This window comes from Epinephelus lanceolatus, chromosome 8, assembly GCF_041903045.1.
Source record: "Epinephelus lanceolatus isolate andai-2023 chromosome 8, ASM4190304v1, whole genome shotgun sequence".
NCBI lineage: Eukaryota > Metazoa > Chordata > Actinopteri > Perciformes > Serranidae > Epinephelus > Epinephelus lanceolatus.
Window position 1 is genome coordinate 18220228 of NC_135741.1, and position 144179 is coordinate 18364406.

General features: G+C 41.3%; 5 protein-coding genes across 13 annotated transcripts in view; 3 read left to right on the plus strand and 2 right to left on the minus strand.

The window, feature by feature from the left end:
• Positions 1–2094: 2094 nt before the first annotated feature.
• LOC117258328 (glutamate receptor-interacting protein 2-like) lies at positions 2095–50845 on the minus strand. Of its 6 annotated transcripts, none has more exons than XM_033629128.2 (24): positions 50439–50845; positions 42094–42174; positions 41239–41374; positions 38410–38555; positions 37275–37358; positions 37108–37183; positions 36371–36516; positions 33065–33212; positions 32806–32975; positions 29150–29278; positions 28751–28912; positions 26571–26757; positions 22386–22531; positions 22208–22288; positions 21830–21893; positions 21266–21411; positions 18871–19015; positions 18428–18567; positions 14095–14277; positions 13831–13990; positions 11016–11130; positions 10437–10661; positions 4890–5036; positions 2095–2579 (listed from the first exon to the last, which is right to left on the minus strand). In XM_033629128.2, exons 1-24 carry the CDS (start codon positions 50614–50616, stop codon positions 2382–2384), a joined length of 3393 nt encoding a protein of 1130 aa, XP_033485019.2. In that variant the 5' UTR covers positions 50617–50845; the 3' UTR covers positions 2095–2381. The 6 variants fall into 6 exon arrangements, with proteins under 6 accessions (XP_033485019.2, XP_033485020.2, XP_033485018.2 ...); XM_033629129.2 differs by having other exon boundaries at positions 28751–28876; positions 41239–41377; positions 50439–50841; XM_033629127.2 differs by having other exon boundaries at positions 41239–41377; positions 50439–50841.
• Positions 50846–54183: 3338 nt separating this feature from the next.
• On the minus strand, positions 54184–61148 carry rpl32 (ribosomal protein L32). The gene is made up of 4 exons (XM_033629137.2): positions 61015–61148; positions 60254–60354; positions 59957–60138; positions 54184–54347 (listed from the first exon to the last, which is right to left on the minus strand). Exons 2-4 carry the CDS (start codon positions 60347–60349, stop codon positions 54218–54220), a joined length of 408 nt encoding a protein of 135 aa, XP_033485028.1. The 5' UTR covers positions 60350–60354; positions 61015–61148; the 3' UTR covers positions 54184–54217.
• A 193-nt stretch (positions 61149–61341) lies between these two features.
• On the plus strand, positions 61342–66773 carry ssuh2rs1 (ssu-2 homolog, related sequence 1). 2 transcript variants are annotated; one of them, XM_033629134.2, is made up of 14 exons: positions 61342–61525; positions 61617–61645; positions 61747–61811; positions 62359–62463; positions 63590–63665; positions 63837–63966; positions 64111–64171; positions 64282–64403; positions 64492–64554; positions 64656–64738; positions 64839–64931; positions 65068–65173; positions 65806–65913; positions 66041–66773. In XM_033629134.2, exons 2-14 carry the CDS (start codon positions 61626–61628, stop codon positions 66179–66181), a joined length of 1173 nt encoding a protein of 390 aa, XP_033485025.1. In that variant the 5' UTR covers positions 61342–61525; positions 61617–61625; the 3' UTR covers positions 66182–66773. The 2 variants fall into 2 exon arrangements, with proteins under 2 accessions (XP_033485025.1, XP_033485026.1); XM_033629135.2 differs by lacking the exons at positions 61342–61525; positions 61617–61645; positions 61747–61811 and adding an exon at positions 61966–62121.
• Positions 66774–66827: 54 nt separating this feature from the next.
• Positions 66828–89583, plus strand: dcaf1 (ddb1 and cul4 associated factor 1). The gene is made up of 25 exons (XM_033629126.2): positions 66828–67021; positions 67740–67860; positions 67966–68042; positions 68132–68205; positions 68302–68415; positions 70507–70644; positions 70834–71430; positions 73295–73396; positions 73491–73649; positions 73993–74172; positions 74329–74538; positions 74756–74925; positions 77172–77296; positions 77697–77932; positions 79782–80857; positions 80956–81154; positions 81517–81599; positions 82056–82140; positions 82252–82485; positions 84253–84346; positions 84800–84904; positions 86217–86290; positions 86387–86482; positions 86587–86860; positions 88134–89583. The coding sequence occupies exons 2-25, from the start codon at positions 67748–67750 to the stop codon at positions 88187–88189; spliced, it is 4671 nt and encodes a 1556-aa protein (XP_033485017.1). The 5' UTR covers positions 66828–67021; positions 67740–67747; the 3' UTR covers positions 88190–89583.
• An 8052-nt stretch (positions 89584–97635) lies between these two features.
• Positions 97636–144179, plus strand: part of LOC117258362 (dedicator of cytokinesis protein 3-like) — a 67884-nt gene continuing 21340 nt past the window's right edge. For all 3 annotated transcript variants that reach the window (XM_033629184.2, XM_033629185.2, XM_033629186.2), the window contains exons 1-32: positions 97636–98346; positions 106446–106529; positions 108267–108307; positions 110567–110622; positions 115842–115938; positions 118889–119037; positions 122048–122132; positions 123472–123513; positions 125624–125778; positions 125903–125984; positions 126072–126132; positions 126216–126363; positions 127429–127517; positions 130273–130398; positions 134314–134438; positions 134592–134754; positions 134905–135011; positions 137036–137207; positions 137296–137393; positions 137872–137955; positions 138059–138159; positions 138254–138335; positions 139504–139674; positions 140350–140542; positions 140650–140777; positions 140944–141090; positions 141214–141312; positions 141421–141515; positions 141709–141784; positions 141947–142047; positions 143145–143203; positions 143316–143464. In XM_033629184.2, the coding sequence (XP_033485075.2) occupies positions 98310–98346; positions 106446–106529; positions 108267–108307; positions 110567–110622; positions 115842–115938; positions 118889–119037; positions 122048–122132; positions 123472–123513; positions 125624–125778; positions 125903–125984; positions 126072–126132; positions 126216–126363; positions 127429–127517; positions 130273–130398; positions 134314–134438; positions 134592–134754; positions 134905–135011; positions 137036–137207; positions 137296–137393; positions 137872–137955; positions 138059–138159; positions 138254–138335; positions 139504–139674; positions 140350–140542; positions 140650–140777; positions 140944–141090; positions 141214–141312; positions 141421–141515; positions 141709–141784; positions 141947–142047; positions 143145–143203; positions 143316–143464 (3402 nt within the window). In that variant the 5' untranslated portion in view covers positions 97636–98309. The remainder of the gene's footprint in view (positions 98347–106445; positions 106530–108266; positions 108308–110566; positions 110623–115841; positions 115939–118888; positions 119038–122047; positions 122133–123471; positions 123514–125623; positions 125779–125902; positions 125985–126071; positions 126133–126215; positions 126364–127428; positions 127518–130272; positions 130399–134313; positions 134439–134591; positions 134755–134904; positions 135012–137035; positions 137208–137295; positions 137394–137871; positions 137956–138058; positions 138160–138253; positions 138336–139503; positions 139675–140349; positions 140543–140649; positions 140778–140943; positions 141091–141213; positions 141313–141420; positions 141516–141708; positions 141785–141946; positions 142048–143144; positions 143204–143315; positions 143465–144179) is intronic.

The following is a 144179-nucleotide window of genomic DNA, read 5'->3' on the forward strand; positions in this document are numbered from 1 at the left end:
ATCTAACTGTTTTTACTCGTGTGTACTTTGTGATTTTCTTTTGTAATTTTATTTTAAATTATTTTAATTGATTTTATTGTGTACTGTGCATTGTCTTTTATCCATTGTAAGGTGTCCTTGAGTGACAGAAAGGCACCTAAGAAATAAAATGTATTATTATTATTATTATAACAAGCAGGTATAATGATGACCATGTTCACCAATGTAGTTTAGCCTGTTAGCATGCTAACACTGGCTAATTATCACTGAACAGAAAGAGCTGAGGCCGATGGTATGTCGTTATTTTTGCAGGTTATGTGGTCATAAACCAAAATGTTGTTCACAGCAATCCATCCAGTAGGCTGGTTGAGACATCGGGATCAAAGTGGTGGACCGACACACTACTTACACACTGCATTACACCTAAGTGTTGACACACATTGGGTCAGTGTGTGTAATCTAGTTGGGGAGAGCCAAATTAAACAACACACTGTTGAGAAACCCGAGCCATGTCAACTATGGATTCATGAACTTTATTCTCATAAAAAGAAATACATTTCTTAGTTTATAATAAATTAAATAACAAAAATAAAATCATATCCAATAAATCTTTCAAGTTCCTTTGAGACGATTCCCGACGTACTCAGGGAGGAGAAATAAACCAAACAATGTGCAGCCACATTCAGTATCACAGCTCATATGAAGACACTATACTGTATGTGCATGTACTGTAAATAAAAATAAAGCACTGCATACCATGATACATTATACAGCAAAATAAAGATACAATAAATTAATATAAAACCTTAAAAATAGGCCTCTGTATATAACATGACATTTAATATAAGACGTGTGTCTGAAATCAGATTGAAAAAGTTACCGCCCCAAGGATCAATCAGTCTGCTCTAAACGGGACAGCGTAACTATCTCACAACATCTTCACATCAGCCGACACATGAAACAAAACATGTTTCTTATTTTCAGAGAGGCAGCTGGATCAGCAGGTCTGATCTGTCACATAAAAGCTTTATAAAAACAAGTCATGATAAAAAAAGGGGGCACTCACAAAGATCCTGTCGGAGCGAACAGACGTCACTCCAGTTCTGTTTTATTATAAGGAAGAGCTACTTTCTGAGGACAAACCCTATGCATGCTTAACATGCTTATTAGATATCGGCAGGATAAACAGCTACTGCAGAGAGGAACATCAGTCCAGTCAGATGTGGAGTAAAGACAAAAAAATCATTCATCACTGAAAATTGAAAGGCATTTCATCCTCCTGTTTGGGGAAAGGATGTAATTCACTTGAGGAAGCATCAGTGACGGACCACAAACCAACCCATAAGTCATTCTGGTGCAATGCCACAGAGAGACACGCCGATTTACATAGTGAAACAAGTGACGGGGGAAATCTGAACTGATAACTCATAAAACGTGCATTACGTGCAAATGCAGTGTTAGAAAGAAAGGTGTGCAGAATGTGGAACAGAAAATATCTTTGTACACATGTGGCTGACTCATCAAGTTGGGAACAAAAAAAAAAAAAACAAAACGTTATATCTCTGAACACTCTCTGGCACTATTCAGAAACTATTTTATCCATTACAGGACACCCACTTTAAAACAGAAAGGGTAGAGTGTCTTCACAAGCATTCCTGGTATTTAGATGTAAGGGGCTTTAAAATGCAGCTAATGATACTTGGAAAGAGCATTCGGTCTATTTGGAGGCACTGTCCCTTCTCTAGGGCGGGCAGTGTGGAGGAGAGACTGGAAACGAGGGCAGTGAGCCAAGTCGTGGCTAAAATAACTCAATAAGCACAATGTGCCTTGGACCTTGAGTCCACTAACATCCCGCATGTCAATGTGTTTTATGTAAAAGAATTGTGTGTCTTTTGTGTGCATCAAAAAGAAAGATTGTGTAAAATGTTCTTTGAATGGAAACGTGAAGCTCATTAAAGCAAAGATAGTGGATTTATGCAGTGCATGTGTGCGTGTGTTTGCAGCATTTGACCCTGTCCAGAGCTGAGGCGTGTGTGTTGACATCCTGGCTCCGTCAGAAGCTATGACTCCCCCTGTTATATAACCCTGCATGTGGCTTTGCCTCTGGAGAGGGAAGGGGGGGGGGGGGGGGGGGGGGGCGCTGCTGCCCTGAAGCCAGAGCCTCCTCTGAAAACTGCATCATGTGAATGCTGTGACTAAAACCGTCAGCAATGAACACATGCGTTTCTAACTTTGTGAGTGAGTGATGCTTTCAGGCGGTGAGAGAGAGATTTGAGTGTGAAGGTCTGTCTGAGTAGTACCACGTGAAAAAACGTGTGCGACATTGTGTGTGTGTGTGTGTGTCTGTGTGTGTGTGTTTGTGTGGTCCCACTGTTTTAAAAAGCCAGCGTCTGTCTTTGTGGTCACAGGGCGATGCTGTTGGTCCTGTGCTCGGGAAAGCAGAACAGTGAGTTTGAGGGGTCGTCACAGTCGTCGGGCAGCCCGGTGTCTGCGGCTGCCAGTGGATTCCTGCTAATGACCAAGTCCAGGCTGTCTCCTGCCTCTATAATTAGGGGCACAGTTAGACAACAGTCCAAATCCCTGGTCCTGACACGGTTCACCTGGAAGTTTAGAATCAAAGAAACCATTCATTCATTCATTCGTGCTGTTACATTCACATTTCTTTGACAAGGCATAGTTTGTCAATTTGGGATTTTTGCCTATTATTTTATTTATTTAGTCTTTTAATTTTAGTTTTTAGCAGGAAACACAGAGTAATGATCACCAGCCCTTAGCCTGATTTAGTTTAGAAACAGTTTTACAGCTGTCCCACACAGTGAGGACAACAGCCAAACAAGTGCATTAAGATGAGACAACCAGGGAAACAATAAAATAACAACAAAACCCCTCTGACATATAAAAATGGCTGAGAGAAAAACCTATTTTTGAGTGAATATTTCATAAAAAAGAACTAAAACAGCAACAAAACAAACCCACATTTTAAATGTGTACACAGACACTGAATTTGAAAGTCTGAGATAAGGGACGGGCTTCTGAAATGTTAGTGATGACAGTTCTAATTCAGAAGAAGGAAATATTTGTATGATGCTTTAATTGTTAAAACAGAGGAAGTTCTTCTAATGAGATATACGATTTAATTCCAAATGTCGGCATATGTGCAGATAAAAGATCTTAAATCATGACTATTATTAAAAGCAGGGTATGAGACTCATTTAATTTGCCTTGGCAGAATAATACAAAGTGAAGTGTTAAGGAATTATGAAACTGATGGCACAGAATAATACTTAGAGTGCTGTATAGTTATGGAAAGATTGATACCACTCTCATGTCTCTATTGAATATGAAGCTACTGCCAGCAAAAGCTTAGCATAGTATGAAGACAGTGAAAACAGTGGAAATGGCCAACTTTGCTTTGTGCTACATTAAAAAAAAACATTTAAAAGAAAAAATAAACAAAACCTCTTAAAGTAGCTGTTAACATCATTCAGAGCATATCTATGATTTAGAGTCTGAGCTGGGATTGCCTACACACGGCTCTCAACATGGAGGTGGCTGAGCAGGCAGCTAGCAGCTAACAGTGCTAACTCCATAAACAGCACTGACAATGGCAACACTGCTGACAGAGCTAATGGTTTACATGTGGGCAAGAGATGGAGGGTGAGCGGTAACCGTCGTATGAGCGCAGTGCAGAGTGACAGTGATTAACCAGCCCGTGGGATACACATAAATACTCACATGCACTACATCAACCATGGATATATTAAAAGACCTGGATATAGCAGTGGAAGCAAGAATCCTGATAGTAAAATGAGTCATTTCATGGGGATTGAGACATTAAATAAATGTATCCACTGATTTACAGACATCTTTTCCCTATTTAAGTCTAATGGGAGAAAGTCTTTTTGGGCCTAATGTCATCACATGATGTACTCAGGAGTTTGGCCACTGTGGAAATGTGGCCTGATATGAACGTGCAGCCAAACCGTCTACAACAACAAACACAATCAGATTACAACACACACAGACGGAGTGTGACCTCATTCTCTGCTCAGGGCTCCATTACTCAGCCGTATCTTTACATACCAAATCGTTTGCTGCTACATTAATGCTCTGAATGTCGTATACAAAACCTTTCCGGTTAAGTTGTGGTTTACAGGATGTTTATGTGCAGGGCATCTTGACTTTCTGGAGTCATTGGTGGTTGCCTGGCAATCTCACATAACCACATTGGTTTCCCCTTGTGTTAGCTGTTGCCAGTTGTTATGCTAAGATAAGCTGACCTTCTCCTGGATATAGCTTCATATTTAATAGACAGTGGTATCAATATTCTCATCTAACTCTCTACAAGAAAGTGAATACAGGTACAGTACAGGCCAAAAGTTTGGACACAACTTCTCATTCAATGCGTTTTCTTTATTTTCATGACTGTTGGAAAACCATTTCAGGTGACTACCTCTTGAAGCTCATGGAGAGAATGCCAAGAGTGTGCAAAGCAGTAATCAGAGCAAAGGGTGGCTACTTTGAAGAAACTAGAATATCAAACATGTTTTCAGTTATTTCACCTTTTTTTGTTAAGTACATAACTCCACATGTGTTCATTCATAGTTTTGATGCCTTCAGTGAGAATCTACAATGTAAATAGTCATGAAAATAAAGAAAATGCATTGAATGAGAAGGTGTGTCCAAACTTTTGGCCTGTACTGTATGTTCCAGTAAAGTTAAACGATAGTTAGCTTAGCCCAGCATAAAGACCGTTTCCCCTTGTTGCTAGTCTTAATGCTAAGCTAAACAGCTGCAGGTTGTAGCGTCATACTTGGCGTAAAGACATGAGAGTGGTATTAATCTACTCATTTTACTTTGGCAGGAAGCAAACAATTTTCCCAAAATGTCTTATTTCTTTAAAGCAGTACCTGAAGAATGCGGTCGAAAGGTTTTAACCCTGCCCGGTCAGCGGGGCCATCGGGGCGGATCATGTTGACATACACCCCTTTCTCCAGGAGCCCGTCGGATACACTGAAACCAAAGTCACGGCTCTCGAGGTCTTTCCTCATAGACACCTGCAAACACAGTGGAGTTTAAAGTCACACACAGCACACGATCATAAACATGCACAAGCTTTTACACTACGTAAAAATACACTCCAGCAATTTAGTATTACACTTCCATAAAGTGCTCACAGTATAGCCGAGGGCGAGATATCCTGCTGGATGCTGCCTCCTCAATGCCTGCAGCTTTTAAACTGCACATTACCAATTCCTAAACAAGCTTTATGTTAAAAATTTTAAGTCTCCAGGACCAAACGAAGATAACTTGTTATTTAGTCAGACTGAAAAAAGCTCCCTCGACAGCCTCAGAAGACATTTTTAAACTACTTTCACAGGATGAGTACATTGCGAATTCAGGCATTTAAAATGAAATTTAATGAGAAGATGGACACCATTCTCATATCTGTCTACTCATTACGAAGTTGGAGCCAGGAGAGGGAACTGTCCATTGGTCCGACAGCCCATTGGTTCGACATCCCATTGTTCCGACCATATTAAACCCATTGTTCCGAAGGCCGTTCCGAAATCATCATGATGCCCTGTGGTTAAGCTCTGGTTAGGTTTAGGCACAAAAACCACTTGGTTAGGGTCAGGAAAAGCTCATGGTGTGAGTTAAAATAAAAAAAGAAAGTGGCAAACACATAAGCTGTGAGCCTGCTTCGCCTCAAGCCTTTCCCAGCTGACCCAGAGCTGGTTGCAGCGCACCATACGCCTGCTGCGAGCCGTTCAGCACTGCGGACAGTCAGACTAATGGGATGTCGAACCAATGGGCTGTCGGACCAATGACATGGACCCCCAGGAGACAGTTAGCTTAGCTTAGCATTAACACTGGAAATAGGGAGAAACAGCTAGCCAGGCTTTCTGGAGTGGATGCTAAGCTAAGCTAACCAGTTGCTTGTCGCAGTTTCATATTGAACACACTGATATTAGAGCAGTATTAATCTACACATCCAAGAAAGTGAATAAACATTCCCCAAAATGTCAAACGATTTCTTTAATCCAGTGGCCAGATGAAAAAACAGGATGGACATATCAAAACTTTGAGAATGTATAAAATATCAGACACCAGGTATTTCATACCATCTTGTAAAATACAAATTGTTGCACAGTTATAGTCACAGCTCTGTACACGTCCACTGTCCCCGCTCTGTATACACTAAACAGTTAACATTTCCACAGACACATGTCGTTTGTTTCTCTTTGGATTTAGAGCCAAATTACAACAAGGTCAACGGGTTTAATGAGAAACGGCTTTAAAGGCGGGACTTCGGATGTCTTTCCATGATATCACGCAAGATGTGTCAACCCAAAACACTTTAAATTTCCACACTGCAGGACTGTGATGCACTCTGTTGTTACTGCCCCAGTTTCAGCCCTGTCAGTCCAACGACGCACAGCGAGATGCGCGGCTGACACCAAACACAGCGTCTCAAGGAGCACATGGGCACAGACTGGGTCACAGCGTGTGCAGCTGCTGAGGTAATGCTGTATAATGAGTGTTGTGTGTTTTTGTCATACACACTGCATGTCCTGACTGGCCAGGTATCCACTGGGTCCAGTTACACTGTACCAACAGGCACAGCGAGTCAAGTGACAGAGGCACGCAGGTATAAACTTCTTAATGGGCAGATTCCCTCAGGACACTGTTGTTTATACCGTGATCATCAAGCTGTGAGTGCTGCTGACTGATCACTCAGTTATCACATTTTCACCTCTATGTTTCAGTAAAGCTTCACAGTAGAATTAAACAGTACATAATGAGGTACTTGTGCAAGGGATGAAGTAAATAATAAGGGATTAACTTTGCATTTAATGGTCAGTATCTTTTTATTTACTGAGCATCTTTCTTTACATTACACCATGAAGTCATATTGTTATCAGGTAAAAGGGAGGGAAAATGGGCTAAATTGTATACATGTGTTTCTGTTACGCTCTAGATAGGTCCATTTGTGTTTCCGCATCATAATTAGCAGCCCCACCACGACGAGCAGCCTTGGAAAAACACTGACTTTTTTTTTTTTTTTTTTACGTGAAGCTGCTTTATTCAGTGTTTTATTGTTTAAAGGAGCTATACAGTACAGGCCAAAAGTTTGGACACACCTTCTCATTCAATGCGTTTTCTTTATTTTCATGACTATTTACATTGTAGATTCTCACTGAAGGCATCAAAACTATGAATGAACACATGTGGAGTTATGTACTTAACAAAAAAAGGTGAAATAACTGAAAACATGTTTGATATTCTAGTTTCTTCAAAATAGCCACCCTTTGCTCTGATTACTGCTTTGCACACTCTTGGCATTCTCTCCATGAGCTTCAAGAGGTAGTCACCTGAAATGGTTTCCACTTCACAGGTGTGCCTTATCAGGGTTAATTAGTGGAATTTCTTGCTTTATCAATGGGGTTGGGACCATCAGTTGTGTTGTGCAGAAGTCAGGTTAATACACAGCTGACAGCCCTATTGGACAACTGTTAAAATTCATATTATGGCAAGAACCAATCAGCTAACTAAAGAAAAACGAGTGGCCATCATTACTTTAAGAAATGAAGGTCAGTCAGTCCGGAAAATTGCAAAAACTTTAAATGTGTCCCCAAGTGGAGTCGCAAAAACCATCAAGCGCTACAACGAAACTGGCACACATGAGGACCGACCCAGGAAAGGAAGACCAAGAGTCACCTCTGCTTCTGAGGATAAGTTCATCCGAGTCACCAGCCTCAGAAATCGCAAGTTAACAGCAGCTCAGATCAGAGACCAGATGAATGCCACACAGAGTTCTAGCAGCAGACCCATCTCTAGAACAACTGTTAAGAGGAGACTGCGCGAATCAGGCCTTCATGGTCAAATAGCTGCTAGGAAACCACTGCTAAGGAGAGGCAACAAGCAGAAGAGATTTGTTTGGGCCAAGAACCACAAGGAATGGACATTAGACCAGTGGAAATCTGTGCTTTGGTCTGATGAGTCCAAATTTGAGATCTTTGGTTCCAACCGCCGTGTCTTTGTGAGACGCAGAAAAGGTGAACGGATGGATTCCACATGCCTGGTTCCCACTGTGAAGCATGGAGGAGGAGGTGTGATGGTGTGGGGGTGTTTTGCTGGTGACACTGTTGGGGATTTATTCAAAATTGAAGGCACACTGAACCAGCATGGCTACCACAGCATCCTGCAGCGACATGCCATCCCATCCGGTTTGCGTTTAGTTGGACGATCATTTATTTTTCAACAGGACAATGACCCCAAACACACCTCCAGGCTGTGTAAGGGCTATTTGACCAAGAAGGAGAGTGATGGAGTGCTGCGGCAGATGACCTGGCCTCCACAGTCACCGGACCTGAACCCAATCCAGATGGTTTGGGGTGAGCTGGACCGCAGAGTGAAGGCAAAGGGGCCAACAAGTGCTAAACACCTCTGGGAACTCCTTCAAGACTGTTGGAAAACCATTTCAGGTGACTACCTCTTGAAGCTCATGGAGAGAATGCCAAGAGTGTGCAAAGCAGTAATCAGAGCAAAGGGTGGCTATTTTGAAGAAACTAGAATATCAAACATGTTTTCAGTTATTTCACCTTTTTTTGTTAAGTACATAACTCCACATGTGTTCATTCATAGTTTTGATGCCTTCAGTGAGAATCTACAATGTAAATAGTCATGAAAATAAAGAAAACGCATTGAATGAGAAGGTGTGTCCAAACTTTTGGCCTGTACTGTATGTAAGAAATCTAAAGCAAATAGTCATAAAATCCTCCTAATATGTCACAGAGACTAAGGAATAATGTTCATATAACATACTGATCTCACCAACAACAACAGTACAGCCAGTATATTTGCATTTAAAAAAATTTTTACGGTCCGCAAATCATGTTTATGTTTTGAATTTGTGTTTTGGCCTGTTGCGCCACCCACCGCCGTCTACCAGTCACGCAGTCAGTAGAGCCTCAGCATCAGTTAAACTTATGACTGAGCTACAGCAGCACGGCAAGCAGCATTAGTAGTGTCCCAGTACATAGCATTAGCAGCTGGCTCCTCCTCAGCTGTATCCCGGCAGCAGCGTTAGCAGCAGAGAAGCCGGACTTGCTCCAGCGGTCTGCTGGAAAACCGAAGATCAAGGACGCGGCGACACGGCCCTGCCACGGCAGCTGCCCGTGGGCAAACAAATCAGTCTCCAGCGTGCTGCTGTCCAGCAACCTCGAATCTGTAGGGGAGGGGGGGGCGGACACGACTCGCTGCAGTAATTTGAATTTGAGTGCAGTAACCATTTTGGCCACATTCTTACATACAGCGCCTTTAAATCAATAGGTTCTTTTGTTTTGGAGAGGAAGCGACCTCTGTGGATAAACTGGCTCCCCGTAAAAACCTGAACACTGATGGAATTCTAACACTGAGAAGTTTCAGCTGGTTGCAATGTGAAATCCTCACTGCTAGATTGTAAATCAACTTGTACAGCACCTTTCTAAGCACCTTTCTCAAGTGGACGACCTGCTCTACCTCCTTGAGCCACATCCACACCTACTAGATGGATCCTAGGTAGGATCAATCTGATGATCAATACTGATGTTAGAGAAGAAGCTTTTTTGGTCCCATCATGTCATCAGATATGACAGAACAAATGTATATAGTTTTTGCCACATGTTGTTCAGCTGCTTTCATGACACCCCACCTGTGTGTACCAAGTACGTACCGTAGCACTTCAGTTAGACACCCAGTCCCTTTTACTAGCCTGGTGTGGCTTCGCATTTTGACAAATAAATGCCTGTCTCAATTGGACGCCTGATCTGGTTGCCAAGCATTTCATTTTATGTAACAGAAGTTCTTTGGATGTATAAAACCAGGTTGTTGGCTAAATCAAATTATGTGTCCATTCCTAGATTACCCTGTAAATTATTCATATTCCTTTAGTCTGTCCCAAATATAGGCCTGTTTATTTCAGTGATTTAAGCAAATAATAGCCCGGGCTATTACATGAAGTTTTACGGTATGTCAATGGTACATGGTGCCCACCTCACCACTAAGTGATCAAGGCAGCAGTAGACCAGCAACTTTCTTGTTCTGCTAGGTGAAATAACTGTTCTTGTCAATGGAGTCTGGTGGGATTGAGAGAACGGCTTCAGGTAGAGGACGGCAAGGTAAAACAGTGAAAGTATTTTAAATATAGTGCAAACTTTAACTGATGTAGATTTATTTAAGTGGGCCTTTTTTAGGTGGCTGAAGACTGACCAATTAGGTGGCATTATCGGGGCACAGTTTTATTTTGTGTTCATGATGTGGGGGTTTTTGTACCTGGAAGTTACTGTAAACATACACTGTGATTCGGTGTATTTAGAATGAATATGAGTTGATAACATTCAGTGGCTGATTGATCAGAGCACCCTTCAATTTTTGTTGTTTGCTTTGAAACAATTTATGCTAACGTGAACTACCTTGTGCAGTGCCAGAGGGGTAGGGGACAAAATATCAGAGGGGTCCCCTCTGCCCCGTGATGGTACGTCTCTGGCTCCAGTCGACATGTTCAAGTTGCTCTTGTTGTTAGAGTCGCTGTGCAGTCCCTCCCTCTTAATGGGACTAATTTCAGACTGGAACATTGAGTCGTCGTTGGTCTTGGTCTCCTCTAGGTACAGACTGAGAGCGCTACCTGTCATGGATGCCTGAAAGAGCACAAAATCAGGGATTATTAAAGCATCACGTGTTAAAGAGAAAAAAAGACTTCCATTTGGACAAGTGAAAACATCCAAATACATAATCTCTCATGAGGTGTTCACAGAGACAGATTAGAGGCCAGGGCGTTGCAGAAAAGCCTTTCTGGGTCAGTATGGCAGCAGGTGCCCGACGCTGCTTGTCAGATTTAATAACAGATTACGCACTCTGGCGATTATCATAATGCTTCATCTGGTATTGTCATCTAGGCCGACACCGGTCTATGAATACGTGAGTAGGACAAAGCAGATGGAGGAGAGGAAACAGGAGCAGGAGGGCGGGGTGGAGATGACAGGCCAGCTTACCTCCAGCTCCCTGAGAATCTCTGACTGGCCGCAGGTCTCGAGGTCCTGCAAAGCCTGGGACCAGAAGCTGTCCTCCTGGTTCAGGGTGCCATGGCAACGAGGGGGGCTGACGAATCTATGACAACGCAGGAACCAGAACATGAGAGCAGCCCTGCAGGTCCTGAGGTTGGTGCCGCTTACAAAAGGCAGCATGGGAAATGCAGTTTTTGTGCTGCGTGCTGGAGGAATCCCTTTGAAAACCTCTCAGGACCACATTGAGGGTTTTACTGTAAATTCTCTCACTTGTGGCGAACGCTGAGGAGTCCGCTACATTAGATAAAGCCTTTAAAAGAGTTCACTTTTACAAAAGTAACGTCGCCCCCTCCGCCCCCCCCAAAAAAGCAGAAAATTGAAAGCATGTGACACAAAAGTTCAGAGAAAAAAAAAGAAGTGTGAAGAGACAGATAAGGCTGATGTATCCTTGGGCGCTTTAGGTGCTTTCTGTGGAAACGTTTTTGTTGTGGACAAGGGGTGACAGAAAAAGATGCATCTATGTGAAACACCAAAGAGCTCGTGGGCAGTTAGTAAAGCAGATGAGAGAGAGAATACCTGAGAAGAAGAAGAGAAAAGGACAGTTTTGGAGAAGCACAAAACACGAAAGCATACAACACAAAATGAAGAGAAAATAATTCAGACAGTGCAGTTTGACTTTGTCAACGAACCCAAAGAAGGGAAAAGAAAAATCACAGAAGCTTTAATATATTCACAGTGGTGGAATGAACTCAGATCCTTTACTTCAATAAAGTACCAATACAACGGTTTTTAAATTTCGTCTGATCTCTGTTGTTTTGTGGAATATTGAATCATTGGATAATACCTCTTTAAGCCTCAGACTTATTTATATGACGCAACATCAGAAGTTTAGAGGTGAAAAGTCTCTTTATGAACAACTTAAAGACATCTGTAACATGACAAGAGGATGACTGTTTTTTTTGTCAGAGGTCGCAAGCCCAAAAAGGTTGGAAATCCCTGGTTTAATCTTTAAAAGAATACTTCATCCCCCAAAATGATCATTTGAATATTAATTACTCACCATATGTTGAATTTAAGTCATTGAATTTGTAAAGAAAACTGTTTTTCTTGGATGCCTCCACAGGGAATGAAGAATCCAATAACGGGGAAAATTCTTGATGAATTGAATGAACAGGGGGCTGCGTTTAACAATAGCAAAACTATATGGAAACATCATGCAGGTGATCGCACAACTGCAGTATAATCCAAGTCTCATTTATGCAGTGGTATGCTCAGTACTTCCTAAACAGTTCATGCTTGCCCACGTGCACAGTAGGGGTTAGCCATATCATCTCATTCACGATAATGCTGGTATAATTTTTTATAGGATATAAAAAAAAAACTTATTTTGTTGCAGTTCTGTTACATTCTTAAATTAATAAAAAAATATCAATGTCAATATCATCAACAATGTTACTCAGGCTGCTACAAAATATTAATTGTCTTCGCCCATCACTTACACCTCTGCTATCTTTGGCCTCCCTCTCAAGTGTCTTCATAAACTCCAGTTGGTCCAGAATTCAGCCAGCCGTATCATTACCAGAACCCCCTCCACAGATCACATCACTCCAACTTCACTGGCTTCCTGTTGAATGTCACATCAATTTCAAGATTCTGCTTATCACCTTTAAGACCCCTCATAATCAAGCCCCTTCTTACCTGTCTGAACTCCTTCATATCTACAAACCCTCCCGTACTCTTAGACCATCTTCTGCACTCCAACACACATCACCATCTGCCGCTTGACTACCGTGGCTTCTAGAGCCTTCAGCCGTTCTGCCCTCCGCCTCTGGAACTCTCTCCTCCACGATTTTCACAATATTGACTCCCTCTCCACTTTCAAATCCCACCTGAAAACACATCTTTATAGGATTGCATATTCGGTCTGTGAAATGTTTATTTCTGCTGTTCTGCTGGGCATTTTAACATGAGGGGTCTATGGGGACTGATGTGCTCTTGGAGCCAGCCTCAAGTGGCCATTAGAGAAACTGCAGCTTTTTGCTTTGACTTTATTTGCTGCTCTGTTTAAACTCTGCTTGTGCATTCAATGGGAATACCTTCCAGCCTTCAAGCTTGTTCATTGACCAGGAGTTCTTCTGTCATCCACCCACCCATGTTCCTCAGCGGTGAAAAAGCTCAAGGTTAGATTTCAATGGAATGTCAATTCAAATGCACCTGCTACCCATCCATGTGTGAGACTGTTCACGTTTTAGCGGAAATGAATGTGTTTGGGAAGTACCTAGCACACGACTGGATGAATGAGGCTCGGATTTTGCTGCATGAGTCGTACCAGAGTTTATAAATGGAAATTTTGATAGAGTTTTGCCAATAAATGCGGCACCATTCATCAAAATTTTTCTCATGGCATGTGAGAAAAAGTTTTCTCCAAGAACTCAATGTAACACAGGGTAAGTAATTGACATACAAATGAATCTGTGTCTGAATGTGTGTTATATTACCTATAGGATTATCGTGTGTTTTATCTGTAGCGAGACTAGTATCTATATCTGTCAAAAACATGTGATGCAAAATTACAATGTGTCCCTCAGAAATCTAGCACAGAAGACTACAGCATGAAATTTCCCAAAACAACACAAGTCCAGTTCTTGAATAAATACACTCAGTTACTTCCCACCACTGTTAGGACACAGAACATGATTTAAATTAAATATGCTGTTTACTGAGAAATCACAAACACTTAAAGCTACACTGAAACAAGATGTAAGATGTAAACAGGAAGGGAAGTGCAGGCCTGTGCACTCACCCTGGTATCTTGTCCCACTCATCCTCAGTGAATCTCCCATCGTACAACGTTGCGTGGTGGATCAGGCCTGCAGAGCTGGAGCTGGTTTGGCTCCTGTGTTTTGTGCGTCTCCACTCATTTGGATTGAGCAGTATATCGGATGCTTTGTGAAGATATGTTGCTGAAAAAAAAAAAAACAAAAAAAAAACAAGAAAATTAACTGAACTTATCAGATAAGACTGGAAATTGGTAATTAATAGACAACAAGCATCCAGTGGACCTCACCTTGGCTACTGTAGCCCGCGTCAAACCCTGAGCTATCCCAGGAGCTCATAGCAGAGTCTATACTGGGCAGAGTGGCAGAGTAGACCTCTGAGTGTTTACTGGTCTTCTGGGAGTCTGTCAGGTCATCCTCTGTGTCACTTAAAAACCCAGCTACTCTGTCAGGAGGCCGCCGGCCATCAGACTCTGGGAACGAACAGTGAGTCAAATCATTGTTAAACTAACATTGTTAGTTGTTGAACTAACTTATTTTCGTCATTTTACAATTTTATTTTTTCTGGTTTGTACACTATGTCTCCCTGTTTTTAATATGTCTATGTTCTCTGTCTCTTTTTCCCCTTTTCTCTTTTCCTTCTCTTATAAAGCGCCGTCCATATAAAGCATAACCTGTATTTAACCAGGATGTCACATTGAGATTAAAACCTGTTTTACAAGCGAGATTGAGCCAAAACAGGGTCAAATTGCAGCATCCAACGCATAACAGGACAACAACATCAAATCAGGCACAATAGGTACGACTAAAAATACATTACGTAACACAGTGCAGTAACAAAGCAGCAATATTCACAAGCTGCAGCAGTGGGGTATTGTTTGTGACCTTGTGAGTTTCTGTGTGTGTTTGTGTGTGTCATCATAGAAAAATGTGCTCCTCGAGACACCTATTGTAGTGTGAACTACCACTGTAGACGTTCCGAGTATTTTGCCAGGTGTTTCTCTGCCTGTCTGTCTGTGGGCTGATGTTGACACTACAATAGTGTACCACCCGTGCGTGACACAGTAATGAAACTTTAAGGCTGTGTACTTGAGATTACAATGAAGTCTGAGTTTGAGTGTGGGTGTGGTCTGAGCAGGGGGGGGTCGAGAAGTAGGGGGATAGGAAGTAGGGAAGGCGCCATTGTCCCCCGCTCCCTACATATTCCACATTCGTTTTACGTGCAGATTCCTGTATTGTGGCTGGAGTGATGCCAAGATGGCCTCTAGTTACTCATGTGTTTGTTAGTTAATAGAGGCAACTGCAGCCAGCAGTGACCATGTCCATTATTCTAAGTTTAAAATCATTAAAGAGATAAGGATCTCTCTAACTTTTTGAAAAGTGTTATGTAAATAAAGTTCGCTGTCTTGCAGTAGGATCAAGAGAATGATGAACAATTGCTGAACGACAAAGGGAAAATATATATCTGACTGTTAGCTTAAAGGTCCAGTTTGTAAAATTTAGGGGGATTTAGTGGCTTCTAGCAGTGAAGTTTGTGGACTGCAACCAACTGAATTCCTTCATCATTTAATAGACCTACAGTACAGGCCAAAAGTTTGGACACACCTTCTCATTCAATGCGTTTTCTTTATTTTCATGACTATTTACATTGTAGATTCTCACTGAAGGCATCAAAACTATGAATGAACACATGTGGAGTTATGTACTTAACAAAAAAAGGTGAAATAACTGAAAACATGTTTGATATTCTAGTTTCTTCAAAATAGACACCCTTTGCTCTGATTACTGCTTTGCACACTCTTGGCATTCTCTCCATGAGCTTCAAGAGGTAGTCACCTGAAATGGTTTCCACTTCACAGGTGTGCCTTATAAGGGTTAATTAGTGGAATTTCTTGCTTTATCAATGGGGTTGGGACCATCAGTTGTGTTGTGCAGAAGTCAGGTTAATACACAGCTGACAGCCCTATTGGACAACTGTTAAAATTCATATTATGGCAAGAACCAATCAGCTAACTAAAGAAAAACGAGTGGCCATCATTACTTTAAGAAATGAAGGTCAGTCAGTCCGGAAAATTGCAAAAACTTTAAATGTGTCCCCAAGTGGAGTCGCAAAACCATCAAGCGCTACAACAAAACTGGCACACATGAGGAGAGTCACCTCTGCTTCTGAGGATAAGTTCATCCGAGTCACCAGCCTCAGAAATGGCAAGTTAACAGCAGCTCAGATCAGAGACCAGATGAATGCCACACAGAGTTCTAGCAGCAGACCCATCTCTAGAACAACTGTTAAGAGGAGACTGCGCCAATCAGGCCTTCATGGTCAAATAGCTGCTAGGAAACCACTGCTAAGGAGAGGCAACAAGCAGAAGAGATTTGTTTGGGCCAAGAAACACAAGGAATGGACATTAGACCAGTGGAAATCTGTGCTTTGGTCTGATGAGTCCAAATTTGAGATCTTTGGTTCCAACCGCCGTGTCTTTGTGAGACGCAGAAAAGGTGAACGGATGGATTCCACATGCCTGGTTCCCACTGTGAAGCATGGAGGAGGAGGTGTGATGGTGTGGGGGTGTTTTGCTGGTGACACTGTTGGGGATTTATTCAAAATTGAAGGCACACTGAACCAGCATGGCTACCACAGCATCCTGCAGCGACATGCCATCCCATCTGGTTTGCGTTTAGTTGGACGATCATTTATTTTTCAACAGGACAATGACCCCAAACACACCTCCAGGCTGTGTAAGGGCTATTTGACCAAGAAGGAGAGTGATGGAGTGCTGCAGCAGATGACCTGGCCTCCACAGTCACCGGACCTGAACCCAATCGAGATGGTTTGGGGTGAGCTGGACCGCAGAGTGAAGGCAAAGGGGCCAACAAGTGCTAAACACCTCTGGGAACTCCTTCAAGACTGTTGGAAAACCATTTCAGGTGACTACCTCTTGAAGCTCATGGAGAGAATGCCAAGAGTGTGCAAAGCAGTAATCAGAGCAAAGGGTGGCTATTTTGAAGAAACTAGAATATCAAACATGTTTTCAGTTATTTCACCTTTTTTTGTTAAGTACATAACTCCACGTGTTCATTCATAGTTTTGATGCCTTCAGTGAGAATCTACAATGTAAATAGTCATGAAAATAAAGAAAACGCATTGAATGAGAAGGTGTGTCCAAACTTTTGGCCTGTACTGTATATTAAGCCCTGTTTCCACCAAGCAGTACAGTTCAGTGCGTTTTTTTTCCATTTCCACTGTGAAAAGTTGTGGATGGGACCGATGCAACCGTTCTGTATCATCCCCATTTTTTGTACCCCCTCTGTTGGGGTACCTAGCACACAGATCTGGTACTAAAAGGTGGAGCTGTGAACACTTCAGTCTGTTGATTGGTCAATAGCGGACGGTCACTCTGCTCAGGGCTGAGTTGTGGCTGGTTTTGAGGCTCATATAACCACTGTTGATGGAGTGGAAAGTTTTATTAGTGGAGAGTTTTATTAGTAAACTGTAACTATAAAATGAAAGGATGTTTTGCTGCCTCTTGCAGCAGAACAGCAGAAAAAATAACTTTATTCACTGGGCTGACTGCTGGCAACTTTTAGGTGGAACATTGACTTGTAATGTTACTCGAAGATGAAGACGTGAATCCATCAGCACAACCTTAAAATTCACTGCCAACTTTGACCATTACTTTAGACATACACTTTTAGTAATGAGTGGATCTTCAAGCGTTTAGAATTATATATCAATTCTGACCGGGTTGTGTGTACTGCTTATATCCCAATCCTCACTCTGAGAAAAAAAAAGTGTTGCAGAGCGTTGTTCATGTGAGCTTGCCTGAGAAGGACTAAATGGACAAACCTGCTATTTTTAAATATCCCATGGAGAGAGACTCTCACTGCAGCCTGTTTTATTTTGTTCTGAAAATGTCAGCGTTTAGCCTCGTTCTGTGGACGATAAACGAGGCACACATAAAGGAGGAAATACAGTAAGTGCTGGATGGAGCAGTGAGTGACAACAACCCCGCCCACATGAAAGAGTATTGATTGCAGTGGAAACACTGGGGTCTAGGTACCATGTCTGAAGGGTTGGATCCACAGGTACCATACCGAAAGTGTTTGGAGGAGACGGGGCTTTAGAGCCACTGTAAAAACTGTAAAAACATGATGGTGTAATATAGTGATCTCCACAGGCGAGGACCTGCTCCCTATGTGGATATAAACGGCTCAGTTTAAGGTAGCGAAAACACCATGATTCTTATTTTTAGGTGACTATACACTAAAGAAAATATACTTATATTCCATTTCTGCCAATATATATCCCCCCTAACACTGGACCTTTGACTGGGATGCCCTTTGTACAAGTGAATGACCAAGCAGGAAACCTTTGATTCATAGGACACGTTTTAGACCTATCAAACAAACAAATGGAATGTGAAAAAGTGAATGTTTTGTACACAATGCATCTCTATTTGTTTCAGTATTTATTTTCCTCCATTTTTCTTGGCTTTTCTTCTTTTGCCTATACTTTTGTTCCATTTTATTTTTAAATTGTTTTGGTCTCAATCTGCAACTGTTTCTGTGAAATAAGTTTTTGCAAACCACTATAAGTAATCAAAAGGAAATAACTAAAACACGTACGGTCGGCTTGTTTTTTGATCTTGAGGGTGACGGACTCCCCGGCCATCTGCAGGAGGTGGATGGCCTCACTCAGTGGCTTTCCCTTCAGACTGACCCCGTTGATGGCCAGGACTCGGTCCCCTATATGGATGGCCCCGGTCCTGCAGGGTTAGGAGAGCAGAGGAGACAGAGATACCAGACTATACCAGACAGTACCAACAGGCGGGCCGGTGGAAACCTGTCAGGCTGCCAGTGCGCCGACTGGGACGGAAACAAAGAGGCTTCTTGTTGTAGAAAAGGACGAGACAGACATTGTTTACTGTCTTGTTTACTCAGAAAAAATCCAAAGGGGACCACTACTGATTTGTGCAGCCTTAGCCTAATGTTAGTATCACCATCTTCTCAAATAACTGTCTTTACCCCTGACCTTTCATTCCTCACCTCTCCCCCTGTTCTTCTCTCACCTCTCTGCCAGGCCCTTCTTGGTGAGGCCAGAAATGACGATGGGGTCAAAGGGCTCCTCTGTGCCAGAGATCGTGATACCCAGTGGTCCGTTATATCTCTTCAGCTCAACTGTGTAGATTATAGAGCCCGACATCTCCAACTCATCTACAACACATGGAGGAAACCATAGATACCGCACATAAGACTCAGGAATATATAGACGTAGGTTATCCATGAAGACCTATACTACATCTTACAGATGTTAAAAAAGTATCTAGTTACTTCCTGTACTTTTTGTTTTTGGAAATGTGTTCATGACTCTTTATCATTTTTAACTAGACTGAGCTATAACCCAGTTTCAGCTCTCTGTTTTCTATTTGAAAATTCAGCCTTTACTACTCAACATAGGCTGCTGCTTATAGGCTCTACAGCTGCAAAAAAGACAAGTTTAAAAATGTGGTACACATTAATACCCCCTTTTCACCAAAATCAGTACATGTACAAGGGTTTTTTAAACAGGGGAAAACCTAGTAAAAATAGGCAATAGACTCCTTTCCCACTGCCAGTAAACCAGAGCCGTGTGCACAGGCCTGCAGCAGACGAGTATCTCTGTGGGTGTCACATTCAATGTAATAGACATGCCGTAAAACGTATTAGTAAACAGTACAAAGCAGCATGGAGGCCAGTAAAATCTTTATAGTGGTTACTTCTCTTTATACACTGTATCTCTTAATTATTCAGTCTATCTTTCAAACTCGGTGTTCAAGCACTGCTTGGAGGGAGCCTGAGCCGATCAGAGCCGGGGCCAATAAATACCTGTGACTACTGCAGAGTCATTTGACCTGGGTGTGAATGCTGGTTGAAACCTTTGCCATCACATTGAAAAGCCAGATATAAGCAGGTGTTGCTTTGACCTCAGCTGCTGCCCTTGTTTGGTCATTGTATTTAATACATTTTGGATATGTTGTGCCTGAAAACACTACACATTTAATCACAAATAAAAACCATTATCTAGATAAAGGTTATTGCAAATGACCAAGTAATGAACAGGGTACAATTAAACCCAACAGAAAACCCCCCACATTATTTCTCATTTTACTGCTCCTAGATATTGTATATATAATTTAATTTTCTATGATATTATACTTAATATATTTAGAGACTGTTGGGTGACAAAACAAAACACTAAAGTATGTCAACTTGGGCTCTGGAAATTTATGATAGACATCTTTCTTAACATGTTTATGAAAAACGAATCGATTATTGGTGCGAAAAAAAATGGTTAAAGCAAATCATTGTTACTTGCAACCCTAGTCCAGTGGTTCCCAACCTCGGGGTCGGACCACCATCATGGGGTTGCAAAGAGAAAAAACAAGTTTAAAAAGTTCAGCAACACAAATTTGAGTTCTTTTTCTTTTTCAAAAAGGAACTGCTGGTTTAATCTTTGATACTGTTGTGTATTTTATTAGCTTATCATATGTTTTTATATAAAATATTGACAAGAAGACTAGCTAGTAAACTTTAAAATAATTGTAATGGAGTAAAGAGTATAATATTGCCTCTGAGATGTAGTGGAGTTAAGTATTAAGTATTGCGACAAATGGAAAAAAATTAAAGGAATACTCCACCCACAAAATAACCATTTGATCAAAACACGTATTTTTGCTATAAACTCACTATTTAAAACATGTATGCATGTGAGAAGAGCACCTGGGCAAGTGCATGCATTTGGACTCTGCTCGTGTAGTCATTAAGCAGAAGTGCTTAATGCTAAATGCTTGTGTCTGTTACACCGTCTATTTAAGGTGGGAATATTATGCCGTTGTGCTGCCCCGACGTTTTGCATATAAGGTACGATCACAGAATGGGGGGACATACTGGTCGTACCTTAAATCTGCCACAGCAGGTAGTAACAGTGCTGAAATGGTGTCTGTAGAAACAGGACATGGGCGGAACAGGTGTGACATTTTGACGACGTGTTATACGTGCAACCCACTATGGGAGATTTAAAAATGGGCTGTTAGCAATTAGCGGCTAACTCAAAGACTTACCATCCAAGTAGAGGACCAGATCAGCCGCCATTTGACAGGGACGATAAATGATTGTTGTTGCCTTGTTAATGCCATTGCTGTTATTTAGAAAGCGCTGCCGAAGTGTACGTTATATTTTACATTAGAGCCTGACGTTGCTGTCTTACATGTCACGCCCGTCACACCTCTTTTGATTCCGCAAAGCTGCTGTGCAATATGTAATCACACACTGGAGCCTAATGATGCCGCCGTCGTTTGGTTCTGGGTAAAACTTGTGGGTGAAGTATTCGTTTATGTACCTCAAAACTGTACCTAAATACTTGAGTAAATGTGCTTAGTTACTTTCCACAGGTTGTATGTTTGACATTTTAAGGGACTAATGTACCAATGTTGTCCTCATCTTTCTGGATGCGGAGTTTGACCATGTCCTCAGCCTGCTGCAGGACGTGCATGGCGTCCTCCATGGTGCAGTTCTCCAGACGCACACTGTCGATGGCCAGCAGCCGGTCTCCTGGCTCCAGAGTGCCTGTTCTAGCAGACACAAAAACGAGAGGATCACAAGTATCAACTGGGCCCCAGGAGCTGCTCCTCCTGACTCACTGAGAATCCTATTAGCGTTAGTGTCTCACTGGGATCCTCGGGGGTCACCGTAACCTCACCCTCAACCTAATCAACACTGAGCCCTTCTGAAATGTAGCTGCTCTGCCCTACTGATCCAGTTTTGATAGCTCAATCCAATTAGGCTTGTATAACACAGTGGATTCACAAAACAATTTTATTTTGCTCATGAAATAATCCCACATAAGCCTAGAAAACCTAGTTCACCCTGACTGTTAAGTGTTGAGTAACAGTGTCTCCTTAATGTGACCTGAAAAGCGTTGTTGTATTTACAAAAAAACTAAACATGTACCTAGTAATATGATTATTTCTGTGTGACGTTGGGACATACCTGTGTGCTATGCTTCCTTTTCTGATGTCAGAGATGATGAGGGGCTTGCCAGGTTTCTTACTTGCTGGTGAAAGACAAGAAAATAAAGTGTGTTTTTATTCTAGGACATTTGATACGAGGATAAACCATTTGAACTCCCTTTTCTTTTTGGTGCACTAATCATACTCAGCTTCCTGTTTGTGTTTGCCCAGAGCACAAAGAGTAATGATGAAAGCTGGTACAGGCCTGTATTATTCAGAGGTAATGAGGTATGTGCCCTCGTGGAGTTTTATGGATCACAGGACATTGATTCAAAAGAAGATTTACAGTTTGCGGGTCTGTTGAGTATTATTGAGCAACACTGCCCCCTGCTGTGTGTTGCCTTCATAACAAACTCACCACTGATGGTGATGCCCAGCTCCACTCCTCTCCTCTTTGGTAGTTTAACGTGGAAGGTGCCGCTGCTGGGAACCACTGACTCTAAATTGGGATTTTAAGTGAAGATAAATATCAGAGGAAAGACACAAATACGCTGAGAGATTTCACACAATAAGAATTTATCTTCACAATTTGATACCTGCGACATCAAACTCAATCTCCACTGTGACTTTATTGGCCAGAGCGGAGTCTCTGAGCAGCTGATGGGCTTCCTCCAAAGTGCCGTCTTCAGTTGGGATCCCATTAATGGACAACAGTCTGTCTCCGACCTGCAGCAGCCCACACCTCCACACAGAAAACACACACAAAGAGTCTTAGAGTGGAAATAAAGCTCATGTGAGAGACTGCCGCCCCCCACAACAGTTTGTATGAAATTAAATAAAACGAAATGAAATGAAGTAAAACAAAATAAGATCAAATAAAATAAAATAAAAATAAAAATGTAATTGTGTGTAAACATTACAAAATAATGTAAAAAAAATAATAATAATTAAAATTGACCACAATTCAACTCGGGCTTCAACTAACAATTATTCAAAGTATTGAAGTGAAAAATTACCATCACAGTTTCCCAGAGCCCAAGGTAACGTCTTTAGCTTAATTATTCATTCAGAGGGTGTCACTAGGATAAATATCTTTTTCACAAGAGACCTGAGAACAAACTACATACTGGTATATAAAATAATTACTTCTTTTTTTTTTTTTGCAGAAACAAGTATTCCCCAGCTTCATTGTTTAGTCCAACCAACAGTTATAAACACAAAGCTATTGAATTAGAAATGATATAAAACCAAATACATATCAACTTCTCACAAATAAAGGAATACTTCACCCCTGAAATGATCACTTGTGTATCAGTGCTGAGCAAACAACTGGAAAAATGGAAGTTGGATTATACTGTGTGAGCTGTGTGAGAGTCTGTAAACAGATGTTTTGATAGAGTTTTGCTGTTAAACGCAGACCGCTATGACTTCAATTTATCAAGATTTTTTGCATTCTTCATTCACTGAGGAGACGTGAGAGAAACAACATTGTCTTCATTAACTCAGTGTAACATGGGGTGAAAAAAATGATACACAAATGATCATTTTCGGGGGTGAAGTATTCCTTTGAGGCTGGATGCAGCAAATGTTTGTCGTTTTTTGCTTCAAAAATTACTTAAATTATACAAATGTCTGTTGATAAACTAATCGATTGATCTACTAATGGCTTCGACATGCCCACACTTGCATCAGCAAGGCTTGTGATTTCTGCTTTCAGTGAAAAGGGTCTGATGAGTGACACACTGAGCCGATGTGACACCACATGTCACATAGGCTGAACGTTTAAAATGCCATCTATAAAATGATATGGCCTCTGGACTTGACGTAAACACACTGAGCACTGACCTTACTCGAACTTGGAAAATCACCTCAGCAAAGCGAGTGCTCGTACGGATTAAAAAAAAAAAAAAAAATCCCACATATCACACATTTAATCAGACCCCTAATTGCAAGGGCAAACACCGAAGCACTGTCAACTGATATTAATTCACTAACCACCGCTGCTCATTAACCTTGTGTGGAGGCTGAGACACCAACATCACAGTCGGATGCTGTACTTGAGTCACTCCTGTCCAACTGCTGCTGGACTAATCGTGTTACAAGAGCCAGGGGACACGGCCCTGCACAGACACCATCATTAATCTTGCAAGACAAGGACAGATACAACACACTGGCCTGATCAGAGCTGTGTGTTAATGACACTGCAACATGCAGTACTGATCAATTCAGTACTTCATACCAGTAGGGAGGTTTTTTCACCATTAAAAAACACTGGCTGGATCAATGCCTCATGTCTAATGTGTGATAAATTAACTTCTGGAGACGACTGCTCCATGAAGTTCGTCAGATTTAAAGTAACTGTTGTTATAAATAACTGAGAACATCTGTTGACCTCATTATATTTTGGGCAGTGACCTCCCTCTCTAAAGAAATAAACTGTCATCATGCCAAGTGTTGTCGAGCACTTACGTCTCGTGACAGGAACTGAGAACTTTCCAGTTAAACACTGGTTCCAAATTGTCCAATCCATCGCCTCTGAGCTTATAAATTTCTTTCTCGATGCCAGCATGTTTTTCAGACATTTTCATATTGCATAACTATGACGTCAAACTCATTCATTTACGCTGCTGGAAACTTCTGACAAGAAGGAGTCATGGCGGGGATAAAGAAACGGTCCAATGTGTGGCTTCATTTCATAAAGAGGGATAACAACAGTGCAGCTTGTAATGTCTGCTAAATGATCATTTTGAGTAATGGTGGAACCACCAGCAGTATGCTGGAACATCTTTCTACACAACATAGGCTTAAATTCCAGGAATGCCATGTATGTGACACTCTATGCACGAGTTAGCCTACTGCTTTCCAACTGAGTGTAAATATCAAAATATAAGCAGGCAGGCTCAGCAGATTTGATAAATGAAAACGAACACTGTTCAAATATCTTTTCATTTAATCCATTTTAGATGATGACAGACTGTTGCTACAGCTAGCTTGACTCGCCCATCAGCTCCCTCTTTCATGCTTGCTGCACAGTGTTAATTCAGCGAGGAGCACTTTAGTCAAAGAAAACTTTTATTTCCATTTGCAGTGTTATATTTGGCGGTATGGCTCTGTTCTGGGGCCTCTACCTTTCCTAGGCCTACGCAGAAAGCCCCAAAAACCCCAAAGCACACCTCTCCACATTTCCATTTCTACATGGAAAGCCTAAGGCAGGGAGAGCAGCAGCAAAGATCCCCTGGGAACAGAACAGAGCAGCATCAATGACAAACAGAGATGACACTGATAAGTCAGACACAACATAAAAAAGGAGGAGCTGGGGTGGAGGTGGGTTGCAAAGCAGCTTGCAGAGGAAGCAGCAACAGTAGGAAGGCCAGAGCAGTTTAAATAGGGCCTTGAATGAGATTTGGTTGCATAGAAAGGAATCATGTGATCCACCAGATGACTCCCTTCCATCAGTCAGTTGCTCCATCAGTTGAATGGGCTGTTTGACATCAGCTGATGTAGCTGGGATGTGAGCTGAGCTTAACATCGTGTCCTGTCTGAACTAACACTATGCTTTTGTCAATTTTTGTCAGCAAAAATAAAAAATATTCGTTGATAACCTGCTTTTCATCACCCAAACAGGACTTAATCTAAAATTAAAAGTAGCTTTTGTAAAATGAGAATTATGACAAAACGTATATAATTTGTCATGAACATATAAAAACTAAGTGATAATGTAGTGACGGACGGTGCTAATAGGTGAGAAGAAATCACTGAATTTAAAAGTAAATTAGGTGCCGCAATTAACACTATTCATTCTGCACAGGGTGTAGTCCTACCTCAGGAATCAATATGGGAATCAATAAAGAATTAAACGGATGAGCAGAATCAATAATGGCTTTGATGTCAATAAAATCTTATCAATTCCTGTCTCCTTAAAACAAAGCAATATCTACTTAAGACACACTGTTATAAGTTATATAGCCTACTTACATTTACCAGTTGTGACCAGTTCAACCACAGACTGTTTTTCTTCATGCTTTATTTGAATATTTTGACTTCTGGGCCTCATTTAGATGCAAAATAGGATGTATGCTCTACAGGATGACTTTTTTCCTGCAACTCTACTCATGGATGAGAGGCTCGTTCTTGTGACAGCACAAGATGTAAACATTAATGGCTTCTCCTCTGCTGAGCTCTAACATTAGTGGTGCTAGCTAGTAGTAGGTGCACACTTCCTTCTGTGCAGTGATACAGTGATACGCGGGTGTAGTTTGGTAGAAAGAAAAATAGTTCCTACGTGAAGCTGCTCAGAACAAGGTCTGTGGATTATGTTGAGTAACCGGGTCATGATTTCTGGAAAGAGAGATTTTTTCAAATATATATTTTTTAGCACTTTAAGCACCACAAGTCGAGTGCCGTCTAGTTCCATTATACTGGAGAGAAGGCAGACATCTGTACGGCCGTTATCTCCAACACTCAACAACTCACACCAAAAAAATCTAGACTGATGAATAGACACAGGTAAGAGGAAAAATATTTATTTTTTATTTTGGGGTGAACTGTCCCTTTAATTATCTTATGGCCCCTTCTGTAGGTCCTGACCTCATATTTGGGAACCACAGCGTGAGACAAACGCAGCTCTAATGCGCATGCCTTCAGCTGAAATACTCATTGAGACATGAGGCTAAAATTATCCTTTTTTCACATGTGCCTGAATGATTAGCACTGCGGCCGTCTGCTTCAAGGTGACCCCCTATATGATACTTGTTTACTCGTTAGGTGTCTCAGTGTGTTACCTCTCAGCTGGGCTGTCGGGCTCAATAAAGCGGATGACTGGGGGAGCGGACAGGGTTTCTGTGGCAAAGACACCCCCCTGCAGCTGGATCCCAAAACCTGTGAGCGGATCCCCCCTCAGGACGACCTCGCTTGTTTCCACATGAAAAACCTGCCCCCCTGGGCCAACAGAGCTGGACGCCAGAGATACTGAGGGACGGGGGAGGGAGGGGACACATCAGAGTGAGATATTAGTGGAGAAGTGGCAGATGAATGGAGCAAGAGAGGGATTGTGGGAGACAAAAAAATGGAGAAGGATAAAGGGAAGAGATGTGCACCCACAGAGATGACATGGGGATGGAAAGGGAATGAGTCAGAGATTACGTCAGTCATGTTTACGTCAGTGATCAGTCAAGTCTGTTCACACACTGAGGGGGTGAAACAGGAGCTAAAGGTGTTTTAACAGCGCTGTGAAACATGTTTAAAGGGTCAGTTCACCTAAAAAAACAACAACAACTCAACCACAAAAAAAAACAGACATACACTGCCATTCAAAAGTTTGGAACTGCCTGCTACAAAAGCTTGACTGGGTGCAGTCAGATGTATGGGAGCACTTCTCTATATTTCTGAATGGTCTTTCATGTTGTAGAAAGTCCTTTGTACCAATAATGTTACTTTGTATGAAGGGATTGTTTTGTACATGAACAAAGCTTTACAATGGTTCAACCAGACTGACATTTGAAAGGGAAGAAAGAGACAAAGATCATTCTGAGCTACAGTTCAATAAGAAAAGAGGAAGTCACCGGTTATTGGTAAAAGAAACTGGAAGTTTAGCATCAAACCGTGCCGATTTAAAGGTCTAATGTGACGTGAATGTGATTCGCTTTGCAGGTTATTTAGAATTGAGTGGTTATGATTGTTATTTTTTAAAGAAACTTCTTTGTACTGAACAAATATTCTCTATAAAAACTGCTGACAGTGAAGACAGGGATGGTTAAGTCTGTGGATTATCTTCATTTAACAATCACTACATTTATTGCAGCTCTGTTATGCTGTAGGGGGCATTTTGCTGGCACAGTTTGGGACCACTTCATGGGAGGGCAAACTGCGGCTCCGGAGCCACATGTGGCTCTTTATGGCTACCTTTGAAATTATATGGGAGGTATTAATTTTTATTCATCATTGCTGTAGGCCGAAAGTGTTTCTTAAATTCTCCAACTGTAAAGGTGTGTAGCCTATACACGGAATAAAAAACATTTTAACATTTCAACAACTAAATGTGCTTCGTCAGTCAATGACCTGGTGCCTTTTCCTCTATATTTTGCCAAACCTCAATACCAGTGGTTGTTCTTGAGTCTCCCTAGTTAAGCTAGCTATGAATTCTAAATCCAAAAAAGGTTAAAAGAATTGAGAATTCAATAGTGGGTGGAGAGGTTCATCTGCTTTCACAACCAAAATTGCAAAATAAAAGAACCAAATAATTATAAAAAAGTCCAGTTCAACATATTAGTGAATGCTCATTTAGATCTGTTGGCTAATTTAGACTTAATAGGCTGTGTTACCTTCATTATGAAGCTTGAATATGTTGAATATGTTTTTGGGGGCTCCAGGCATTTTATTTTTATTTTTCTTTTGTTCTGACTGATCGCCTTTATGCTATGATGAAACATTCCTATCCTGACGGGAATGGTCACTTCTGTCCATATATATAGATATTAGATATATACACCCACAAGTCTGTATGTTTGCAAAATCAAATAAAGGCCATTCCTAAAATGAGTAAACCAACCCAAGTTTGAATGATATTCCCTGCAGTGATAAATGAAAACGTAGATATCTGCTTTTGCAAACAAACCCTTCATATCAAACTGCCAAAAAAGTAATAAAAAGGTGTTTGGATGGCGGAGATGTCTGCAGAGACATGTTCAGTTCTGTGAACATCACAAACAATCCCTTTCACCTCCACTGTATTAAGCTGGAGACAAAAATCTTATCAACATACACCCATTTGCCAGTTTATTATTAGGTGCATCGAGCTAAAAGCCTGACACTACAGTCCTGCAGAAAATACAGAGAGGTGGTTCTGATATTTAGCCGACCCTCATTGAAAAAAATGCTGTGGGTAAAACAATGTGTTTAATTTAGTTGAACCGACCCTTTAATGTGGTTTAAAGAAAAGGAAAGAGTAGACAGTTGGTCATACATGAGCTTTTGTGGTCCTTCTTCCTGTTCCTCCTCTTGCCCGTGGAGCTGCGGGGGCTGGTGGGTGCGATCGGAGGGATGGGGCAGGGCAGCGTGTTGCTCCCCTGGCTGCTGAAGCCTGAAGTGGCTGTGGAGGAAGGGGAGAAGCCACCACTCACCAGAGCTGAAAGGAGACATAGCACTAAACGTATCAAAGGGATGGTACAGTCAGATTAAAACCATATTTCATTCACGTCCACAGCAGCAGCAGCACACGCTCATGTGAACATGCAACAAAAGAAAGAACTGTGGTAACAGTGTTGGAGTAAACCTCTTGGAAAAGATTTAACAAATGCGGTGAAGAAAAGGCTCCTGCTATGGTGTCTCGCCAGCAGCAGTGCTGTCACAAGTGATAACTTACATTTGCAGTGGTCCTGCTGGTTGTGTGGGTGGCTTGGGCTGCTCCATGTCTTGCTGTGGCTGGCATGTGGGGGATGGCAGTAGTTGCTGCTTTGGTCCCAGTGATGATGGTTGCTCTTCTGCACTTTTACTGCAGCAACATGGAGGCAAACAGATCCATTAAGTAAACCAGATCCACTCCTCTGTTGTGCACGTTTCTAATTTTTACCCATGAAATCACGCTTTCATTCCCATGTCTAAATTTGCACCACATGACGCAGTGCCTGGAGGATAATTCAGAGCAGGGTAATTGATATTTGATGTTTTCGTCATGGTACACTAGATTAAACCCTGTGGTTTAATGTATTTTGATGAGCATCTGAGAATCAGTTAGACACACAGAGCTGAACTGGCTGAATGGGCTAAAAAAAAAATCTTACTTTTACTAGCAAGGTTCCAAAACGCTAAGTGCAAACTGGAGATCATTTTTATAATTTCATTTTCAAAAGAACGCGGTGCAGAAAGACTCTGAGTCAGTTGACCGCTGGGCATGGTGATGTTGTGATACTGGCTGTTAGCAGACATGTGGCTTGAACTTGATTGAGCCCAGCTGAAAGCTTGATTGCTGATGATGCAGGGAGTCTGCACCTCATTGGCAGACAGCTTGATCTTAACATGTTCAATTTAATCCTGTGTGATTTGTATTCATGTGGTTTTTATTTAGCAATTCTGTTGACTTCCCCACCCATGAAAAAGAGAGCACGGATCGTTGTTAATTCTGAAAGGCACTTTAAGCCTGTATAAACAGTACATTCAGTCAAAGCGTATCTGTGAAGCATTCAAAGAGAAACAACTGACCTCCTGTATGACACACACCTCAATAATTAACTGTCCTTTACATATTCATGCAGCTAAAATTGTCACAGAGCGTTACATGTGACAGTAATCCGTGCTGCTTCATTTGCAGGGGTCTAATCTCTAACAACTTGCTCACACGGATGGAGGATTTGCTGGAAACATGGATGACTGCAGTAGAGCCTGGGACGTTTGCCATGTTCAGGGAACCTGGTTAAATCCAACTCATATGTAATCAGAATACAAGCGGGAGAACCCCCAGCCCTTTCCGGAGAACCAGTGTCTATCGGACTCAATCAAACCTGTGAAGCTTCGGCTCTGACGGCTTATGTTAAGCTCACCTAGGGGAAGCTCTCCAAGAAATGGTGTTTTCGATCAACGCCGCTGGAAAGAAACATTAACTTCTAATCTCTCAGTGGCCATATCAGTCTTATTAAATCCCCAGAGGAGATTAGACAAATTGCATCTTATAATCATGGCTTATCCTGGGGGGAAAGAAGCTGTGAAAATTTCGTTTTATCATCACGCCATGATGCCTTATTCAGGAAGTGAATCATTATTGAATTGAAATTTCAGAAGATACATGCCTGTCATTTGATAGAGAAGTGATGACTGTGCTGCATGTTGCATTGAGACTATTCAGTGGTCAGCAGGAGCCATGAAGTTCAAGTATTCATTTGTAAGCGCTCATCAGAGGATTTAAAGGGAGAGTTCACCCCAAAAATCAAAAACAGACATTTTTTCTCTTACCTGTAGTGCTATTTATTCTCAGTCTAGATTGTTTTGGTGTGAATTGCTGAGTGTTGGAGATATCGGTTGTAGAGATGTCTGCCTTCTCTCCAATATATTGGGCACCAAATAATATATTTGAAAGACTCTACGGCAATGTCTCTTTCCAGAAATCATGACCAGGTTACTCAAGATAATCCACAGACCTTGTTGTGAGCAGTTTCATGTAGAAACTATTTTCTTTCTCCCAAACTACACCCGTATAACCGTGTAGAAGGAAGCATGCGTCTACTGCTAGCTCACCTAGCACTACTGAGCTAGCTAATGTTACATCTCACGAGCACAAGCCTCTCATCCATGAGTAGATGCATGCTTCCTTCTGTCAATAGTTACAGTTGGTGTAGGGCAGTAGACAGAAAATAGTTCCTTCTAGTGTTGTACTACTAATACTGGAATCTAACCTCAATACAATATCTTGAAAAATATCAACATTCAATACCATTCTCAACACCATACGTTTGACATTAAGGCACACGATCTATGATTTATATTTAATGATAAATGAAACATGGCAACGATAACCTTTCTTTTACTGGTTAGGACTGTACTCACTACTGGTAAACAATAACAATAATTAAAATGTTTTTACATTATTGAAAACGATATTCGTCTTGTGGTAGTGCACACATTCAAAAGACAATAAGTGCTAGAAAAAAGCAAAACAAAACTGTGCCACAAAATCCTATATGCAACTAAAGTGAATGAGACGAATGACAAGTGCGAGAGAGGAGGCAGGGCTGTGGGGGAACTGCAGCGGTGTGTGTGTCAACCCACTGTTAGGGAGAGGGTAGAGAGCGAGAAACTACTATTGATAGAATTGATACCAACAAAAATGAGTATTGAAACCAGTTAAAATAGAACTGACATGTATTGATAAATCAACATATTTGAAAACACTAGTTCTTCCATGAAACTGCTCACAACAAGATCCATGAATTATCAGCGTAACCAGATCTTGATTTCAGTAAAGAGACATTGCTGTTGAATTTTTCAAATGCACTATTTTGAGGTATGAGCACCACAAGCTGAGTGCCATCTAGTTCTATTATATTCAAAGGAAGGCAGACATCTCTGCGGCCGATATCTCTGACACATAGCAACTCACACCAAAACAATCTAGACTGATTAACAGCACTACAGTTAAGAGGAAAAATATGCATTTTGATTTTGGGGTGGACTGTCTCTTTAAGCCTGTGTAAATATAAGACACTGATCAAAACAAAATAAGTACACAAGGATAAAAGTCAGACAGAAGTTTGATAAATAAAAGTGAAGACTGGATCAGGGGAAAAAGAAGAAACTGTAGAAGAAAACACCCAGTGACCCGCAGAGAAGACTAAACTACATCTTATTTCCTTTGTCATGGTGTATGATTCTTTCCATGCTCACATGTTAAGGAGTCCCTGCAGCTGCTGACCCAGAAATAAGTCTGCAGAACATGGCACGAACATGATCTCTGACAGAGAAAGTGTTTACAGTGTTTGTGAGTATGTGTGTGTGTGTGTGTGTGAGAGAGAGAGAGTGTGAGTGGCTTGTTGGTATGCATGAGAGTGTGTGCCTAAAGGCAGAGGGGTTGTGGCTGGCAGCGTACACAAACACACACATACACACACACACACACACACACACACACATGCTGATTCACAGTGCATGGGAGAAGGCAGCTGAGAGGCAACCAGGCTCTTTACAGCTGTAGGTGGAGTCGAGAGAAGCCACAATACGTATGGTGACACCAGCCTGTATATTCTCCACAATGTACACAAAATATTTAAATGGTGTGGTGCTGAAATGATTAGTCAGCGTTGTCCTCAGTGAATATTTTGCATTGCCTTCTACATTTGTTTGTGGGCTCTGGAGACTTGTATTGGGCATTTTCCACCATTTCAGACATTTGACAGGCTAAATAATATATTTATTAATTCAAAATAATCACACATATCACTCCCTCTTTCACTGCTGATTGTCCTATCTCTCGGATTCCTTTTTCTGTTGCAGTAGATTTGCTGTGTTTTCTGTGTCACTTCCTGGACATACCTGCATCTTGCAGCCTGACGGGGAGTCTGCTCTGACTGGCAGGGAGAATCTCCAGTTTAACAACATCAGAAGTGCTGGCAAGTAGCTGCGTGGCCTCCATCAGAGAGCAGTGCTCTGTGCTGGTCCCGTCTATAGACAGAAGGATGTCACCTGCGTGCAGCGCTCCACACCTGAGACAGTGAGAACAACTGTGTCAGGAAACCTTTCGTTTTACAACAAATTGTGTGTAAAGCGGTATACTGCAAGATGTAAGTCCCACCTTTCCACCACGCTGGCTGGCTTTATCTTGTCAATAATAATAACTTGTTTGCTCCTGTATATTGTTGTGGTGAGGCTGATCCCGAGGCTGGTGGATGGACCTTTCACTATCTCCACCAGCAGAGGGCCCGAGGCTTGCTGCACTGCCTCTGAAACAGATCATACACACAGATATGAGAGAGGCCTGTAAGATTACTGGACGCAGCTACAGCCACAAACACAACATATTAATATGTGTCTCTTTTACAGTCTTAACCGATGATGAACAGACCCCCAAAATATGAGTTATGATATGATTTACATTAGATGGATTTCCTGACCTGCTGATGCAATGACTTTGCCTTGAAGACCAAAGTGGATTATACTGTTTTTCAAATGGTTGGGTTTTTCACTGTGTAAATTCTCACAGGCAAAATACTGCACATTTTCCAATTAATTTGGCATTAATCTTTTCATAACGCCACAAAAACTGATAACAGGATTGGATTTAGTTCACTTACACCACAGGTGGACAAAATGTTTTTCATGTAGGTATCACAGTTACTGAATATGGTCTTGATAAACATCAGAGAGGGACAATGGGATGTAAAATATACTGGAAGTGTTGTCAGAGGAGGAGGTGGACACAGAGGAGCAGACAGACGACATGCTGCCTTTGAGGACATCACAGCAGAGACATATTGGGGAGGGCTGCAACATGCCAGAAATAACATTTAACAAAATGGTCCCTAATTCATAGGATTTTTATTCTACTGGGACATTTGCTTATAATGTGTTTTTATTTTAATCATTTCTGTTTAATATTATTTTGAACAGGGGGAACACCAGAGGGGTGCAAAGCTGTGAACATCACACTGGTGTAACTGGTGTTTGTATAACATGAGTTTATTCAGTTGGCTGTAGAGGATACTGGGTTATTGTATGCAAATCTCAATGAGAAATGACAAAAAGAAATACAACTTATTGCCCTTTGGCACAGTTCCTTAAACATTTAATTGTTCTGACTTAATGACAAACGGACATACCATTTTGAGTGCAGCAGGGAAGGTCTTTAGCAGGACAAATAAAGCTTGTACTTTATTTAACCAGATAAAAGTCTCAATGAGATTAAAAGAGGTTCCTGGCCAACACAGCAGCATAAACATTGTTGCAACAATAAACACAAACAGACAAATACAACTGTCACACACCACAAATGAGCAAGCACATCGTCTAGTTAAAATGCAGTACATAATAATACATTAACAGGTACAATTTTCTAAAATGATTTCAGTGAATATTTTAGGAGCAGTAACGGTGTTCACAGCAATGGAGAAAAACTTTGACTTAAACTGAAGAATGAATGCAGGGTGCGAACTACAGGTGAGCTAGGGGCGGCTTGGCTCCTCTTAATAAGACATGAGCACCCATGAAAACATCCATTCTTTATCTGTAACTGCTTATCCTATTCAGGGTCCAGGGTCACAGTGTCCTTCTCAGGACATTGGAAGAGAAGCAGGGTACACCCTGGACAGGTCGCCAGACTATCACAGGTCTGACACATAGAGACAGACAACCATTCAAACTCACATACGGGCAATTTGGAGTCAACGACTAACCTAACTTGCATGTCTTTTGACTTTAGGAGGAAGCTGGAGCACCCGGAGAAAAAACATGCTGACACTGGGGTGTAGCACCAAAGTTTGGACCCAATGAATATGTGTTCTCTGTGGGCCCCTCCCGCCCATCCTCTCTTGATCTGTCTCTCATATTCACCTTTTGAATTTTTTTTGAAGGTCAGTTTTCCTTTCTTTCTTTCAGTCTTCTCTTTTTTGGGAATTCCCTTTCCCAGAGAAAGACAAAACAGTGTACGTTAGTGCTCCAGCAGCATAAGCAGTCACTCACTCTGCTCTGGCTGAGTTTACAGATGAATCCTGGTGCAGAGGTGGACTAAACCATTCTGCGTCTTTGAGGGGTGAGAGGAGCCTCAGAGAGCTTCCATAATTTTCATACAAAGTTTAGTCTTTTAACCACTTTATACAGCCAATTTTCACTCAGTTAAGGCACTAATAAGTACAAAATTTGCAGATTAAACCAAACTATTCATTCCAGGCTTTTCAAGGACTCCCCTCCCAATGGGGCCCTTTGTAATCAGTCCCACTTAAACCTCCAGTATGATGCACTTGCATGCAAACTCCACATAGAAGCCGGCAGGTTCAAACCCAGAACCCTCCTGCTGTGAAGCGACAGTGCTGACTGCCCCACCTTGCTGCCACCTGAAGACATGATTTGTAAAATTTTGGAGGGTCTCTAACATACTAAGAACATGCTACTTTTGCTGTGCATCTTTATTCTTCTGTATCCTCATTATCATGGGTCATATGTGAAATCAGGCTATTATTGATGTATGCTTCATGCATGAGAGTGATTCATCACTAATTCACTTTAATAAAGATACCGGCATGCACGCTATATGCCCGTGTGGAGGTTTGATGTGGTCATTAACTGAGTATTAGAGATCAGATGTGTTGACAGAGAGCAAGCAGGCCAACATGCTCTCAGCTATCAATGTTTCTGAAAATAAAGTGAGCTACCTCAAAGGCCGTGGTGTAGTTTGCGCTCTGAAATCGTGTTTTAATTTCTCCCATTTTCGAAAATGTTCCTTATAATTTGTGAACCCTCTGACTGGTTTAGTCTGGAGGCAGGAGGTTTGGATCCTAAACTCCCACATACAGAGAGATAATGTGTGTCAAATGTCCTTGGTGACCTGCCCTATTTTGCACAGAGCAGTTTGTGATCTTGTGAAAGAATTAGTCACCATGACCAAACGGGGGTTATAATCTGTAGTGAATTCCTGTCTTCAGTGGCATATTTTACTACTCTTTGACCCAACTGTGGGGATATATTTGTTTTTTTTACATAAAAAAGATCTGACTTGCTCTGTACACTTACAGTCAGACTGATCTGTGTTTATTCCTTTTCACAACACCGTTTGCACCATTCACTGTGTTATATTTCATCAATAATTCACCTGCAGTAAAAGCTCCTCTGATACAGATGAGTAATACTCATTTTTTAAATAGATTAAGATTGAACCTGCCATGATTCAGGAGTGAAGAGAGATCCACACACTATAATAGAACACTGACTATTACCCATCTACCCTTTCCCTGTTCAATGTGTGCTCTTGGGCCAGTGTGACTCCCCTGGTGGCATCTCCAGCACCGACACTCACTCACATCCACGCTGCCGAACGGCCACTTTATTTACCCTCAGAGCAATGCTGCCCTACCATGCCTCCACATATTCCCTGTGTGTGTGTGCTCACCCATGACAGAGACGTCATACTCAATCAGGAACAGAGCTTCCTGGCCGCTCTGCATCAGCATGGTCAAAGCGTCGGCGTGCTTCTCTCTGTTTAAAGGCATCCCGTCGACGCTCAATACTCGGTCTCCGGCCTTCAAAGTGCCCTCTCTGGAGAAACGCGGGAGGAGAAAGGAGGCAAAATAATAAAACACGGGCGACCGGCTCGAGATGCTCATACAAGCGTTTAAGCACCAGTCACAGTAAATCATTAAACAGTTCCACATGAGTGTTCCCTCCCAGGTGAGATGAAGGATAAAAGAGATAAGCTGCTGTAAAGTCTTTGATGGTGAATTATGTTTGCTCCAGTGTTCTGGTGCACTTGGTTTTCGTAGGGAAAAGTAAAATGTTGCATTAGCCTCAGGATGAGTGCTGCCCTTTCTGTTTTGAAGATGTTTTATATGTGTCACAGCCACAATTTCAAGCGCCGGCCTGAGCGTAAAGACATAATGTGCATAGAGATGTTGTGGATCTAAAGCACAATTCTCAATCATCTAATCCCATATGGCTGCACATAAATAGTTTCATTGCTGTTGTAGTAAAACACTTCCATTAGTCCATACATCTAAATATAAACATATAGAACCATGCATGCACGCACACATACAATCATTTGAATAGGCTCATTCATGCATGATCGAGACTCGTATATAGCTCCACATGTATACACACAAACACTAACTCATCTAGCCACGTCCTCACCTGTCAGCAGGACCTCCAGGCCTGACGTATGTAACCACCAGAGGACGAGACCTGCGCCAGTCCTCGTGGAAGCCTCCTAAAAACAAACAAAACACACAACATAAATCAGTGCAAACAGCTTATTATTTTTACTGATGGATTTACACAAAAACATCCGGTCCACCTACCTCTCATGACGAACCCGAAGCTGTTTCCCTCCTTGTGTAAACACACCTCTATGGTTTTGGTTAAGACTCCTGTGGGGTTCTGGACTAAGAGCAGACAGCAAAGGACAGACTCAGGAAATTAATGCTATGATTTACTAGAGCAGTGTTAGCAATGTGGAAGGCGTTCACCAAAGTTTGATTATAGTGTCATCTGAGTGTATAAGTGCTGAATCTTGAGAATGAACAAAGCATTGTGGAAATATGTTTAATTATTCTCAGTGGAGAAATTAATTCTCTGTATTTGACCCGTGCTAATGATTTCAGAGCAGTGAGCAGCCACAGCGCAGCGCCTGGGGACCAAGTGTGTTTCTGAGGCCAGTGCCTCGATCGAAGAAACCCAGTAAGTATTGATCTGGTGATTTGCAGGTCGAAAGATGTCTAGATGTTGAAGTTAAATTGGGGCTAATTTTGGCTGAGCATTTATAGATGTCTAGGTTATTCTGATCTGCAGCACAAATACATGGTAGCAGGAAAAAACTAATTGGCACAGAATGACCAAAACTTAGTAACATTTGCTGCTGAAAAATATTTATTTTTGATTTTGAGGTGAACTTTCCCTTTAAGGACACCTGCTGCTCCACTCATGCTCTTTTCTTGCTCCTTCCATCTAAAAAACATTACCGGAGCATCAGATCACACACCATCTGTCTCAGTAACAGCTTCTTCCCTCAGGCAGTCAGGTTGCTGAACAGTTGACGCATCCAAGCGCATTGCACGTTGTTGCTGTATATTGCATGCACTGTATATTGTGTGTAGTGTTCCTTTCTTGTTGTCTGGGGATGTGTGCCCTTTGTGTACGGCAGAGTGTCCCACTGAGCACAAGCATTTCACTGTATTTTTAATACACAAGACAATAAAGCTGAACTTTAACTTGATATGTTAATGCTACAAAAGTACAGTGTTTTGGAAGATTTTACCTTTTCACCAAACTTTAGCCCTAGAAATCATAAGCCAGGCGTTTCTTTTGGTCTGCAGCCTTCACTAATCAGCCTTTTTATTAATCCATTTCCTACCTTTGTGCATTTGAGCACTTTCTCTAAACGTCTTAGCATGTGTTGCACTAACAGGCTCAATATTCAAGCTGAACTTCACCTACCGAATGGAGGCAGCTCGTACTCCACCTCCAGCACAACTCGCTCCCCGATGTTCTTCAGCAGGCTGATGATCTCATCGTGGCGAAGCTTTGACAGGTTGATGCCATTCACTGACTTGATGTAGTCGCCTACATTCAGCTGGTCACTCCTGTGGAAAGTATGGACATATCATCAAGATTAAAGTTAGGCATAACTGGAAACTGTCCCGGGGCCCTAAAAAGCTGCAGATTCACTGCATGTCACTTGGTTTTTGGAACTGCAAGTTTGAGGGGTTTACTTCTAAAATCTGCTGCAGGTCGCTGTTCTTTTAATTCAAGACTGTTTCCCGTTCTGCACTGTAACTTTTATTCTTATGTTTTATACCTGTTTTATTCTATTTATAGCTTGTTTTAATTTTGTATTCTCTTAGCTCTTTAATGAGTGTTTTTAATTGTATTTAAATGTCCTTTTGTAATGTGTTTCTTCTGGCCCTCTGTATGTAAAGCGCTTTGAGTTGCCCTGTTGCTGAAATTTGCTTTCTAAATAAACTCGCCTTGCCTTAAATTCAAAACATCTATAATGTGAGAGATGTGGCTTATGGCATCAAACCCCACAGAGTGTTATCAACAACTCTAAAGAGCTTTTTAGCCATGTTTAGCTCATCTATTGGTTTGACAGCACACACCTTTCATTTTCATCTCTCTAAACTCACTGTAAGCCACCTGTTTGTTACAGTTAGGCCCAACCATGGATGGATTACACCTTTTTGACGACATTAGGTCTGGTTCTTGAACTGGGTCCTTTCAGGACTGCTGCAACCTTGGTGCCATCCAGCGAACCAGCCCGCGTTTCCACTAGTTTTGATCAGAATCATCGTAATCAAGGATGTGCCATAAACACAGAGCATTGTATAGTGCACTACATAAGTTAACAGTAATAGCAAGATGGTGGATCGCATTGATTAGCCTCCCTGCAAACTTTTGTTCTGTTACTACAGATATCTGTTTAAATCAAAAAGCAAGTATGGAAAAATGGTAAATAAGATCACTGCATGATATTTTTTTAACCAATGATTACTCTCTTAACATCTCTGTAGTCAACTTCTCCATACTCTTTTTCCCACCTATAGAGTGTGGCAAGCCCAGTGATGTCATCACAGCTCGCACTTCAGGTTAAGAAAAACCTGCTAATTTTTGATTACAGCTGGGAGCTAACTTTTCAGATTCTGAACCAATTTAGTTTTGGTCAAAACGCTTCAAATGGTTCAAAATTAGGTGCAGGAACCAGAAGAGAACCCATTCCATGTTGGTGGAAAAAGGGGTAAAGAGTTGTACCAACCAGGAAGAGACTGAAAACGACCTCAAAGAAACATGATGTGACTTCAAAGAGATTTAAAAAGATAAAAAGATGCAAAACAGCTGTAAAGAGACACAGACTCACAGTGACTATAAAAAGGGGCAGAACAACCACAGAGACACAAAGAGACCGCAAAACGACCCAAAGCAATCATAAAGAGACTCAAAATGACCACAAACAGACACAGAAATAACGTGATGTGCGATGACTACAGAGAGATGCAAACAACAACAAAGAGGCTAAACAACTGTAAAGTCTGTGTGTCTTGCTCCTATGCAGGAGAGGTGGCAGGTGTCTGAGAGTTGACATGTCTGTGCCTAGAGGCCCATTGTCTTATAATGCACCCATGGGCCCATGAGCACATTTTGGAACCGGGATCCTCCAACAAGTTGATCCGGTAATGATCAAAATGAGATACAACTGTCTGATGTAAAATTAATATTCTGGCTGTTGTAACTGTGTGTAAGTGGCAGAAATAGAACAAGTGGTTGCTTGTATTAATTTGTATCCAATGATAACTTTACTATTAATCTCTTAGCAATATGTAGATTAACACACAGAGCTGTGCAGATGAGTGAGTGAAGTCTCTCCTCTTCAAACTCAAATGATTGTACATGCCGTCTCACATATGACATTATGAGTCAACACTGCTCGTTGGAGGGCTAATTAATTAAATAGATGTTCTGCCCTGCTCACCCCATCTCACCTTTGGGCTACTGCCAATCAGCCGTGACAACAGACAGAGAAAGACGACTTGACCAGCAGAGCCGACCGCCGGCCTGGCATCCGGTCCGGTCCCATCACACAGCGTCACTGCCAGTCTCTCTCGTGTCTCTCTGTCTGTCTGTCTGCGTGTCTCTCCACCCAGTAAATTAGCTAGCACTTCCACACAAGCATGCTCAGCTGTGGGAAGACAAGCTGCTTGGAAGAATTAGCACAGTGTCTGTCTTTAAACCTCTTTGGACTTGACAAGCGATGGCATATTTGGCCAAGACATTTTCAGAGGGGCTGTGTCATTCCTACAAAACTGTGTGTGTGAGTGTGTGTGTTACACTTCAGTCACACGCTGCTTAATCATCATGAAACGTGAGTCCTCTGCTACATTTTCCCTTCATGTGGTTGATGTTGGGGAAAATTAGTTTAATGGTGTTGACATCTGGGAAAATTTGTTTAATCGAATCTTAATTAAGCAAAAAAAAGGTTCACAAAAGACTTATGTTGAATAATTACCCCCTTGCAGTGATTTAAATGTGAACTGATCATGAAAAAATGAAAATATTAACATCTAAATCAATTCATAAACACGTCTTATATGGTTTCTTGGCTCTTACGTGTGACAGCATCAACTTGATCTAACCCAACGCCTACAGTCCTGCAGTTAAAGCGAGCTGGTGTAACTTTGCAACACGTGCATGTTTTTTGGGAGCAGAATAACAAGTCCAGACAGCTCGGTGTAGTTGCCAGCTTTTAACCGCATCACAGAGCAGTGATCTCACCTGGCAGCTAGCCCACCTGGCCGTAGGTTTGACACTCTGGGCTTGCCGTCCTTATCGGAGCCTCCGGAGATGGTGAGGCCAAGGCTGCTGCCTTCCCTTTTCATCAGGTCCACCGTGGTCACTCCTCTGTACTCCTCTGCTGACAGATACAGACACAGGCACAGATCCACAGTCAGCATTAGTATCTGCTTGACAGAATCACCCTGTCTGAGAGGCAACTAAAGACTTTTTTTCTTCATCTTTCTCTCCTGAATCTCTCACAGAAATGCCCTCTGACACACGACCACACACTTTATTTTCTCACTTTCCTGTCCTTTCCTTGTTCTTTCAAATCTCTCAGTCTGAGTGAATCTTTGTGACGGGCTCAGGAGGAGGAGGAGGAGGACGAGGACAGAGTCTGTTTTATTAATAGCACACTAAATACTGATAATGAAAAGAAATGCAGTGTATTATCACAAAAGGGGCACTCATTGAAAATTACAGTGAACTCATTAGGTCATACAGTCAAATCTAAGTGTATCCTTAAGTGATTGAAAATGAGTTTCTTGATGGATAAGCGGCGTTATAGTGTCATCAGAGGACCCACTCTGTCTTGTGGTCCACATTGTGCTGCGCTGTTAAATCGTTCTACGTGAAGTCTACCAAGAGTGGTTTAGTGCAAATGACAGGTATGCCACACAAGCATTTTTTTCACCTTATCTAAGCATTCAAAACAGTGCAACATCAAGCAAAACACAGCAGACACATGGCTCTGCACGCACACGGACAAAAATGACTCTTCTTGTTTTTGAGGACGCGGGAGCATGAATCAGATAACAGATAGAAAATAAAATGTCACTTTTGACTGGATTGTACCTGAGAAGCTGCGCCTGCAGGACGAATGGGATTGGTCAGCTGCCCCGGACTCCTTGCTCCCCTTAGAGTATGGTCCTTCATCTGAGGAGACAGCAGGGAGGTATGGAAGTGCTGTTATGAAGCAGCTGAAGCTGTGGTGACATGTAGGGAAACTCTGCAGCAGAAAGCTAAGTGAACATCCATTGCAAATCATGACAGCTGCACATGTTAATGCTTTGAACTGCACTCTGGGTAATGTGGGGCCTGCGCGGGGGGAGGGAACAGAACTTAGCCAACATTCATCCATCAGGCTTGACTCTCAACTTTAAAACAGTGATCAGCCTGAAATCAGGACCCTGGAAGGTCACTCCAATTTGTTTCCACAATCCTACAAAAGGTTCAAGGGCTTTAAATAGCTCCTCTCTGTGTGCAGCAGAGACCCTCGAAAACCATTAATTTAACACAAGAATACATTTGCGGCGAGCTTGATGTATGCAGCTACTAAAGCATGGGAATTTTCCTGAAGGAACAGCACGCGGTTAATGGACTGTTCGGGCATGGAGAGAAAATCATCATTTTCATGTCATTTACAGCAGCTGCTACAGAACGCTGGGAAACGTTCAATCTGCTCTGCAGGGAAACTGATTTTTTATTTTCTACCCACAGTGGGACCCACTGCTGACAGAGCACAGGGCTGGCCTCAGATTAGCAGAGCCACGGCTCGGCCATCTGAACCTGAATGGAACCACACAAGCACGTCAGCAGTCACAGTGATGAGGAAACGGACTTGGCACTTCTCTAATCCTGTCCACTGCGGATTACCTTTTCAGCTGTCCGGCACAGTGATTGAACATCATATTACTAACTTAAAGATAAGCTGTGCCAAGGCCTCTTTTAAGAGTGGAGGGGCCATGTTGGTGCCTCGCGCTACAGGCATCAAACTTATGAAACAGTCTGGATTTCTTGAAGTGGGGTTGTATGAGGTTCTTATCCAGAGTCAGTGTGTTACATACAGACGGCAGCAGTCTGCATGCCCCACATTTGGAGAATCATGCAGGACAACCGTCACAGAAATTAAGCAATATACTGCTGTGGACCCTTTATTTAATCAATGGCTTCAGTTCCCAATCTATGCAACTGTCAGAGCCACCAGACTCCATTGACAAAAACATTAATTTTATCTCACTGAACACAGGAGTTGCTGCTCTGCTGCAGCCTCCATCAGATAGTTTGTTTGAGTTATTGTGGGACTTTGGTGAGGCTCCTGGGTTCATCTATGCTAAATTACTGTTTTTCTCAATGGAGCATGGCTTTGAAGAGAGTGACATAAGAGCTTCAGTTCCTGGTTGGAAAGCGCTGTCTGTGGCAAAATAAAGTGGTCCGTGGTTAACACAGAGACTTTCACGTTTTGTTCTATGACATAAGCCAGTATATACCCCACAATGAATTTTGAAGCCTTCATGTGTCTTATAAAAGGAGGTTGCTAACAAGTGGCTCAATGAGACACAACATCATCACACTGACCACAGCTTTACAACGTCGTTGTGGTATGGATTTTAAATCATGTGACTGTAGTGTACTGTAAAACTTCAATTAAAAGCCCAGTTCCTTTTACTAGCCCAGTGTGGCTACACATTTTGACAAATATACGCCTGTCTCAAATAGATGCCTGGTCTGGTTGCCAAGCAGTTCATTTTTCTTTACAGACGTTCTTTGCATGTATAAAAGCAGGTTGATGGCTACCTCAAATGATGTGTCCATTCCTTGATTACCCTGTAAGTTATTCATATTCCTTTAGTCCATAAGGGCTCAGATCAAAAGAATCAAAAGGGTTTTTCATAAAAAAATAATCCAAGTTGTGAGGATTGTTTAACAGGATAAAGTGGTGATGTGTCGGTATGCCGGGTGCCGTAATCCTCAAGTGCCATAACTCTGTCTTTCTCTGATGCGCTGTCTGCCTGGGCTACTAATTGAAGATTTATGGTAACACACTATGGAAAGATACCTCATACAACCCAACTTCCAAACATCCGAACTGTCCCTTTAAGTCACCACAAGCCAACAGTATCTTCTCTGATTGTGCAAAAAAACAGATTTTAAAAACTTTTTTTTTTCTAACAACCCAAATATTCAGAAACTGTTTTTAGAAACCAGATGTTTTAAATTTGTTCGGCGGGAGAGACACAGATATTAGGTGAGGTGAAAGGACAGGTGCACGCTGGTGTTTATGGCGGTAAGTTAACTTGGTACTTTGTTATCTTCAACACCAGACTAACATTGCTGCAATTTGCGTCAAAAATATTAATGTTAGCCTACTTCTTCTCAGAGTTACAATATCCAATATGAGTTTACATGACACGATACACTAATTTTTAGACAAAATGTGACTTACACTGTCCGAAGATGTCATTAACTCCGATGAACGGGGAAATAAACGCTCATGAATTAGCATCGTTAGCCCACTCCTTGTAGCTAGCTCCGAACTTCCTTGATAATCATCATATTTTAATGTTTTCTTCAGTGTCACAGTAATCCAGTGATAGTTGTCTGCACATCCATGTGTACACTGCAAACAGGGACTGCTAATAGATAATTCGGCATACTTGTAATGGTGTCAATTTGTCTAAAAGTAAATACAAATATAGGCTAAAATAATTAGCATAAGTTGTAGCCCGCAGCTAACTCACCAATCCACATTGTATTTCCTGTTTACTTCCTTGTTTACATCAAGGAGTCTTTACAGATTCCTTGGTTTACATCACCTAAAATTTAGACTGTGATTATCTATCAAACAGGAACAAGACAAAGAATAATAATTGGAATGAGAAAATCTATTTTAGTCAAATTTACATAGACATACATAGATAAATAGACAACGTGTTTGGGCTGCACGATAATTTTTATATTTGATATCGCGATTATTTATCACGATTTTTCATTAATTTTAGGCACAAGGTTGTTTTTTGTTGCAGTTTCACATTTTAATAAACAGAGCGCTGCTTTCACTTCCATGTTGTAAGCTGCTGTATGGATAGGATATTGGGCCTCATGCAAGAAGTGATATACGAACAAATTTTCTCTTACTGTTGTTCATATCCACAATTTGTTTGAATTTTGTTAGTACACATTGATTTCTGGGATTCACCGATGTTTTCTTATATTCGCTCTAATGTTAGGAAAGAGATAATTTTATGAGTGATCAAGAGCACTCTTATTAAGATAAGAGAAAAACATCTCGTTTTCACAGTCCGTACATTAATTGTGATAGCATGGAAACATGAGTTTTAAATGTGAGGACCATAAAAATGGATGAATATATTATAATCAAATTAAAATTATATGTTTCAGATGAATTATAATGATTGAATTATTACATATGTGGGCTAAAGATATGTTATTGGTCCATTGATCCCAATTTCTGTAATTTCAATTACCGTAAGTCCGTCTGCTAAACAGTGGTAGAATGTAGCTAAGTGCATTTACTCAAGTATCGAAGTGCAAAGTTGAAGTACTTTTACTTTACCAGATAATCATAATCTCCTGCAACTATTCCACTCCACTTCAGAGAAAATAGTAAACTTCTTACTCCATTACAATTATTTAATAACTTTAGTGACTTTACTAATAAAACTTTTTGGGCACAAACAACATAAAAATATACCAGTGCATCTGAAGCGATTAGTCGATTGATTAGAAAATTTATTTTCAGCTATTTTTATAATAATTTAAGTCAATTTAATGCAAAACATTTAATAGTTACAGCTGTTTTTCCATTTAATTAGTTTATTTTTTTATATTTCATTGATTAGAATTTTCTGCATTGAGTATAGTACTCTTGTATTTTCTCTTAACAGAAAGTGAGTATTGTGAAAGAATGTTGCTGCATAAGGCCCATTGTCTCAATTTCGTCTGAGGTGTGTCCACACCGTCCCCAATCAAAGTCAGCTAAAGCAGGATCTACTTCCATGTGCTCTAGAGGTCTGAAATTAGACCTGCCAGTTAAGACGTAATATCCCAGTCCTGACAGTATATCAATCTGACATGAACAATACCATTCCCCATTCTCCCAGTTAAGTCTTGTGTGGTGATTTGTAAAGACTGAGATGGGGGAAAAAAGTACTCTGAGGGCATCAAACAGACTGCATTCTCTCTGTCTGCATCAAGTTTCCACATCTGCCCAGCTGAAGATGAGGCCTTTAGACAGCTGAGAGGCATAGATCCTTTGTCAAACCTTCTCTGACCTGAAACCTCTGGGCAAGAAAATCCAGCTCTCTTCAGAGTCGGACTTTAACAACAGAAATATCTTAACTGGTCTTGGCATATTGTGGCAATGTATAGAACATACATATGCATACTATGGTATTTCACACTAATTTACACACATCCTTGCACAAATATCCTGTCCAGTAGCTGTGAGGCACAAACAGAGTGAGTGACACATCACAAACACATCAGGCCGGGCAAAAGCCTCGTAACCATGCGGGCTCCTGAGGGCTGTGACAGTCCAGCAGCTGTCATTGCAGTCAAAAGGCAACATTAGCTCTGGGTAATGCAGACCCCAACGCTCTGCACGTGACTGAACGCCACTGTACCATCAAGCCATCCCCCAGCCATTCTCCTCCAGCTTAAAATAACCATCATCTAACCCTAACGGCAGGAATTAAAATCAGGATGGAGCTGATTAATAAACAGCCTCAACTATTGTTAAAAAAACAAATCTGTTGTCTTTGAAGAGGAGGTTAGTGAATGGCTGATGGTTTGCAGAAGAGCTGCGTCTAAAGGACCTCGGAGCACCGCACAGACTAAAATAAAATTCTGTGCTACTGCGTAAATATGTGAGTTAATTAACTCCTGGTTTAATTCAGGGCACTGTATGCCATCCCTCTCGTTACCAATCAGAATGTAGGTTAAATATGAGGGCGGCACTCACATTGACAATGAAATCATAACGCTATTTTCAGATGTAAAACTTTATTTATAAACGGGGGCCCTGCCAGACCCAGTTTACGTTGCTATATCTGCCCCAATTACACATGGCAGGATGGTATGCAGAGCTGGTGGTCAAGTCCACTAACATTTATCTCCAATCAGAACCACTAATACATGCATTGCAATGACTCTACATGAAATTATTGTGCATGGATTACAAATTAGAGGGGATGTTTTCCAGCTGCAGTGGCTGTCCCTCAGGTGAACTACACATTTAAGACATAAGCCGCTCTTTACAGGTGATCCAGGTGACACAAATCCTCCACTACAACACTCTGCAAAGATCAAAGTGTGGCGCTCTCTTACCAATGCTGTTTTTGGTGTCCCTCCTCAGACCACACAGCATGGCTGTAGTTTAGTCAGCGCAGCCACCCCTCGGGAAGTAACCTTGCTGATCTGTAGTAGTGGGCAGAGAGCTGAGGTTTCACCTGAGGTAAAAGGGGCTCAGCCGCTCAGATAAAATACCATCTTCGTTTCTTCACTCCTCTGCCAACATTTCCTTTAACCTTTGTCCCCGTTTTTAAAACCAAGCGAGGAATTAAGCTCTGGAGGGCGAATCTGATCCTCAGATGGTCTCTAGTTCCCCTCTCTATTTAAACTTAGTGACAAAAAGATGTTCTTCTCAGTCCTCAAAAACCTACCAAGCTCTGTTTTCCTATAAAATCCAAAGCAATGGTTCATGTCCTTTTCTTGCCATCTTGCCGTGGTTCCATTTTTGAGCTATTCTCACTAATCAGCCGTCCTTTTCCAGAGGGTTTATCATCCCTTGTTCATACACTCACATGAGCTCACACATAACCCTCCTCTCTCGTACAGAGCAGCAGAGAGTGTGTTTGCTCTCTGTCTCCCTCCCTCTCTCCCCCTGCCAGAGGGGTTCAGTGAGGCAGGCACACATGATCGTCACTCCCTCCCCCAGCACTCACACACACACACACATGCACACACACACTTTATCCACATTTCCCACCAAGTCAAACACCCCTTATATGCACATCCTCAAACCCACCCACACACGTTCACACACACTGAGATAAGACACGACACTCTACACACTCAACTCTCTGCACAATTAACACCACCTGCACATTCATTGTCAGACTGAGCCCCGCACTGTCATGTTTTTTCTCACATAGAGACTGCACCCATTTTTTGCACAGCCCGTATCTACACAGTGCTAGTATCTCTCCCTCACACGCTCACACACACACACACACACACACGCACGCACATTCATATTAGCATGTGCATATGCATAATTCCTGTGCAGAACAGCTGCCTGTTTGAGATGTCTAGCTGTTGAAATGTTATTCATAAAAGTGCAGTTGTCGTGCACAAAGCTGTGATGACAGATTCTAACTGTCATACTGTGGTCAAGTGAAAGTAAATGAGTGTTGTTAAAACAGAAGCAAAGAAGGAACACTTCAAATCTGAGTGACTGTGTGAAATTGGGCTGCAACTAAAGATGATTATCATTGTCAATTAAACTGTAGGTCATTTTCTCCCTAGAAAACTCTCTGTTATCCTTTAAGAACTCTGATTGCACCTTGTACTTCACATTCCCCATTAATCAATTTGTTTTTTGGTCTATAAAATGTCAGAGAGTGGTGGAAAGGTAAATAAGTGTTTCCCAAAACCCAAAACAATGTCCGCAAATGTCTTGTTTTGTCCACAACCCAAAGACATTCAGTTTACTGTCATAGAGAAGTAAAGAAAACACAAATATTCATATTGAAGAAGTGGAAATGAAAGAATTCTGACTTTCCTTCTCTTAAAAAATCACTTAAAGCGATTAATTGTTTATCAAATTAGTTGGCAATTAATTTAATATCTGACAACCAATCGATTGTTTGCTGCTGCTTTAGTGTGAGAGTTAAATGCATCTCATGTTTTCCCCTCAGGATTTTGAGAGGACCCTCTGCTAATCCAGGCCCCACTGAAGTCCCTCCACCCAAACACAGAGGGACTAACTGGTGTTCTGACTGACCCGTCGCCACACCTGTCAGACCATTTGCCATGCACACAAGCCTCGACGCCTGCCACTTCCTGACCCCCACTGCAGCCACCACCACCAACCACAACAACAAACGCCCTCCTCCAGCCTCCCTGGCAGCTCCTCCGGGCCTCGTCTGCCTCATTTGTTCTGGTCACTGCGAACAAATAGTTGTCATCGCTGAGACTTTGTAGGCAGGTAAGTAAATCAAATAACAAGGTACAACACCAGAATACACGCACAATGTGAAATTACACCCTCTGTTTCTACAACTGCTTATTTTACAGATGCGTAAAGTGATTACAAACAAACATTTCCATGTTTCTACCCGCTGTTGCGCAGAGCCTAATTAGTCAGCTGTTCCAGTGGACACAATACTCTTCGGTGTAGATAATTTCCTCCGAGACTTTTGTCCTTAATACCCCATTTACAATGTGAGCGAGCACAGTCTTTCAGAGCGAGACTAATTAATTTCTAGCACAATAAAGAGAATCGCGAGACAGAGCAGTGTGTTGGACTGATAAAACCCCTGGGGAACAGGGCGGCAAACGTTGGGTTATAATAAAAAATTGACTCTTTTGCACTTCCTGTAGACATTACTGATGTAGAATGAGTGATGATATAATTATTTGATTAAGAGAGCAGATTTTTTTGCAGTGACATTGGCATATAAATAGAGGTTAGGAACACTAAAGCTAAAAAGAAACAAAGCAGAGCAGAATTTAAAAACACTAAACAGGTGCTGAATATTTAACACCTGCAACTTTGTTCACTATTTAGAGCAGCTGTGTAAATGTTTCCACTCTTTCATCTACAGTACTGTAATAATTACCCCTCTGCAAACAGCCTACATTCCATTAAACACAGACAAAGTGGGTATTCTAGGCAGGAGGCCCTGAATCTCTTAACTCGCTGCTCAATCAAACTGACCACACTGCCATCTTATGGTGATGAGATCCAGTTGCAAGTGAAAGTCTAAAAAGCAAAATGACTAATTCACTTGTCAGCCAGCACAGATCAGTGTGTGACAAAAAAAGAGCCGGAGGATAAGGATGTGTCACACACACTCATGCTTCCAGTTTGCAGCAGGGTTCACCTTTAAGGTCGGCCAAAAGCCCAGATCTCAGTCAAGCGAATGCTCAGTTAACAGGCCTGCTGCACACAAACAACTCACGTCTGTTTCTAAATTCATTCAGGTGATGTATGTCGGGGGAATGACAGATAAACTTGAAGAAGATATTTTGTGGAGGCACCAAAACTCCTCTTTTTCCTGCATGAATTGGCAGAACTTTCAAGTCTCACATGTCTTGTTCTAAAATATCAAAGGCATCAACTGCATACATTACCATTTCCCCAGAGATTACGCAGCCCTCCCGTTGGCTTTTACCTTTGGTTCTCCCTCTGATGATGCCCAGCCGACATCTGAGAGAAAACGAGAACATCCTCCTCTTTCCTCCAGCAGACCGGCTGCCTTTCCTCAGGGAATCTGTCTGAGGGAAAGCGAAGGAGAGCTGCTTGGGAGTGAGGCGCCCCTTTCCAAACGCTACCCTTGCTGACATGTTCATTTTCTGAGCAGTGCCAAGGAAAAAACAGATCCTGTCCTCTTCCTGACACTCTCACCATCTCTTAGACATCGCAGTCTCTGCCCGTCCTGCTGTTCTCGTGTTCTCCTCCTTCTTTGGAGAACTTCCAGTCCTCTCAGGTGCAAAACCCGCGCCACAAACAGGTGCAGGTTCTTTAAATAAAGGAAAGATTCAGATCCAACACTGTGTCTGTTTTTCCCCTCAACCAGCATTGGTAACTCACTTCCTTCAGTTCCAAACAGCCACAAGCTGACTGGCTAAATAAATGTTATGTTTTTGCATCTCTGGCAATGTCAGTTTTGCAGGAACAGATGGCAGAGGGCTCAGGGCTGTGGGGCACAGCTTGCCTGCCAGAATGCAATGGAAACTTTCTCTGCAGGGAGTCGGCTCTGCAACATCGCAAAACAATATACAATCTGAGCTGGCCATTTCAAGACTTGTAATAACAGTCTTTTCAATCTACTGATATTACACCAGAGTGTCAGCTGTGGATTTGTCTCAACATGTTGATACATAATCCCAAACTGCCTTTTTGTTATTAGTCTAAAACCAGCGAGGGGACTGTGTGCTGGCTTTGTGCTCAGTTTTTTGGTACAAGTCTGTGAATCTCTTGGCTTGCTCTAACCTAACCTTGTAAAGTGTGTTATTTAAAGGAGCAGTCAACAAGTTTTACACAGAGATCAGTTTACCAGTCGTGTTTAACAGAAAGCCTGGGGTCCATTTCACAAATCACAGATGAAGGAAGAAGTACTTCTATCTTTTATTTAAGTAAAAGTGCAATACCAATCCTACATTCAAGGTGTTACTTCTGTAAAAGTACGAAAGTATTATCTGTAACTTAAGTATTAAAAATACGAGTGTTCAGTGAGCAGATTTGTCCCTTTCAGAGTATTATGTCATGAAAAACCTATTGGATTGTTGTTATTACTGATCCCTTGACACATTGGCAGTGGTTTAATTCTAGTAAGCAAGCAAAGTTTATTTATATCGCGCCTTTCACAGACACCAATCACAAAGTGCTTCACAGTCAAAGAAATAAATTTGAAACACCAGATGAAATATAAGAGGAGAAGAGACACAAGACACAAGTTGAAAACCAAATGCCGTTCTGAACAGATACAGTCTATGGTTTTTAGCTGCTTTTTAAAAGTGTCCACAGAGTCAAAAAAACATCAGCTTTTTGGGAAACTATTCGCGTAGGGGCTGCTGACTGGAAAACACCATCTCCCAAGAGTCTTAAAACGTGTCCAAGGTGCACTTAGAAAGCCCTGGAGTGCAAAAGGTCGACGATATACTGTTGAGCCTCGTCACGTAGGGCTCTACATGTGAGCACCAAAATATAAAATGAATTCTAAAATGATCAGGAAGCCGGTGCAGACATGTTAACATAGGTGTAATATGTGACAGCCTGTTGGAACATGTTAGGAGCCGTGCAGCATTTTGTAAAGGGTGTAGGAAGATTTATTAAAGCAGGTAAATAGAGAAATACAGTAGTCCAAACATGAAATCAAAGCATGTATTAGGATCTCCATTTCATTTCTTGTTTGGCAATGTTTCTTAGGTGTCCTAATGTGAGCGCCAGAGCTCTGGATTGGGCAAAAATCCCACCAAGATTACAGACTGGATCGAGAGATGAGGATAATGCACTAACGTTATGCCTGGTCACCGCAAGGACAGTAGGGTCAAAAATTCTCATCAAGGTGGAGCTATTTTTTTAATACTTTGTGTGCTGTTGGAACATTTAACACAGGGGTGTAAATATGGAGAGTGCAGGCAGTTTGGTCTCACAGGGGCCCATAAGGTGGGGGGCGCATAGAGAGTGTGGGCCCTCCATCATGTATTGGGTGGAGAATTGGCCATCTTGAAAATATGCCTGTGTCCAAAGGGGAATTCTCATGAAATTAAAAACAGGGCCATTTACTTTTTATGCCCCTGACAAAGGCAAACCCATCTCCGTCACGTTTTTTCTTTTTTTGTAGAACAGTCAGTAGCATCGACAGCAAGATTATATGCTTGTTCTATTACTATAAATCAACTATTAACATTGTTAAATTAATGATTTCCTAATTTTGTATTTTATTTAGTATTATTTGTTATATAGATATGCAATGGTTATTCAGTGTCAAGTCTCTGATCATGTGATGACATATGTGCACAATAGCATGCACTGGGACCCATTGTAAGTACCCTGTCTGCATCATATTTCACAAGTTTATGTTTTGTAGTTAAAAAATCTTAATCTGCAGTTAACAAAGGTCCTTGTAGTTGCTTTAATATTATTCCATCTACATGCACATGTGCAGCTTCAGCACCACCAGACCATGATGCACCACCTGTACCACAGGAAATCCCCTCTTCCTGTTATGATCAAGCTTTACATCACACTTCGCAGAGATGTACAGCAGAGACGTGAAGTGCCTCCAGCAACCTTTTCAGCTCTGCCATTTTGGATTTGCACCTGAAATCATTAACCTGTTTATCCATGATCTGGACCTGTTTTCTTCTTAGCATGTGTATATTTTATCATTTGCACCACATTGTTAATCTGTTCACATTTCTGGCACTGAGTACATGTTTTTTTTCACCTTATCATCATTGCTTAGATTTTATTTGCACTCTCTTACTTTGTAGTCACTGCTGCACGAGAATTTCCCTCAGGATGAATACAGTTCCAAGTTCTCTTATCTACATCTATTATCACTCAAAGTAACCTGGAGTTACTTTGGTAAAAATTTCATTTAAAAAAACCATCCAGAATTTTCTTTGACAGCAAGAAGCCTTACAAACTGTAAAAGCATGTTACTCTTTCAAAAGCGAACCCAGATCACATCTTGGAACGATAACAGCATTTATACCAAGTACTATGGCCTCCTCTATTTATAATATGGGTCAACACTTTTCTTCAGGCGCCTTTGCCCCTTTTGTTCTGTTTTAGCGTCCAGTCATCTGGAAGGAAGTGAGGAATAACCCCCTTTACCCAAGGGAGAATACAACCAGCTCCGCAGCCATCGCTGTGGACACCAACTCATGCATGTGCGAGCATTTTCTTACTATTTTGACGCCTGTGCACTGCACTGAAATAGCTCCAATCTCTTAAGTATCATGCCACAAATGAGATACCCATTTATAACTCCCTGGTCACTGCAACACCAGTTAACACAAATTTTCCTTTAATATTAGAACGCTCTCCACCACTGACACTAGTTTAAATGAGGGTCAGAAGCAAATTAATTTTGATGCTGTACAACATTAAAAACAGTGCAGGAGTGCCCCGGTTCTCCTCAACATTAACTTCACGCATACAGGCCATTTTGATTGACTAAGGCAAATCCAATTACTGCATTAGAACAAACAAATTTTGCTGTTCAAACCAATTTCACAACTGTCAGAACATTTAAGTTCGTCCTTCCAACTATCTCAGACAATAAATGATGCAATAAATTTAAAACTGACAGGAGCTTCTCCTCCATAAAATGATTTCACTCATGTAGGATATGCAAAAACACAGCTTACAAGCACTGAGCTGCAAAAAATGATCCACAAGCCAGCTTCCATTTTTAAACATTTATTGTGAATAACCAGTTTATTCGTTCTCCTCGCTCCTGAGCCTGGCGTTGGGGTTGGTGATCTTGATGGCCAACTGAGCTGCCCTCTCCACGATCAACTTCCTGTTCTTGGAGGAGACGTTGTGGGCGATCTCAGCACAGTGAGTCCTACAGAAAGAGGGGGAAGGGTGTTAGGTTAATGACAGGATGTCTTCACTGAAATGTGTGGAAAGTGTGACAGTTTGGGCTGAAATTGTGCTGAGGGTTCAACCCAAAGTCAGTTCAGTGGAGGACATCTGAACCCCGAGTAAAGCCAGGTTTAATGATTGTGCTTCCTGGCAGAATGATTTGACAAGCATAAATTCACCTTGTAAAATTAGTTTAAGTGTTAAATGGAACTTAAGTCTCGTGTAGCCCAATTTATCTTATGATTTTCTGTTGCTTTATTGGGCAATTTCAGTCCTGTGACAGGATGACTCGAGGTTTACAGAAAGATCAAGCTGTACATTTTTATAATTTTAAGTAAATAAGCAATCATGCTGACATTGCAAATTTTGTGCATAGGGTAAGCACAGCCACGTTAAAATTTTGTTTTTCTAAAACGTGCAAACATAGGGTAGTTATGACAGACTCACAAGAAGGCAACACACTACACAAAGGCTCACATTTGAGCACCCGATTTTATCAGAACTCGCAACAGAAAACAATCACATTAAGTTGATCTTGGGTTGTTTTTTTGGTGTGTGTCGAGAGAATAGTAAACATTGTGTCCAGCAGCACCAATGTTTTGGTTGAACAAATCTGAAACTATAAAGGGGCGGTATCAACCAAAGCATGTTTTCCCTGAGGCCAGCGTATTTTTGTAATGCTTTGCAGTAGGAGTGGAGCGTATTTATACTGCACTACAAACGCTGGCAGTGCAACGAGGAACTTGGCGTTAATTCTGCGCTCAGCAATGCTTGTTGGGTGTTTCTTTTTCTGAGCAGCGACAGTTGAAAAATGTTCGCCCTTGCTCGTCACTGTCATTTCAGCTGTTCAGTCACAGTAGACAAAGCACAAATACCTGAAGACAAAACAGCACAGCGAGCCCTGGTCTTCACAACCTTACTGAAATGAAGCACCTTTCTCCTGACACATGATCATTTCATTAAGGAAGTTCTATATAATGTAAAACTAAAAATGTAAAACCAAACAGCCATTTCCATGTATGTATGTGCTCAATAAGAGAAACTGGCTGCTCAAATTGGTATTGGCTGGCTAGATGCTAGCTCCTACGGACAGTGGATAAGAAAAGCAATACACGCATTGAAACATAGACTGTTTCCTTAACAAACGTAACACCGTTTGACATGGGTGACGATCCATAGTCTACTTGATCATGTGAAGTAAATGCCGTGGGCAAGGTTTTAAGCATGTGTTGCCAGAGCTTGGTTAGCTAGCTAGCTCACATCACACACGTTTAAAGTTCAACACCTTTAATTCAAATGATCTATCCCTGCCCTCACACTTAATCTGGCATCCATTATCTGGCCTAATCTACTGCATTCAGAATACAGTGCCACAATCTCTAAACAGATCAATTCAACCCTCTCTGAAATAGGGGTGGGCGATATATATTGTTAACGATAATATCGTCATTGTTGTTTTAACGATGTGCAAATTTACGTTATCGAGTATGCAAATTACTTCACAAAAACAACTGAAAACACACGTTGAAAGGTTGAAACCCCACACATTCACTGAACAAGAGTTACCTAACTTGCGTGCAGCAGCATGCCGCATTACGCCTAGGTGGTCACATGATCTCTCACGGGCACCTTCCTGGCAGGTCAGCCTGCTGCTAAACAAACATTAGCGAGACAACATAGCAACACCGCCCACGGATGCTCCAGCAGCTTCAGAAGGCGTGGGTCAACTGTAGTGATAGGTCCCAGCCTGTCAGGCTAAAGTTCACAGTACCGGAAGGCTGTCTATGGAGCTACCTAGCCTAGCCACAGTTAGCTAAACGAAGCGGCAACATGGCACAGTTTCAAGTCTCCCCGCCGGAAAAGTTCACCCTCGAGGCTGAAGACTGGCCTAAATGGATTAACGCTTCGACAGATTCCGCACTGCTTCTGGATTGGAGACGCAAGCAGAAGAGAAACGCAGGAATGTGATCTTTGAGAGAGTAAAGTTTAATCAGCGGCTTCAAGAAATGAGCGAGACGGCAGACAGTTTCATTACAGCGCTGCACTGCAGTTACAGGGCTCTACATGATGAGATGGTGAGGGACAGGCTTGTGGTGAGTCTGCGGGACAAACGCCTATCTGAACAGTTGCAAATGGACCCAGAATTGACGCTACAAAAGGCCGTCAGAGTCAAACAGAGAGAGCAGGTAAAAAAGCAGCAAGAAATGTTAAGAACATTTTTCCATTAATATCATCCATGAGAAACAATTAATGAGCTATAACTCAGGCTGTTAAAAAACACATATTTAAAAGAATATCGTCTAATTATCGTTATCTTCAAAATCCCCCAAAATATCGAGATATTATTTTTTGTCCATATCGCACACCCCTACTCTGAAATTGATGCAACACTGGTAAATCACTATTCTGTGGGTCTAATTTCAGCCAGACTAAACTCTGACAGTTAGGAGGTACTATCAGTGATCAATTAATGCCAGGAAGCAGAAGAATCTCTCCCCTTCATCACTGAAATTAAAGAAGCGAAAAGAAGTGTATGCTTTCAGCTGTGACTACTCAACAGGCTTCAAGCTATAAAAAATTAAGTTGTGGTGACTGCCATCTGCTCGCCCCACCTCAGCTTCACTGCGTTATTCAAATTTTCAGGTTTAAAATAAACTGACAAGATGAAAACACATCCTCGCGCTAAGCTCCCACCACATTAGAAACGTACGAACGTCGTGATCAACACCAGAGCCATGGCTTTATGCAGTTTATGGCGCACAGGAAAGAAAACAAGAGCAGATGTCAGAGGGATCTTCCTGGACATAAATTTCCTACGTTTAACAGACTGCATCTGTGTCATCGCATCATCCCTTAGTCAAAAGGCAGATTATTATTTCATTGATCTTATATCTTTTCACAACTTCAAAGTAAAACTACATGAAAAAATAAACCCATTGTGCCAAAAACAAGGACCTAACCTTTGTATTAAAGTTCCTCTCCCTCCCGGCAGAGCTGTACCTTCTGGTTACACAAGGTGAGTTGATAAACTATTTGGGAATGGTTATTCAGGGTTTTCAGCATCACGTTGTTGTGATGCCATTTACACTATAATGAACTTCCTCATACATGTACCTGCTTCTCATAAGATTGTTTTCCTCATGAGGCTCAACAAGCTTCTGCAATTGTGAATATCATCCCCATGATATATGAAATATTTCACTTATATATATATATATATATATATATATATATATATATATATATATATATATATAAAAAACTGTAGTTTCTAACATTCTGAACTAAAATTACTAACTAAAATACACCAAGACTGAGAACATGACCACAAAAACTGATAAACACCCTAAAAATACCAGGTCATGTCAGTTTTGGGTTGCTTTCTGATGCAGAAGTAATGACCCAAATATAAGTTCATTATCTGACCTTGTTGACCTGTACACAGGTGGCTGGTTTGGTTTAAAACTGGATCAAAATAACACATTCTGGGGTGTTACTGGTGTTTTTTTCTTTTCATGCATACTGGGTAAACTTTACCCAGTACTAGATTGACCTAAATTGGGTTATAAGTGGCCCAGTATGTTTTAATGTGTGCTGATTTTCTTGATACAAATATAGAGCTCCTGCTTTTGAATCATTTATAAAATAATTTAAAAAAATCATTGTATTTTAGATAATTCCCTGACACACCTTTAAAAGACACTTTTCTAATTTAGATTTTATGCTTTTATCAGTCTATATGGCAGTCATGTTCTTATGTATTGTAATAAGCGAACATCACATTTTACAGATGTCTGAACTTTTGTACTGATAAATTGGGACAAAAACAGATATTTAAAAAAAAACACTATTTCCCTACATTTCACTGGTATAATATATATTGAAGTCTCAGTACAAATTGGCAGTCAGGCATTGCCACGTTAGTGTATGCCTGCAGAAGCCGAGAAGGCGGAGTCTGCACACCATTTCTCAGTTATCGTTCCCGGCAGATCCACCGAATCTGCTGCTAAATTTCAGTACAGACAGCGGTGTTTACATCACTAGAACCACATGGCCCATACAAACGAAAGTCAAGGGAAAGTGATAAGACAGAACTGATGAATATCTGGAGCACCAGTCTTGACCCGCTTTCCTGTGGTCCAAAAACAGACAGCACTACGGTGATTACGATGGCACCACTATATCAGCGTAGTGCCGCAACCGCAGTTACAAATGACAGAATACTTATGACATCACAGTTTTGTTTTGTTGTGACCTAGAGGTGGGACAAAATTTGACAGCGGCGGCTGCTGCTTCGCAATTCTCTATGCAGAGAAAACTCCTGACAGAATATACCAGTTCAAGTCTTGTTGCCATTTAAGGTCCAGTTCACCCACTTTTTCCTTGAGGTGTATAGACATTAGGGGTGTAACGGTACACAAAAATCACGGTTCAGTACATACCTCGGTACACAAGTCACGGTTCGTTTTTTTTCCAGTACAGTAATGAAAAAAATAGACAACTATTAAATATCTTTTACTTATTGGTAACCTTATTAAAACATACCACCACAGCAGTTAACTCTTTTTACACAATTTTTTAATGAAAAATATATATAAAATCCTGCTTTTTCACATTGTTTGAATGAAAATAGAAATATAAAAGTGAAAAATTAAATCCTGCTGTTTTTTTAAACACATTTTTGAATGAAAAATATAAATATAAATTTCTGCTTAAACAGTTTTACTCAATTAAAATAAAAAGTATAGTGCAGCCGGTCAGCTTTAAAGCCTGCTCAGATTCAGTTTTACTAGGAACTTACTTAGCTTTCCCACTTTGTTAAAGTGCAGTAAACAAAACATGCTTATATCTAAAGTGCAGCTTAAACAATTTTACTCAACTCCAATGGCGTTGGTTATTTCTTTAGCGCGATGGTCAGGGAAACACTCTCTTTTTAAACGACGACGGTATCGTAGTTTGCACCAGATTGCTTTTTCTAGTTGTGCCGGTTAACGTTCAAACTTGGGTGGTGTCACTTTAGATGCGTTAGCATGTTAGACGTGTTTCCAAGTACATACCCGACTGTTCTGCAGTGTCGGCACACTGCTTTTGTCTTGTCAACTTGTTTATTTCCATCTTCGTATTTTACCCTGAAACCAAAGTGTTCCCAAACGGAGGACTTAAGGTTTGCAGGTGGGTCTAAAGGTTCGTCAGGCTCACTTGCCATGTTGTCAAAATGCGAGAATGCGCTGCACAAATTGAAAGCGGAGATTTACGGTCGGACTCAGTCCATCACTCAATTATGTCCGTCGGGGAACACTTAGACTTCTGATGCTACATATGTATACTGGAGATTAATGGAATTTCTTTTTATTGTGTTCAAGGTAGGGCTGCACAATTATGGCCAAAATGATAATCACGATTACTTTGATCAATATTAAGATCAATTATTTCTTGCACCAACTACTCCCCTAACCTCTAGTATACTGGAGTTACAGCAGATGTTATCTCTATCTCTACAAATAGAATAAAGCTTGCAAACACTACCAAACACATATGTTACGTAGAAAAAAGTAATCTGCATTGTTTCACAGTACACACACAACTTACTTGTTACTCATCATCAGGACCTCGAGCTCCTTGACATTGTGCACCAGGAACTTCTTGAAGCCAGTGGGCAGCATGTACTTGGTCTTCTTGTTGCTACCATAACCGATGTTGGGCATCAGCATCTGGCCCTTGAACCGCCTGCGGACCCTGTTGTCAATACCTCTGGGCTTACGCCAGTTTTTCTGTTAAAGATATGACAGTGATATTGCAGGGTTAATCACATGCAGGTCCACCCCAGCATGTAAAAGCAGGTGGCTCAACCCAGCTGGACTTCTCCAGCATCTACCAGACTCTTACCGCAATCTTGACATATCGGTCAGACTGATGTCGAATGAACTTCTTGGTTCTCTTTTTGACAATCTTGGGCTTAGTGAGGGGCCTGAGGGCTGCCATGGTGACTGAGGGCAGAAACACAAACACAAGTTAGGTACAACAAATTTAGCATGACTGTATCAGTGATATAGCATTATGAAGCAACGTGATACATGCTAATGGGATATTGTTAACAAGCGTTGAGGTCACTATCACACATACAGACCACACTGGATCTCCCTGGCTAAACGATCGCAGAGCCTGCGACTAATAGCAAGTATACACCAACGTTTCTGTTGAGTGAGTCTCCAGGTAAACGTTTTGAGTAACGTTAGCTAAGTAAGCTAGCTTCTACGCTGAGTTCAATGTTTAGCTAACTAGCTTACCATGCTACTCTAGTTCGTGCATTCCGCTTTAACAGTGTGACCTTAACAGAAACACAGAAACATTTCACTCATTTCTATTGTAGGCAACACCAAATTGGTATTTCACATTGCTAATATGTAAACCACGCTGCACAGCAGGCCTTTGCTACAACCCCATTTCACAGGGAGAGCGTTAGCACCCGGTCAGCCGCTTCAGGAGCAGCACCTCACTTTACAGCGACATTATAGCCGATATAAGATGATAAAACGGTCAATTTTACTCAACATATAAAGCGTGGACGTCTATGATTGATAATCCATAGCAGGATTGTCAAATAAGTTACGAAATATGGCTGATGAACATAGATTGTATAGACTCACCCGCCGATGTAAATCCAAAAGGGACCTCAACGACGGCGGAAGGAAAGAAAAGGACTTCCGTGAGTGTTGCAAAGGATTATGGGTACTGTATTTTTTCAGCCACAGTGCTTTAATGCGCTTGTGATCAACTGAAAATAACATTTATTTCTCCAAAAACTATTCAGTTTAGTATCATAAATCGCGTAGTTCTTGTTGCTGTGTTTGTAAGGGTTATATTTTAACATTTTAAGCTTGTTGCACATCTGCACGCCCACTTTTTTATATCTGTATACTGCCTATAAAACGGATTTGCGCACTTCCTGATCAGATGAGAGTTTTGCATATTTGTGGGGGGAACTCTGTACTTCTCCAAACTGAGTGAGTGCGTTATCATCAAAACGTCATTTATATCAGCGCGAGCTCTCGGGTTAAACCAAAAAACACTAAAAAGAGAAGTTTTATTGCGTTTTAATAGCGCAAAGAAGAGGCGTCAGGCTACTGACAAGATTTTGGAACCGGGGTGAGATAAAAGGTAAATGATCAGCTTTTTGTCACATGATGATTGGTGACAGACTGCCTGACTGTGATTAGAGCACATATGACGCCTTGTATTTGTGTTTCAGCGCTTTGAAATGGAGTACCAGCCTATAAAGTAAGCGTCTCTTCATGTTGCGTATTTTCTCCAGAGTAAATGTAAGTGCGTGTCTTTTTAACACACTAGTGGCCTAACTTTCTGTTTCTGTTACTTTACAGCGAGCCCAACAGATCATACGGTATAGCCAATCCGGGTTATATACCAGCAGCAACGGGACCACGCGGTAAGCAGCATGACTTTATAATGACGCTTTTGCAGTGAACTTGAAGGCTTTAGTTACAGTGTGGATTAAAAGACAGTTATAATATTGTCGCGATTGTACGCTTCTGTGGCTCACACACATCAGTGACGTCACTTCACGTGCAGGTTACTTCGGGTAGCAGTCTCCGCAGGTACGAGCAGGAGGAGTGGTGTGTGCGTGCGCTACTACTTACACCTAACTTATAGTGTTTAATAGTGGTCCCAATCCTGTCCGTGAGTGTTTGTTGTTGCTGTAAAACATCTCAGAATGGATAATAACACGGAAGGGCACGGTAAGTCGCTCTCTTAGAGACTTCAGGTGTCATGTAGAAACATGTTTACAACTTGGAAACTTCAAGAGTTTGTTTTTCTGGAAAGATTAAATTGATCTTGATTCTTAGAGTCTATAACATAGTTTTTGTGGGCGAGTCGTTTGTGCGATGCTTGAAAACTTTTATAAGATTTATGATGTGAAAGTCTTCATCCACTCATGTGACTGAACTGGTTCTTCTGGCTCTGGTTTGTTTAAGCAATGATCGCCCCACCCGCAGCAGACTCCCAGCAGGGCCCCAGCGCTCCTCCGGCCAGCATGTTTGACAGCATGCCTGGCTATGAAGGAACAGTGGCAGGAGGAGGTAAAGTCTGTAGTCTTGGTTCTCCCCGCTGACAGACATTATGACTAAACCTCTTTCACAGTTCTGTCATGATCGCTTCCTGGCTACTTTATCAGGTACACGTCTACTTATCCTTTGCAATCCAGTGTGGCAGCTCTCCCAAATAATATTAGTTTTTCTTCTAATGGACAGCTTTTGTCAATTCATTTTCATCTAATTTATTTAACGTGATCACATGTTATGGAGCACAAACATAACATACAGTCATATCAAAACAGTGGCCCAAGGCTTAGCTAAAGTAAACCAACTGTTAAACAAAGAGAGGAATTTCTTTAAAAAGGCATCTAGTTTGCAAGTAACTTTTGGTTTATCTGATTGTAACAACATAGACTGGCAAATACGTTTCTCTGTACTTTATTTAGCTACATTCTTTTTTGTTAAGATATTTTTGGGGGCTGTATGCCTTTTAATCGAGAGGGGGACAGAGAGAGAGAGAGGGGACGACATGCAGCAAAGGGCTGTGGGTCTGACCCCGGCTGCTGCAGCAAGGATAAAGCCTTAATGCATGGGTTGCCTGCTCTACCAGGTGAGCTACTGTGTGCTCCAACATTCTTACATTTAAACAAAATATGATACTGATCTCCCAAACGATTGTTATCACAGAGGTTGCAGATCGAGCCCTTCATATCTTCCAGTGACTCTGGGAATTCTGTTGTTCCCTCTAAAATTACAAAACAGCCTGTCTGTACTTTTGGTATTCATTCAACAGATACGATTCCAGTTTAAGCTCTTGTTTAAATTCTGTATAAATATCACATGATGTAAATCATGTTTATCACTAAGGTCGGCGTTAGTCATGTTGAACTGGATACTATTATATTTAAATGTGTTTCTAATAATGTGCAAAACATTAGAAACACCTCTCAATGTATAACTACAACCTACATAATAAATATGGAACTGAACATTATTATCTGTTTAAAATTAGAATATATGGCTGAGCTGTTGTATTGGATTTTACAAAAGTACCTAATAAAGTGTCCACTAAGCGAATGCTTTGTGTAAAAAAGCACTAGAAATGTTTGCTCTTAACGTAAAGCAATAACACAGTAAAAAAAAAAAAAAACACTTTCATTTTGTGCTGTAGGTGGATATCTGCCCCCTCCGATGCCTGCTTTCCCAGCTCCTCAGCCTGCACCTAGTCCTGAACAACCAAATTGGAAGTAAGATAAAACTATTTCCTCTTTTTCTAGCATAGCTCGTAATATTGCCAAACGATTTCCAGGATGTGTTGTAAGATTAAAGCAAGCACTTCAGGCGCTATTAGAAACATCACTTCTTCTTAAAGGATTATCTGCATGACTTACTGTATCTCATTCCCTCACTGCTCACAGTATCCCATCTATAACTGAAGACACTGCCCGGGAGGCACTTCTCCTGTATGCCTCCAGCAAGTGCTGCTACAGCAAAGCACCAGCAAAGGATGGTGTGATCACCGGCATGGATGCGTTCAATACCTACAGGGTAAGACGGAGTCTGTGTTTGGAAGACCTGATAGAAAGGCTGGAAAATCAATAGAAGTAATAGTTTGTCTCGTAGCTTGGGATGTCCAGCACATTAATGCCAAAGTAAAAAATTCTCATATTCTCCACTGCTGCTTTTTCTTAGTACCGCCTGGAAACCTTTACTGAATCAAGATCTACAGAGTGGAGTCACGAGCCATACAAAGGTGCTGTACTATTACCATATATTAGTTGCGGGGGTTGAATTCTCAGTTTTCTGCTGCTATTTAGGGCGACTGCTCACAGGTAATCTGATATGTTGTATTATTTGAATCAGGTCAGCCAGTGGATGCCTATGTCCAACCACCTCCAGGTCCTTGGGACATTCCTGCTAAAACCCCCACTTTTTTTGCGGATGACAAACAGATCATAAAGGTTCCCTACACATCGTCCACGAAGGTAAATTATGTAACACGTGTTTGGAGAGGAAAAATGTCCTGTAATTGCTTTAAGAGATTTTTACTGACAAGAAACATTTCATACACAGCCCTGCCACGGGTGTGTGGGAATGGGGCGAAAACCTTGCAAAGACTGCGCCGGTGCTGGTAATGTAAGTAATTTCCTCATTTCCTTTTCCACTGAAAGGGTTACTTTAAGACTGTTATGAACATCATATAGTAATGTTATGATTTCTTTTCTTGCTCCTGTTAGAAAGTTTGTTGGGTGTGCAATGGATCTGGTTACCGCCACGGAGATGACCGATGCCACCACTGCAGTGGCAGAGGGAGAGAAAAGTAAGCAGTACCCATTGTTTTTCATCGATTTCTAATGAAGTAAAAATGCATTTAAATAATAATATTTACTGATGATTACTAAAGAGTATTCTGTTTACAGTTGCAGCCACTGTCACGGGCAAGGATCGAAGCAATGTGAGACATGTCATGGAAAACAGCAGCTTCTGGTCTACATCAAGCTCACCGTGAAATGGTACTGTTTCCCTCAAGATTGTCTTTCTTAACAATCTGAAGGTCATCAACATGTATGGTTACTTTATATGGCTAATTAGCATATAGCAGTTGTAAAATTAAACTAGATTGTTCCTTTTTTTTGCGCATGCTTTCAGGACCACCAACTCTGACAACTATGTTGTGGAACAGTCGAGTGGACTGCAGATAGACAACCTCAGCAAGGTGTCTGGCAAGGAGCTTTTCAAGGACTCCCAGTACCTGGTAAAATACCGTTTCTCACTTTCTCAGGGGACACAAGATGTGGGTATGAGAGGATTATATATTATTTTAATACACAGAACGTGCAAATTGCTTAGATATTTGGGGAGAAATGCTTTGCCTGACTTATTAGAATGATAACCAGGCATGCTTATCAGTGGTACAGCTGTTCTACTTTCACCCATATCTACACAAACAGGCCATCCACATTTCAAACCATTTCAGTGGGCTACATAGCTCATATAACCTTTGTGTTGCACTAAGGTTGTATGAGGTTAACTGAGACCTTTTAGTCTGTTTTCTTCACTTATATGTGTGTAGATTCAGTTACTGTGTTTCAGGCTCTCTAAACTGCCAAAACGTGGGTGACCACACTTAAGCGCTGTGGCTAAATACATCCCGTGTGACACTGATGGAGGACTGAGGGTGTTGCTGCTTGCACGTTCCTTTCACCATGCAGTGCGTGAACTGTGTTGAGGTGGTGTTTGGCCTCATTCTGACCCTAAATTCAGAGGTTATAATTGCCCCAGCACAAGTTTGGTTATCCTGCTCGATTTGTCAACCCAGAAATGAACATCATCAACAGTGATGATGATTCAGCACTGCTTAATTTTTTTTTTCTGATAACTGCGCAGGTATACCCTGTGATGGGCTTCCCAGACCCTTCAGTGGTGAATGCTGCACAGCGCCTTGTCAGTGAACATCAGGGCAAATTCTCCCAGACGTCACGCATTCTACAACAGGTAACAGTGCCCATACTTCATTTAAAGCCTACTATACTCATGAAATAATATTTTCTCAGTGTTAATGGACTGGACATTAGTGTATGCATTAGTGTGACATGCTCACATTTGCTCTCTTTGTCTGCAGCGTCAAACCATAGAGCTGATCCCTGTCACCAAGGTGACCTACTCGTGGAAAGGGAACTCACACATTTACTTTGTTTACGGAAATGAGTTCAAAGTTAATGCTGACAACTATCCTGCTACCTGTTGCTGTACAATACTGTAAATACAATGATTTTGAATGAAGGTTCTCTCTTTCCAGATCATTGGGTACCTCAATAAGTCAATTTTACACAGAATTACAAAGAGTTAACGACGCATTTAACCTTTGAACTCCACACACATCGGTAGAACAAATGAAGTCTTTTGAGTCAATGAAATACAAGGCTACACAGAAAGGGAAGTTACCTTTGACTCACCACTACAAGATGACTAATGTTTGGGAAGTGATTTTTACTGTACATAACATTTGTATGCATGCACCACAGAAAACTTACAGACACAATGTAAACCTTAATCACTCTAAATTCACTGAATCCTAACCTTTTTGCTCCCATGTGACAGCAGTGGTTTTTCTAATGATCAGTACGACGAACTATTGTATGTAATTGTTGTAATTCTATATAATATATTGCTGTTAAATGCTATTTTTTTTATATTAGTAACATGTATTTGAACATAATCTGTTTGCTACGTGGAAAAATAAGATTTGTTTTTATGTGACTATAACTTGGTAAATGTCTTGTCTTGTCAGACAAAAACTTGCAATACCTGCTTTGCTATAATTCATCAGTTTGAATAAATGGTGTTTCGCAATGTTTTGTTGTTGAATCTGGTCGTCATTAAAGGTGGACCGTCGCTCGCGTGATGACGTGAGGAACGTGTTCGCCATAATGATAATAAACCGTGAACACAAAGCTACAATAAAGCAAATAAAGCCGTAGCTGTGAAACGGTGATCGATACGTGGATATTCACCTGTGAGCAATCAAATTCGGGCTGATATCGGTGGATACGAGCCTTGGTAAATTTGGGAAAACCGAAGGAGAACTGAGCGGAACAACGAGGTAAAGTTAGCATGCTAGCTACGTAGCCAGGTTTACCTGTGATGCTGCTAGCTAACGCCACAGCGCTACACTACATGTACAGGCAGGTTTCGTAGGCTCGACTGTGATTTGAATGTGACACACTAAGCTATACATGTCTGGACAGCTCAGACTTAATGTCACCTGTAGGACTGGAATTCAAAACTGGCCACTTTATGAGTGTCGCTAGCGAGCTAAGTATATTAGCTTCCTTGTTTAGCCACAGTTTAGCTAGCCAAACACCGCAACAGGCAGAGTCTGAGTTTGTTGCTGCTTGGTACAGTAAGTGCATGTAGGAAAACACTCCAAGTGCGGGAGCTGAGATTGTGTTTCCCATTCAAAGCAGGAATAATGCTAAAATATATTAATGAACATGCTAACTTGAATAGCAGTGGTTATTTTGAAGTGCTGTTTGACAGTTGCAGTCCCTGGAGGGCAGCTGCACCTGCACAGACAGTAGTTAGACGTTAGTAAAGCGATGGAGCAAATCTGCTTCCTCTCTCTATATTTTCCTGATTATAGCGGGATATATCATCACACTAACATGCCACCATGCTTTCCTATGTGTGTTTTTGCTGACTTTATAACATTATACACCACAACACCCAGCAGCAGACTTTGTCACACCCCCCTGGGGTAGCAGAAACGATTGTATAAATAATAAAAATGAACACATATAAAGTGTATCCCACCCTGACAGGCTGCGCTATGGCGTCGGCATCTGCCAGTGTGGACTCCAAGGCAGAGCTGACTGCTCTACTGGAACAGTGGGAGAGGGAGCAACAAGGCAGCACACAGGAGCTGGTGAACATCCTCACTAAGTAAGTAGTCTAGTTGAAGTCTTTATGATAAAGTAGTCCCACAAGCTGTGTTTCGGTTGGTGTGACTCAAAGATGGTAAATGTGTTGATGTGCTGTAATTTCCAGAATTTCAGAGCGTGTTGAGAAAGAGACAGAAGAGTACCACAAAGCGGATCCAGACCCCTTTGATGATCGACACCCTGGTATGAATAAGTAAAAGATCACATACTGGGAGGATGACTGGAGATTTGAGTATGGTGTATGTTTTTGACATTTCTCTCTTGGCCACTAGGGAGAGCTGATCCAGAGTGTGTGTTAGGGCACCTGCTCAAGATCCTGTTCAAGAATGATGACTTTATGAACACAGTAAGAATCGCTTTATAGGCTGTTTTCATACAGAATAAGGGGCTATTTTCAGCATCTGAGCCAAAAGGTGATTTATTTTTTTCTTCCCTTCTGTAGCTGGTGAATAGCTATGTAATGACCAGCCGAGAATTTTCCCTCAATGCAGCAGCTTGTCGCCTGCTTCAGAACATCATGCCTGGATTGGAGACGGCTGTTGTCTTTCAGGAAAAGGTGGGTTTATTACCTGAGTTAATTTTAAGATAACAGCAGTTAGTTGTCTCTTTTTTTCTATTGTTTAGACAATGCGTGTGTCTATTAATTTCAGCTCTTAGGTTAATCTGTAATGCTCTTGTGATTTTCCAGATGCATATCCAACACGCTGTTTTTGTGGCTGAAGGCACTTAAAGTAATTTATGTTTACATGCCTTCTACTTACGAAATTATACATTAGTGTTGAGCATGCTGATATAAATAATGCAGCTGACCAGAGATTAAATGGTATTAACATTTTGTATCACGGTTATAGTGACCAAGATTATCATGGTTGTCAGCATTATTGCAGTGTTGTAAAAATGTGCTGAAAAAGTCCAGTATTGAAGTATTGAAGTATTGAAGCACACACTGAAATAATTTTCCCAAGTTTTATATTGAACCCACAGATAATATTAGAAGCACTGTGCACCTTTTGTTTGCCTAAACACGTGAAAGAAAAAAACTTCTTTAAGGTCAGATTCTTTGGCAGATTCAGAAGAGTGTAGATTTGTCTCTGAAGATCAACAGTCAGAACAAAGTTTCATACGATTACATCAAGACAGGCCTAAAACAGTGGGCTGGCCTAATCAAGACATCCTATTTATTTTATTTATTTGTGTATTTTTTAATTCTAATGACACTGCAAAGACCAGATGCAAATGCAACACAATGCTGTATAAAACACAACACAAAGACAGCTCGTCAGAGATTACAGTCTAAAATACATCAGTAACAATATACTTGCTTAGATCATTAGTATTACCACTCTGTCTTAAGAGGGTCTCTGCCCTCTACTTGAAGAGTTCAGAATCCTTGTACTAGCTTATCTGTAGCATTCATACCAGTTCTTAAACTAAATTTATAAGCCTCTTGTTTATATAATCATTGGCTAATCAAGAGATCTGAGTGACTCAGGGAATCCTTGACAGGCTAATTAACTAAACAGTCTGATTCATTCTGCCCTAATCCCTTCAACACCTCTGCTACTGTAATATCTCTGTCCGCAGTGGGGGCTGCTGGTTAATTTTTTTCCATATGCAAGTTTAAGAAAGCTTCTCAAAGACTGTCTTCCTGAATTAGTAGTTCAAACAGTGGCACATGTGGATGTGTTAATCAGTGTAAGATAGTGTGTCGCAGCAAAAAGCAAATGTCTACAGGAACGTAATCAGAGAATCGAAAGAACAATAATACATTGAGATAAAACTAAAGCTGTGAGGAAATACATTTTTTCTATAAATAAAAATAATAACATAGTCAATACCTAATATAAACACAAAAATCATATCAAATGTGCACTACATGCTTGCACTGTAAATAAAGAAGAGCGACCAGTAGTATCACTAGGTTTGCCTGCTGCAAGCCCACTCTGTAAACAAGAGAATGTTGATGCTGGACAGTGTTTACCATGAGTTTTCAAAGCCCTGTAATCAAACGCAGTTTTAATGATACTTCAGATTTGATACGGTAATAACTGACTGTCGGGAATGGAATTTTATTGTGTTTTTTTTGTAAAGCAGGTAACTGTTTCAGCCCTACAGTTAACCATCATCACAACAACAAAGAGAACACTGCATATACAAGGAGGAGCTTACATTTTGATTTGAGAGGAAGATCTTTGCATATTGCTCAGGCACTCTGGTTTATTTGGTACTAAAGCAGTTGGCAGAAACACACAGGTAGAAGGTAAAGGCAGGATGCTGGGGTAGAGTTACCACAGAGTCAGTTGTACTGAACAAAAACTTCATCAAATGTGGATAGCCAGAGACAACATCAGTTTTTGTTTGTGGAGTCAGAGTCCAGTCTACAAGTTAGTTACACTTTAACCACCTTTCTATGACAGTTGACTTACAGACATAGATAAACTGTCACCTGACTGTTTTTTAAAATGTACAAAGTCTTTTAAAGGTTAATTTGAAAAGAATAATGTAGACTAATACTAATAGATACTTTTAATTTAGAACAGCACCTGTGACAATATGGGAACAAGTTGGGCAAAACACAGTACTCTCATTAAAAGTCTGTTCATATTCTTGTTTCTTGACAAATTTCTCCTGTGTTTCTTCTTCTCAGGAGGGCATAGTTGAAAGGCTGTTTAAGTGGGCTCAGGAGGCCGAGCAGCCCCTCAGGATCTATGCCACTGGCTTGTTGGCCGGTGCTATGGAGAACCAGGACATTGCAGCCAACTACAGGGAGGAAAACTCAGTTTTGGTCAGTAGAGGGTTCTGCCGTCTCAAATGTCAGTTTTATTTTAATGAATAATGTAAAAGTACATAGTGATGGACAAGGCATTACAGCAACTAGATAGATAGATCTGTGTTATCCCACAGAGAAATCATCAGTAGGCAATGTGAAACAGCAACTTTCCATCAACTTGTTTTTCATGTCTCACTCTGACAGGTGCCTTTGATGCTGCATCGGTTGCGTGAGCTTCAGGATAAGGATGCGGAGAATAAAAGGGAAATCAAACGGCCCAGTCCCAGGAAGACTTTGAGTGAGCCCTTGCTACCTTTGGATGAGGAGACTGTTGACGGAGGCTTTGAAGAGAAGCCCTTTACACCGGGGAGGAACGGGGCTGAGAGGGAGGGGGCGGGGCCGGAGGAGGATGGCGAAATTCCCTTCTCAACCATCGAGCCTGAAAACGAGCTCTCGTTCCGACTGAACTCCCCTCATAAGACGAGCAGCCGCACCAACTCGGCTGTTAAAACCATGATGAAGCCCATGTCTGCCCCAGGTTCACTAGCACATCAAGGCATGTCTGATGGCAGCAGTTACCTGAAAAGAAGGGTGGACAGGGAGAGCGGCAGGATCACAAAACAGAAGCTAAATTTCTCTTTGCCAGAGCCAGAAAGGACCTTCAGCGAGCTTTCCAACAGCAGCTGGTCTGAGATGAGCCCCTGGGTGATTGGCAACAACTATCATCTGTACCCTCTGACCCCAGAGATCGAGCAGAGACTCATCCTGCAATATCTCACGCCTCTGGGAGAGTATCAGGAGGTTTGTCCATTTACATCAGCCTACACAGTCAATAGCAGTAGTTTATTTATCACTGTATTCAAGTTATGCGTTTCCCTTGTCTTGTCACAGACCTGCCAGCAGATGTCAGTCTTCGTTAATTATGATTAAAGAAATTAAACTGACTTTAAAGGGTCGTCTCATCTATTTTAAGTTTATAGGAAGTTGTTAAACACTAACAGGCTTTTTTTATCAGGGTTCCCATGGTCATGAAATAGTAATGAAATTAGAGAAGGTGTTTTTCAGGCCTGGACATAGTTTGGAAAAGTACATTGTTTTTGGACATTGTTTTTGCTGTTGTTTAAAATATGTTCATAAAAATTTCAAAACGTGTCCAACATTATGCACAATATGGTCTGTTTATTACTAATTCAAAATCTAGTGTTGCATTGCGTCACTATTGTCACTGTCAGTGTCACTAGATCACATGATACACATTGACCCAATGGCACATTGTCATTGCCAAGGCTGCGCCCCCTTTTGGAGTTATAGAATGCGCTGTCACAACAGGAGAGGAATGGGAAGATGCCAGAAAGCTGTTGTGTAGCTTGTTAACCAGGCTGTCAGACTGAGATTTGAGCCACGAAAGATACGTAAATTTTGACTGTCAGTGTGGTGAACCACTAAATGATGCTGGTGACAGTTACTGCTGATGGATAACTAACGTTAGCTTGAGTGGTTGGGTGCTACAGTAATGTTACAGTGATACAGTATGGCAGCGTCAGATTGACGTCTCCAACTAAATCTCAGCCTGTAGTTCAAACAGTTGGCCACTAACAGACATCACTTAGACTAACAATAGCTGGTGATTCAGTCTTATATATATATATATATATATATATTTATATATATTTAATTGAATCACCAGGGGTCTCTTTTAGAAAACCGTGCGTAGGATACTAAAAATGTACGTACAGACAAAAGCCAAAAATGTCATGCGCCAAAAAATATTCTTCTACACTTCTTCTACTTCTACAATCAGGCTTCCACCTCATCATGTGTGTCGCCAATTTCCTGTCTCCAAAATGTTTATAAACATGGGTCAAAGTTTCTCCCATCAAGTCTGTTTTTTTTAGATTGCATCTTTTGCATGGTAAATGGTGTACACGTCTATCAGGCCTCATTTTGTGTGTACGCAATGAGACCCCTGGTATCCTGATCCTGACACTTATACATGTAAAGATGTTCAGACAAGCAATATCAGGCCATTGGGCTGGGTCATTGATCCACTTGGACAGAGCAAAACTGAAGGGACATGGTGGCAATGGACTTTAATTTATTAAGGTATCACCTGTGTTCTGGTTTAGCAAGATTGCAAAACAGCTATTAAATATCCATGAAACAAACATTTGTTCAGCAAGAAAAAAAATGCTTTCAAACTTGCCAGAATTATGATCCAAACACGTCAAATTGCATTAATATCTATATGATCTTTTGTTTTCTGTCCTCCCATAAGGGGCGTGCCCTTGATGTTTTTCATAGTACCCCTATGTGCAGGTTCGGTCTGGCAGCAGTTGACATAATTATGCAGCTAGTTGGTGGCGGAAATGTCTTGACGAGCGAGTAAAGTTACAAAGTGTTACCAGTTTGCGTTCCTGCAAATGCCTGGGAAGTGCATTTGTTATAATATATGGCTGTGTTGCTACAGAGGCCTACCCATTTAAACTACTGAAAACATAAAAAAATATTGTGGAAATGCTTTGAAAATTCTTGGTAAAAATGTGTGGGGACATTTTTTAATATTTAACATTGTTTCCAGGAACTTGTCATCTATAAGTTCCACAGTAAAGCGAATTTACCTGATTTATGTGTTCTCAATGCCCGTTCTTTCTCCTCCTTCCTGCAGCTACTGGCAGTGTTCATGCAGATGGGAGCTCGTGAGCTCCTCATGCATTACATGGATCTAAAGCAGACCAATGACGTGCAGCTCACCTTTGAGGCTCTCAAGGTAAACACCATCTCCTCCAGTTGATCCTCCATGCTGCCAAAATGCAAGGTCAAGCTCCTCTGACTTATTTCTCTACTTTTCTCTCTCCTCGCAGTACCTCGCCTCATTGCTGCTGCACAAGAAGTTTGCTGCAGAGTTTGTGGCTCATGGAGGAGTTCAGAAGTTGCTGGAAATCCCCAGGCCATCCATGGCTGCTACTGGAGTGTCTCTGTGCCTCTACTACCTTGCCTATAACCAGGACGCCATGGAAAGGGTACAGAACAGACACACGTCATGCAAATACACAATGAAATCTGGAGTGTTGCCATAATTGTGCCAAATTTTGCTTGCAGCTTGATGTTTTGGTAATGTATGTGCCAAAGGAAAGATGTTGGAGCTTGGCAATGTGTCATATTGCATTGTGACACAAAATATTGTCTGGAATTTAGATAACGATATGTGATACATCTCGAAAGTACCTAACGGCTGTGTTACAATTTAGTGATACAATTATTAACTTGCCTGTCTGTTCTGTTTAAAGGGCAACTTTGGTATTTTTTTGGCAGCTCTAGTAGCAGTGCACATTTGTATTCATAAGTGTGTCCTTTCCTCTCAAGGTGTGCATGTTGCCCCACTCCATCCTGTCAGATGTGGTTGGTTACACGCTGTGGCTGCTGGAATGCTCACATGCGTCCGGCTGCTGCCACGCCACCATGTTCTTCTCCATCTCCTTCTCCTTCCGTGCCGTCCTGGAGCTCTTCGACAGGCAGGACGGGCTCCGACGCCTCGTCAATCTGGTAGGACAAACCGACAGTCGTGTTTGCCTCGCTGTAACCATGTAAAACGTAACCATCCGTATCATTCACAGAAAATACGATACGTTTCGAGAACTGAGTCAAATCTGTATCATAACATAACAGATGCTTACGGTGATATGAACTGACTGTTTCCAGATTAGCACATTGGAGATCCTGAACCCTGAGGACCAAGGAGCGCTGCTGAGTGATGATGAGATTTTCTCCAGCAGGCAGACGGCCAAGCACACCTGCATGGCCCTACGCAGGTACTTTGAGGCCCATCTGGCAATAAAGGTGGAGCAGGTGAAGCAATCCTTACAGCGCACAGAGGGAGGTGCCCCCATTCACTCCCAGCCGTACTACAAGGTATACAGAGGACAAAGGATAAGTGATATTGACATTGCTGGACAATTTATTTATTATGTAAACATTTTTAAATGTTTTACTCAGAAAGTACGGTTAGTCCTTAGAAATAAATACATGTATGGTTTAGTCACTCTATTTATTGTTTTAGTTGTTGTAAACAAATAGCAGAAGTCTGTGTTCTTGTCGTGATCATTTGCGTTCTCGTCTTCTTCCCCAGGCGGTCAGCTACAGTCGTGAGCAGGTGGTGGAAATGATGGAATTTCTGATAGAGTATGGTCCACTCAGACTGTACTGGGAACCAGCGGAGGTCTTTCACAAGCTGTCATGTGTCCAGCTCCTCCTGCAGCTCATTTCCATTGCCTGTGACTGGAGGACCTACTATGGCAGGTATGGATCAAACAGTAGTTCTCATTTCCTCTTCAGGGATGCAAACAACTCACTTTTAGGCGATGAGGCTTTTTTTTAACGTCAAGTTGGATGACTTGTGTGGATCATCCAGATTCAGAAAGTTTTTTGAAGTGGGATATGTGTGATGGACAAATCTCCTTAACCTTTCCTACAGCTTATTTCTGTCACGCCCCTATGAGTAAATAGAATATTCTCTTTATTTAAGAATATAGCAAGTTATACCGGCCACGCCTCTCTCTCATGCCAAAGCAGGTGTCAGTGTTCATAACTTTGATCAGAGGATGGAGCGTAATTATCCTTCAGGTCACAAAAAGGAGCAAAAAAACCAGAGAGTGAGAGTGAGTTGCGGGAACAGTAATCAGGTCAACTTGTGTTTTCTCTTCTCCAAGTCTGATGTTAGCAAATAATAGTAATGTTGCAGTGCATGTTTTGGCATGTCTTGCTTGCCTGTCGGATACTTCCAGGGCTGTTCTGTGAATTTGTGCCTGACAGAGTGAAATACATCTATTTATTACATCCGATTAAAGCCAGTGGACAACAATGTTTCTAATGTGCAACTTGGAAAAGAAAACTACATCGTGGATGAATAGGGTTGCAGTGGTATACATTAAAACCATATACTGTGGAATGAAAATTTGACGGCTGTCACACCTAGGGCTGGGTTAAAATAATCGATTCTTCCCACGCAAACTGTTTGTTAGCCATGTACCTTAACACTTACCAACGTTAATGTTACCTGCAAGTGAATCTCCTCAGCAGCAGAGGGAGGAGCAGGACAGGAGGACTGACAGATACTGACTGATGTCTGTGTTCTGTATTCTTTCTAAACTTTACTCAGTATTGTGATGTCAGGAATATAATTTATTTTATTGACATTTTAGATTTGTTTAGTGAGATATTGAGTTTATATTGGGACTTTGCTGTTTTAATGTTACTGTTGCTGCTTTAGAAACAACGTTAAGTTATAAAATATTCAGTTTTAATCATGTTCTGAGTATTAGTTCTCTGAGAATCTCTTTCACATTCTAGCAGAAATTGGTATTGTTACTGAAATATCCCCAATTGAATCGATATCGAATCGTAAATCTAGTCTAATCGAATGAATCGATTTAGGAATTCAGTGGTGATACCCAGCATTAAAAAGCAACAGGATGAAGAATCTCACCTGCGCATGCACATCTTATTTCTTCCTCAACTGCCTGTCAGACTTTTTACACGCACCTCATTGAAAAAATGGTTTCAGGTTTCAGTTATATAAAGCTTTTGTTAAGCCAATAAAATCCTTCTGTTTTCATTCCTTTAAGTGTCACTGTAACTGATAGTAGTAATGATAATAGTAATTGTGTGATACTGTGAGACCGTGATATTGTGTAAGATGGTTATTGTCCCATGAAAATCTTCTACTGTTGCAAGCTAGGCATGAACGTGCATTTATATGTATGTGCATGAAATGAAACTTGTGTTTTCCAGCAGCAGCAACCTCTGTGGGGACCAGTGTAGACAATATATGGGCGTGAAGGCACTTCTCATAGGAGCACATCATTTTAAATCAAGATGATTATCTAGTTTCTCAGTCAAAGTTAAGTTAGAACTCTGGACGAACACAGGATGGAAAACAATGGATTGACAATGACTACTAATAAAATATTAACTTTAAACTGTAGAAGAGCTGGGCATACTCTGCGAAATGGATGCGAAATCTCTCAGTAAATCATAACCATCAAGTATTCAGCCATTAATAGTGTTAATTTTTGAAAATGTATAAAAGGAAATCTTGGGGAAAATATTTTGTTCAGTAAATATTGTTTATTAATACCTCTTTTTGTTCTGTATAGGTCTACCTATTCTCTGACTAACAGATGGAGCAGATTGTTAAAGTAGGGAGCTTCGTAGTGAGAGCATTGGGCTGTCAGGTGTGACTGTGTGGCAGTAGCAAATGGTTCGCATGGCACATGGGTCAGGTAGGAGTCAGGTTCAGCAGAATTTTGCAGAGGGCCCCAGGCATGTCGTCACATGGTCATATTAATGCGGTGTCGCCTTTTTCTTGATTCTGGTAGCTCTTTGTTTTCTGACCATTACATGTGTTTGCCTCCCTGCTTCCTGCTTTATCATCTTTTTTACATTTTTTCCAGAGAGCTTTGTCACTTAGAGTTATTTGACGACGTGATGTGGTGATATAATGATTTGATAATGTAATATAATGATGAATCTTTCTCTCCCTGTAGGAGCGATACAGTGCGTTATGCCCTGGACATCCTGAGCATCCTCACAGTTGTTCCAAAGACCCAGCTGTTGTTGTCTGAGGCTGTTGCTGTGCTCGATGAGGGGGGATCCACTGTTTCCACTGTTGGTAGGTGTTATCAGAGTGCGGTGCCACTTAAGTGTTTTGTATTGAATATGAATCAGCAATGTTAAAATAAATGTATACAGCCAATAGTCACTATTACATTCAAGCAGGATGGCATAAAGTATGTTGTTGTAGCAGCTGTAACTGTAAATTTGTCCACACTGCCCTGGTCTAGTGTCCCATCATAATGGAGCATGGACATTTGCTTTTTAGAAATGTAGTGCAATAAAATTAAAAGGATTATCACTCCGCACAGAATGTAATAACATGCAGCAGCTTTGTATTTTCATTTTGGTTTATTTCATAATACCTGTGCCCAGCTCCTCTGAGAGATGGCGTGACTCCAAGTATTATTTTTGTGCAAGGTTTCTCATTTAATTATTTGTTTTTTCTTCCCCCTCAGGAATGAGTATAGTCCTGGCAGTGGCAGAGGGAGAGGTGTTTGTAAATGATGCCGAGATTCAGAAGTCAGCTCTGCAGGTCGTCATCAACTGCGTATGTGCTCCAGACAAGCGCATGTCCAGCATTGGCAAGTTCATCGCAGGCACCCCCCGTCGCCGCCTGCCTCAGCAGACCAAAGCCAGCGAGAGTGTGCTCACCAAGATGTGGAATGTGGTGCAGTCCAACAATGGCATCAAGGTAGAGTTAAGTTACACCAGTCATCAAAGACTGTGGTTTTTAAGGCTGTATTTTACATTTTTTAACACACTGACAATGGCCCAATTACATATTTTTACCCCTACACCTTGCCCTTTGCAACAACGTTTCAAGGGGTAGTTGATAAAGTACAACCCTTTGCGACCCTGATTCGTCATTGATAGTCATTGATACTGGTGTTTACGTGAACAGACGTAACAGAGTGTTGCCGAGTATTGCGATTATGCCGTATTCTGCTGTGGTGATTTGTTTTGCATAAACAGAAGCAGCCTTTTGCGCTTGTCCCAATCCTCATGGTTTGTTCACAACTTAAGTTTCAAGTTATCGACTAAAGTCATCAAATAAAAAAAACACCTCTTCATTACCAGGCGGCAACCTGTGCTCCTACCCTGCCGGCCTGCACTGATATTAGAGGAGTGGTAACGGGTGCAACGGCTTCGCTGCTGGAATTGAGTTGAATTTCAGGGGTCATGTACCATCAAGGGGGGATGCGACTTAAAAATATGTCAAAATGTGGGACTGACATAAACAAATCCACAAAAACAATGTAATGTTAGCTAGAGCTGGTTAGCTACTGAGACGCTACTTTGCTTTTTTTTATTATGCTTGTTATAAAGAGAAGGACCATAATTCATTGAAAGGATATTAAACTACGATAACACAATTTCAAATCTTTATTAACGAAGAAAGTTCATTTGTAGGTTTCTTTTGTTGCTTGTGCAGCCATCTTGTCGATGATTTTTCGTAACACTCACAGTTTGAATTGTGCCTCTGTTTTTCAGAGGGTGATGTAGCCCTAACACTCTGCCCTACCCTATTATTCCCAACAAGAATCGGGATACCCTACCCCTAAACATGAACGTGCAAAACCGAGAGGTCAGGGCTAAGTAGTAGGGGCAAGGAGTGTAATGCGATTATGCCAAAGGGTGACCTTAAAGTCTTTATAGTCATTATGTAAGACTGGGTTTAAAGTTGCATCATTCAGCGTTTTGAGACACAATTGTGCATCGAGACAGGTGCTACTAAGAGCTGCAGTGGTAAAGGGACCGGATTTATATGGTGCCCTTATCTTGTGAACACTGCACACTTTTTTAAGTCACACACACACATCCGCACACTCATTGCAGTGGAGCTGCCATGCAAGGCACAGACATGCACAGCAGGAGATTTGGGGTTCAGTGTATCACTTAAGGACATTTTGATCAGACTTTGCAGAAGGAAAACTGGCCAGTTTTTATAACATGCTAATTCACAGGAAGCAAGAAAAAAGATGTTGCTTTGGCATTAATAGGCTTAAATTTACCCTGCATAACACAAGGATGTCTTCATCTTGGATTAGGATTTACATGTCAGGCTATAAAATTGGGATTTGGAAAACAACCATTGTGCCAAGAGGCTCCAACTACACTTGGATTAGCTGATGTAAAGATAAAACATGAGACTAAGATCAGATCTGTTTAAATGTTTGCTCTGTGAATGATTTTTGCTCAGGCACATGTTCAATCATCAAAGCTAAATCTCTAAACAAGTTGATTTGACTGATTAAAACCACTTGGTCAGAAATATGATAATTGTTCAGTTGTATGCTGCCTGAGCAAACAATTGCAGAGCAGTTTCTCCTTCACTCTTTAAAAAAGAGTTCTGCGTTTCCGCAGATAAATAAGGTAGCAAAGTACTGAAGAGCCTTTCAGTAGAATTTAGAGGATTTTTCTGAGACACGACCGGGTCAGTTTACTCAGCTGGGAACTTTCCTAAAAAAAATACGCTTTTAAATAAGCCTTCTGTTCTGTCAGCCTTTGTTTTTAACTTACATCTTGCGTCTGTTCTGTAGGTGCTGCTGTCCCTGCTGACGGTGAAGATGCCCATTACAGATGCAGATCAGATCCGAGCTCTGGCCTGCAAGGCTCTGGTGGGTCTGTCTCGCTCCAGCTCCGTCAGACAGATCATCAGCAAGCTGCCTTTGTTCAGCAGCGGACACATCCAGCAGCTCATGAAGGAGCCTGTGCTCCAGGACAAACGCAGCGAACATGTCAAGTTCTGTAAGTTTGCTGCTGAGCTGATAGAAAGGATCTCTGGGAAACCACTGCTCATCGGTACGGACGTTTCTTTGGCATGGCTGCAGAGGGCCAGTGTGGTCGCTCAGTCCAGGATCTCCTTTCCTGAGAAAGAGCTGCTGTTGCTTATCAGGAACCACCTTGTGGCCAAAGGCCTTCATGACACCGCCACCACACTCACCAAGGAGGCAGATCTCCCAATGGCATGTCTGTCTCATTCTGCACATTCAACTTCTGCTTTCGCTCCTGTCGCCCCTCCCCCACCTGCCTCCCCTGTTGCTACTCTACCCCGCACCCCACGGCTCGCCAATGGTGTTGGGTCAAGACTCGGAAGCCACCCCTCTCATCCATCCACCCCCGGATCCACTAATCCACAAACACGTCCTTCTACATCACAACCCGCTGTCTGTCCTTCTACTGCTTTCCCCTCAACGTCTGTCCCACCCTGTAACAACGGCTCTCCACTGATTGGACGAATCATTTTCTCTCGTGAACGGCAAACCGGGTGTGGTACGGTGAGCTGCAAGAAACCTCGGGTGCTTAGGCAGAAATCTGACCACGGCGCCTTCAGCCAGAGTCCAGCCATGAAGAAACAGTTTGACAGGCACCTGCCCTCCCCCCCTGCGTTAGACAGCATCATCACAGAGTACCTGAGGGAGCAGCATGCACGCTGTAAAAACCCTGTGGCAACATGCCCGCCTTTCTCTCTCTTCACCCCCCACCAATGCCCCGAGCCCAAACAGAGACGCCAAGCACCCATCAACTTTACATCCCGACACACACGGCGGGTTATATATCCTAAATATGGAGGAGTGGATGGAGGCTGCTTTGACAGACATCTCATCTTCAGCAGGTTTGTTAGATTTATGTTTCCTTCAATGAACACAACATTGGATTACTTCACCGTCCTCCACAACCTTTTCTCTACATTCTCTACTTTGTGTTTTCCAGGTTCCGTCCCATCTCCGTGTTCAGGGAGGCAGATGAAGACGAGAGTGGATTCATGTGTTGTGCCTTCTCAGCTCGCGAGCGGTTCCTGATGCTCGGGACGTGCACAGGGCAGCTCAAACTCTACAATGTGTTTACAGGCCAGGAGGAAGCCAGCTACAGCTGTCACAGTTCAGCCATCACTCACCTGGAACCCTCACGGGTCCGTAGACAAAGCTACTAGAATACCAACAGTTTTATGTTATGTGTTGCTGCCGTTGCTGCTGTTGCTGAATGCAACTTCACTCTCCTCTTATGTGTGAGATATTTAAAGCTAAAAATGTGTTTTGCACATTGTTGCTTTACTTGAAGGTCCGAGTTGAAGTCGTGTAACATCTTACATAAAGCAGTTAAAGGTACACTATGCAGAATTTTCCAAAAAAAAAAATAGGGATAATAGGGATTTTTAACCATGTAATTGAATGTTTTGTGTGGAAAAACCAAATGAGACACACATTATTATTTCAAGCAGAGTTTATGTGTCTCACAGAGGAGATTTTCAACCATAACATTTTGTGTTTTTAGGATGGCTCTCTGCTCTTGACGTCAGCCTCTTGGAGTTACCCTCTGTCTGCACTGTGGGGCATGAAATCAGTCTTCATCATGAAGTAAGTGATGTTTGCCTAAGAGACCAATCTCATATTTTTTACCAGCTACAAAGAAAATCTTAGATAAACAAACATTTGCAGTGCAGAATTGTGACACAAATATGACATGACTATTGTGTGTGATCCTGCTGCCTCCATGTACAGTATGTGGTCTTCCCTGCCCAATATTACAGCAGCTTTATGTTGTCAAAAGAGCAAGCTGCCGAAAGGAGATGACATGCTGTTTAATTATATACGCTAACAGCCTGAGGGCTGCAGTCTTCAGTTCATGGAACACAAGCACTTTGCATCATTCATCCGTACAGTTTAACCAAGGCAACACTGGGACTCTGCCGATGGATTTGGATTTCTTCTGCGTCTTTAAGCAATTATAAGTTTTAAACTACTCAGCTTCTAAACCCAGGCTGGCTCTGTGTCTTTGATTAAATGTTGAAATGTTGCTCTGGTTGTCTTCAGGCATTCTTTTCTGGGCGATCATTATGTGGAGTTCAGTAAGCTTTCACAAGATCGTGTCATTGGGACCAAGGAACATGTAGCACGGGTATGTCTGTCAGCATTTTAACAGGATGATATGAGTTTATGTAATGATCAATACAGAAAAAACACCACACATCAGTGGTGAATGCTTACATTTAGCTTGTGTCTTCTCCAGATTTACGACATCCAGACAGGCCAGGTAACTCTGACTCTAAACAACCCAGACCTGGCTAACAACTACAAGAGGAACTGTGCCACCTTCAACCCAACAGATGACCTGGTGCTGAATGACGGCGTGCTATGGGATGTGCGCACAGCTCAGGCCATCCACAAGTTCGACAAGTTCAACATGAATATCAGCGGAGTGTTTCATCCCAACGGCCTGGAGGTCATCGTAAACACGGAGATTGTATCCTTGAGATGTCAATACTTGGGTTGATAAGAGTATAGTAGGAGATAGCCTAACTGATTTTGGAGTGAATGTTTATTGTTGATAGCAAGACGCCTATTGACTGGTAAAAGGAACGTGATAGTTAACTCATCCTCAATCTCATCATAAAAGAGGGCACGGTGCAATTTGAGCTAAATGCTAATGTCAGCATGCTAACATCCTTATAATAACTGTGTTTCCAGCCACCTGTTTTTAAGCACAATTTTAATTTGGGCATAAAATACCTGAGTGGGGGTGACTTCTAGCTCACCTGGGAGAGTGTGTGCCCCATGTGAGCTGAGTCCTTTGCAGCGGCCCAGGTTAGACTCTGACCTGTTGCCCTTTGCTGCATGTCGTCCGCCCTTTCTCACCCAACTTTCACGCTTAGGGGAGGTAGAAAAGTTGGTGTATCAATAACAGACAGATGTGTAAGCACACAGGGTTGTTGCTGGACCTCTTCCATGAGCACAGAGCTGTAATTTTGATTGTTAAAATCTCTCAATTCCCTTGTACAGTGTGCTCTCTGTTATCATACATTCATTATTTTTCTTCTTTGCACTCTCATCTGCAGTGATATAATGGCACTTGACTGGAGAATTAGCATCATTTAAGTTACTGCTTATCTCAGTGAACCAACTCCCAATATTTGTGTAACAGTAGTGGTTGGAAAACTGTATAAATTAGCATTTTCTTTTGCTAATTGTTCTGAAAATTTGGTGTATATTTGCACCACATTTGGGTGGAAACCCAACTAATAACAATGCTAACATGCTGATGTTAGCAGGTATAGTGTTTACTGGGTTAACATTTTACTGTAGTGTGTCAGCAAGCTAACACTTGCTAACTACCATTAAACACGAAGTAGAGCTGAGGCTTATGCAGATGTCTTTAGCTTTGCAGGTATTTGGTCATTAATAAAATTTAAATTTTGACTTTATGTTGCTAGAATATAAATTAAGGGACAACTGAAGTTATAAAAAAATATCCAAAAGCAAACATTAAGGTCTGTGACAAATTTTTATGGCCATTCATACAGTTTTCAAAATGAAAATACACAAACGTGAACCACATGGTGAAGCTGAGGGAACAGTTAAGGGATCACCAAAGTCAGTTGGGTTCATCCACTGAATATCTGAACAAAATTTAATGGCAATCCATCCAGTAGCTGTTGAGATATTTCACTCTGGACCAAAGTGGTGGACTGACAGCCATTACTGCTGTTTAGATATTGATAGCATGAGTAAAAATGTAATTTATGGATCTTTTCCAAAATGTGAGGCAGAACAATGAGTATAAAGACACAACAGGTGGTTAAAATATGTCTATTAAAAACAAAACTGTAAATGTACATCACCATATGGTGGAAAGAAATGTTGCAGTATTAAAGAGACCCACATATTGTCTTCTTAATTAATTGCTTTAATTAAAATTAAGTGATTTCATTACTGTGGTTCAAGAGTGCTTGTTTAACATTGGACTTAAGTAATGAGTATACAGTGGAACATTTCATAAATCTGACCGAGACAAAAAAAAAAAAAAGATTGCATCAGTGTTTAAATTTGTAGCAGTTCTAATGATAGGATGACTGTTGGGCTTTTATTTCACTGCTAAACATTAAATATTTATTGCACTGAAAATTGATTTCATTACCCTGGGGATAGTTTTAATCGCTGTGTAATTAAATTCGTAGCAGATTTAGTTGGAGCAAATGAAAAATGGTGTCATGGTCCTTAGTTGGAGTTTCAGTGGGATCTCCGGACGTTCCACCTCCTCCACACAGTTCCCGCTCTGGACCAGTGCAGAATAGTCTTCAACAACAACGGCACCGTCATCTATGGAGGTAAATACAGAAGCCCACTGCATGATGGGTAATGTAGAGACTCTGGCATTAAGCCTTCAACTCGCTCCACATGTAGTACAAGTGTGTGAAAGGTGTGTCTGAGTGAAAGGCTGGTAATTATGAAGCAAAGTGAGCATGTGTGTATTTGTAGAGAGGTGTGAACAGAGCCTGTAGAGGTCTGTGTGTGTGTGTGTGTGTGTGTGTGTGTGTGTGTATGTGTGTTTGATACCACCGTCACTCAGAGCCATATGGGCAGAAGGCTCAGTGTTGGACTGGTAACAGAGAACCAGCTGGTTCATGCCACCTCACAGGAAGAGCTATGGGCGTGCCGTAATGGCTCAGCCCGTACAACGAACACTAGGACGTCTCGGGAGGCTGAACCACAGCTAGCCAGTTCACTGCGCACAGATTTATTTACTCTCTCACTCATGCCGTGGCCTTTTGGTTTTGCAGCAATGTTGCAGGCTGACGATGAAGATGACATGATGGAAATGCAGATGAAGAGTCCCTTTGGGTCATCGTTCAGGACCTTTAATGCCACAGACTACAAACCAATCGGTAAGGTGTCCTGACCTCACCTCACTTAAATTGATTTTTTTTTTTCCCCAAGTCATTCATATTGATCAAGTGATTTTTACTTAAAGACTCTTATGGACTGTAGTAGGGCTGCACAATTATCAATTATTGATCACAATCTCGATTTTGGCCTCCCACAATTAAATTAACATGATCAACTGCATGCGTTGTTAACAGAAAACTTTGCTGCATATCAAATCAAGCATTTCCTTGACTAGCAGCCAGCCTCCACTTTTGAAGAGCTGCCATGCCACGACACACGCACCCTGCAGCTACAGCCTGCGAATAACTCCTGAATGTTACGACTTCAGAGGGGCAAAAAGAAAATCATTCATTCATCAGATATAATCATCCATTGTTTGGAAGTAGTTTGGATTTAGTAGAGAACAAATCATGCGAAGAGTGCATGAGACTTGCAAAGAGACTTGCAAAGCACCACAACTAACTTGTTAAACCACCTGAAAACACACACTCTGGAGTACGATGAATGCACAAAGGCCAAGAAGTGTTGGCTTACTGAATCCACGTCAATTCAGACATTCATAATAGTGACGCTGTACAGCGTGTCAGTATATCCATCCAGCTCGCTTTTTGGCCAAAGATATGTGTCAAACACTGTTTTCATTTGGTTGCATTCAGTGATGGCATATGTATTTTTAGTTAGCCTATATTTTGAGTACATATTATTTATATTTTGCTTTGAGGAGATGCACTGTGAAGAAGGACTGGTCTTATTCTGGTTCAAAGATTTGTACATTAGCAGGAATTCAGCTCAACATGAAAGTGGAAGTAGTGTTGTGTTTATTTAAATGTAAAAGTGCTATAAAAAATATGTATTCATTCATTTATTTTCCGTAACCGCTTAATCTGTTAGGGGTTGCGAGGGGGCCTGGAGCCGATCTCAGCTAACATTGTGTGAGAGGCAGGGTACATCCTGGACTGGCCTCCAGACTATCACTGGGCTGACACATAGAGACAGACAACCATTCACACTCACATTCACACCTATTCACACCTATGGACAATTTAGAGTCACCAATTAACCTGCATGTCTTTGGACTGTGGGAGGAAGCTGGAGTATCCTAGAGTGTCCCTAGAATCAATAAATAATTGTGATCTTAACATTGATTAAAATTATCATTGTCATTGTCATTTTGCCCATAATCGTGCAGCCCTATACTGTAGTGCTTGATAATAATGTTCAATTACTATAATACACTATAAAATCTTAGGTTATTTATTGTAATATTTTCAGTAATTGACCTCTGACACATGCTCTTTGCTTTCCTTTCAGCCACTATTGATGTCAAGAGGAATATATTTGACCTTTGCACTGATACCAAAGACTGCTACCTTGCTGTGATTGAGGTAAATGTAACGAGTGTTTGCTAAAGGTTGTGATAATTTATTATCTTTAAATGTATGAAAGAATTTAATCTCCTTTACCTCCCGCCTGTCCCGTAGAACCAAGACTCTGTGAACACTGACACAGTGTGCAGGCTGTACGAAGTTGGCCGGCAGAGACTTGCAGAGGAAGAGGAAGAGGACGAGGAGGACCAGGTTCTAACTTTATTCCTCTAATACTGCAGTGTTTGATTCCTTCAGGCAGAGGTACAAAGTGAGTTGTAATTTACCCTTTGTTTTTTTTGTCATCTGTGCACCAGGAGGATGACGATCAGGAGGAAGACGACGACGATGATGAAGATTCAGATGATGATGTCGATACGGATCCCCTCATTGCAGAGCTAGAGAATGAGAATGGCGGAGAGGATGAGGACGACGAAGAGGAGGATGATGGCAACGATGAATTCTCTCCCTCTGATGAGGAGGTGGCACGCCTCCTCGAAGATGATGTCGACGTTGGGGACGACGATGATGAGGATGACAATGATGAGGATGACTCTGACAATGACGACGTTGATCTGGATGGTGACAATGGTGAGTCAGGTCTTGCAGTGCTGTTCAGTTGAAGCCTTTTAAATGTCCTAAATATGTGTTTTTACCTACTTTTCTGAAGTGTGTATTTAATTTAATTTCCAATTGTCTGGCTCGTGTTCTTTGTACGCGGATAACCCAGTTAGCTTGATTTCACTGTAGACACAAGTCAGGATTTTTCAGCTCTTCTATAAGCTGGCTTAAGATTTATCTGCAGATGTTGTCAGAGCAACAAGTCCTTAAGCCCAAATCTGCAGAAGTGCAGACTTAAATCCTAGACAGTCTTTTTCAGACACAAAATGACTCCTTCCCTTAAAGCGATGATGATTTTAAATGAAAACCTGTAGGTTCTTGAGAAACCCTTACATATTGTTGGTGTTACTATCACTATTTAATTTTCACAATGAGGATATACGCACCAAAATAATGGAGTGAGACAGAAGATGTGACAAGTTTATCCTCCATCATTGTATAAAAATACAGCCCAGTGATGATACAGACATTTCATACAACACACAAAGGACTTGCCGTCGCACATTCAACCCTGATCGGACCTGTTGTTACTCTGTTTGTCACTGTAAACTTCAGTCTGTGGTGTACGTAGTTCATACATTTTACTGATAAACCTCAGAAGAATTATAGAGCAACACTGAGCTTCATGACGTACACAGGCATCACAGGCTGTACGTAGGGCACCATGTGCTAGCAGGGGCAGCAATGATAATTATTAGTATCTTTCATGAATTCCATGATGTGAAATTTAAACTCACATGCTCACAATAAGCAGTCTGACATCTTGCTACCTCTCTCAGCCAGTTATGTGAATATTGATCTTGGTTTCAACTCTCTGTTCATGTTGCATTTATTTCAAAATAAAAGTGCACGGTTACTGAAGATTAACAAATCAATTCTCTATCTGCATTCACTAAAGCCTGCTGAGAACCAAGAATTGAATTGATGAGAATTAACAGGATCCTTAAGACTGATAAGAGCATGTTAGCCCGGATAAGTTCTGATCTTCAGTCTCAGCTAAGTGATGCAACAAGCCTCATGTTCTGTCCAGTTCTGTGTTTTCATGCTTGTCTGGTCACTGTGAGGAAATGTTGTCTTTCCCAGTGGAGTTTAAAAAACTGCTGTCTTGGTTTATTCCAGAGAATGACAGAAGAAGCATGAATTTGTGAGAGAAAAAAAACAGATCTAGTGTTCTTTCACATTTTGTTTTCAGTCTCTGTATCCCCACGTTTCTAAAATCTGTATTTGTCTATCGCACAAACAGACAGCTCCGACAACTCTGACCTTGAGGATGACATCATCTTATCCCTGAATGAGTGAGGAGCCAGCCTTGTCTGGGACAACATGTCAAGACTTCTGCCTCATGGACATTTGAGCTGCAGAACAGGAGGCAAGAAAAGGAGGATAATATCAGCAGATGAGGTGGGAGATAACTTGGAGCACTGCCAGTTTGAAACAGTAGGTGTCTACACTCTGAGTGACGAGACCAAGCAAGAACAATCTCATAGAGAGGAGGGGTGGGGGCTGCACAAATTGACTTACTTGTGGGCAAAAAATGATTGTATATTATATAGTTTTATAAATAAAAAAAAAGTGAGGTTGATGAGCAAAATCGCCAGTGTGTAGATGCAGTGAAGACCAGTTTTATATTTTGTCACATTTACGGCTTTTTAAGTGAGCCTCTTCATTTGATATTGATTCACTCACTTTGTAAGCCTCTGTTTGGTCACAGATTAGTGTTTGTAGGGGGAAAGGCTTACATCGCAGCGCTGTGGGTCTGCATTTGTGTGGCAAAAAATACAACTCTCTCTCTGAAACTTGTATTTCGCCAGGCCACCTGGAACTATCACCAAAAAGTAATAAAGCATTGAATTAGGCAGCTAATGTAATGCACAAACATGTTGCCGATGGTTCATCAAGCGTCAAACCCGCCTTCCGCTTTTTACTTTCACCATCAACCGATGACCAAAACGCCACACACAGCAGTGCCATTTGTGAACATACAGTAGCCTTCTGATTTCATTATGTAAGTAGAGATATTAAATCAACTTGGTGCTCTTGTATTGCTGAGGAAATCATAACTAGTGGACACTGTAACAAAACAACTGACACACCTGCTCACTGTCAGGACATGACAAACATATAGAGGCTTCTACAGCTCTCTGCCATTCTGTTATTTATGAGGCTTTATTGAGCCACACAAGGATTTGGCTTTAGTGGATGTTTCTTAAAAAGATTACAGGGATTTGTGCTGTTGATAACAGCATGAGTCCAATAATACAGTGAAAATTAAATGTAATCTTATGTTGGAAAACTGAGGACTTATCACAGTCACTTTAGTTTGGGAGTGATAGTAAACCTCATCCCTTGGAATAAAATCGATCTGGCTAAATCTTAGAAACTTTGGAAATAACAGATGGTGGTTCAATTCAGCAAAGATATTTCATAATATTTCATTTCAGACTTGAGTTTCCTCTGGGTGGAGTGACAGGAGGCTATAAAGTCTCAACATTGTGAAAACAAATGCCTTTCACTTGCACACTTTTTGAAAGCAGTGCAAACATTGATTTTTCTCATGTTCTTTGCCTTGTATCTGTTCATTTTACCTGTTTTCTTTTCCATAAGAAGACGTTGATGTTAAGTTTCTTGAGACGGTTTATGTACAGCTTGTATGTATCTAAAGTATTTTTACTATAAATAAAGCTGCAAAATTAGCTTTGTGTGCTCCTTTAATGAAGTGTGAATGATGCTCGCGGGCAGTAGACATTTAAAAGCTGTTAGAGCGGAGGTGTGTTAAACATTTGTGGCTCTTTTAAAAGGGAGAAAGCAACAGTCCATGCCGAAACCGGTGCCAATATCAAGGTCTGATTAACACACAAACTTGATCGTTGTATCGAGTCACCTGCAAGCGAGGAACTCCAGAAGGAAGGGGAAACCACTTAAATTAAGGATTCCAGTATATTATTTCCACTGCCTAGAAGAGCTCAATAAATGAGCTGCTCTCTCTCAAAGCCAGAAACCAAATTGTTATGTCATGAAGTCTGGAGCTGCTCCAAAGACCAGTGGTTCCCAACTGGTGGGTCATAGGTTCATTCACTGCCAGTGACTTTCAAATGTGTCAAGTTTGTAAAAAACACTTTATTTTTAAGCACAGTGGATCTCCAGCACAGAGATTTTATTTTGAAGTGCCATCTCCTGCTGAAGAGTGAGTGACTAATGGACAGCTACGTGACAGAGACAGCAAGCTACCTCGACAATATGGCCAAACACAAATATGACACTGAATATATTAAACTGTGTGGACCTTGAACTAATGACTGAGGAGAGATCTGGACCTCAAGGCTGGACCAGTTGGGAACCCACAGAGAGGTTTTCTTTTTTATACCCAAATGAGCTTTATTCTGTCGTAGTGTTCTCAGTTCTGAAACAGGAAATGTACCCATGTACTTAGAACATTTCCCTGAGTGCTCTCAGTTTCATCTGTTACAATTTTCCCAATTCATTGTCTATGGAGCACACTTGGGTGTGCACCAAAACAACCGGATCGAGATCTTCTTGAAGAGGTGGTCTCTGTCAGGCTACAAACAAACTCTTGTGCGGTCCGTTTGTGGCGAGAATGTGTTCCGATCGAACCAACTGCAGTCACATGACACATTGTTTGGGTTAAACATGAGCATGTAACAGTCCTGGAAGATTATTAATGTGCACCTCCTCCTGTACTGCCTTAATATGCACATTCAGCACATCCAATGCATCAAAACTGGAAAACAACACTTGAATGTTTTCAAACTGTATGGTTTGACTAAAATGAACAATGACAGCAATATAGTCCACGATAACCAGCGCTAAAATCAACCTGCGTAGTTGTCCCTCCATTGTGACATTAGAAAGTGTCACAAAGAATTTATCTTGCAAGTGTACTCTTCATGTTTTGTTTACTTCCTGGATTTTTAAAACTGTAGGTGCACTTCAAAATGTATGCATCAGATGCCTTCAGTGCATTTGGGCCTTTAGGTTTAACAGAAAACAGAAAATCTATACTGATGGTCTCATATCAGCCTCCCCCTTTATAACCAAAGGGGTACCATTAGGTCTTGTGCTTGGTCCATTGTTATTTACAATGTACATTTATTATCATTCCGACACAGACTTGTAAAATCTATTTTTATGCAGATGATAAAGTCTTGTATGTAAACAGCTCCTCTTCAAATCAAGCCATGTCTAAATTCCTTCAGCATTCTCTGCAAAACCTCAATGTTGTATCGATATTGAGGTATTTGAGAATTCGGTTAGATAGCAGCCTTGTTTTTAAACCTCGTGGAACAGCAGGCACAGAACCCGAAGATTAAAAATGGCTTTGTGTTTTTCTCATTTGGTCGACCATTATGTCGTTGCTTGGCTATGGAGATATCCTGTACTCTTATGCTGCTCATTCCACCTCACTCACAATAAAAAGAGAATTACACACTATATCTATTGTTTGTAAATGTATCCTACGATAGCTGCCTCAGTGTATCACATCTCCTCTCAAATTGAAAGCTACTGTTCATCAGACCAGATCACAGGACTGGCTCCCTCTGCACGAGTAAATACTGAACTGGTTCTTCCAGTACTTGGCATTATGTAAATGGAATGAATTACAAAGCACTTTAACACTTGAGAGTCTGGTCCAGTTGGATGAATTTAAATTTTTAATTTTGGTCCTTTTTTTGGAGATGTGTGATTGTTTCTGATGCCGTTTGTATCTGCTTATCTCTGTTCAACTCCTGCTGTACTCATCTCTCTTTTGCAAAGCAGGTCTACTTCATTAGATAAAGGTTATGATATGTTCATTTTGTTAAAACTGTGCTTCAACATTAAAGGTACACTATGCAGGGATTGTCGTTTACTGTGGCCCTTTGTAAATAGGAATTGTGCAAATTTGCAGGAAAGCCCAATCAGTCTTCTTTCAGCATTGGCAGTATTAAAACAAAATCGGGGAGTGCAGCAAAATGCCGCCTGCCTACTTTTGTTCATACAGAAAGTGCCTTTTTCAGGGCAATGGGGGGCATGAGCAAGTAACAAATTGCGTAGGTCTACATGTACGTAAACAGCATTGCTCTGAGGGAGGCCGCGGATGGTCAGTCCTTCGGCGATTCTCTCATAAGTTGGCCCATCCTTCACTGTTCCCGTCATTTGATGATTAATGGCCTTTTCTGTTTCTTGCTGTTTCCTGTTTATCCACCGCCAGTGGGTTGCACGTGCGGCGTCATCAACAGCTCCTCCCACAAGTCATCAACAGCCCCTCCTGTGGCGGAAAGCCGCCTTGGTCTTTTTAAACTAAAAGGGTTCCGCCAATATGACTACCCTACGAGGCGGAAAATTGGGCACCTTGGATCAACTCGCCAATCCGGCTCTGTGTGTCTAAACGCTCGCAGCTTGCCGGCAAAATGGCCCAACATTCGCCAAAAATCTGGCAGTGTAAAAGGGGCTTGTAGCTGTGTCTCAATTCAGGGGCGGCAGCCTTCGAAGGCTGCATTTGAAGACCAGTTGCGTCACATCAGTGCGACCAAGGCTGTCCCATTTCAAAGGATCCTTCAAATGCGGCCGAGAAATGCAAAATTTCCAGAATTTGGAGGATGCAACAGATGAATCATTCATGGCCCAGCCTATCCCAAGATGCACTGTGCGCCGTCGACAAGTATACATTAAGTTGACTAACAGCTGTTAACTAGCCAATGGTTAACTGTTGTTAACATTACTGTTAGCTTAAAGCACACAGCTTAATCAATTTTAATTTAATAGGTTTACCTGAAAACGGTCCTTTATCAGCCTGAAATATATTAGAGGGCGGTGTCTCCGATGGTCAATCATCTATCATCATAACAATCTCTGGTTCCATGATTTAGGGCTAACTAATTTACTTTCGCCAAGCGCAGCTGGTTGCTAGGTAACAGGAATGCCAACAGGTCGGGGTGAGAACAACCGGTGATGCAACTACGAAATCGGTTCGGTTTGGCTGGTTCGGTCTTCAAAGGATGTGGCAGACATCAACCACGAAGGCCGCTTCCTTTAAAGGCTGCAGCCCCTGAATTGAGCCACAGCTTGTTTGTAAATAATATCGCCAGCAAAACTAAAGGTGAGCGCCAACCCCAGATTTCTTCTGCTTGGCAGTTCACGTTGTTATATTTACGGGTTTTTCTTTGGTGCTGTGTCCGTGATTTCTGTAGCTTCCTCTTGGATGCATACACCTGGTCACTACCTTTTTGTAAAGTCCCAACGGCATGTGTTCACTGTGCCCAGAAACGTCCCGAACATAGCAAAATAAGAAAGTACAGGCAAAGTCCCTGCAGATAAATACACCGTCACACACTTCTCGTGGGTCACAAGTGATGATCAAGAGGGATTACTTTTTGAATTACTTTTAGGAAATCCTGCATAGTATACTTTTAATGCAGGTACAAATGTCGGGAAAGTTTTATAAATTATGTCCAGTGTGATGAGATTACAGTTTCTAGGCTACTTTTAAGTGAGAGGAACTATACTGGAAATAGAGCTAAGAGTGTGCATTTGCATTAAGAATCAGCACAACTGAGTTTAGGTATATATTTGAACCATATATTAGTTATGCTATACATATGATGCATGGGAATAATCCAATGTTTATTGCCCTTTAAGTGTTGTACTCAGGTCTCTTGATTGTTGAAATGTGCATGCAGGGATTTGCCACTAAATTTTCCTCTGGCCTCCCCCACAGTTAATAATAGAGCACATTAAAAGAGTCACCAGAACCAAATTAAGAAGGATCAAATGTGTTTTCTAAATTGAGTGCTTGTGTGTGTGTGTGTGTCTGCACAGGCACATGTGTGTCCATGTGTACAGAGGGTGATTATTTGTACAGGAAGCACAGGGTGCATGAAATGTATGATCCCGAGGAGTGTAAAGAAATAAGAATGTTTGTGTGAAGGCAGGTGATGGATGAGTTGGTAGGGCATGCTTCTTATTACCTCCTCGGCTGGCTCTTATTGCCTGCTAGCTTTGGGAGTGTTGAAACAGATAGCAGCTCTCACTGTATTAGGCAATCCCTGTTTGCAGTGGACCAGTGTCTCATCCTCACAGTGCTGCTGCATCAGAGCAGGAGCTAAATGTAGCCACCGCTCTTTCCAAGCTGAACGAGTAAAACGTTGTCAGAAAAACTGATAAGTGCACGTTTTCAAATCCTTCATCATTTTGAAATCCTTTGTGCCAGGTTTAGCGAGCATGCGGCAGTGTCACTCCAGCACATTTTCAGCATGCATGGTGGAAGCTTATAATTTGTTGTGTCATGTTTTTTTTGTCAAATGTTTATTAGCTGGGATGCATATTTAGCTTACAAAACGCCCCACACTCCTCCAGCTTTATGTATGTGATTGGAACACCGCCCACAGTGTTCCACTTGAAGTAATAGACAGATGGGAGTCAGTCACAGCACCGCTATGATGGAGAGAAATTACCCTGCTGAATACTGCCCTCCCTCCCACACTACATCAAACTCACTGGACGCTCAATATTCACCAAATCACTCTATTTTTCTACTCACGATGGCCCTGTCTATAGGAAAAGACAGCTTAATGCACTAAAATGACCAGACGTGCATTGAGCAATAGATGACACACTGTATGACAAAGATTTTTGGGACTAAAACTGTAGATTCATCTGCTTTGAAACATCATCTCTTAAAAGCATGTCCTCTTCCCACAGCATGCTGATGTTTAAATGTTCTAAATCAAGGTCTTGGCGAGACGGAGGAACATTGTCAAGGCAAAACAACGGATGGCGTTCCTGGAATGTTCGCACGTATAAGGCTGCGTTTATTTGATGTTTTGTGGCATACAGAAATAATTAGAAGGTCATGCTGGTGGATTTGCGTGGACTGTTAACTCCACAGGTTTGATGCATCACAGCAAAGTAATGTGCATAGTGTTCATCATTACCTCACAGACTGTTCTAACAGCAGTGAGTCACTTCATGGGAACAGGTGTGCCATAAAGTCAATCCACGCACTGGTGCTTTGTGCACAAGTCTCAAACACAGTCATTGCGTCACATGTACGTCATTACAAATCAAATCAATCAGCTTACAGGCAAACTTGTTCCTCAAAACTAGGAGCACATGGTGGGCATTTTATGGGCTGACTTAAGCCATCAAAAGATGAATAAGTAAATACATAAATATTTCACTATACTATTTCCCCACCAGAACTGTGTGCGCAGCAGGATGGAGGCTTTGAAACAGCATTTAGACTTTCATGTGTGGAAATTAGGGGTGTCGCAATAAACTGGTATTGACGATGACTGTGGTATTTAGAAATGAAATATAGATATCATGTTAATAATACATATATGATAATATCATGTAAATAATCCAGTGCCTGTTAAATCATGTCTGTTTTCTCTTTTGTTCTTACTTTGTTTCCCTCCCTCAATGCCATCTGGGTACCTTTTCACTGTTCATCAAGTGTAATTGCTCTTATTGTATGATTTGTACAGTTGGTTACAGACTCACTCTCCAGGTCCCCTCGCTCATATTTTGAGTGTTATTCATTTGCCAAAAAAACACACAAAATGGGGAGTAAATAAAGTTTGATAGACAGCATTACTATTATTATTTTCAAATTTTCTAGAGACATTGTGATAATATTGTTATCATGAACTCTTTTGTCCATGATACTCGTGTGCTGAAAATATCGTGCCAGCCCTAATAAAAATAAAATGTACTGAATATATAAGTGAGTGGCTAACAGAATAAATAAAGTATTTAAAGCACACAATTACTCAGTTCCAGGTACTGAACTCACAACTTAATATGAATTCAGTTGAATCTACACATTATGCTCAAAATATGGAAGAAGATTACGCACCTAATACTGTTGGACAATGTCGCAGATTTGTCTTAACTCAAGTCCAAAATGAAGTCTGAAGTCATATTCACACCGAGGTGTAATTCCCACCCAAAATCCTGTCTATGTCGTCCTAGCGTGTAAGATTTAGGGGGATTTAGTGCCATCTAGTGGTGAGGATTGCAAATTGCAACCAGCTGAAAGTTCTCCTGGTAAGAACTCCTTCAGTGTTTATTGTTCAGGAGGTTTTAACCAGGAGCCAAATTAGGTATCTTCTTCTCCAAAACAAATGGAGCAGATAACTTAAACCGGAAAAAACAGCGAATAAAGCAGTTTTACAAGTCAGTGTGCGCTGCGAGGCCCAGCTAATGGTGTGCTTACTTTCTTTCCCCGATAACTTAAGATCCAGACATCCAGGAGGTTTTAACTGGGAGCTGAGTTATCCTCAGAGGTCTCTTCCTCTGTAAAAGAAACAGACCTGGTAAATTAAACTGGTAAAAACACTGAATAAGGCAGTTTCACATTTTAATAATCAGTGTTTTTCAGACTCTGCTCATCACAGAGGGGCTATTGAAAATGATAGCTGGCACGAAACCATTATTCTAGAGCCAGCGTTTGGTTTGTTTGCTCTGGGCTTCTGTAGAAACATGGTGGTGCAACATGGTGATCTCTGTTAATGAGGACCCACTCCCTGTGTAGCTATAAACAGCTCATTCTAAGGTAACAATGATTATACACCAACGAAAACATACTTATTAGCATCAGAATCCCTTTTATTATCGACAATAAGGAGTGCTACTCCTATAAGGCGCTGACAGTTACAAAACATAGCTTCCATACATTCAACCATCCAATCCTCACTATAATAAATAATAAACAATAAATAAGTGTAACAGGTAAAAAAAGAAAAACTCCTCATCCTGTCTATTTGAATTCATGCAAATACATGAATATAAATATAATAAACTGCATATCATCTCTGCCAATGTATCCCCCTAAATCCAACACACCGCACCTTTCAATGGTGCATGTATTACCAAGAAATTCATCTGGGAATAAACTGAACTGTCTAGACTCAAAATGTGTTTCAGAAAATTGCCTCTATAATTAATACCAGCATAAACCTAAATAAAACATACTTATATTCCATTTCTGCCAATATATCCTCCTAAATCCTACACACTGGAGCTTTAACTACAAAAATCGTGCTTGATATGCTACTGTTTGGCCAGCAGATAGACTCTGGCTGAGAAAGTGAACTGAGCCACTGATTTAGCTCCAATACACTCCAAAAATGGCAGAGGAGTAACCCATTTAGTGCTCTTCTAGCAGAATTTATGATGACCAACTTAATTATTTCCTGGATTTTGTTTCAGTCACCATAAATGTGTATAGGTGTGTTGGAACACCTGTGGTTTACAGCTCATGAATCTATGACATGAAGTTAAATACATGAAGACAGACTTTAAGATTCCATCACTGGCATCTATAAATCAGCCAACAGTTGTGTTATATAGATCTGATGGGAAATCCAGTTCGTCAAACCTCTCAGTGAAATCCAAGGAGGAAATTGGCCTTTAGGAGTTAGTTACATCTCATCTGTGTGGGAGCATGACTGCACTATGACAAAGCATCGCCGGTAGTGGGTCTGTTTCTTTGAAATGACTCAACCAGGAGGTGCTTCCCCACATGGTCTGGCCTGATCCGTAACACCGAGAGCTACTTTATGGCCCCCAAAGCATCGCATTCAATAAAAAAAAAGGGGGGGGGGGCAGCCTGCCATCCAGCATCGTAGCAGGAGAAAATGCAGGTTGTGTTTGTGATGGATGCAGAGAGGGAGAGAAGGAAGGAGAGAAGGAGGGAGGGCGCATATATTTGCAAATGCTTGACACATCAGTGTTGACAAAACGAGTCATGTGACGACCATGAAGATGGCGCAGCTTATGGTATATTGCAGGTTTCTCAGTGTTTTCTTGCAGCAGCTCGACAGCTCGGACCGCGGAATGATATCGCGACCTATTACCTCCTAATTACCGACCGATTCAGCCCGTTCACGCTGGCTGAGCAGCCTATTGTGGATCAGCTGGAGTTGCGCGCGATTGGCTGGGGGATAAAAAAAATTAATAAATAAATAAAAACGAGAAGAGAGGAAAAAAGAAAAACAAAGAAATTAAATAAATAACCCTCGAGGAAAAAGAAATATCTGCGCTCCACTTGAAATGCGGCTGCAATAACACCTTGTTGTGGAGAGCAGAAAACCGCTCACAGTGTGCGTGCGAGCGTGCGTGCATGCTTGCGTGTGTGTGTGTGTGCGTTACATTAGGTGGACACGGCGACTGCATCAGACTGGAGACACACGCCGGGACATAATAGAACGGAGATATCGAGGCTTTGATGGTCCTTCCTCCCCCCCTGCACACACACACACGCACAAACGCCAGGATACTGATTCCGGTCGAGACATGTAGTCCCGTGTATGAGCAGCCAGGAGAATCTGTAGCCTTCAGCGCTCATTTTTCAGCAGCATCATCTCACGATATCGACATAATGTGGCTTGCTCTACCGGAGGGAAAATAACCAAATATGTGGATACCTACAGAGGAGGAGAAAATCGGAGTTGGTGAGTCAATCACAGCCTTTTATTGTTCATTAATTAACCTTTGCTTTCTAGCTTTTTATATCGACTTTAATCAGGCAGCGTTGTGATGGTAATTTTAGCACGAGAAACACCCAATTTCTGCTCATCGACACCCCGCATATGCAGCCCTTTTTTCACCCCTTGTTATTACACCCATTACACACCCAATGAAAAACACATACACTTCTAATGGCTGATATACGCGGACAGTGACTGCATAGAAAGGGAAATTGCGTGGGATGATACAGCCTACAACCCACCACCTTAAAGATGCTATCGCAGTCTGTACACAACCCCAGGCGGTGCTTTAAATCAGGCTCCTGCTCTTAACTTGTGTGGTTTTGTAAGAAATAATAATAATAATAATAATAATAATAATAATAAAAATGCGTCAGTGTGGCATTTTTGCCTTTTCTTCATATGGGCATATCTGGAGGAGGGGAGATGGGAGAGGAGGAGAAAGAAAAAAGGCGATTCGTGCTGAAACCACGAGGGGGCATCGTGACTGCGTCCCTCCAACAGGTGTAGGCTGGAGTGAAGCTGGAGTATACCTGTGGATAGAAACTGCCCTAATGCTGCTGCTGCTGCTGCTGCATAGACAGCCACTGCACTGTACCACTGCTCATCCCTGCATGTGTGCACTTTGACCCCGGGGGAGAGGTGAAAGTGCACTGCGAGATCAGCATTTCCACTCAGATTGGCCTTTTATGACAAAAAAGCAAACGTCAAAGCAAGCTGCATGCTCAAGAGGGGCAAAAAGAGCCTCATAGTATCCCACTGCTGAACCCCACTGCTATGCAAATAGTGTTTACAGCGTCTGATTATCCTATAGAAGCTTTCCATTGGGGGAATGAGTCATGTCCAGATGCTCTACAGCTTCTGTCTTGCAGCCTTGCATATGATACCCCCCACACACATACATATACACACGCCCACACATACACACTTTGTTTGGAGGTATTACGTTAAAGACTGCAGGATGAGAGCCCCCAATGGAAATCCACCATATTACTGCTTCCTTAAATTGGCTGTATTGTAATCTTATTGCATTCAGGGGTTGGTATTTTTCATCCAGCGCCTCCATGAATCCATCACAGAGTCACTGCAGGTGTTTCTCAGGCGCAGATACACCAAGGGGGGGTTTGACAGTGTGGGGAAGCAACAGTTCGGCGCAGCCTCCGCATCAGTCAGTCAGTGTGGAGTGACCTGGCGCTGTCCACGGTGCTGAAATGTGAGGATGACGCTGTCCACGGTGCTGAAATGCGGGGAAGCAGCAGAGAGGCTGTGTACCTACACAGTACACACTGTACCTTGTAAAAAAAGCAGCCCACATTACTCTGGTACAATTCCCCCCTTCGCCTCAGATAACGTGTGGACATGCTAGGCTCAATATTCCTCCAGCATCATTGAAGATGAAGCCCACGTTAACCGGCCCTTACACAGCCTCTTATCATCTTCTCTCAGCTGTGGTATTATTAGTGGCACCATTTTGCACACTTCTCCATCTTATTTGCTTTATTTTGTCTCTTATTTTGCCTCTAAATTGTCTCTCACACCGATTTAAAACTGTGGTCTGTCAGCAGCCAGCCAGGCCTCTCTTTCTTTCCTCCCATGCTATCTTAATGGATTCCGTCTAAACAGGAAACAGTTGGAGACCACCTCATGAAACGTTAATGCCTTTCTTAGAATCGCTGCCTATTCATTATTCTGTTTGTTTATGCAGGAAGTAATATTGGTTTGTAAATCACTTGTGGAGTGGCAGCAAAAGCCTGGAGTGAATGTACCGGTGGTGTTGCCCAGCTCTTTCCACTCTGGAACTGCAACTGATAATTATTTTAATCACCAATTAATCTATAATTGCTTGTTCTGTTCCTTGTTTAATAATTAGTCTGTAAAATGTCAAATATAAATGCTCATTAGTGATATAAAACAAAAATATAAGCGACTTGTGACATCGTAGGTTGTAAATATTTGGGATTTCTTGTCATAAATTTAAGTAGATTTTCAAAATTATCACCATTAAATCAATCCCCAGGCCAGTCTTTGTGAAATTTCTCTTTCTTGCATGAGTCACTGATGTTTTTTTCTCACATAAGCAGCAATATTGGAAAAAAAATCTTTACACTTTTGTTGGAGAGGGCTCCGACTGAAAGTCAGTACCTGCCCACAGAGAGAGAGTGAAATGAATCAGCTGGCTTTATCTGAGGCCACATGGACACGGCTCAGACACAAACTACTGTAGCACTACATGAAATAATCAAGCAGGCTAGGCCACCATTATCTGAAATGGACAGCTCGAGGATCAAACGTGTTCACGACAGAACAAAAGACAGAGCTGATGTTCGACTGAGAGCGGATTAGAGAGATTAAAGTAGCCCAAAGTAGCATTTCTTCATGGGTTTTAGCTTTGATTTTAGTGGAAAGTTGCTCTGCTTCATTTTGGTGAGCACTTCTTGGCTTTATCATGAGCACTGGATCACAATATATATTAGTTCTGTGGTTTCCTGTACATTAACTGCACATCAGCACTACATATACTTACTGTTGTATGTGTGATGTACATGATAAAGTCATCACAGACCCATGCAGCTGATTAACATGCCTTGATTTCTGTGACACTGATTTGGGATCAGATATGGTGAAACGCTCCTCTGCCTCTGTGGCAGATATCCCTAGGTTACCAAGACTTCAGCGCAGTAAAGTGTCTGAGTAAGTGAGTGTGCATTCAAGTCGTGCTGAACAACATGACTCAGTGGGCGAAGCCCAAAGACCGTTGTGTAATTTTTAACTTAGCTGGATCTGGGACAGGACTACTCAAGCAGGACCTTCATGGTCTGCATATTCACATTGCATTACTGGAATGCTTTAAGGATCCACTCAGAAAGCAGTTCAGCTTCACTTGTCACTAGTTATGATTGAGACTGCAGCTAAAAGAATGAAAGAAACTCCCCAAAAATAAGTTTATTCCATTGCTGCAGTCTAGAACAGCACAGTGTCCTCTTTAATAAAATGCTTCTCAGCACACTGGTGCCATTAGCACTCAGTGGTTTTGAAAAAAAAAAAAAGGCAGACAATTTAAAATCCATAATAGTGTTTACTGTTGTACTGGCAGGTTTTTGATGACATCTCCCATCTCTCTGCAGAATATTTCTCCCCTGAGGGCCGTTGTACAGTGAGGTACTCTGTGTCTCACTGATTCTAATACAAGGTCATCATCAGGCCACGCACGCTGCGTTTAAGCTTCACTATATTACATATAGAGGGAAAACATTTTTCAAGACATGGCAGCATGTAATAATATTTACACTGGAAGATGTCTCACTTCACCAGTTGTTAAAGAACAATACATGTTTTTTAATGAACAATACCTTACATATTGGATTTGGCTTGACTATAAAAATGACAGAGAAAGACAGGAAACAGGTATGTAAAGGGTAGACAAGGGAAATTGGTCAAAGGTCACCCTCAAACACAGAGTATCTCATGTACCTGAGACTGACTTTGTACAGAGTATGTATACTGAACAAATTCTCTCTTGACAAGGGCTCGGTGACATGGAGAAAATCTTTTATCACGGTATTTTTGACCAAATACCTCGATATAAAAATTGAAACAATATTGTAGGGTGCGTTAACTAAATATTTACACAATGAGATTTTTGATAAATACTCATAAGAAACGTGGATTTAATGAGAAAGCGGATAAAGGTGAAATAAAAGAACAGCTAGAGCAGTAAGTTCAGAAAATTACACTTCACTGTAATGCAGCCTTTAAAACCAGGAAAAGACAACATTTATGATATTACAGTGCCCAAAATCTGAGATGAAATCCAGCTGGTTATCATAATATTGATATAATATCGAAATATTGCCTAGCCTTAGTCTGGACATATACATGTATATTTTCTCAGTGGTTGTGGTGTCAGAGCAGAGAACACTACAGACAGCAAACACACATTAACATGACCTAAATACAACCAAAACTCTAAATTACAGTTTATTTATGTGATGCGAGTGTGTGCCTGTCACCCAAGACAAACCTCTCAATGCAGACGCAATGTTTGTGGTGCTACAACTCTCTACTTTAACACAGTGGAGAGCTCTGAATTGCCACATTTTTACACCGCAACACAAGGTGAGGTGGAGCTTTTTACTCGTAGCCTTCCTATTTAAAAAATTGGGCTTTGGGTGGCAGCACCACCGGTGAAGAGCAGCGAGTCAGAAAATAAAGACACAACAGAGGAAGAGCGTCATTAATTCTCACTGAAGCTGCTTCAGTGGCTTCAAAACTTATTTTACAATTGTGAACAAGTTTGTCTCCTGTCTCCTAAATCTAATATTTATTTTAAACCATGTTGCTTGATACTCACTGGGTGATTTCCCTCCTATGATTCTCAGTATCAGGTGACCCAAGTGATACCATAGATGATGTAAACGTCATGGCTTCATTGTCGTAATGTGTGCGTAATTAAATCCAGGACTATTGCTACTTTTGTCCTACAGGAGCTGGTGGTGGTGGTTATGAGGTGCTGTGATGGAAAAGCGTCTCCAGCTTCTGTTCTCACTTCACGCCAACACACACACAAAAAAATGGATTCATAGGAGACATTTTCACGCTGTTAAAACCTTTCAGTCAAAGCAGGAAATAGGGAATATTTTGTGTTTTGAGTTTATACTTTGCGTGTTGACAAGACATAGTAAAGATTTAATCCTGTGTAGTTCTTTTATCTATTCTCAACCCAATTTATTTCTTTTGAAAATCACCATTTCTACAGTTTTTGGAAGCATTATTCACTGTTGCTCGATAATTATTTCTGGAAAAGCATCTCTTTGCTGCCATCAACATTTTCCCTTCCCTTTAACTGCAACTGAAAGTCACGACCAGATTACTCAACGAAATCCAGTCCCCATCGTGTTGTTGTAAGGTTGCCGCTTTCAGGGGGAACTTTTTCTATCACTACTGTAAGAGCCGTAGCTTCTCTTGATGAATTCAAATGTTGTACCCCGTGGTGTCATAGTGGGGGGAATACGACTTCTGACAACTCAAGGCCCCAAACTGAGTGCCCCCCTATGGAGCCTGTGGATTTTTATTTTGTGGAGTTTATATTTAGTTTTCACTTTTACTTCATACTGAAATGTTCCCTACAAACCCCCAGAAAAATAAAACATTCTTAAAATAGGAAAAACTTGAACTACTTTACTATCTTAGACCAGGTGGAAGATTAACATGTGGCTATTTTGTTCTTTACAAAGAAAACTTGCCCCAGTAGAAGAGAGCTCAATGCATATGACTGCCTTAAAGGGGCAGCAAAAATACATATTTTCCTCTTACATGTAGTGCTATTTATTAGTCTAGATTGTTTTGGTTTGAGTTGCCAAGTGTTGGAGATATCTGCCTTCTCTTGATTATAATGGAACTAGATGGCACTCAGCTTGTGGTGCTCAAAGTGCCAAAAAAATACATTTGAAAAACTCAACAGCAATGTCTCTTTCCAAAAAAGTACAACCCGCTTACTCAAGATAATCCACAGACCTTGTTGTGAGCACTTTTCTTTATACTGAACTAAACCACGGTTTCCTGGGTCCAGACCTTTGAATCCACCCACTGCACTGAGTTCAAGTTGAATGGTTCGTCTGGCATCATGACAGTAAACAGCTGTTTAAATAAAAAATTACCAACGAGCACCGCAGGGAGCTAACAATTAGCAACTCAGCACTATGAACAGAACTAACACCATTGTCAAGCTTTGTCAAGAGGTGCGCCAGAGCCATCATCTCAGTACAGCCTGACATTGTAGTTTGTCTCATTTTGCTCCACTCTACTCTTAAAAACCCAGGCAAAACAGGTATTTCGGCATCGCTACACATCGGTGGATTTAAAACGTTGGATTCAGGTGGATACCTGGATCTCTAGTGATTGGGTAGGGAAAATCAAAGCCCCCTCCCCTACAGTGATCAGCTAGAGTAGGTGATTTTACTCATGGACGAGAGGCTTGTGCTCGTGACAGCTTGAGATCTAAATATTAATGGAGTCCTCCTCTGCTAAGCTGTAACATTAGCTAGCTCAGTGGTGCTAGGTGAGCTAGCAGTAGATGCACCCTTCCTTCTGTGTGGTGATACAGTTGGCAGGTGTAGTTTGGTAGACAGAAAATAGTCCTTACATGAAACTGCTCACAGCAAGGTCTGTGGATTATCTTGAGAACATGGGTCAGAGACATTGCTGTTGAGTTTTTTGGGGCACTTTGAGCACCACAAGCCAGGTGCCATGTAGTTCCATTATATCCAAGAGAAGGCAGACATCTCTATGGTCAATATCTCCAACACCCTGTAACTCACATCAAAACGATCTAGATGATAAATAGCACTACAGGTAAGAGAAAGAAAATGTATTCAAATATTTGAGGCAATCTGTTTCTTTAAAAAAGTGAATAAAATAAGTGAATGAATGCAGGCAGTGTTTAAGTAATGAATGAGTAGGCCTATGTATTTGTCATACATAGAAAAGTGAAGGTGTGACAAGGTGAGAGGAAAGTGGGGCACAGCAGGAGTCTCCTCTTGTGCACAAGCCCCATAATTCCCACCACTGAGTTATTGGTTACACAATAGTGGCCATAAGATGCCATGTGGACTATGAATGCAACAAAATAGAGGGACAGTCTGGACTGATATACCGTTGCTCAGTAGAGATGTTTGCTTTTGCCAACATTTTCCACTGCCTGTCCCGTCAGTCCTTCCAACATCCTACGTTCAACATGTTGGAGTATAAAGATGAATTTTTGTTGGTTATGTTTTGTGGATATGCTAATGCTCCAAAGCTTTTAGGCACAATGAAAGAGTGTTTACACAGCTTGGAGGTTTTGTGAGGGTGGACTATGAAAATATGAGCCTGCTTGATGCGCCCGTCTCTCTCGAACATGACAAGCTCATCTTGTTCTGACGTGGCCTCTGCTAAAGAGTTTTCAAATGGTGTGAGTGCCGGTTTTGCAATTCAAATGAAATAGAGGCCATTAAAGAATAGCACTCTCAAATAGGAAATACTTAGCCCTGGCTGGAAAAGGGCCTGAGGCAGACTGAAAAAAGGTGACAAGGAGGCTCTTTAAGTCTATCCATCTCTCTGACTCTAATACGTGCCCAATACGCTTGACTTGAACTCCAGTGCCATGCAGCATCCATAAGCTTTGCCATTTTAAAATGCCCAGATCCCCGCAGCAGTTACAGTGAAGAAAGCCCTCCAGTTTGTGGATGATCTGTTGCCATAGTTACCCGAGCACAGGAACTGAGCACTCGTTACCCTCAAACAGGCAACGGAGCCGAGCCCAAGCCCCTCCTCCTCTTCCTCCCCCTCACTGGGTCCCCTGGCTAGTTCATTAGCATAATGATTCACACCAAACTCTCCTTGAAGGGCCACCATTTGTAGGTTTTTAAAATCATCAGTGGAGTCCTGACATTATTAAACAAATTTGTCTTGTATTCTGTATCTTACATAGATGCACAGATAAAAAACAGACTCCAGAGGCCATCCGATTGTGAAGGCCTTCGCTGTGGCATATGGAATAATCACAGTCTTATTAAATGTTTAAGTCAAAAGATGTTTCTGTGTGAGGTCAAGGATTGCACGATGCTGCAAAAGCAGGTGGCGTTGAAGATTTATGGTAATACCAACTTATGATAAAGCAGCGTTTACTACTTAGCACTTTGTGTGGGCTCTATTTTGGGAGACAGTTCAATTAACTTAACACTGCACAAAAATCAGGCCGCTTAAGAATTAATTGCCTATTAAAATGACTACCCACTTTAGGGTGGGAGCTTGTTTACAGTTTGCTAAGCAGTGGTTCCTGTGTGACAGTGTTTAGATGTTTGCATTAAACAGCTTATTAAAAGCCCAGCTACAACCCCAAAGCACATGCTGTGTGGAGACACAAAAGTGTAGTGGAGGCACCTTGCTTAATCAGAGGTCACAACACTGATGAAACCAAGCATGGATTTTATCCATAATGTAATATCTCTTGACACTCACCTACTATAAGGTTGAATATTTCTCAACACTGTTGTCTCATGATTGTTTTCTCTTTTTCTGCACAGTGATCTGCAACTTCCGGTCATCAATATGTCAGGCCCTGGTCCTGGAGATTGGGGAAACTGTACAGATCCTGGAGAAGAGCGAAGGTAAAAGATCTCCTTTGGCACTGCAATGTGATTAACAGAGGCACAATTATTTTGATTGTTAATAGTAGCAGGTCTTTACAGCAGTGTAGTGGTCATTTTCCTTCAGGGCCTACATGTCCCTCTAGGAATTTGGTCTGGGAATTTAGTTAGTGTTTAAATGCGACTACATTTAGGCCAGATAAATGAATAAACAATTCAGTATTTCTCCACCAGAACTTTATTCCCAGCAGCTTGAAGACGGCTTTGAAACACCATGTAGACCTTTATGTTGAAAAATAAAACATTAACGCGACATTTCACTGGTCCATAATTTACATTTAGGAAAATTCCTGTTAAGAACTGTTGGTATTAATTACAGGGATAATAGAGGCAGTTTTCTTAAACACATTTTAGTTTGACGTTGCACTGCCATGTTACTACAGTAGCCTTAGATAGAGCCATTTGCATTTTCACATTGGCCACCATAGTTTGAGGCCCGTCTGTGACAAGCAGTGTTGAAACAACACTGCTTTTTTTAAGGTGAAACTGCTTTCTTCAGTGTTTTTACCGGTTTAATCACCCGGTCCATTTATTCCGGAGAGGAAGAGAACTCTGCGGATAATTCGGCTCCTAGTAGAAACCTCCCAAATGCTGAACACCTGCAGGAATCCTAACCAGGAGTTCACCCCTGGGGCATGGGAGAAGTTTCAGCTGATTGCAGTCTGCAATCCTCACTGCTAGATGCCATTAAAACATACACACTGCTCCTTTAAACAAAAATCAGAGAAAAGATCACTGAAGCTAACTTGATAAATAAATAATAAAAAATCCAAATAATGGGAATTTCTTTTTCAGATTTTGGGTGAGGTGGTTGTAGGGACCTTGACTCAAGCCCACAGTAGGCCTATTTCTCAAATCCTGGTTACAGTGCTCTTTGCAGTTTACGTTGTTGCTTCAGGATGAATCAATGGAAGTCTTAAACTCTAAACGTTGATAACCAACACAAATCATATCATACTCATTATATGCCACATTTACTATAATATAATCATATTATTTTTTCCCCCGTACAGCCAGTGGTGTCTAAAAAGCCACTAACTTTATTATTATCCATCATACTGGTTCAGTGACGTAACCGAGCTAGCTACTAGCAAACGGAACCGCGGCTAACGGAACTGCTTCTACAGATGTGTTTACTATTTAATGGCTAATAAATTGACTGACCACGAAGTATTCACGGCATCAGTTAAAACAGTAAGTTTTGCTTAAGAAGACAGGCAGGCATATTTTTATTATTTTGTTGAAACTATCATAAAGAAAAAGTGGACCTGCCGTAGCACTGCTAAGCTAGGCTAGGCTAGGCTAAGCTTGGCTAGGTTAGGCTAGGCTAGGCTAGTCGAAGCTAGCGCAAGTTTAATGCGCAGTTAGCTAAGTTTATGCGCGGTGTGTAAAAACAACATTGTTAGCTATTGGGCTTAGCAGGTAAACATGAATAAACTTCAAAAGAGGTATGATAGCCATTGTGATAAAAGCAAAGTTATAACAGCTGGGGATATATTCATATTGACATTTCAACTACAAACTAATTTGAGTTGTTTTTAAAAACAAGGCTAGTACACTTGACCTTCAATTTCTTCAGAAGGCTACCATGTTATCAAGTTCCACTGCAAAATGGTGTCATGACACATACTGTATACAAAACTGTGTTTCACTGTGAGATAGAGTGGTTTTCTGATGTGCACTTTGCTCTTTCTTTAGGTTGGTACAGAGGCTTTTCCACCAAGAAGCCTTCTATCAAGGTAATTATAATAGCTTGCACACATTACTGGTTTAACATTGTGTGGATTCCTGCAGGCTACATACAGTATTCTACATTTAAATTTACAGAGAGTGGAATAAAAGGCATAAGTAGACTCCTACATAACAAAAAACTCTTTGCATTGTAAATAAGCAGAAATGTGTAGGCACACATTAATAATGTAGAAGACTGTAAACTAAATTAATGGTTGGACAATCTGTATTTAATTTAACCTAGATTTTATTAAACACACAAAGCCACCAAAACATTGGTGAAACTGCCTTGTAATACAGAGTGGTCTCTACATAAAGGTTTTTTTTTTTATCAGAAACCAATGCATTTTTGTGAATGATATGTGAAGTGAGAGATGCGCATCCCAGAAATAACTTCGTCTAGACAACAAAGGCCTTAATGACTGATTAACTTATTGAATAGAGCTTTGATTTGACAAAAATAGAAACCTCCTGACCTGTATTTCCTTTCACAAAGACACCGTTTTAACCAAGTTGTTCTGACTTCATAGCACAAAAGCACCAAATGTAGTGCCATCTTCAAGATGTTATTTTCAAATGGTGGGAAAGAAAAAAACTATGTGGTGAATATGATAAAAAAAGACAAGAATAGATAGAATACATATACTGTATGTGCACTGCATTGCATACACACCTTGATACATTATTTCTTTTAAATTGTAGTACGGCACTTAACAGATTATCAGAGCATCATGGATACTCCACACTGCAAAGTGGTGTAGTGGAGGGTAAATGCAGCTATACTCACCTTTTTTCTGTCTGTTTACAGTAAATTCACCTATCAGCCTAAAAGCCATTGAAATATATGAGTGTATACCCACTTTCTCAATGATAACCTAGCTATATACCCAGTAGTACCCACATCACCTCATCAACTACCACTACACCACCAACATGCGTCTTTACCTGTGCAGAATTCTTTGGAAAATCCAAATTTTGTTTTCCTTTCAGCCAGCAGATGGTGCAGTTAGTAATCTGATAACCATTCCTTTTACAAAACAAAAGTTATATAAAAAATAAAACAAAGATCCACTTTAGTTGTATCCCATAGCACTAAAGAAACAGTATCCTTCAGTGACTTCTGCAGGAGAGATGCAGCACATACTTGTTGTGGTGTTATATCTTTGATCAAAGCAGAGGGAAAGTTAAGATTGAGGGCAGGACGGAGCAATATAATCCAAACCTCTCACTTCACAGTCAGTGCATGCAGCATCATTATGATAAATCCTCTCGCTGCACAATGCTCAGTAGAGACCATAGGTGCAGAACTCGGAATAATACAACACCATCACTGCTGACAGAGATCAATACTCTGCACTGCACTAAGTGGTTATTATATACGACTGACACATCTGCTTCCCATTGGATTGATTGTTCAGTAAAGACTGTTTGTAACAGACTTGATAAGCTGTAGCAGAGCTGGAGAGCTGTTGTACAAAGTCGGAGAGTTAAATATCCACAATACAAACAGTAGTACAGAGACACAGATACCGGATGTATCAGAAACATGAAAGCAGCAGGTGATTTTTTTGTTTTTTCATATGTCCACTGCTTCAATCTGAAATGTCAGAAACTGGAGTGTTATGTGATGCTGCTGTAATGTTTTAAAGAAAGCACAAAAGCTGTCCAGTCCTGGTAAATGTAGGTGTTAGTGGCTACATGCTGTCCTTCTCTACTCTTCATCAGCTATTTACAGTTCTTACTAACACCCCTCCATTTTGTTATGTACTCTGCTGCCCACATTCAATCGCCCCCATACTCTCTCTCTGCTGAGAGAATTAGTTGTGCTCACTGTGGCCAATTCTTCACATCTGGCAGATTAGAATAAGAAAGATGAACTGCAAGGGTGGCAGTTGGCACCACTCAGTCTCCCATGCCCTTCCCCTGCTAAGCCAAGCCACAATGGGGCTCCTGCACGTTGCTCTGCCTCTCGTCTCTGTAGTGTGTGCAAACTGTATCTTTTTTTTCCTTTGCATGGCAGAAAATGTCAGCACACAGCAAAGCAGAAATTGTCAAAAATATAAATATATAAGGGAAGTGTGATCTCGCATTTCCTTCAACATATAATGTGTTGCCAGTAGAATTGTGTAATCTCAACTCAACACAGTTCTACCTAATAACACAGACACAACACAATACTGTACATTTTGGTTACATGTTGCAGGAGAATGGAGAACGTGATCCTGTCACACTCAGTAACATCTCTGCTCCTTCCTCTCTGTCCACAGGGTATTTTCCCAGTCAGCTATGTCCACTTGAAGAAATCCACAGTGACCAACAGAGGGTGAGTTGTATGATGAAGTGTTTTTATTTGAGCTTGCACAGCATCATAATTAGGGATGCACTTATCCAACTTTTTTAAAATTTATTTTGAACTCAGTATGTACCTCACCCTGATCTATCCACAAATAAAAAAATGCCAGAGTAGATAGTAAAGTTTAGATGAACTCACAGTGAGACACACTCAAGAGGGGCAAGTAAATCAACATAAACTAATTAGTTACAATTGATTTGCTCTCTGATATAGTCAATACATTTTCACAAATGTACAGTGTGAGTTAGATGAGGGCTGCACAATATGAAGATATTATATCGTTATCTAGATATTAGATGATGTATCATTTTAGATTTTGGATATCGTAGTATCATGATATGGCATAAATGGTGTTTTTCCCCTTGTTGTAAAGACTGAAATATGGCAAAGTGATGTAAATTTATCAACTTACCAGACGTTTTATATGTTTTAACGCTTGCCTTAACGTACTTAGTCGTTATATCCATAATATTGATGATTATTAATCTGACTTTGTTGCATCAGAGAGGGTGTTTGGTCAGAAATATTGTTATGTTTGATTTTGTCTCCCAGTCCTAGCATTAAGGAAGTGCTTTTGAGGAGATTTAAAAATATTTCGAGATATATATCATGTATCGTGATATAATTTTTAGGATATATCGCCCAGCCCTAATGAGGAGGATCTCATCTCCAAATAAAGTTAAATAAAATCTTCATTTATTGTAGCATGTAGAATTTTATCATGGTTCCCACGGTCATGAAATTCCTAGGAATTTTATAAAATTAGAAAAACTTCCAGGCCTGGAAATGGTTCGTAATTAACAGAATGTTTTGGAAAAGTTTTGAATATACTTTGGTTTGGCTGTTGTTTAAAATATATATTAAAAAAACCCAAAACATGTCTAATGTTAGACGTGATAACTAATTACTAATTTAAAATCTAGCGCTGTGCTGCATGACTGAGACACACTGGCGTAGTTGGTGATGGGAATGTCAATGAGCAAGTAAAGTTGGCAGGCGCAAGCAGTTTACTTATCTGCAAATGCCTGGAAAGAGTTTGTTTAAAAGTACACGATACAGGATTGTCGGTTAGTGATGGTGAATTTGTTCACCAGCACCCTAGATATCTCTCGTTTGGCATTTTGCTTTGCTACATTTGCTGCTTACGGGATACCTTTTTATAAAGGTACACGCTCATAAACATCCCAAAAACAGAAAATAAAAAAATACAGGCAAAGGACCTCGTCTCTGCAGAAAAATACACCGCCACATGCAGACAGAAGGTCATACATGATAATGGCTTTCAAATGAAAAATGTAGTACATGGCTTCAAGAGAGGCAGACCCTATCCACGCTGAATGTAGGCTCTGCACCAAAACGTTTGATGTTGGGAACATTGGGGAAACGGCTCTAGTCAGCCATGTTAAAGGGGGAAAAGCACATATTTTATGCCTGCCATAGCCAGGCCAGATAACGTTACAGCTCTCTGTCTACTGTATGTGTAGACACAAAGGCATTTCATTTCATATTCCATGCTACATTTTTTGCTACAGTGCCTGTCTTAAGGCATAACACACTGGAGTAAGAGCCTCACGATTGCGCCTTTGCTATGTAAGGCTACCTATTTTTAACTACTTAAGTGAAGTCATTGATATGGGGTAAAATATTATGGAAGAGTTTTTAAAATTCATTGGTAAAAATGTGTGGGAACTCTGTCCTATGTAGGCGGAGAGATGCACATGAAAATACTGATGATCTGTTGTAGTCGGTTAAACTTATTATACAAGTTTTTACTATTTTATGCGATTGCATTCACCTAGTGAAAATGCTGTTGTAATAATCAGGCATGTTCCTAAAGATTCATTTTCCTAAAGAATATTGTTTCCTGAGTGTTTTCTTATGTTTAGACTAGTTGAGTAGTCTTAACTGATGTGTTAACGTCAGGGAAATTAGTCGTTAGGAACATCCTTATACAACATCAGCAGTGGTTATTGAGACATATTGCAGGATGATCATATTAGCAATGATGTTTTAAAAAACAACAATTCTCTTTATTCTATATTAGTCAGGAGCTCCTCTTCACTCATTACACAGGCAGTGTGATATAGATTCATCAACTCATCAGTGTCAGAGTGTGATGATCTGTGACGATCCAATCTTCAAGACAGTTACCACCGGACAGCTGCTGACATGCACACACACACACACACACACACTCCCTCGCACACACACAGTGGCAGTCATCTAGAGTTCCCGTCACAATAGCCGGTCCCGGTTGTAGAGGCCACAATAAAGGCGGAGACAAAAACAGGCAGCAGAGCTCTTTATCAGCCTGAACTCATGGATGTTAAATCTGCAGACTGGGAGCTGTGGCTCAGTGTGGACTGGGATATGGGATATTTGCTGTTATATCACCACCCTCCAGTTGAGCTCCCACATAGCAGGAGGACTCTCGTTTGCACTCAAACAGTTAAAAGTGCAGACTTGGAAATTGACATTATTATACCTCCTCGCTCTAGGAGTTGCACTCTGGGAAAAGTGCTTTGCTGTCTCATGGAGTTAATGAGGTGACACACCTACTGCATATCTGTGGTTCTCCCAAAGCATCCGTGCCACAGACAATCACCCTGACTCATTATGTAGTGGATGGAGATGCTTCCCTTGTTGCAAAAACAAGGATAGAGTATTAAAGATAATTCTTTGCAGCACAGGCCAGAGCATAGTGACTTCAAGAGATCTAACCTTTGGTGTAATGTTTCCCTAAGAGTGTGGTCACACAGGAAGGATTTGTGTTGTGGTTTTTAGAGTGCTCCACTTCCATTCCTAACTGCAGGCAGAGAAAATCTCATTACTCTTCATGATATTACCTCCTTGTCATATCATAGCTGTTTCTTCTTTAAAAAGCTGGCTTCAAGCAGTGACATACATCCATGTGGTTTCGTATGTGTCTATGTATGTCAGTCTTGAGCCAGCTCCTTGAAATTTTAATAACTTACACATTACGTTACGTTAGTAGAACATCAGATGCTGTGGTTTAACAGGCAGGCACCCTATGGTTTGAGGGTATAGAGAGGTACAGGAAGAGTCCTTAAACCTGGAAATGAGTTAGCATTTTAGCACTTGTGGTTCCCTTACCTCAAAGTCAGTGGGTTTTTGGTTAGATGCCTGGAAAAAGGTCTGTGGTCAACAAAAGCTTAAGAGACATTAACATTTTGTTCTTCGACCTGAAATACGCCAGTCAAGACCCCACTCATGAATTTTAAAGCTTTAATGTGTTTTGAAAAAGGCAGTTTCTAACAAGTGGCTGAATGTGACTACAGAGCGTCACCACACCGGACACGGTTTAACAGCCTCGTTGTGGTGGCAATGTTAAGGTCATGCAACAGTAGTGTAGTACGTCTATAGCCTAACATTAGCTTTTTACTTGTGGAGGTTGCATTTATGTTCAAATAAAATAATAAATGTGTTGTTCATTTGTGAAGATTATCTTGCTGAACAAAATGTCTAAGTATCATAAATGTTTGTTTGCCACAGAGATTATTTTCAGCAGTAATCCAAAATCCAATGGTAAAATGTCATTGGCTTTTTGACAAGAGAACCAGGGCGACGCTAACTACCGTGTTGGCCTACAAATAAACATCATCCCTGCAGCACTTTATTCACTCTCCTTCAACAGCTAGCTTAAAGGGACAGTTCACCCCAAAACCAAAAGTACATATTTTCCTCTTGCCTGTAGTGCTATTTATCAATTTAGATTGTTTTGGTGTGAGTTGCCAACTGTTGGAGATAACGGCTGTAGAGATGTCTGCTTTCTCTTGAATATAATGAACGTAGATGGCACTTGGCCTGTGGTGCTCAAAGTGCCAAAAAATATATTTGAAAAATTCAACATTATTGTGTCTTTCCAGAAATCATGACCTGCTTACTTAAGATAATCCACAAACCCTGTTGTGAGCAGTTTCATGTAGGAAATATTTTCTTTAGCCCACAAACTGTATCGCCGCACAAAAGGAAGCGCCTAGCACACCATAGCTAGCTAACGTTGTAGCTCAGACAAGGAGACACCATTGATATTTACATCTCGCACATTCACAAGCACGAGCCTCTCGTCCATGAGTAGATTCTTACTTCCTTCTGCACAGCAGGCAGGTGTAGTGAATCATGCGAGTCCCTGTGTGTGTCCCACTGGCTAGCTAATTGCTGCCTCTCTGCACTGCACTCATATGGCAGCTACGAGCAGTTACCGCTGATAATAGCAACAGCATCATCGCAGAAGCATAGTTCTCACCCTCTAGTTCCCCCCCTAGGTTATACTGTGAGCTCTGTCAGCACTGTTGCTGTTGTTAGCACTGTTAGCACTGTTAGCTACTAGGGATGGGCAACACAAACAAAAACACTATTCAAAAATCGTGGCAACTGTTCGACAATTTTTCGAATAATCCCCCCCCCCCCCGCACACAGAGATGCATTCATCTTTAAAGGCCCAAACATGCTCGGGCGAAACGGACTCCGCGGAGGTCCGTGCGGACTCAAAGCGGACGTCCACAAGCCCTGTGCACGCACACCAGTGACTGCTCGGCATGTATTTTTCACATCGCGGGGATTTTTCACGGACATTTTTACAGGAAACTACAACACGGAAGTGCGCTCGACTATGAAAGCCCGAATGACTGCGGACATTCCTCATGGAGTGGTAGTCTCTGCATGTTTCTCCTGTTTGTAGAAGAGCATCAAACTAGCTGGTAGCCCATCTCACACCGCTGTAGCAATCCTAGACTGCCCTCATGCGGTTAGGAGCTGAATTGCATGTCAAATAAAGGGGGGGAAATAAGACGGTGAATAGTAATAGTCGTATTAAAAAATCGATTTTTCAAAAATAAAACGACTATTCGAAATTCGAAAATCGTGACCCATCCCTATTAGCTACTACTTCAGCCACCTCCATATTGAGAACCGTGTGCAGATAATCCCGGCTCAGACTCTGAATAATACATGTGCTCTGAATGTTGTAAACAGCTTCTTTAAAGACTGAATAACACCAAGATAAAAAGAAAAATCCATTAGGGGTCAACAGAATTTCAAATTTTAATCCTTTACACTACTACATTACTGAAACAAGTAATCTGCCAACACTGCATTACTGACCAATACTGATATTTGTGTGTTTGTCCTTGTGTTTACTCACTTTGATATACGTGTTTTTTCTGCAGGCTCTGTGAGACAGTGGTGCCCCTCGAGGACCCTATTATCACAGAGACCACCTCCACACTGCAGGAATGGGGGGTCTTGTGGAAGCAGCTCTATGTGGTCAGTAGCACTGTATTACAATACATCTCCCTCATCCTCAAACAAAACACTAAGCAATAAATGTGAGACTGAATCTAACACAAACAAGATTTCCAAGGGAGTTGGGAGAAAAAACAGCTCTCGCAAAAAGAAATTACACCCATCGTTGTTTCATTTGCATCCTCCTTAGGGGGTTTGGTGGAATAAGCTTTTCCAGTATGTTTTCTTCCCTGCACCTAATTCAACACCTCGTATAACCAGCAGTATAGTGAATAGCCCAAAGAGATACAGCCCAAACATACAGTGACAGCTCCTTTAGATATTTCCCCATAGCATGTCGTTCTGACTGTCACCCTACATTTTCATATACTATCTATGTAGGAACAGAAATGGTGGTTGGACACAGATAATGGCCTACAGACCTGTCATATGCAATTTCATGCCGTGTCATTCAGCCATTGATTGATTTAAGCCTGCCTCTCGTAGTTTCTGCATCATTCTAAGATCCAGCTCTTCTCGCCACCTTCAGTCAGCCTTTACTTGCCGGGCAAAAGTGATTACTGGAAACCTAAAGCATCCTTAATCCTGCTACGTGTCGAGGGAGCAGGCAGAAGTGGTTGGTAGGGTTTTGAGTTTGGAGCTGAGTGGATACGTTGCGGAGCTGGCAGCGAGTTTTTACATAACCTCTCACTGAGGACTGCTCATGCTCTGAGCAACTAAGGAGCCCGAGGCATTGGTGTGGTGATGTAACTTCCTCTGAAGCTTGACTAATGTGAAGAGCTGATTTAACAGTGCTCGTTTTGGTGCTCACCCCCTGTGTGATATGGGCCATGTTGCCACAGTTGCATCCATAATAATAGGATGTAGCACTGGCTAGATGTTGATGCATTTCACCTTATTGTTGCCAATTACAATTCATGGCATTACTTCAGGGAGCAATGGCCTAAGCATAACTGTGTATCTGTTATAATGTATGTAATTAGCCCCGCAGAATAGACACCCGAAAGGGCTCATCAACCCTGACAAAAATCTTTGTTTTTCAGCAGCCTTTGAGAACATGCAGTGTTTATCCTCATTAAATTTACATCGGCATTGTGGCACCGCTTAATCTTTGCATTTATGTAAACAAACCTGAGTGGTAATGTGGACTTGTCATGCCATTAGGGAGAACAGAAAATGCCTGAATTAAAAGTGGTGTCCTTGGTCTGCGAGAAGTGGTGATGAAATTCATTACTATGAGGAGGTCAAAGCAGACTTGCAAGGGGAATTTATTTGTTTGTTTCATTAACAAAACCAGTGGGCTTTAAATCTCAGTAGCAGCACATATTTGTTCTGCTACCTGCGCAGGCTGGCAGAAGTGGTTGGAATGTGATTTTGTCTTGATCATACTTCAACTGAATGTTAAATAAATCAGCAGAGTCTGATTTTAGAAAAAAACCCTGCATTTAGACTCAGTGTCCAGCCTTGCAGTTATAAAATTATGCTATAAAATTAACACAACAGATGATATCAAGTAAATGCTGAGAAGAATTTAACGAAAGGGGACATATTATACTTTTCCATATTCTGTGTACAATGAAGGATGTTCATAATAAATGTGGCTAAAGTTTCAAATAATAAGCTATAAGCAAGAATCTCAGGTTTCCTACGGTTTTGAACACACCGTTTCCAACAGATTTCTCTACTCTGGTGACAGTATGATGTCATAGTCTGCCAGAGTTCTTTGTATGGTCATGTGCTTCAAACTCCCAGGACTAGCACGAGACTTTGAAGCCAATTTTATATAGTGGCCAAATGTGGAATTACAACTTTCTGGTCTGTCACATGATGCCATAGGGCCCAAAAGGCTTCTTCCCATTTACTTAGACTGTGAAAGAGACATCTGTAAATCAGTGAGCGTCACAACTAGAGTTGTACCGATACCAGTATCGGAAATGCCTCTGATACTGCCTAAAATGCGGTATCGGCGAGTACAGCCTATGACCAATCCGATACCACGTAATGCCTCACGTCATTACGCATACGCACGCTACAGGCAAACGAAATGGAAACGGAGCGGAGTTTAAAAAGCATTCTACTGTTGCCTTTAAAATGTCTTTTTTACCAAATTGTGTGGCTGCACTTTAACCTGTGTCTTGATCTGTGTCAACACTGGATAATAATAATAAAAAAAGTTTTATGGCATTCATTCTACTATTATGTATTCATTTCTTAATATTTTACAGAGAGTTTTAGGAGTTGAGACATACAACAATTCATATCCCATCCATTTTTATTTTACGCGCTGGTATCGGATCAGTACTCGGTATCAGCAGATACCTAAGGTTCAGGGATCGGAATTGGTATCAGGAAGGAAAAAGTGCTATCGGTACATCTGTAGTCACAACCCCTGTGAAATGACGTGTTTCACTCTTGGAAATTGACCCATTTGGTCCGATAACATTTTAAAAGTCTAGAAAAGCTGCACAATTAAATCATTTTTATCACCATTCAAGTAAGTGGAGGGCTAAACCAGAAGTTGCACTGCATAAGATCTAGAGCTAAATGCTAACGTCAGGGAGACATGTTTACTTGGTCGCTGATGTCCCGGATTTCAGATCATTTTCCTGCTGGAACATGTCCAGTTGTGTTTAGTAGCTTTAATTGGTGATTTTGTCATAGTAAAAAGTGCTGGTATTGTCTGTTGCAGTCATACCCTGGCTGCAGTGACAGTGCAGAGATGCTAATATAGAAAAGACCCAGAAATGCTGACCAGTCAGAGCAGAATGGGCTTTTTCAGGAGGGGGGCTTAATGAGACAGGCACTAAAGGGAGCCTTCTCAGACAGACAATATGAGGAAGATAAAGTGTTTTTTGAACATTGAAGCATGTAAACATGTTATAATAGGTCCCCTTTAATAATTTTTATATAAATGCTGTAGTAGAAGGAGATCACATATCCTAACTGAGTCTTTTTTTGGCTGCTTCAACAGAAACACAAGGTGGATCTATTCCATAAGCTGCGTCACGTGATGAATGAGCTCATCGACTTGCGTCGGCAGCTGATCCAGGGTCACCTCGCCCAGGATCAGACTCGTGAGATCAAGAGGCACATCACTGTACGGCTCGACTGGGGCAACGAGTGAGTTACTCTTGTGCTTAGCGCATTGTGCCGAGATTGGCGATCATGGAATGCAATATTTCTTTGGCACTGGAGAGATCTACAGCCCTGGATGAGTGGGTGGGAAATAGCATCCACTATGATGTAATTTTATGGTCATTTAGCAGATGAGTGAATCTCAAGCGGCTTAAAGTCAATGCACATCCCCCTGGAGGAACTGTAAAGCCATATTCTTACTGTTGCCAGTCTTAAACTCCTTCCAACTGAGCTGTGACAGGCATCCATAACAGAGATAAAGATGTGAGGGCTGCAGCTCGGCCAAGGAAGAACTTTATGTGGAGGGGCCATCTGTCAGTTTATTGTAAGATTCATTGCACAATTACACACAAAAGTACACAGATATCCACTTGAAATATATGTGTTAGAATGAAAAAACCTCAGGAGTGGAGCCTGCAATACACTGTATTTTGTGCACCATGCGTGTTGAGGTCAGTGCTCTGTAGTGCACACTGACCTGAGAGCTGTAGTGATCTAATTTCATGGTCAAAAGATCACAGCAGCACTGATAGTCCTCAGTGATTTGAGGCTGCACAACTATGTTTAAGTGAAGGGTTACAGTATGATATACAGCAGCATGAACCAGAGGTGTGAGGAAACATTTACTTCAGCATTGTACCAGCACCTCTTTAATCCCGTACACTCTTTGGTGGGTCTCTTAAATGCAAACTCATGTTGAGTGGATAAGTACTGTTCAAACCCACAAATCCCAATTCCGCTATGAGATCCAAATGCTTTCAAAGATGCCAAAAATGTCGCATGCACAAGACTAATCTAAAATTGGGCTTTGAATGTGGTGGTGCTGCTGTGAAAATTTGAGTTTTCTGTTTGAAGATAATACTGATACATCAAACTGTAGCTGGAGTGAGCTGATATAGAACACAGTTTATAAGAACAAAAGTTCAAGTGCTATACGTATAAATACTTTTCTCTTATATTTTCATTTTTGTTACGTTATAGTTTTACTCCACTACATTCTCTTGTATTGTCAATATTGTACCCTATTGCATTCATCTGACGGCTAATTGTTTTCAGGGAGCAAAGCATAATAATGATAATTTCATGATGCATTGCTGCAGTTTAAATTAACAAACACTATCTAATGATAATGATGATAATAAGAAATGTTCTCATTATGCAGAATGGCCCCTCTCAGAGTGATATATACGTTACATCATTGACTATTGTAATGGATGCGTTAATAGCAGGAGTTTAGTGTTGTAGCTGGTCGAGGTGGAGCTACTCTTAACAACTTTAAATAATGTTGAGGAGTTACTGTAACACTGATAATTAGTGAAATAATCCTGTGTTTAAACTCTTAAAGCAAAAGTTTGGCATTTTGGGAAATACGCCACTATTAGCTATAACTATTTCTTGTCCCTGAGCAGTTGCCAGGCAACCAGCAGAGACGAGTGTGCTTAGCCAAGAGATAGTCTGGCACATAACCCCCCTCACTAAAACTGCAAACTGTCGTTTTTACACTTCAGTTTTTGTACAGATTAAACAAAAAAGACATAACATGTTAATTAGTGAGCTTAAGAGGTGCTTTCAGGCAGACTTTGCTGGAGCCAGACTCACTGTTTAGATAAGCAGCTGCTGGTTGTAGCTTCACATATACTGTATATACATGAGAGTGGTATCGATCTTCTCATCTAACTTTCCACCAGAAATCGAATAAACATAATTTCCTAAATGTCAAACTATCCCTCTAAGGCCCAGACACACCAACCACAATCAAAGAACGAGTGGTGACGAAGGCCAACTGTTGCGTCGCTGCACATCGCCTGTGTCTAAGCCAAATAGCTGCACCTGGACACACCGCAAAGACTGCAGCCAACGGCCAATTAGCACTTACGTTCTGAGTCTTCATGAGAGGAACTAACTCCCCATACCAGCAGGCAGCGGATCCTCATTCGAAAAAGGAAACTGTAAGACTGATAGGATGGAATCAAGATGCTAGTTAGCCAGTTAGCACATCAACAACGCAACCCAGTGTTAAAAGAGCAAAGGATATTTACTGTGCGTTGGCAAACAATAACACAAACAATTAAAGACCGTTTCTGCTAAAAAGCTCAGTAACTAAAAAAATAATCTTTCCTAATATAATAAATTTGTTTCAATCTCACACCCTCTTGACTTTAGAGCTGAACTGCCAATCAGAGTGATTACACTCACCAGCAGGCTCCCACGGTCCTGCTGGCCCTGCCAATGATTCAAAATGCTAAGTCTGCTGAAAAACAGCTATCCAAACAATGTCCGACTAGTGCCAGTGGTGCAGGACACATCACAAAAACCAGAGCAATCACTGACGGTCAGCTTGGTGTGTCAGGGCCCTCAAAGTTACAGTCTGGAAGATCTCTATTTCATTCTCTTTGGCGGCACCTATGGCAATAAATGGTAATTGCAGGTGTGTTTTTGGATCTCACTTCCAAGAGATCCAAACAGTATGGCTACCTTCTCTGACGGACAAACGACTGCTGAGTTATGGTCAAGGCGTCACCAACTGCGTGCTGCTTGTGATTTTTCCTGGAAATGTCGCCGCAGACACCCAGTTTGTAATACTGCAAATGCAAAGGCTTTTGTCAATAGGCCATAGGCTCACTCGCTGTTGTGCTACCTCATTCAGCAATAGATAGTGACTAAACAGACATTTATTAGAATGAAAATCTTCAAGATTATTACTTTATTATGTACACTACAGTAACTATAGATATCAGACAAATGGAGTGAGGTAAAAAAAAAAAAAAAAATTTTCCTCTTAAATTTAGTGGTGCAAAGTAGCATGTAACAGAAATACTATTATTAGATGCAGGTACAGTATTTATCAAAGTGTACAAAAGCATGTTTATGAAGGGATGCTTTTAGTTTTGATGTTAGATATATTACAGTGTTGAATGAGATACATTTGGACAGTTCTTATCATCTTGAAAAGCTCACTTTCTTTGTAATACACCCCTAATCCCTCTTTCACCAGGCACCTCGGCTTAGACCTTGTTCCCAGAAAAGAGTTTGAAATGGTGGATCCAGATCAGATCAGCGTATCAGAGCTACACAAACTGGTATGTTGGATGGAAAATATTCTTGAACCATTGCATGCTGTGCAAATTTACCCCATGAATTATTGAATACTATGAATTAATAAAGTAAATGTGCATTCTATGAACAATAATTAAGTACAGTTCTGCAGCATGCACATGCTACAGTATGTCTGTTGAAGTGACTCAAACGATGCTGTCTTTACATACTATGATACTTACTTTTTTTTGTGCCTTTTATTTTCACCGCCTGCTTTTGCATATAAGAATGTGTTGTTGGATGTGTAGGGATGTGTGAATGTACCAATTATCAAATCATCCATAAGAAGGTGACTCACAAGAGAGAGCGCGATTCAGCTGTTAGAGCTGCCTCATGTGACCTGTTCTTTATGCGTATCTTACCGCCATATTGAGTGTGTCCCTTTCCTTGCCTGCACATGACTCTCACAAGCATGATTGCCAGCAAGCAATGCAGACATAATGCAAAGTGACAGTCCCAGGTGAGGCGATGGGAAAATACATACGAATCAATTTTTTATCGTTGTTTTGAAAAATAAATTGCATATCTTAGTCTTGGTTGCTTTAATCCACCAACCAGACTAGAGACATATTTCCAGAGATAAATAATGCCTCAGATGTATTTTGGCTTCAGTGACATGGGACTTTCAAACGTATACAGAGACTGAGAAAGAGAGTGAGATGAGATTTAGGAGACGTACTGAAGCAGATCCAATTTTAGAAATATGCGATTACAGCACAGATGTTATGAAATCTAATGTAATACTACTGGAGATTGTTATCTAGGAGGGAGATCCTTTCTGGTCAGAAGTTGAAGCTCCATATGCTGATCAAAACACTCTCCAACTGCCCTGCAGCCTCCCATTATCCCATTGCCATGTTTCTCAGCTTTGCACGCAGAATGTTTGTGCACTAAATGGTCTGTACAGAAACAACAGTGTAGCTCTTCCTTGCCAAAAAGCCTCCTGACTCTGTCGATGAAAGTGAGCTTGCTTTTGGCAGGGCACAAGGCCTTGGCACCTCTTCAGGTAGAGGAGTAGAGGAGTTCTTTCAGGCTGCTGAGCTGAGAGGTGTGTGTGGGCGATACTGGCTTTGTCCTCTCCTCTCCCACACGCTCACGTTTTGCCTCATGTGGGCTTCTTTTAGCGCTGCAGGAGCAGTAGTATAGCTGCTCGGCTACGTACGTAGGTGAAATTTTGTCAGATTTGAGGCATCAACCGAGGCATCGCTCAGGTAGTGTGTGTCTGAAGCTGCTATAAGGTAAATAAGTTCAATGCTGTGTGGGAAGAGTAAAGAATGGGCCGACTGATCTGACATCTTTCCTTTGAACTTCGCTCTTTTTTAGCATGTATCCAGCAGACACTGTGGTCAGCAAAGCACAAACCAGGTATAGTCTTTTCAAAGCTGTTTGTTTACAAAATCATCCGAACCTTTCATCCTGTGCCAGCCTCTTCATCTCTCATTTTAGATTTCTCTCTGTACACAACCACCTTTAGACCTGGTGATCCAGGAATTTCTCTAATTGCACTAAGGATAAGAGCTTGTAGGGTTAAAAGCCTTTCATATGAAATTAAAATTACAAGGTGTCACTGCCATGCTCCATAAGAACCTCACACCATTGCTGCCAGAGTGGGATGGTTGATTCCCACTGGGGCCACATATGCCCTGAGATGTATGCACCAATGGTACTGCAGGGTAGATAGCTGTGTCCTCTGAATTTCATTTATGGAGAAACACCAGCTTAAAGATATACTATGCAGGTTTTTTTCTATAAAACAATACAGTCAAGACTCTGCCCTCTGCCTGTATTTTCATATTTTCTTCTTATTTTCTGTGTTTGGGACATTTCCAGGTGGGTACCCTCACAGCGGTTAGGGGAGGTCAGGGCTTTAAAAAAATGTTGTGACCAGGTGCCAGACCATAAGCAGCAGGCATCCAAGAGAGAAGGCACCAAAAAACAAAACACGAATATAGCAAGGTGAAACGCCAAGCGAAAGATAATCTGGGGTTGACTTTTACTTTCACTTCTGCTGGTGAGCATGTGTACAACAGTAACAAACAGTCCTGCATAGTGTACCTTTAAAAGATTGGTGCATTTTGACTCCATCAAGAGATTAAGATGCTGTTTTTTAATATGAAATGTATGGCTTATTTTGCCACCTAAACCCTAGTACATCTCAAGACTGGAAGCTAGCTTGTAATGTTGAAGGTAACAAAACATGCCTACAAGTACCTCTAAAAGCTAACTAATTAGCCTCCTGGGAAACCACAACATGTCATTTATTTACATACAGAGCCAGGCTAGCTGCTTCCTTCTGTGTCCAGTCTTTGTACTAAGCTAAGCTAAACGGCTGCTGACAGTAGCTCCATATTTCACAGGCAGTTATCAATGTTTTTCTCATCTAAAGGCCCAGACACACCAAACCAACATCAAAGAACTAGAGGCAACCAAGGCTGACTGTTGCGTCGCCTCATGACGCCTGTGTCCCAGCCAAAAAGTTGCATTTTAACACACTGCAAAAACTACAGCCAACAAGCCAACGAGCAAATACGTTCTGCGCCTGCATGAGAGGAAATAACTCTACATATAAGCAGGTGGAAGTAGTCATTGAAAAAGGGAAAGTGGGAGACCAACAGGATGAATTCAAGATGCGAGTTAGCCATCAAGACAACCTGACGTTGAAAGAAAAAAGGATATTTACCGTGCACTAGTAAACAATAACACAGTGACAAACCATTTCTGATAAGAGCTCAGTGGCTAAAAAAATAATCTTACCTCATATAACAAGTTTATTTTGATCTCATGCCTTCATGACGATTCCCTTATTGTGCACTGAGTTGAACTGCCAATCCGAGTTATTTCATTCACCAGTAGCTCAGCCGGCTCTGACGCTGATTCAACATGCTGAATCAGCCAAAAAACAGGCAACAAGGGCCGACAAAAGGCCGACTAATGCCAATGATGCGGAACACACTACGCAAAGAAGGGCAACAGACGGCCCAACATTGACCAAACGGCCGACCATAGGCTTGGTGTGTCAGGGCCTTAACTCTCGGCAAGAAAGAAAATAAGCGTATTTTCCCAAAATATCTAACTATATTTTTGATAAGGACCCTTGAAGAGTGAGATGGACATGACTGAAAGCTCCTATAACCAGCTAAATTATATATATGTTGATATATTTATAATAATTTAGTAATGGCTACATCATATAAATAGAGAACATCACGGGAATACAGTCTCACCAGAGCTGCCGTTTCCATCATTCATTCATCATTTCTTGTAACCCTGCATGTCCTCTGAGCCTACTGTAAATAACATGCACATGTGACAGGATGAAATACACTGTGGAGCATATGTCAATGAATTATTCACCCCTTCCAGTACACCCATTGATCTGTTAAATAGGCTTATCTATATACAGAGTGGCAGGTACTTGGCCTCGCTCGCAGTGAGGACCCATCTTGTTAGCGGTCACTTTCTTCTTCGTTCCCAGGGTGACAGCACGAGACAGCGCCATGGTGACGGTTGCCGTGTCCCCGTGTCGCACCACCTCTTCATCAATCTGAAGAGCTTTACTTACAACAGCATCAGCGAGGACGCAGACGTCTTCTTCTTTCTGTACGACACTCGCGAGGCCAAACAGATCAGGTAACGGCCCCGAACGATCTCACGATGCATGCAAGGGCAAACACACTATTTCTGTCCGGCAGATTGACTGAGGCGTTCTGCGGTTGACAGACACTCTGACGCTGTGAACTGGCTTCTTTTGTAGTGAGAAGTTCATGGTGAAACTGAACAAAAATGGAGGACCAAAGAATCCAGAGAAGGTTGATCGTCTGTGTGCTCTCTTCACGGTAACACATTTTCCCTTCTAAACATTATATGAAAATATTCTACATCTCAACTGTCCTGCTAATATTTTTTATCCCTTTCCTCTTCAGGACCTGAGCAGTAAAGACTTGAAGAGAGACCTGTACATTGTTGCACATGTCATAAGAACTGGTAAATAAAGAACAGTGTTTAATGAGGGGGTTTTCATTCATCGGTGCTTCTTCTTAGCGCATCCCTCTCCTTTTAATTTCCAGGTCGTATGCTGCTAAATGATTCAAAGAAAGGGCCGCCTCATGTGCAGTACAGACGACCTTATGGCTGCGCTGTTCTCGCCATGAGTGATGTTTTCCACACCATCACAGACCTCAAAGAGGAGAAAGACTTTGTGTTAAAAGTTTACACGTGAGTATTCATGTGAAGCTCTTTTCCTCTTGATTATAAATGCAGCAGCACAAAAATTATTCCTCTGGCATTTTAAAGTGTGAAACAGAATATTATCATAAAAATGGTCAGTGTAATTGCTCAGTGGTTGCATGGCTTCTGTACTTTTGGAAATAGAGCTAAAAGAGTCTATGCAGTAAGGTGGGAATGTGTGAATGTTCTGCAAATGCCGTGCATGACAACCTAGTGCCTCAGTATTGATGCCTGGTGTGTTTTGACCAGAATGATAATGAAGTGTCCTCTGGAAAATCAATAGCTGCTCACCCCGGGCCTGAGATAGGGCCCTTGGCGTGTTGTGAATCTGGCTGCTTCTGTTAGGCTTCACCACAGAGAGCCGCTCCTGTACGCTGGCCAACCCAGTAAAGGAGGGAGACACAGAGAAGGATAGGGGAAGAGACTGAGAGGGATGACACTTAGATAATTGAGCAAAGTTAGAGGACAAAGAAAAAAAAAAACAAGCTCAGCATTTTCTCTTGTCAGTCAACAGCTAGAATCTCTCCTTGTGTCAGCGTCCTCTCCGGGTCAAAGGTCATTCATACACTTTGCCATTCTGTTGTGTGTGATATTTTTCTTGTGTAGTATTTTCAGGATAGCTTTACAGCTGGGTGTGAAATAAAGCTTTCCAGAATAGAAAGCTGTCGTTTTTATTGGATTCCTCTGCTGCGGCAAAGAGCTCTTCCCTTTAAAAAGCAAGCAGTGATTCAGTGCTGAGCTGCCTCCAAACTGTCGGCTCCTATAACGCTCCAGTCTGTGCATTTCCCCATGCCATCCCAGGGGCCTACGGGCCCACAGTAATGAAAAAGGCTGGTAGAGAGCTGGCTGTCAGGTTTGCTTAGTGAGCTGTGCATTTGGGCTAATGTGCTGCTTGATAGCACCTCCCCCTGCTGCTACCTTTTCTCCAGGAGGAAATCGGCTCTGGGACACATGCTGTTCATGTAGTCCCCATGCGCACAGTCCCGATCCCTCCATCTGGGCTCACTAATGGGTGCGTTGTTAACAGCCCCACCCAACTGTCTTTCTCTGCAGATGTAACAATGAGAACGAGTGGTACCAGATACAGGAGAACATTATCCGCAAGTCCAACACCAAGTACTCAGCTCCCAGCACCAACTATGGTAAATATGTTGTCTCTACAGATCTGTTACCTGTTTGCTCTTTACGGGATTAAAGTTGCACCTTTTTTCTTTTGGTTTGAATTTAAAGAGATAAAAGTCAAAAGCAAAGTAAATGTTTGTTGCTGAAGTTTTTATCCAAAGCAGGCCACAGTGAGTAGGAGAGTAGCAGGTCAGGGTCCAGGGCTGCGAACAAATAGTCAAATTACGTCTTAGGTCTTTTCCTAAACAGTCACTCATTGCCTCGATGGAAAGATGTGAAGGATAATTCATTCAAGGGCATTTGCCAACTGGTCATGGGACTGCTGACAGACATATATTGTCTTAAGAATAGGATAGGCAGTTATGATGTTTTGGTATCTGGACATACACACAGTTTTGATCATATTTCGCCCAGATTTTAAGACTTCTGTCTCGATTCCAGTACCATGGAGATGGAATTTCATGTGCTTAAAGCACCGAAAAACTCAAAAAATTCAACCGCAACATGTCCCTCTAGACACAGTGTCATGGTGAACATGCAGTCTACACTTTTTATAGTGACTCTTTCCGTCATAGAAATTAGTTCCAAAGAAAACTGTGACCAGCAAAGTCTGTTTATTAAGAACTGGACTTGTTTTTTTCTGTTGCTGACATGAACTAAACAAAACAAAGAAAAAAATGATTAAAATCTCCCTCAGACTGAATAATTTTTCTTCTGGATAATGTAGGAATCGTATGATAATTTATACCATGAGATGACAAACATTTATTGATTGTTAAAGACTTATAAATACTGAGGTAGTTATCTTTAGTTGTATTAAGTTACACTTTGGATTATTTTTGCATCAGTGTGATGAAGTACCTTTAAGTACCTGTGGTTCCTTATTTAAAGGATGTAGTTAAACATTTGGCATTTTCACTTCCTTGCCCAATAGTTAGATGATACAGCTCTCATGTCTGATTAGTAAATTAGAATTTAGACAGACAGTTAGCTTAGCACAAAGACCAGAAACAGTGAGAATCTGTCCAAAGGTAGAATACGCCCACCAGCACCTCTAAAGCTCATTAATTAATCCATGCTCTTTTGTTTTTATACAGAAGAAAAACAGAGGTGTGAAGACTACACTTTACGGGGGATTACGTGGGGGGATTGTTTCTTCTGCTCCTGGCCAAGAAACAGAAATTGCCCTTAGCTAAGCTAATCGACTCATGTCTATAGCTTCACATTTAAATGACAAATAAGAGACTGGCATCAATATTCTAATCTGACTTGTGGCAAGAAAGCGAATAGGGTTGCTGAGTATTTTCTCAATTAATCTTTAGTCTAGAAAATAAAAATAGAAACTAGTTCCCACAACCCTATATAATGTCTTTAAATGTATTGTATTGTTTGCTCTGTCAAAAGCAAAATGTTGTATATCATTGACGATTATGAAAACCAACCAAATATTCACCTTTGGCAAGCTGAAACCAGGAAATTTTAGAATTCTATGTTTGTTTTAAAAAGACGATTGATTGATAATAAAAATTGTATGTCTATTATTTTTATGTTGATTGAATAACCGATTAATCAACTAAAAGTTTCTGCTCTAAAAAATATATATTTCTTAAAATGTCAAATTATTTATTTTTTCAGTTGAATCAGACAGTATATAAACTAAACCTTGATATTTATGAATGTTAATTAAACTTACCTCAGTATATTACCCACCGCTAACTCTCACTGTAGTAACAGGAGTAATAAAACCTGATGGAGAAATCAAATTGGGTCATCACTTATTGAAAAGATAACGCAGGTCACACTGTGTCTTTGGTATTAAAGGGACACTTCACCCCATAAAAAAATATACATATTTTTCCTCATTCCAGTCTAGATTGTTTTAGTGTGAGTTGCCGAGTGTTGGCGATATCGGCCGTAGAGATGTCTGCATTCTTTCCAATACAATGGAACTAGATGGCACACAATTCGCCCTGCAGGTTGATACAGTTAGCGGGTGTAGTTCAGTAGAAATAGAATAGTTCCTACTTGAAACTGCTCACAACAAGGCGTGTGGATTATCTTGAGTAACTGGTTCATGATTTCTGGAAAGAGACATAGCTGCTGAGTTTTTCAAATGTATTTTTTGGCGCTTTGATCACCACAAGCCGAGTGCTAATTCCAGTATACTGGAGAGATGGCAAACATCTTTACGGCCGATGTCTCAAGCAACTCACACCAAAACAATCTAGATTTACAAATAGCACAACAGGTACAAGGAAAAATATGTATTTTTGATTTTGGGGTGAACTGTCCCTTTAAACAATCGTGCTGCGTGGAGTTTTTAAAATGGTCTCAATGTAAGTGTGAACTCTCCTTCTTCACTATTACTTACTGTATCTTTTTTATGAGCAACTCACAGTTTGATATATGACTCATGCCTCACAAAAATCTGTCACTAGATTTGTGTGGTAGCCATATTTTTCCTTGCTTCTTTGCATAATTCCACTACACCATTTTCTCCTCCCTCCTTCTGTGGTCCCCGGCTCTGATCACGTCTTTCCATCCACTCTTGTGTCTGTCTTCTCCTCCCCCACATTCTGACTAATGTCCTTTAAATACCCCTCTGTCCCTCCCTTCTCCCATCTCCCTTCTTCTTCATCCCTTTGCTTTCTTTCCCTTCAATTCCACTTTCCTCCTACAACCTCGCACCTCTTCATTTGCCCTTTCCCCCCATTTACACACACACACACATACACACGAACATGCCCACCCTCACCTCCCTCCTTCTGCCCCCAGGCCTCATCATTTCCCTGCAGCTGCTGCGGGGTGAGCTGGAGCAGATCAGACGGGAGAACCAAGCTGTGTTCAACAGGGCCCTGGCACTCACACGCAAACTGGGTTTCCCAGATGTCATCCTGCCAGGTAAGGAGGCAAAGAGCAGTGGGCGGTAATGGGGACAGAGAGGTCAGGAGGAGGTGGAGACCAGAGGCCAGATGGCTTGGAGGAATGAAAAGAGGGGACGGTCACAGATCAGGGTGCAGAGGATGCAGATAAGGGAGGTCAGGGACGAGGCAAGATGAATATGAGAAAAGCAAGAGTGGTAGTCAAAGATTTAATAGAAGAAAACAGCAAAGCAGCATTAAAGAAGATGAAGGAGAGAGCAGAGTTGGCTGTGGTGATGAGGAAACAGTAACAGCACATGTAAATACATATTTTAATGTACTTTATTTTTACGTTTACAATGATGACCTGGCCAAGATGCAGCGACAGGAAGTAAATCAATACAAGACACTAAGAAATACAGTAGATGCAGCTAGTGCAATAAAACAACTTCAGATAAATGTTTATACTTACACAACTTAATGCTTATATGTCACTCCAGTTCAGAGGAAAACATTGTACGAATAACATTAAATAAGCTTACAAAATATGTACTTAAATTTATTGTATGAAACTTGTACATTACTAGTGGCCTCTTGGCACATTTCAGATGTTTGTGAGTTTTGTTCCCCCTCTGAACTCCTCAGATTGTCTCATTTAAATCATTTAGGCCCAAAGGTAAAATTATCCAAACATAAAATGTTTGTTCTTCTTTCCTACCTCATCATCATCATCTCATGACCCCGCAGATATATCTCTTATGTTGGGAACTACTGTATCAATAGGATTAATAGATTACTATACCGGCAAAGTTATGATTTGTGTATCAGTTGTGTTATCTTGAATTTGTGATGCCTCCACTGTGAATGGAGAATCCAAAAACGTAAAACATTCTTCATGAATTGAAATCACTGAGGACCACCTCTCACAACAGCAAAACTATATAAAATCATCAATAGAGAAACTCACACATAACTCATGCAGTATGATCCAAGTCTCATTTATCGAGTCGTACTGTCAGGGCTTCCCAAACATATGCATTTTCACTTACGCATTGGCACTTCTGACAATGTGTAAGTAGCGCCTGAGCATGCGCATATATATGGGGTCTGCTTGAGCAGAGATCAAACGCAATAGAGGGCTGCAGGATTGAGTCCTAAAACCCATAAAGAGTTAGCATCTTAGCACTCCCTGTTCCCTCGTCTAGAAGTTAGTGAGCTTTAGGTCAGATGCCTGAAAAGTCTGTGTTTCACACAAGCTTAAGATACTTTCACATTTTATTCTATGACATAAATATGTCAGTAAATATGCCCCTCATCAATGTTAGAGCTTCAATGTGTCTTAACAAGTGGCTAAATGAGACTACAGAGCGTCATCACGCTGAACACAGCTTTAAAACCTCATTGTGGTGACAATGTAAAGGTCATGCAACTGTAGTGTAGTACGTCTATAGCCTCACACTAGCTTTTTACTTGCTTAACAAAACTTTTAAGTATCATAGACAGCTTATTTTCTGCAATAATCCAAAATCTCACAGCGGGGTGTTTCTCTGCAGAGCCAGTACTTTTACCTTTATTACTATAAGTACATTTAACTGACAGTATTGTTCTTTCACTGAAGATTTTGAATGCAGGACTTTTACTTCTAATGGCATATTTTAGATTGTTGTATTGTTACTTTTACTTAATTGAAGGATTTGAGTACTTCTTCCATCGCTGGTATTTTGGAGACTCTCAGTTTGTTGCTCCCTATTTGCGTGCGATCGGCATTTAGGTCAGGTGCTGAGTAACTTATGAAGAGCAGAGGTCTTCAAAGATATCTCAAAGACAGAGAGAAAGGAAGAGGTGTGTGTTCATTTCTGTATATTTCATCAGATAACATTGCTCTGCTTTGTGCCTGCTGAGAGTGTATGATCCTCTCCTCTCCTCTCCCACTCCTTTCCAACTCTTTTCCAGTTAGCCTGAAATACCTCCCAATATCACCCTGTGTGACTCATCTGTCCCCAAGGAAATGACTTGGATATAAATAACTATAATCTGATTTTATAAATAACTGCAATATCTTCCTCCGCTGTTGCCACTGATATTTATTGCATTAAACACTGACCTCACAAAAGGTGCTGAGGCAGTCATGAGCTACAGTGTATTACAGCTCAGTGGGGTCATTTCTCATCGTCAAGAACAATGACGTGTGGTGCACATCTTGGTCTTAATTTATGTTGACCACTCGCAGTGCAGCTGTGGAGCAGAGGCTGACATGTATATTGCAACTTATTAACATCGCCAAGGCAGGAGACATGTTTGTTATCATAGTCTGGGATTTTCTGAGACGTCTTTGTCCTGTTGTTGAACTTCATGAGGTCAGTGATTGTGCACGTCATTCTACCTAACGGGTCAAGCTTAAAGTAATACTTCACTTACGTTAAAGTTGTGAAGAAAACGCTCTCCTCACATGACTCCACAATGAACGAGGAATCCAAAAACAGAAAGTTCTTGATGAATTGAAGTCAAAGGGGTCTGTGTTTAACAACGGCAAACCATATCAAAACATCTACTTGTGCAGTACAATCCAACTCTTATTTATACAGTTGTATGCTCAGTACTTCCCAAACAGACAGCCCTTTCTGATGGGAAACTGAACTAAAAGTGAAACGTACCTACGCTCTCTTCAGAGCCAGACTCTGTTGATGAAAACAATCATTTTACTTCGCAGAACACGACAGCTGCTGGTCAACCACTGCCTCATTCAGTGTGTTTGTGTTATTGGGCTTTATAGGGTTAGTAAGGATTCAGCAAACTCACCCAATAACCCAAACAAACTATTGATTGGGGCAGCAGTAGACCAGCAACTTGCATGTTCAGCGAGGTAAAATTACTGTTTTTGTCAATGGAGTCTGGAGGCTGTAATGAAAGCATAGATAAGTTTTGCTTTTAGTTCAGTTCCTCGTCGGAAAGAGCCGTAAGTTTGAAAAGTACTGAGCGTATGACTGAATAAAGGAGACTTGGATTATACTACACGAGTTGTGTGAGAGTTTGCAAATGGATGTTTTGATATAATTTTGCTGTTGTTAATCATGGACCTCCTTTACTTGAATTCATCAAGAATTCATCGTTCACTGTGGAGGCATGTGAGGGGAAAAAAAACAAGCTTTCTTAACAAATTCAGTGTAATACAGGGTGAGTCACTGATATACAAATGGTCACTTGGAGGATTTCCTTCAAAAGATTGTGCTGCGATTTGGCATTGTACTTCAGTGCAGCCAGAGATTATTTTATTTCATAACACGCGCTTCTCCCTTGTCAAATCCTGACACCTGCATTACCCATAATGCTCCTTGACTCTCGACAGTTTGGATCAGAGATTTGGGGGTGTTATGCTATTAACGGCTAATGTAGCCTCGAGCCCCTAGCCACAAGCAGAGATGAGGAGTGGGCTCATAATCTCACTTCTTCCTCCACAGCATGGATGTATTAAGAGAGCTGGATATGTCCCACACACAGCCTTGCTGCCAATTTGACCCAGTGGGCATTTGCAGTACTGCAACTGTTGACGAAATACCTCAAACTGCAAACAAAGGCAATCATTACTCTTTGTATTATGATTTTTTTTATCCATCCATGTTTTATAATTGTTAAACTGCCCCAAAGCCTAGAAAATCCCCATAATATAAAGTGTATGGGCCAAGTGGGAATGCAGGTACTGTGCTGCAACACAAAAGCACGTTTTTGGTGCTCTGTAAGCAGTTTTCATTCAAGCAAATGGGCGCCATCTTTGAGTCCAGTAGCCAGTTCTTACAATACATCCATGCTCAACACCCTCAGTTTTTTAAATTTTTTCTAACTTGTACCCCACCAGACAATGGGTAGTGGAACTTTCCAAGACCTGTAAACAAACTTTGATATGTACAATTGTTGGAGTTCTATTTTTAACTCAAGTCTCTCCTTTGTGATGTTTAAGGTGACACACGCAATGACCTGTATCTGACCCTGGAGCGGGGGGAGTTTGAGAGGGGCGGCAAGAGCGTCCAAAAGAACATCGAAGTCACGCTCTATGTACTCTACGCCGACGGGGACACTCTCAAAGTATGACACATATGAGTTATTATGTGCCATATCATCCATATATGAGTCACGATGAGTGTAGCGTTCCTCCCATACATCCACACATTAGTTTGATACATCATTAACAGTATGTGTCACTCAACATGATCTACTGTGCTTCTTTTTCCTTCTTAGGACTGCATCAGTTTGGGCAGCGGGGAGCCCAGCTCCAGTGAATATCGCTCCTTTGTCCTTTACCACAACAACAGCCCTCGCTGGAGTGAGATGGTCAAGTTGCCTATTCCCATAGATCGTTTCAGAGGATCCCACCTACGCTTTGAGTTCAGACACTGCTCCAGTGAGTCACTAATGCAGCCTGGTGGCAGTCATCCCTCAGCACACGAGTTTGCTAGGACAGATTGGATCACGCTCTGAGTTATACAAGTATGGTTTGTGCTGTGTAGATACAGTATGGTGGTGCATAATATCATGATGTGCTTCCTTTCAGCTAAAGACAAAGGAGAGAAAAAACTGTTTGGTTTTGCCTTCACTCCCCTGATGAGAGAAGATGGGACCACACTGTCAGACGAGAGCCATGAGCTATATGTGTACAAGGTATGTGCAGGTGTAACACACACACTTGATGGTTGGTGTCTTCTCTTTATCTTTGATGTCTCTTTATCTTTGACCTTTTGTGTCTTTAACTTTTTAATTTGAGTGCATTAAAGTGGACCCGCCATGGTGGGGAGTCAGCTGCTGGCAGCTCTCTGTGTGTCTTTATTGTATTTTCTCAGCAGTGGACCTGAGGTCATGACCTGCTCTGCCTCTGTAATTAAATGCATCGTCCATTTTGTTTTCTGCTCTCCCTCACCAAAAACATGTACAGTAGCTATGCTGTGAAAGCTGAGCAGCCCCGAGTGACTGATCCCACAGTGCCATGAAATGTGTGTTGTTCAGAGGCTTATGTCAGCCTTTTTGGGCCTGTGACCCCGATTTTAGGCACTAAAATTAAAGAATGACCACAGCAATTAGAGAGTTGTCTCATAAAAAATAACTTCAAGTATGACATAATTCAGCAAGAAGCGAAGATATAAATATGTCTGGGCATTTGTAAGAAAGGTCCTCAAATATCGAAAGCATGTCCATTTACCTTTTAACTCAGCACCTCTAGATATGAAGGAAATGATGATATACTGTATTCCAGAAATTAGAAACAGGTTTATCGCCCAGTAGGTCTTCACATGGAATACATTTCTCTGGGTGTTTGGTGCATAACAATAAACAGTAAAAGAAAATGAACAATAAAAAGAAGCACTGCAAACAGTCAAGAAACACAAAAAAGGAAATAAAAATATGATTTAGAAAAATATGAACGATATATTTGTTTAAAAACTAAGGAGTTGAACCGTTTTGTACAGGAATGAGCAAAAGTTCACATTATAATGTGTAGGGAATATGTGCAATTATGTACAGAGATTATAGTCCAAAGATTTAATGTAACGCAGTGCAGCAGATATGAGACTCTGCGTTAATGTAACCTGTGATGTCTATGGGGTGGGATGGGAGTCAGTGTCAGTTGGGGTCCCAGGCCCTGTCGACCAGGCCAGATACAGTTGAGAAGAAAGTGTTGTTGTAGCGTGAGGTTTTAATCCTGGTGGAACAAAGCCTCCTGCTCCCTGCCAGGTTATTCAACTATATTTAACTAGCATCAATAAATCAGTCTTATGCTGCATTCAAATGAAACTTGTGAGTGTGTGATTATGACATGGGAGGTTGTGTACACAAAGTCATAAACTCAGAGCTCTCAGAAAATTTCTGCTTAAGAGTTTCAGAATACCACAACGGGGGGGGGGGGGGGGCTTCATATGGACCGTTCTCGTAAACACGACCCTATTTGAATGCAGCATTTGAACCCTCCTGTGACCCAGAACCCTAGGCTTTGTACAGTAGTATAACAGCCTAGCCTCAATTAAACACCCAGTCCCTTTTACTAGCCTGGTGTGGCTACACTTTTTTTTTCTAAATCTGTTCTGATCAACCTGCAAGTTTACACCAATGGGACAAGACAAGACAGTGTATCGTCATCGACTCTCTGTACAAACGTTCTACAACCTCCAGCTTTCAGGAATATGTAACAACTGTAAGAGTGCTGTTTTGTTTTTTGTTTTTTTGTTTTTTTTTCTGAGTACGTGTGTGTGACATGTACAAATACAGCCAGGAGCAGCAGTGACCTGGAACGGAGGCCGACATACATGTCAACAGCCGCAGGGATGTAAATGAGACAGACGTGGGCTCAGCGGGGACGGAGGGCTGTTGTCAGTGAATGCCACAGCAAGTGAACACGCTGTCTGCTGACAGTTTGTAACTGACTTGACCGGCTGACTTTGCTACAAGCTGGTTGGCTGTTGAAACAGGTGACATGCCTCACGTTTTAAAACCGGCCACTGGCAACTTCACAAGCTGAGTCGCAGGCGACATCATCAGCGGGCTTGAGTCAGGCTGAGGCCACTGCAACTTTTCCCTACAGCGTTCTAAAACAGTTCATCTTGTCACAAATCTTTGGTCTAAATTTCGCTTAACTTCAAATGGTCTCCAAACATTAATGAATCTTCTCTGTCCCTCTGTTATCTGCCTTCTAGTGTGATGAAAATGCCACCTTCAGTAACCAGGGCCTGTACCTGAGTCTGCCCTGCTGTAAAGAGGACTTTAACAGCTGCCCCAACCTGCCGGCCAACCTGCCCTTCCAGAGAAGCCCCAAAGAAACCTTCTGGGTGTCCACGATACTCTGTTCCACCAAACTCACACAAAATGGTAATCAAATACTGTACATGCTGTCATTTATATAGTGTCACTTCCAGATCAGTTTAATTCACCTGACTGTTTCTTATTCTGTTTCCAGTGGACCTTCTGGCTCTTCTGAACTGGAAGGCCCATCCAGACAGGGTGTTGGACATCCTCGGTCGATTACGTCAGATCAGCGGAGAGGAGATCGTCAAGGTCACTGTCAGCACATTATTTATCTATTGATGTGAAGGTATATTTACCTTCTGTGTGGCTGCAGGGTGTGTTTGACAACACACGACACAAAATATTCAGCCTCAGATTTCGTCTCTTAGATTATTTAGGCTCAGAAAGAAAATACATTTTCATATTTCAAAGATAAAAGCAGGACTGATTATATGTGATATTATGCTATTCTTATGTAATGACTGATTAGATGAATTATTTAGCTTTTGAAGCTTTAAATTGTTCACTCGATTTTATATTCACAATGTACTGTTTTTTTTACAGTATTCACAAATAATTTAAGAAAAAAATGTTTAACACTGTTTAGAAGTCATATCATCATGTCAGAGTTTTTAAAAAGGGGTTTTATTATGTTTTTGGATGAAGGGGCTACCCTTTGTTTTCTATTTTAGTCAGCAGCCTTTAATGTGATGCTTGTGCTGAGTGTTGTTCCTTTTTCTCCTCACAGTTCTTGCGAGATGTCCTGGATACGCTCTTCTGTCTTTTAGATGACAACACTGATAAATATGGACCGCTGGTTTTCCAGTCACTGGTAGGAAAATGAAAGGAGGACACATAAACTCTACTGTATGATTTATCTTGCCTGTAAGCAGATGAAACAAGCATAACATCTATATATATGTATGTGTGTTTAGGTGTTCATCATTAACCTGCTCAGGGATAGCCGTTTCTACCACTTCAGACCTGTCATGGATTCCTACATCCAAAACCACTTTGCTGGAGCTCTGGCATACAAGTACGACAAAAAAGCAAATGCAGAATCTGAAATAAGATACCTACAAAGTCACACTTGATATCCACTCTCATATTTTTAAACTGTGTGTCTGCAGAGAGCTGATTCGATGTCTTAAGTGGTACATGGACCGCTCGGCCGAGGTCGTCCGACAGGACCACATTCAGGAAGCCATGAGGGTAAAGTATCACACTCACTTCCTTGTGCTCTGTCCTGGCTCCTTCTTCTGGGATTAATTTGTGGGAAATGGACACAGAGAGGCTGATAAGGAGTAATGTGACGCCATGTAAGCCTCAGTCAGCGACTTCTCTGCTGAGAGAAAGGAAGTTATATAAAATCTCAGTAGATATTGACGTGCTCAGTGTAAAACATTTCCACAGTCTGTTTACTGGTATTTTGTTTAACAACCATACAGTGGAGAATGCATACAAATTACATGAAATACCACAAAAACAGTGCAGAATTTATATACACAGACACACTTAGAAAACAAGAGGAGATGTGTAGTAAATATACAGTATATATATTAACAAAACTGCTTTAAATGCTGACTATTGCCATCTCACATGAGGTTTAACTTTGTTATTGTAGCAAAGGTCAAGAGGATGTTTCTCACCTAGCCTCTACATTGTCACTAAAAGCTTGGTAACAAGGGCGTAGGTTTCGTTTCAACATTGAGGCTGGACGCATGAAACAGAGTTGGTCCTCTCCCAGGGACTTTTCAGCATTAGACACTTAATTTCCTGCATACTGGTGAATGTTCATGCACCAATTCAGTTTATGGTGTAAATGTCTTATGTTTGTCAAATATAAAAGTCTTCTGCCACTCTCATTTTTTTACTGCCCCCTGTGTCCCTGAAATCTTTACCTATAGTTGGTAAGTCTTAAGGAATCTCTCAGTGGAACATCTTAAAGTGAATCTCCATGTTTCCAGTTTAAGTTGTTGTATAACATCTCTGATCATCGTAGTGTAAGTGGGAGGGTGTGTCTATTTCCAGTTCTGTAAGATTAATGTGAGTGCTGAAAGGGTTATGAACCTCGCCACAGTAGAGAGGACTCCTCTAAGAGGAGTGTCCTCTCCCAGTACCTCACATATAGCCAACAACACTGGGTCAGGTGCTACCATATGTCCCAGGATATCTCATTGGAAATTTCTTTCCTCAATGAGATCATATGAAGAGGTATTCTCTCATGAGACCTGACACATTTAAAACATTTCTTTATATATTGATTTTCTCTAAATGATCAACCACAAACACCTTTCAGTACTTTTTCCACTCTAAGGGAATTTAAAGTCCCTTTGCTGACTGTATATCTCCATCTGCCTTCTGTCGACTCCCCCCTCAGGCTCTAGAGTACCTGTTTAAGTTCATTGTCCAGTCTCGTATCCTGTACTCGAGAGCCACCTGCGGGATGGAGGAGGAGCAGTTCAGAGCGAGCATCCAAGAGCTCTTCCAGTCGATCCGCTTCGTCCTGAGTCTGGACAGCCGCAGCTCAGAGAACCTGGTGTTCACGCAGGTCAGATCAGTTCACCGCCTAACAGATGTGATGACATACAGTGTCTCACCTGCTCAGCAGTCTTATTTTGGTTATAAGTGTTTATTTTCTCTTTTGCTCATCCTATTAGTTTGCATTCATGATTCATTGATTCATTTTTGTTTGTTAACTTCTTTCATCTTTTCTATTTATTTCACTTTTCATTCTGTGCACTTTCATTCTGATGCTTCAATCCTTCGCCTGTTGCCCCATCCTTGTCTTGCTCGGGGACAGTTTAGGGGTGTGATCAGCTGCATGCCTTTCTGTGATCATGCTCCTGGGCTCTCGTCCATCTCAGTAAGTCACAGCGCCCCCCTGTGTTGATACCACATTGCAGCAGATGCTGTGTGTCCAGGATGATGTATTCTGAAGTAGCTGATATGCAGCCAGTGTTTTTGATAGAAACTGAGATTATGTCTGTGGAAAGAGATGAATTGTGTGTCCCTCTTTTAAGATCTTGATGCTCATTTTAGAAGATAAATAGCAGGCTTATTTTGGGGCTATTTTTGTTTTGTGTCAGCGTCACTCAGAAATGAGCGATATCTGCTATAAGTGGTATTTTTTGTGATGTTTTTATACATCTCAGTGTAGTTTCTTTGAAACATGTTTTTTGCAAACTACAAATTCATTCTCTGTGTCCTTTGTTCCTCCGCCCAGGCTGCACTGTTGAACAGTTTCCCTGATATCTTTGATGAGCTGCTGCAGATGTTCACTGTTCAGGAGGTAGCCGAATATGTCAGGGGCACCCTTGGGAGCATGCCCAGCACAGTGGACATTGGCCAATCTATGGATGTAGTCAAACTGCAGTCCATCGCTCGTACAGTTGAGAGCCGCCTCTTCTTCTTCCCAGGTGAGACAAATGCGGAGGATTATTTAACAACCGTACATGTAAGCCTAATGTCCATGCAGTGCTTTTTAGTCTCATCCGCACTCTGTCTCCTTTCTCTCCTCCCTCAGAGTCTCGTAGTATTCTGCTGCCAGTGGTTCTGCATCACATCCACCTGCATCTGCGCCAGCAGAGGGAGCTGCTCATCTGCTCTGGGATCCTTGGCAGCATCTTTTCCATAATTAAGACAAGCTCAATGGTACAGGACCTGACATATATGATTTAAAATCCCTTTTCCAAAAAAGGATGGATTGAATTAGTAATAAAGATAATGTAAAATTCCTATTTCCATGATACTGCAGCTGTAGCTTGTTTGCACAACACTAAAACATTCCCATTAAATGGCATGCATCTCTGTGTCTCAGGAGTCTTCTGTTCAGGAGGAGGTGGAGATGATGGTGGAGAGCCTCCTGGATGTGCTGCTGCAGACTCTGCTGTCCATCATGAGCAAGTCTCACTCTGTGGAGACGTCCAGAGGACAACGCTGTCCCCAGTGCACTGCCGAGATAACGGTAAGCTTCCACTCAATGTGCCTCTTTGATGTTCATTAAAAACAGCTGGAATTTAGTGAATATTTTGGGGTGATTAACCTTTTAAAACATGTTTGGCCGTATCTGTCATTTTCTGTCATGCAGGGGGAGTATGTTTCCTGTCTTCTCTCTCTGCTCCAGCAAATGACGGAGATCCACTTTCACCATCTACTCAACAACTTCCACAGCAAAGAGGAGCTGAAGGTAGGAAACTCTCTGAGTCACAGAGCTGCGCATGATTACAGCATTTTGCTGCAGCCTGCTTACTACATACCTTGACTGCATACACTTTCTTAATATATTCCTTGGCAGGAGTTCCTATTGAAGATCTTCTGCGTGTTCCGCAATCTGATGAAACTGACGATCTTCCCCCGGGACTGGAGCGTCATGAGGCTCCTAACTAGTCAGTGAGTCTGCTTTTCCATTTCTGTCATGCAGTCTTTGTCCCGGAGATGGTAAGGGAATACAGCCAACCATTAGATCAGACTCTCTTCAGATAATCCTGTTCTGAAGGTGACGCTTGTGTTGCAAATTTTTTCATCTATTTTTGGCAGCTACTTCGCTTCGTAAGCTGACAGTGTAATGTTTGCTTTTCCGCAGTATCATCGTGGTGACTACACAGTTCCTGTCTCCGGCACTGCACAAGAACTTCTCAGAGACAGATTTTGATTTTAAGGTGTGTGTCTGAACAGCAGGAGGCTGCATGTGACATTTAGGAAGCCCACGACATCATGAAACCACAGACTACTTGATACTTTTCCACAGTTCACTTTCTGAAACTGGTGTTAATGATTTAACATAGCGTTTACTTACTTTTTTTTTCTATGGTTTGTGTTAGGTGTGGAACTCCTTTTTCAGCCTCACTGTACTGTACATCAACCAGCCCAGTCTGCAGCTGGAGGCGCTTGGCCCGGCTAAGAGAAAGAAAGTCCTTGACAAGTAAGAAACCACCGTATATTCACCCTGCTCTTACTAAAGCTCTCTCTGTAAAAACAGCCATACAGGTCGACTGTGCAAGCAGCTTATTATGAACCTTACTTGCGTTTATTGTAAGATGACGCCCTCTAGTGGCTGTAGTAATTATTACGGTAGCAGAGGAGGAAGCAACGTGACGTAGTATAAAATACGACAACGTCCATGTAATGTTATATAATGATCAGGCCCCCAGGAACAGGCCCAGATTTTTCTCACTTGCGATATTGCAGCAAAAAAATCCCCTGCAGCCCAGAAGGTATTTTCCCCATTGACCACAATTGTAAAAGAGATGTCTGTAAAACTGTTGACAGGTGAACTCAAACTGCAAACAAGGTCTCTTATGACTCTTTCTGTTCTGATGTTTTGGGGGTTTTTTTTATCCTTGGACATTTTATATTTCTAATAGTTGGGGCCAGCAGGAGAAATACTACTGTGCATATTCGTGGGCCACATACACCAGAATTAACCTCAGAAGGTAGAAACGTTTCTAGAGTATGCGCCAGGCAAGCAATTCCATTGGAATGAAGAGGCGCTAATCTTGGCATCTGGTATCTGGGAATTATTATACATCTATGATAAAGATCGAAGAAGTCCCCACAGTGTGAGCAGAAGGGGTGGTGGATCGGTCAAACAAGCACAGGACTTTCACCCCAGAGAAAGGTTTTCGTGCCCCGAAGTCAGCATTGACTTCTTTTAATAACCACGTAGTGTAGTATGCTAGTATGTAAAGCATACTATGTTAGTAATGTATGTGACACAATATGTGTGTCACATGGCTTACGTCACACTAGGTTAGTAACAAAAGTACTATTTAAAGCCAGGCCATGATCTTTTTAAACCTAACCACAACATTTTATATCATAACTGTGATGATTCATAACATTAAGGATGCTTTTAAAACTGTGACAGTAACATATATTGTTTTGGAAGTCAGTGGAAATCAAAATATTCTGTCATTTAGATATGAGAGAGTGTCGGTATGTTCATTGTGTGCATTTTCTCCAACACAGGTTAATTCTTTGTGTAACTCTTTAAACTTCACTCTCTTCTCTACTCTGTAGGCATGGAGATATGAGAGTGATGATGGCTTATGAGCTCTTCAGCATGTGGCAAAAATTAGGTGCGTAAGACAACACAACTCCACACTCACATATATGTATCACATTCATTTAGATTCATATGAAATTAATGATAACAAATGGCTCCTATCTATGTGAATCTATGTAATCCAGGTGACAACAAGCCCCACTTCATCCCAGGAATGATGGGTCCCTTCCTTGGTGTCACTCTGGTGCCTCAGACGGAGGTTCGAAATATTATGATCCCCATTTTCCACGACATGATGGATTGGGAGCAAAGGAAAAACGGCAACTTCAAACAGGTCAGTATGACATTGTTATCTTATAATCTACAATGGACTGAACTGAATAGTTCAAAGCTTCATTCATGATGTTGACATTCAAATTTTCAATTTTATATATTTATTTATTTTGCCCGTCTATTCATTTTGTTTAAACCTGACAGAGAAGATTAGGTTTCACTAATATTATTAGTATTATACTATTTGTAGTATTAGATTCCGCGTAGTATTGTTTGCAACTTGTGTGATCCAAACTTTTCCAATAATTCCAGAATGTTGTGAAGTCCAAAAGTCAGAATGTATTACAAAAAATAGATGTCATTACACCATGTGAAATTACTAACATGTTTTTATTTGAGGAAATGTTCTGCTTCAATCCATATTTGTTGGCGTTTAGTCTTTAAGAAACAACATTTTCACTGAGGTCAAAAACTATTTGCTCTCCACTTCCTTCACACAAAGGGAAAGGGAAGCATGCATCTGTATTAAAGGGATGTTTAGGCAGCAACCTAAAGTTCAGGTCAGACCAAAGATCTGCGACAAGACGAGTTGAACCAGGCAACTACTTGCAATGCGCCATTCTGCAACTTTCTAAAAACTTGCCAGTCTATACCGATGCAAGTACATGAGGCGGTGTATCCTGTCTATGCAGCAACTCTTTGTACTCCTGTTCTGATTTCCAGCTTTTAAGGCTTATTTTGTGGTTGAATATAATTGGTAGCTTCTTAAAATATGA

Coding starts and splice junctions, on each gene's coding strand:
- ssuh2rs1 (XM_033629134.2), top strand. CDS start 61,626: ATGGAGTACCAGCCTATAAA. Junction 64,404..64,491: donor CCTACACATCGTCCACGAAG/GTAAATTATGTA, acceptor TTTCATACACAG/CCCTGCCACGGGTGTGTGGG. Junction 64,739..64,838: donor AGTGGCAGAGGGAGAGAAAA/GTAAGCAGTACC, acceptor TTCTGTTTACAG/TTGCAGCCACTGTCACGGGC.
- dcaf1 (XM_033629126.2), top strand. CDS start 67,748: ATGGCGTCGGCATCTGCCAGTGTGGACTCCAAGGCAGAGCTGACTGCT. Junction 82,141..82,251: donor CCAAGGAACATGTAGCACGG/GTATGTCTGTCA, acceptor TGTCTTCTCCAG/ATTTACGACATCCAGACAGG. Junction 84,905..86,216: donor CACAGACTACAAACCAATCG/GTAAGGTGTCCT, acceptor CTTTCCTTTCAG/CCACTATTGATGTCAAGAGG.
- LOC117258328 (XM_033629127.2), bottom strand. CDS start 50,616: ATGAACATGTCAGCAAGGGTAGCGTTTGGAAAGGGGCGCCTCACTCCC. Junction 41,378..42,093: donor CTGCAGGCGCAGCTTCTCAG/GTACAATCCAGT, acceptor TGTATCTGTCAG/CAGAGGAGTACAGAGGAGTG. Junction 37,184..37,274: donor CTTCGGGTTCGTCATGAGAG/GTAGGTGGACCG, acceptor GTTTGTTTTTAG/GAGGCTTCCACGAGGACTGG.
- rpl32 (XM_033629137.2), bottom strand. CDS start 60,349: ATGGCAGCCCTCAGGCCCCTCACTAAGCCCAAGATTGTCAAAAAGAGA. Junction 60,139..60,253: donor ACCGATATGTCAAGATTGCG/GTAAGAGTCTGG, acceptor TATCTTTAACAG/AAAAACTGGCGTAAGCCCAG. Junction 54,348..59,956: donor GTCCTGATGATGAGTAACAA/GTAAGTTGTGTG, acceptor CTCTTTCTGTAG/GACTCACTGTGCTGAGATCG.